At 31.7% G+C, this 131,218-nt stretch overlaps 7 protein-coding genes and 1 long non-coding RNA gene across 12 annotated transcripts; 3 read left to right on the forward strand and 5 right to left on the reverse strand.

Moving 5' to 3' along the window:
• The first annotated feature begins 1,421 nt into the window (after window positions 1-1,421).
• Window positions 1,422-31,057, forward strand: LOC111700984 (dorsal-ventral patterning tolloid-like protein 1). 3 transcript variants are annotated; one of them, XM_023472085.1, is made up of 32 exons: window positions 1,422-1,510; window positions 1,907-2,021; window positions 2,395-2,460; window positions 4,144-4,251; window positions 4,637-4,687; window positions 5,288-5,340; window positions 5,958-6,077; window positions 7,026-7,131; window positions 7,357-7,462; window positions 8,162-8,264; window positions 8,614-8,699; window positions 9,001-9,072; window positions 10,126-10,211; window positions 11,216-11,298; window positions 12,916-13,026; window positions 13,977-14,070; window positions 14,473-14,539; window positions 16,642-16,736; window positions 17,020-17,094; window positions 17,616-17,726; window positions 18,898-19,016; window positions 20,123-20,128; window positions 22,527-22,625; window positions 23,882-23,947; window positions 24,527-24,593; window positions 25,288-25,351; window positions 25,763-25,827; window positions 26,661-26,722; window positions 27,352-27,454; window positions 27,914-27,987; window positions 28,061-28,102; window positions 30,086-31,057. In XM_023472085.1, the coding sequence occupies exons 1-31, from the start codon at window positions 1,426-1,428 to the stop codon at window positions 28,075-28,077; spliced, it is 2,535 nt and encodes an 844-aa protein (XP_023327853.1). In that variant the 5' UTR covers window positions 1,422-1,425; the 3' UTR covers window positions 28,078-28,102; window positions 30,086-31,057. The 3 variants fall into 3 exon arrangements, with proteins under 3 accessions (XP_023327853.1, XP_023327850.1, XP_023327852.1); XM_023472082.1 differs by lacking the exon at window positions 28,061-28,102; XM_023472084.1 differs by lacking the exons at window positions 20,123-20,128; window positions 28,061-28,102.
• On the reverse strand, window positions 14,579-15,600 carry LOC111700985 (uncharacterized). The gene is made up of 2 exons (XR_002765115.1): window positions 15,372-15,600; window positions 14,579-14,952 (listed from the first exon to the last, which is right to left on the reverse strand). It is a non-coding gene; the product is annotated as an uncharacterized LOC111700985 (long non-coding RNA).
• A 2,688-nt stretch (window positions 31,058-33,745) lies between the features above and the next one.
• On the reverse strand, window positions 33,746-34,536 carry LOC111700981 (uncharacterized). Its single transcript, XM_023472079.1, has 3 exons — window positions 34,201-34,536; window positions 34,011-34,134; window positions 33,746-33,938 (listed from the first exon to the last, which is right to left on the reverse strand). The coding sequence occupies exons 1-3, from the start codon at window positions 34,437-34,439 to the stop codon at window positions 33,897-33,899; spliced, it is 405 nt and encodes a 134-aa protein (XP_023327847.1). The 5' UTR covers window positions 34,440-34,536; the 3' UTR covers window positions 33,746-33,896.
• A 127-nt stretch (window positions 34,537-34,663) lies between these two features.
• LOC111700989 (uncharacterized) lies at window positions 34,664-37,357 on the reverse strand. Its single transcript, XM_023472092.1, has 4 exons — window positions 37,252-37,357; window positions 36,315-36,369; window positions 35,599-35,826; window positions 34,664-34,747 (listed from the first exon to the last, which is right to left on the reverse strand). Exons 2-4 carry the CDS (start codon window positions 36,366-36,368, stop codon window positions 34,664-34,666), a joined length of 366 nt encoding a protein of 121 aa, XP_023327860.1. The 5' UTR covers window position 36,369; window positions 37,252-37,357.
• Window positions 37,358-41,261: 3,904 nt separating this feature from the next.
• On the forward strand, window positions 41,262-92,617 carry LOC111700970 (tubby-related protein 4). The gene is made up of 35 exons (XM_023472063.1): window positions 41,262-41,305; window positions 43,900-43,996; window positions 44,334-44,401; window positions 45,489-45,591; window positions 48,036-48,116; window positions 50,479-50,580; window positions 54,215-54,322; window positions 57,800-57,976; window positions 58,193-58,291; window positions 58,943-59,049; window positions 59,892-59,937; window positions 61,055-61,120; window positions 61,643-61,732; window positions 62,964-63,032; window positions 65,095-65,180; window positions 66,664-66,716; window positions 67,117-67,194; window positions 68,617-68,732; window positions 68,959-69,105; window positions 69,421-69,488; window positions 71,650-71,723; window positions 74,870-75,073; window positions 75,900-75,952; window positions 78,012-78,077; window positions 78,284-78,388; window positions 79,154-79,300; window positions 79,798-79,851; window positions 80,940-80,991; window positions 81,542-81,605; window positions 82,212-82,319; window positions 83,937-84,012; window positions 85,655-85,746; window positions 88,743-88,865; window positions 91,561-91,644; window positions 92,599-92,617. Exons 2-35 carry the CDS (start codon window positions 43,901-43,903, stop codon window positions 92,615-92,617), a joined length of 3,081 nt encoding a protein of 1,026 aa, XP_023327831.1. The 5' UTR covers window positions 41,262-41,305; window position 43,900.
• On the forward strand, window positions 85,616-96,865 carry LOC111700983 (tubby-related protein 4-like). 2 transcript variants are annotated; one of them, XM_023472081.1, is made up of 9 exons: window positions 85,616-85,746; window positions 88,743-88,865; window positions 89,809-89,841; window positions 91,561-91,644; window positions 92,712-92,793; window positions 93,240-93,325; window positions 94,379-94,448; window positions 94,606-94,683; window positions 95,797-96,865. In XM_023472081.1, the coding sequence occupies exons 5-9, from the start codon at window positions 92,731-92,733 to the stop codon at window positions 95,911-95,913; spliced, it is 414 nt and encodes a 137-aa protein (XP_023327849.1). In that variant the 5' UTR covers window positions 85,616-85,746; window positions 88,743-88,865; window positions 89,809-89,841; window positions 91,561-91,644; window positions 92,712-92,730; the 3' UTR covers window positions 95,914-96,865. The 2 variants fall into 2 exon arrangements, with proteins under 2 accessions (XP_023327849.1, XP_023327848.1); XM_023472080.1 differs by lacking the exon at window positions 89,809-89,841 and having other exon boundaries at window positions 85,618-85,746.
• Window positions 96,866-100,167: 3,302 nt separating this feature from the next.
• On the reverse strand, window positions 100,168-111,202 carry LOC111700969 (uncharacterized). Its single transcript, XM_023472062.1, has 10 exons — window positions 111,136-111,202; window positions 109,232-109,313; window positions 108,052-108,098; window positions 106,244-106,299; window positions 105,224-105,278; window positions 104,769-104,828; window positions 103,790-103,817; window positions 101,551-101,582; window positions 101,433-101,489; window positions 100,168-101,092 (listed from the first exon to the last, which is right to left on the reverse strand). The coding sequence occupies exons 2-10, from the start codon at window positions 109,272-109,274 to the stop codon at window positions 100,682-100,684; spliced, it is 789 nt and encodes a 262-aa protein (XP_023327830.1). The 5' UTR covers window positions 109,275-109,313; window positions 111,136-111,202; the 3' UTR covers window positions 100,168-100,681.
• Window positions 111,203-122,506: 11,304 nt separating this feature from the next.
• LOC111700987 (SH3 domain-binding glutamic acid-rich protein) lies at window positions 122,507-130,642 on the reverse strand. Of its 2 annotated transcripts, XM_023472090.1 has the most exons (8): window positions 130,618-130,642; window positions 128,970-129,022; window positions 128,573-128,654; window positions 127,749-127,852; window positions 126,538-126,615; window positions 125,823-125,897; window positions 122,857-123,400; window positions 122,507-122,598 (listed from the first exon to the last, which is right to left on the reverse strand). In XM_023472090.1, the coding sequence occupies exons 2-8, from the start codon at window positions 129,012-129,014 to the stop codon at window positions 122,594-122,596; spliced, it is 933 nt and encodes a 310-aa protein (XP_023327858.1). In that variant the 5' UTR covers window positions 129,015-129,022; window positions 130,618-130,642; the 3' UTR covers window positions 122,507-122,593. The 2 variants fall into 2 exon arrangements, with proteins under 2 accessions (XP_023327858.1, XP_023327859.1); XM_023472091.1 differs by lacking the exons at window positions 128,573-128,654; window positions 128,970-129,022; window positions 130,618-130,642 and adding an exon at window positions 128,168-128,200.
• Window positions 130,643-131,218: the final 576 nt, after the last annotated feature.

The raw sequence follows: 131,218 nt of genomic DNA on the forward strand, positions 1-131,218 counted from the left end.
TTTATGATTGTAGTTAATGTAATTCCAGATTAGTAAGATTAGGAACTGTTTGTTTTTCTCTTCAAGTCGGACTGTTTCTAACAGACAGGGTTACCCATACAGGATAATAATTTTTATTAGGAATGTCACTGTACTTTCATGTGACATTGCGATTATTTGGCTTTAAATACAGGGTTACCCATAAAGGATGAGAATTAGAGACGACTGTGCGTAATTTATTCAGCATTTTTTGCTTAAATTTCTGGTTACCTGCGCTGCTGCTTAACTCATGTCTCTTTCGTTATCAAACTATTTAATATATCATTAGCTAACTAAGTCAAAGGAAGAAAGCCTTCAGAGCTGGGAACTTTAGAATGGTGGATATCGAGATCAATGCTTGATCCTCTCTTTTTCTTAATATCGAGAATAACGTAATCTTGTACTTGTATCCTAAAAAATGTATACAATTCAACCAATCAGAGTCGCGTATCAGAATCCGGAAAATTTTGAAATTTTTGGCACCATTTAAGATTAATGCACAGAAACAGGAGGTACTCACTAATTTAAAAAAAAAATTTGATTTTTTTGTACTATATCCAAAAAAGAGTGGATTAAGCAAGAAACTAAAAGTGTCCACATTGGATATTCGGATTAAGCAGTCGGGATTAAAGGTATCAGGCTCTAAAGTTCCCAGCTCAGGCTATCTTTATATAAATTTGGCTTGTCTGCGCGTATGTTTGTTTGTATCCAATAAACGTCAAAACGTCTTTTGTGTGGGACCTCACGTGGCCCCAGGGAAGGTTTATGGTCAATCAGACTTTAAATATGTAATCTTGAATTATCTAATTAAAACAAATTTTGAAAATGCGCGAAAAAATATTATGAAATCCGCAAATTTTTTAATTTTTTTATACTGTACAAAGAAAAGATGCTCACAGATAAAGCCACAATTAAAAGTTGAAAAAGAAGATGAGGTTTCCTCAGTACTAATCCTTAGTAAGGGAATCTGTATCAAAAATAATTATTTTCTATTTTCAAACAAAATGTGAAATCTAAGAACCGATATTGAACATTTTTCGTCAGTCCAGCCGCCCTAACACCGCCCAATTAACCTTCGTGTCTCTTAATGCTTATGTTTAAACTAAGCTTTTAGGGCGCTTCGCGCGCATCTTCTATTTCAATTGTGAACATTTACTCATTGTATACATTGTAAAACTTAAAATAAAAAAATGTTGCGGATTTCATAAAAAAAATTCTTGGATACAATTAATGAAAATCGAATTTTGTTGGAGGTAAACTGAAAACCAGACAAGCAAAGTATATATAAAGATAAGGGAGAATAATATGTTTTATTAATGATAACCTCAATCATTAATTATAAACATGATGTATTGATGTATGTATACTTATCAATTAATCAACTAATGATACTGTTTAGATGGAAAAATGAGTTTAGCAAAGATGAAAATGAAAATAGTTCTATCAATGACGACTTTGTTTTCTGTGGCAAGAAATCAAGATATTGGAAATGGTAATCTACAAACGTTAACTCATGCTTTGTTATTTTTTCCCCATTCAAACTTCCATTACTTTTGCTATGAATCATTATATGTGCCACATTATATCTAATTCTATTCTTCATATTTTATTTAGTTCTAAATTAAATTCTTCTCTATATCCTGTTCTTTTCTATTTTCTATTTTACCTATATTTTCTTTTTTCTTCTTCTATACTTTCTTTTATTATGTATTCTATTCTATTCTATTTTATTCTATTCTATTCTATTCTATTCTATTCTATTCTATTCTATTCTATTCTATTCTATTCTATTCTATTCTATTTTATTTTATTCTATTCTATACTATTCTATTCTATTCTATTCTATTCTATTCTATTCTATTCTATTCTATTCTATTCTATTCTGTAGTATGTGACCAAACCTTCAGTTCAACATCAAGTTTATCCTCAAAGAATGGAACATTTACTGCTCCTGTCTTCCTTAACTCGGAAGGATATGTCCGTCAATGCACCTATAATTTCAGGTAAATATATAAAAATGGTTTAGTATACGAAAAAAAATTAAAAGGTTTTTTGTTAATATCTTTTGTGCTCTTTAAAAGTTAAATTTTACGAAATAGCTGAAAAATCTAATAAATTCAAAGCATGTCTGACAAAAATGTAATTTAAATCGAAATCGTCGTTTTGATAAAATCAATTCTATTAATACTAAAACTTAAAAATCGAAATCTTTGTTGATTAAAATTGAGCCGCTAAAAGTTATCAATCAATCTTAAGCTAAAAAAAGGACTACTTTTTTGTTTGTTGGTATTAGTAAATAGTTCTTGACAAAAAAACCATTTCTTTTTCTTCTTGTAGTTATTCTTATGCAGTGTTATTAAAACTAATACATTGCAGGGGTCTTCCAGGGGAGAGAGTAATGATACAATTTGAAGAGTTTAATCTGATTGGGACTCCTCCTGAGTAAGTATAGAATCCACAAACATACGAATCCGAAACGCAATTTAGAGATTTAAAAATGAGAGTTTTTGACAAAAACTCAGTTTCTTTTATTAAAACTTCTATGTGCAAACCTCAAACTAATAAGAATGGGTAAAATTTACTATAAAAACAAATCGTCATAGCTTGGCTTCACAGTGTTTCCCCACAAATGATAAAACTGTAAAAACATATCGTCACAGATTGGCTTCACAGGGTTTCCCACAAAGGATAAAACTGTAAAAACATATCGTCACAGCTGGGCTTTACAGGGTTTCCCACAAAGGATAAAACTGTAAAAACATATCGTTACAGCTTGGCTTTACAGTGTTTCCCCACAAATGATAAAACTGTAAAAACGATATGAAGTTTCTCGATAGTCGCCTTCCTGTGTAATGTAATTAATGGCTTTTTTTTATTTGACAATGATAGATGCAAGTTTACTGTTGCAGGGAATCATAAATAGAAGAAAATAGACAGTATGAATTTCTTACAGTAGTCTCTGAAGTCTCATCCTTTCTGGATAACCCTGCATTTGATTAAGATTAAGCTATTATAATCTTTCAATGAAGAAAAAAGTACGCAGGAAATTTTACGAAAATCCTAGAAAATCTTGGTTTTCTGGAATAAAAAAGTCACTCACTCAAATAAGTCACCTTTTATCCAGCAGGGATCGTTGATTTAGAGTAAGCTGCAGTTATCTCAAAATTGAATAAAGAGTTTATACTTCGAGCTTAACCCTGGGGCTGAGGAGGGCAGGAAGGCCAGCCACGACAACTCTTCGTCCGAGCCACGATCTCCTAATTTTCTAATCCGAGCCACCTTCAAAATCCTTTTCTTGCTATATTTGATTTAGATTACTTGTGCGTCTTGAAGTTTCGGAGTATACTGTACATCTTTTTCTAATCTAATATTAAATCTTCCTTGCATACTGCGCGGTGATTGCTGACTTTCACGAAATAAATTGAATGAAAAAAATTGTGATTTTTCCCATAGAGCTTTGAAAAATGCAGTGTTATTTTTTAAATGATTATAAAAAAAACTAAAGTTAGAACTTGAAAAAACTATTTTTTTCGAATTACGAAAATTCAATATTTTGATATTTAATATGTCCTAACATAGTCGAATGTTATAACCTTGCAGAAATCCGCTCTTGAAAAGGATACTAATGCAAGGACGAAGAATCGGAGGTGGCGGTTTGGACGACAAATAATGAGGAGAATGTGGCACGGACGAAGAAACGTTGTTGCTGGGCTACCAGCCCTCGGGTTGAGTGATGTAGGGTTGACACTTCCATCAATTCGGATGCAGAATTTAAATGAAATATTTTATAAAAAATGTTTTTTTTTTAAATCTTTAAAGCCTAGAAGTCTTTGATAAATCTGTAAATTTATTTTATTTAAAAAAAATATTTTTAGGAAGCAAAGATTTTGGAGGATGACATTTTTATCTAAATGGTCTCGTAAATATTTTTTTTTTTTACTATTTCTTGAAATAATATATCAAAGACATGTTGACAAAATTTAAAGTGCAGACCATCCATTTTTAAAGTGGCAACAAGATTTTAAAAAATATATTTATCTGATGATAGATTCATATACTTATTGGTAAAGTGTGCAATCCCGCATTTTATCCGCAAAAAAACGCTCCAAATTTTGTCCTATTAAGGTGCTACCATGAGCATGTGGATATCTTCAGTGAGATGGAGAACCTTGATAAGAAGACTTTGATAGAAACTCCATTCGGGGGCAGATTCTGCGGACAAAACATTCCCAGGAATATTAACAACTCTTTTATCAAGGAATTTATAAGTTTATGAATATGTGCCTGAGAGAGGAGGTTCAATTTGATTTTTGCACAAAGAGAGCCCAGTTTTGAATTTATATTCCAGTAAAAAGGTGTAAATTATCAAATTTCTGATAGATTTTTCCTGGCGAGCTTGCATATTTTGGTGCTCTGTGAAAGAGGTAGTTCAGCTGAAGTTATCTAAAAAATAAAAAATAAAAATAAAAAATAAAAATAAAAAATAAAAAGGCTAGAAAATATGAAGAAGAAAAAACAGAAATTAAATTAAAAATCTAAAAATCTTCACATTTCTCTGTCAAAAATCTCTGATTGCATATTTGTTGAATCATAAATGATTTGTTGATAATAATTAAAGGCTGAGAATATCTTTGTACAACTCTTTGGCAATGGTTTTCCTCTCTGACAGGTTAGTAGGAATAATAAATTTAGCAGACAAAAAATATTAAATTTTTCCATAAGTCGTCTTCATTTATTTTTGAGTCCTCTTTGAACAAATAAAACAAGTTTATTTATAAATGCCGATCTTAAAGAAATGTTTCATTTATTTAAAAATATTTTCTAGTAAGTGAACAATTTGAAATATATTGAACAGTCTCTCTGAGTTTTGTGAAAATACTAGATTGGAAACCCATCTTTGCCTGGAGATTTATCTAAAATTTTAATTCACCCAATTTCGAATTTCTAAATCAGGCTGAGAACATTACCGTGGTTCCCCAATCAAAATTTGATGCAAATCAGTCCGGGGGTTCATGAGTTCTGATTGGACATACAAGCAAACAAACAGAGATTACTACTACATATATACAGTTATACAAAGTTTTAACAAGTAATTTAACATCAAACTTTAATTTTCAAATTCCTATATATTTGCAACCTTCGATGTTTCAAACATTGCCTCAGTGATCTTGCAGAGTTCATAGTTAGAAATATCAAACATTTGCAAAGAAAATTAGAGTTTGATGAGAGTAATTATAGTTCCTTTTTTAATGAAAACTTTATATTTTAGAAAGAATATTACTGAAGGAAGGTTTACAGGAATCTACGAATTCTTCCCTGATGGTAAATAGTTAAATAGTCACTATTTTAATGAAAAGTAAATCTTTGCTAAAAGTACACATTTTCTAATCCCTTTATCTTTGCAACCTCATTGTGCAAACCTTTAATTTTTCAAACTTAGATTCACTTGATTTCATAAGCAATCAGGATCAGGATCAAGATTAAGTTCAGGATCAGGATTAGGATTAGGATCAAGGTTAGGATTAGGATCAGCATTAGGATCAGGATCAGGATTAGGACCAGGATCAGGATCAGGATTAGGACGAGGATCAGGATCAGGATCAGGATTAGGATCAAGATCAGGATCAGGATTAGGATCAGGATTAGGATCAAGATCAGGATCAGGATCAGGATTAGGATTAGGATCAGGATTAGGATCAAGATTAGGATCAGGATCAGGATCAAGGCCAGGACCAGGATCAGGATTAGGTAAGGATATGGATAAGAAATAAAAAGAAAACTCTGCTGGCTTCTTTACCTTTCTGTGGGAGTAATGTCAGCATTGCAGCTCACACAAATAGCTTTATATTTCTAATTAAACTTTTCTTTTTAGCCCTAAATTTTAAAATTAAACTATAAACCACAATAATCTAAAATAACCCTAAAGTCTGTTACTCTAGATAAATTCAACAAAATCGGCACAAAAGATGCAAAAGCTGAGGGAAGAAGTAAAATTTGCTCATTTGAGATTTTTGGAAATACCGCCAAAAACGGAGAACTGTACTCTGCCACCTATCCAGGTAAAGAGCCCTAAAAAGATTGCAATTAAATCTGATAGGTTTAAACATCTCGAACTGTCTCGAGAAATTGATATAAAACTGTGTCAAATTTATAAAAAATTCATATATTTACAATTTGTATTGAAATGGTAGGTTTAAACAGATTATATTCAGCAAATACGCAACCAATCTGAAAACGACGATATCACAGAGAAACCTAATTGTAACTTAAGTTTTCCCCAATTATTACTTTATAATTTTTATTTTTATTTTTAATAGATATAATTGATAATATTAAATTTGTAAGTCAGAACTCCCACTAATGGTAGTGCAGTATACTGGTCATGTGATAAAGATAGAGACACGTGAGAGTTCTGCTGCATATATATGAATTTTTTGAATAAATTTGACACAGTTATATTTCAGTTGCTCAAGACTTTAAGTCTAGCCATTTCTGGCATAATTTGAGTTAAATCAGAAGTGTATTTGGTCAAAAATTCATGAATTTCATTGGAGCTCTAAACTAATAAATGTATGTTTATACTTTATACTTTATTATTTACTTAACTAAAATATTTATTGAAACCAAACTAAAAAAGTCCGAATTTAATAAATTTGAACCGCGTCTCAAATTCGCAAAAAACCGAGTTCAATTGAGCGTCGGCTTGAATTTTAAAACATTTAATACAATTTTAAGTGGAACCAACCATATTTGAGCGGCGTCCCAGATTAAAGCCGCGGCTCAAATTCTTTAAATTCTGCCTCAGGCTATTTCATAGGGTGGATCAAAACATTATCCTGCTAGACAAATCTGTACGGCTCAGCCTTAAAAATATATATTTAAAATGAAAAATCAGGATTAAGTGAGCATAGGGTTCTATTTGAACTGATTCATGGTAATTTGTTGTCAAAACTAGTTAAACCACTCTATAATACTTTATACGATTTTCTCAATGAAACTGATTACAGGAACCTACCCTAAGAATCTGAAGTGTACATACAAGTTCATTGGTGAACCAGGAACCAGAGTCAGATTGGAGTTCAGAGATTTTGATCTTTTCTACGGTGGAGCTCAGTAAGTTTTTTAAACTTCTGATGTTTTGATCTTTTTTTATAACCGAGCTGCGGAAGTTTTCTTTTCTACAATAGAACTCAGAAAGTTTCTAAAATCTAAATACCTTTCTGAAAAAAAAATATTTTATTGTTACAAAATATGCTTAAAAATCTAAGTTTCAAACACTTAAAATAAAATTTTTTGGTTAGTTTTACATAATAATATTAATTCATTTTATTTTTATAGTTGTCCTTTTGACCGCATGACAATTTATGACGGTCCGGACAATTTGGCGGAGAAAATCGGTACTTATTGCGGACAAATGCGGAACTTGGTTATCTACTCAACTAAGGAATGCTTTCAGAAAATGTGTTCAAAATTGTTTAAATTTCAAATTTGTTTTATACAGTGAGACCCATTAAACTGTAGTAAAGAAAGAAGACTTTCAAGGATTATTGTTTATTTTATGTTGTTACAAAGCAAATATTGTTTTAGAGTCTGCATTCCGTGTTCATTATACTATTTTAATCCAAACTTTAGTATAACAGTCGTATATCTATTCAACAGTTTTTTGGGTCTCACTGTAACAAATCTTGTATGACAAATAATAAGATTTTAAAGGGACCGCGCCACTATAGTTTCAGTAAAAGTAACTGTTTCCATTAAGTGTATAGCGTCAATATAAGGATTTATCTCTAACTGGATGATGAGATAGATAGAAAGATAGATGCAATTTCTATTGGTTTAGAATAGACACCAAACACATGACTGAACCATGATTGGATCAGGCGCTAATGGTTTCGGCATTCAAGAGTGGCGCGCGGTCACTAGCCAAAAATTCGAATTGTTTAATCTCTATATCTTTGCAACCTGATATTTTATACCTTGATATTTCTGATTATGTTTTCTATTGGATCAAAAAGTTTAAGTTTAAAATATTAAAGGTTTCAGCTATTAGGTTGCAAAGATATAAGGATTAGAAAATTGAAGTTTGTGGCGAATGCTTAATTCTTTTGATATTTTCTCAACTATGAACACTGCATATTGCTAGAACCTGCTCTACCTGACATTTACAACCTTGAAACGAACTGCTCCTGTCTTTAACCGAGGGTTTTTCGGTCTTTACGAGTTCTCAGATAATTATGTAAAACTAGGTATACAATTAATAAATGACTTAACATTTTTACAACAAAGCAGATGAACATTTTTGTATAAAATTCCTTTTTTGTAGTGGTTGGTAATTATATTTTAATGGGTCCTTATAGTTTACATTTAGTTTCCTGCTTTATTACTTTCTTAAAATATCATGAAATCGGAAATATTGTGTGGATATTGTTAATCTGAAGGATAATCTGAAGGATATTGTTAATCTGAAGGATATTGTTAATCTGAAGGATATTGTTAATCTGAAGGATACATGCTTGATCCCTCAATTAGATTTAATCTGGAGATCAATGCTTAATCCTGAGATTCACAAGACAAAAGTTACAACATTTTGTTTAGATTTTATCCAGAACATAGATGCAGAACACATTCGAGGAACAGAATGTGATCAGAAAATTCTCAGTAAAAAGGAGAGCAAGGGACAGGTTGGAAATATTTTATTTATCTGCAGAAATTGTTAAGAAAAAATGACACCATAAAAAGTTTGAAGAAAAATGAAAAAGAATCTCACAAAAAAAATACATTTTTAAAAAATTATAAAAATTACATATTTTTTCAACCAATTGAATTTTTAGAATTTTTGTATTTTTCAAATTATAAACTGTTCAAACAAAGAATTTCAGACCACAAACAATCTGCGATTTAGCGAATTCCACCATAGACTAAAAAAGTAAAATGTTTTATTGGATCAAATTGATAAAAATTCGAAAAATAATTATTTTCTAGGTTTTCAGCCCAAACTACCCATTTCCCTACCAGCCCTATATAGTCTGCAGATACTTCATATACGGCATGCAGGTAAACTATATGTTTAAAGGGACTGTATACAGGTAAACTAAATGTTTAAAGGGACTGTATGCAGGTAAAACTAAATGTTTAAAGGGACTGTATGCAGGTAAACTATATGTTTAAAGGGACTGTATATAGGTAAACTATATGTTTAAAGGGACTGTATGCAGGTAAACTATATGTTTAAAGGGACTGTATACAGGTAAACTATATGTTTAAAGGGACTGTATGCAGGTAAACTATATGTTTAAAGGGACTGTATACAGGTAAACTATATGTTTAAAGGGACTGTATGCAGGTAAACTATATGTTTAAAGGGACTGTATACAGGTAAAACTATATGTTTAAAGAGACTGTAACTTTAACGTTATTTTGAAGCAAAGCCTTTTTCTATAAAAAAGGGAATTAGTCTGACCATTTCCTTCTTTGTCTCTGATGTATAAATCTGCAAATCAGTTTTGAATAGAGTAACAATCAAAAATAATCAATTTTAAGATTAAGAAATCATGCATGTATCTATATTTGCCTAGACTAAGGTTTAAAGGTTAGCGTTAAAGTTTAAAGGTTAAAGTTTTTAAATTGAAGGTTTTTGGGAATTACGTGAACAGTCCCCTTTAGGAGCGAAAAACAGTAGATCTATGCGAAGGGAATAATATAATCAGCCATTCATCAGGTTTAGTCCATTTTTACAGATACTAAAACTCCTCAAGGTTGGAGTGTTAGATAGATCGAACGAATACGACTTTCATTCCACTTTTTTGGACACCGCCATAAGCAGAACAATTTGAACGTTAAAACGTAATTTGCATTTTTTCTCTTTTTTTCTGGTTAGCACTGTAAAAAACGTTACACGTTACGTTATTGTATTTTTTCCACTTTTTTGTTACCACCGTATAAAGAACGGTTTGAACGTTAAAACGTATTTTGTATTTTCAAAATGCACAACACAGCAGTACTTGCAATATTCTAGATTCAACATGGTTCTTAATTGGACCTGTCTTAACATTTTGAGACTAATTCTAGAGTCATCACATTTGCAGCTGAAAACTTTTTTTGTTTCAGGACAGTCAAAACTTAGAGCGAGTAGTTCTAAACTTTGAAAAGTTTGATATTCCATTAATAGGAGTTAGAAAAAATTATACTGAAAGGTAACATTTTGTTTTTAATTTTTTACAACAAAAAACCAATTAAAATCAATGTCCTTTTAGCCACAATAAGAACCCCAACAACTGTTGAATAGGAAGACGACATTTTAACAGTTTTATGTGTATTTGATGTTTTTCTAAAAGCAAAAAGTTTTAAAGCATAACAGCTTGAAAATAAACTTATTGATACATCTATGCTGTATTGTTTTATGTTCAAAGGACTATTTTAAAATTAAAACTTGAGTCCTACAGTTTTATGGGTCCTGCACTGAATAAAGACTTGTTTGGGTCTTCTGTTTTTTGATTTTTTTAACATTAGATGTTTTCTCCAAAGTTTACCTTTTTCTTTTTCTCAATTTATTTTAATCATACGCTGCATAGTAAATTTTGTGAATTATGCTTTAAGATGATATCTTTCTCACATAAACAAATGTGAATTCAAATTGAAAATAAAAGTTTCTTTCAAATTGAATCCTCAATTTTTTCTGCTTTGATCAATTTTGCCAAATTCTAATCTACAAGATTCGTTTCATCCAACTTGATCACTTGACATGAAAAAAACTATCTTTAAAGATGAAAATCAATATTAATATATTATTATTATATCATTTTTACTATATATGATATGTCTGAATATGTATGGTGTTGAAGTAAGAAAAGACTGATTACTCGCCACAAATCTATAATTTTTAAATCCCCATATCTTTTAAATCAAATGACGTAAAACTTTGTTATTTGATATTTAGGCAACTTAATTTTGCAGAATTAAATCAATTCCTTTGAAATCAATTCCTGATAAACTTCAAACTTTTTTCAGCATGCCACACATAGCTCTGTGTAAAATCTTTGGGGTGCATTTATTCTTAATTCGGGGAGGTTCCGCCCTTAATTTCCAAAGATTATAAATGTGTTATTATTCCTAGAAGCCTCGGAAAATCGGAAACTCTACTTAGAAACTTTTGTACTATTTAATTAATGATTATTGAATAAATTATTATTTGATAAAGATGCCGGGATGGTTATGTGAAAGTGTATATCCAAGGACAGGAAGAGGAACATAATTATGATAAACATGATTACGAGTTCTGTGGTAAGTATTCAACCATGATAATCTAAAAATTCAGAGTTCGCAACTTTTGCACGGACAGAACTGGCTAAGCTTATTCTTCAAAAGTTAAACTTATTTTTTATTATAAACATTTATGAATTAAGGAATTAAGTCCTTGCCACAAAATTAAATTTTAAAATTCCTATATCTTTGAAATCTGATGGTGTAAACCATTAATATTATTTGATTCAACAGAATTCATAGCTTCAAATATCAAAGGTCTACGAAATTGGGTTGCACAGATATAGAGAATCAGAGTTTGTAGCAAAGATTCAATTACTTAAATCAATATATTTTTAACATCGACAAATCAGAAATCAAGATATTTCACTTTACCAAATAAAGATCTAATGGTATAAACTCCTTTGTTCAAGGTTAATAATCGGGCCAGACTGTGTAGCTAAGCTTTAGTTTCTGACTTGATTTAATATCCACAACACGGACAGCCGTTGTACATTTGAATTTCCGAGCTGGGTCATTCTTTCTGGTCCCAGTTTGTACTGTATCGCCCAAACATTGGTGAATAACGCAGACACTCAATAGGACTAACCGGTGCAACAAGTTGACGCGGTCAGACTTTAGGTTGAATTTACTTTCACTAAAGGGTCAGGGGTGCGTGACAAACTTAATCTTTTAAATAAATACAGATCTTTGCAACCTGGTGGTGTAAATCGTTGATATTTCAAACTTAGACTATTTGATCATTTATAGTCAGAAATACCAAGGGTTTACGACTTTGGGTTGCAAAGATATAGGGCTTTTCGGCAAGAACCTAATTCCTTTATTGAATTTTACGATATTGTACGTAATGTAAATGTAATACTTTACTAAGGTTTCAAATCTTCACAAAAGAATTGAGTTTTTGCCACAAACTCTGATTTTCCAATCCTTATATATTTACAACCCAATGTCGTAGACATTAGATATTTCAAACTGTAAATTATGTTAGACCAAATAATGAAAGTTTGAAATTCCAAAAGTTTACACCAACAGTTTGCAAACATATAAGGATTAGACCATTTGAGTTTGTGGCAAAGACTCAATTCCATTGAAAGAAATGCATTCAAATCTAGCGAGCTTTAAAACAAAACAATTTTTTTACGATCATGAAACAAAAATGGTTTTTTATGTTAATTTATTTGACCTTTTTTCAACGATTTATCTGTTTTCTCCATTCTGTCTAAACTTTTAAAAGAAAGATAATCGATGTTTCTTTCTGAGAGTTTTTTTTTCAATCTGTATTCTTTACGTTTAAGCCATAGAGAAAAATGCATGGGATTTATTGGTAAATTTATAAATACGATGTTCATGGTTTAAAAATAGTATAAATAGACAATAAAAACAGCTTTAAGAGCAATGATCAAGAAAATGTATCCAAATCTTTCATTTCGAATAAATTTTCCCTCAAAGTAAAAAAATTTCGTCAAATTCATAAAATATAAGTGTTCTTTTTTGCATATATTAAAGATTTATTCAATATTCAATTATAAAGCAACAATTATATCTTTGTAAGCATGTACTCGTCTGAATACCCATCTTACTCGTGAACAGTCTTACTTCACAACTTTCAGCATCATTTTCATTTGCAAATATATTTAGGTAAAACAACTCCGACAGTGATTAACAGTACAGGACCTAGGCTTGTCATCTTGTTCAAGGCAGGATCTAAGCCAGGATCAGGCTTCAAAGCAAACTACTATTTTGAAACAGGTATCAGAGACATTTAATGATCATATTTTGTTGACATGAAGTATAAATGTGGATCTGAGGATTTTCATATATTTTTACTTCAGGCCATATCTGTGGTTGTTGAATTCAAACTTATTTCTTTTCTTTTATTTATCTCTTTAAAATTTCCCTTTTCACTTAAATTTGACCTTTTTAACATTTTACAATTTTTTCATTTGGTCAAAACCACCGAAATCTGTCTTGTCCCTAATTGAATGATATTAGTTGTGTTGCATTATAAAGATGGGATGAAGTAACAAAATTTAACCTGAGGAACTTCTTTGATCTTTTTCCAGGGTTAAAATTTCTCTTTTTCAGTTGATATCTACATTTACTATTTAAATAGCTAGTACAATTTCATTTCTAAGCACATGTACTTTTTGAATGATGTTCAGAGTACATATGCAGAGATGTACTGTTTAGAGTACATTAACCTACTGTTAAGAGTACATTAATCTACGGTTTGGAGTATATTGATTTTCTGTTTAGAGTACATTATGTACTGTTTAAAGTACATTAATGTTCTGTTTAGAGTAAGTTAATGTTCTGTTTAGAGTACATTAATGTTCTGTTTAGAGATTGATGTTCTGTTTAGAGTACATTAATGTTCTGTTTAGAGAACATTAAAGTTCTGTTTAGAGTACATTAATGTTCTGTTTAGAGTACATTGATGTTCTGTTTATTCTGTTTAGAGTACATTAATGTTCTGTTTAGAGTACATTAATGTTCTGTTTAGAGTAAATTAATGTTCTGTTTAGAGTACATTAAAGTTCTGTTTAGAGTACATTAAGGTTCTGTTTAGAATACATTAAAGTTCTGTTTAGAGTACATTAATCTGGTTTAGAGTACATTACTGTACAATTTAGAGTACATTAATGTACTGTTTAGAGTAAATTAATGTTCTGTTTAGCGTACACTAATATTCTGTTTAGAGTACCAGGTACCTGGAACTCCAGCGCCTGATGGAAGTTGTATGTTTAAGTACGACAGTAATAACAAGCTAGAGGGGAGATTCAATTCTCCTAGGTAAACTTTCCTGGTTGCAAAACCAAATCTATAAAACTAGAATCATTCTTAAAAAACATTATTTTTAAACATTTCAATTAATCAATTATCAACTGAAGGTTTTCAGTTGAATAAGGTCTATCTAAATTTATATTTACTTTAGCTAGTGTTAAACTTAAAGTAATTTCAAGTGACCCTCCATGCACAGAGGGCAATTACAGAGTAGAGATATTTGTGTGTTTAAAGGTTTTAAGGTACCGTTGTAAATCGGGCAGTGCCCTAATTACATGGAGGCTCACTTATAATTACGATTACAGTCTCTTTAAGGTTTCCAATTTCTTCCAGTTTTTAGAAATATATAAATGTGTAATTCATAGATAAATTAGAAACATATTCTCTTCAACTACAAACTTGTTTTTGCAGACATCCACAAAATTATCCCAATGATATCAACTGCACTTACATGTTCGAATCCACACCAAATCAGCAGGTATGGTAACCAACATTAGTAAGCTAAGAAAACAGGAAATATTCTTCTGATAAACTTTATTAGACGCAAGGAGAATTGAATAGAAGGAGGAGGGGGCGATAGTCTACTGAAAAATTTAACATTTACAAAAAGTTTAATAACTTCCCGAGGCCATCGATTGCTTATTGCAGCAATAGCTAAAATTGTTTTTTTTCGATTGGATCTCGACCTCTATAATCCAAAAGATCTTTGGATGGATAAACCAGGGATTCTCTTGATTTTAAGTCTATCCAATCCTAGTTTGTTTTATCCTCACTGCCTCTGACAAGGTCGGAAACTTTTGTGCTTAGTTTTTTGGCAATAAATCCACATACATATATAAGTGCCTGTTTAGAGGACTTTATTTGTGCTGAATTGTCTGCACTCATAGGTTCCTGAAAACAGATAAATGAAAATAGGCATTTTTAGAAAAAATTTATCATTTAAACATTGGGAGGAAGGATACTAACGTTAGAAGGAAGATTCAAATGTTGGGAGGAAGGATTAAAATCTTAAAATGAAAGATTCAAACGTTGGGAAGAATAATGTAAGCCTTGGAAGGAAGGATGTAAAACTTGGGAGGAAGGATACAAACATCGCCAGGAAGGGTTTAAACCTTGGGAGGAAGGATGAAAACTTGGGAGGAAGGATACAAACATCAGCAGGAAGGGGTTAAACCTTAGGAGGAAGGATGTAAACCTTTGGAGGAAGGATTTAAACCTTGGGAGGAAGGATGTAAACATTGATAGGAAAGGTTTTAAATTTTAAAAGAAAGTTAAACCTCGGAAACAAGGATAAGTGGGAATCTTTTTACCTTGCTTCTCCTTTATAACTGAACAAATCTCACTGAGCATGAATAAATTTTCCATATTGATCTGAAACCCAAAAATCATATTTAAATAAATAATTTGTATCCGCACTAACTTAATATATTAACTAGTTTCTTTTGTTTTTGACTGTAACAACACTCTGCTTATCAGTGTTTAATCCTTTCTCTTCAACTGCTGTGGGGGCACTGGATTTGTTTACATTCCTCCCACAGTGTACAGTACACAGTTTGCGTATATCTGAGTTGGGCGTTCCTGAGCCCAAAACTTAAGACAGGGTATCGTTCTGAAAACCAGTTTTAAACCCCGGGTTTCACAAATGGAATGAGGCAGTTTTGTGAATATCAATATTTTTGTTATAAAATATTATTTTATTCAGTTTGTTTATATTCTCAATTTTTGTTGAATCTCTTAAATAAATAAAATCTACACAAATGTTAAGACCTCAAAAAGGAAACCCGGTAGTTTTGTCCAACGATACTCTTTCAAATTTCGGGCTCTGGTCTATATATTTGTTGCGTTAGATGAAGATTCACTGTATACTAACTCATGTTTGTTTACATTAGATCGGCTGCCCTTGTTATTTTTGTTACGCAAAAACTAGTTCTTCAGCAGTCCAAAAACGTCACAGCAAAGTGTACGGAAACCCAATCTCCCCCTCCTTCTATTCAATTCTCCTTGATTAAACGAAAACACGAGTCCTAAAAAAAACGAAATAATTGAATCAAAAATACGATAAATATCGCATAAATCATACAACGATGTGAAAAAAGGAATTATGCTATGAAGTAAAAAAAGTTTACTATCGAGGAACTGAGTTTTTGCCACAAACTCAAATTGTATAACACTATATCTTTGCAACCCAATGCCTTCAGACCTCTGTTATTTCAAATTATGAATTCTGTTAGGAAAAATAATCTAAGTTTATTGACATGACCAGGTCATAAAGATATAGGGATTTGAAATTTAAGTTTCTAGCAAAAACTCAGTTACTTCTATCAAAAACTTATATATTTTATACTTTAAAAAAATTATATATATTTATAATTTAAACAGAGATAATGGATTATAGTTCTTACGACGAACCACTTATATATAGCATATCAAGAAATAAATGTATATTCTCAATGAGATTTATCTCTCAAACTTGTTGTTTATATGTTTACTGTTTATATATAGCATATCAAGAAATGAATGTATATTCTCAATGAGATTTATCTCTCGATGAAACTTTTTGTTTATATGTTTACTGTTTAGGTCATGCTTGTGTTCGATCATTTCCGAGTTCGAGCAGATAAATTAGAAAATATAAGTGTTGCAAATGCTTCCCTTGGAAACTGGAAAGCTTATGGGTAATTATTTTAAGTTGATCCAAACTGAAGTGCCCGGCGTTGCCCGTGAAATTAAACAAATAAAATATATTATGAAATTTCAACTATATATAAATGCGTCGAAAAATAATCGATGATTATAGGTTTGGAATTAAATTTTTTTTTTTATGATCCAAGTCGAATATTTCTGAATTTGTATGGACGCTACCATGATGTATCGACGTTAGCCAAGACCCCCTTTCATTTTTCGCAAACACTCCATTTAATGGTATGCATGTGAAAAATAATAATGAAACTATTTCAGGCGGGATCAATGTTTGGAGGATTATGTGGAGATCTTTACTCTGATTAACAAAGCTGAACGCCAGCTATTGGGCAGGTCAGCATGTTTATGGGAAACTCAAATGGTTAAATGTGGTTCGATTTAAACCAATAGGAGGTCAGGAAATCTGACTAGATTTGTTTTAACCAATGAGATTGCAGAATTATTCTAACTTTATAAAAGACGTCGAATTAGCCGTAATGGTTTTTTTTACATTTTTTATTAAATTTGATTTTAGGATAATTGTCGAATGTCGAGTCAGTTCAATAATGTAATTTATGTTATTTGAAAACCTTATTAAACATTTTTAAATAACTGGGAAAAACAATTTTTTTTCCTTATGCTATCATAACTTATTGTAAATTATATCAAAACAGAAATAATCAACTATTACTGCGATCAGGGACATCTTAAAGTTGTATTTTTTAATATGCATTTTTAATTTACTGACTAAAATTAGTTTTCCAAACATAAGTCGATTTTTAAAAGTAAACCATTGTGCTGAAACCGATTCTATAAATGTGGATAGATATTATTAAAAAAATTTCTTCATTTTTCTTATTTTAGTTTGTGTTTAGATATTGTTCTACAAGTTCTCCTGGTCCTGTGGTATCCCCCCGGGGTACTGTTGGATTAGAACTATTCCTTCACACTGATCATGATGCTGTATACTCGGGGTTCAAGGGCAGGTAACCTAATAACACTTCTTAAGAGGACTGTAAGCGTAATTTCAAGTAAACGTTCATTCAAAAATGACTATGCCCGATTCAATAATGTGGAAGATAATGACGTTTTACTAGGGTTAAAGGGGTCAATTTCTATATGTTTTCCTGAAGTAGAAATGGGCAGGTCACTTTTGTAGAGAAACCACGTTAGCACAACTTATCTTCTTTTAGTTGACAATAATATAGTGTTTCCGTACACTTTTCTGTGACGTTTTTGGACTGCTGAAGAACTAGTTTTTGCGTAACAACAATAACAAAGGCAGCCGATCTAATGTAAACAAACATGAGTCAGTATACAGTGAATCTTCATCTAACGCCAGAGATGCGCCAGATGTCTGTTTATCATTTGTGTTATTGTTTACAATCTTTATTATTGTTGTTACGCAAAATCTAGTTCTTCAGCAGTCCAAAAACGTCACAGCAAAGTGTACGGAAACCCTATCGCCCCCTCCTTCTATTCAATATCTCCTTGGTTGTCCGTACCTTGTTGAATACACTACGAATTAAATCAATTTGTTTATAGTCCTACCCTGCACACTGCACAGAGGGCACTAAGATAGATGGACCAAGCATTTATTTTTCAAAATTAAAAGTTGTCCCCGTGGACCTGAAAGTTTTCAAATAATAAAGAGTTATTATTTCGGGCGATTAAATCTTAAACATACGAAACCAACTAAACTAGACAATATAAACTAAGGAACTAATACGTTTTTGCCACAATTATTATTTTCTAATCCCTATATCTTTGCAACCTGATATGTCGTAGGCATTTGATATTTCAAAAAACTCTTTTGGATAAAATAATCCAAGTTTAAGATATCAAAGGTTATCACCCTTAATTAGGTTTAACAGAAAAAGAGATTAGAATATTTGATTTTTCGACAAAAACTCAAATACTTAAAAAGTTGTCACTGAGGATTAACTACATTTCTCCCATATCTTTTGGTCTGAAAGTATTGCCTCGAGCGATCAATTTTATAAAAGATTAAAGTTCCTTGCTCCGCAGAAAAAATATTTGACAATTTTCAAAATATTTTAATTTATTAGTTCGTTGTAATATGTAAAATCACTTTTTATGCTGTGCACATTGTACAATTGTTTTTTTCACCATTTATGTACTTAACCGCACCTGTAGGTATATGTACATACAAGCGCAAAGCCCCTTCGGTGACTGCGGCGGGAATATAACTGATGCTGAGAATGGTATTATAAAATCACCAAACTTCCCGGAGAAGTATACAACCTCAAGCAAAGGTAGTGTTTTCGACAATATTTTCCTTAAAGGAAATGAGTCTTTGTCACAAACTTAAACTTTCCAATCCCTATATCTTTGCAACCTAATGTTGTGAGCATGTGATTTTTTCAAACTTAGATTACTTGATATATCCGAATTCATAGTTTGAAATATCTAAGGTTTACGACAGAGGGTTGCAAAGATATATACGAATTAGAAAATCATAGTTTGTGGCAAAGACTCATTTCCTTTATTCTCATTAAAGGAATTGTTCACTTTTTTGGATTTTTTTTTTTTAATATTTGAATCAGGAACTCAAATGTAACTTGTAAGCCAGTTTTACTGGTCAACGATGTCCTTTTTTGTCCTGAAAACGTATTATTTTTGGAAATTTGGCTAAGTTTTGTTATTTTTTTCTTCAAAAATTGAGATTTTTGTTCATTCCTAAATAGGTTAATAATTCCTTTAAACACTCTGTTCAATTATTTGTGCACGAGGAATAGGATGAAACATATTTTAAGTTTGGATTGATCGTTACACTCTTTTCCATTTCCTTCTATGAATTTTAATGGCTTTCCGAAGTTTTCACTCAACAGTTTCGCCGAAAGGAAAATGTGATTTTTATCTTACTTAGATTAGAGTTGAAATGCTCTATACTAAACGTAAAATAGTTGAAGTTCATCCTATTCCCTGGTTCAAATTTTGCACACACTCACTACAACAAAAACCAAATGAATGTTGATGGTTTGAGGGGTAAAGGATAATTATTTGAATTACATCATGAAAATGATTAATTGAAAATATCAAAAGGTACAATATAAAACATGTTTTCTCAATAAAAGCAATTAGTTTGAAATGGTTTTGTAGAACCATTAAGAATAAATTAAAATGATAAATAATTGTTTTAGTTTTCAATTCTTTCTCTGGAACGTAGCTTAATTCATTAAATGGTAATAAGATAAAACGATGAAAAAAGTAAACTAAAGATTTTTTTTAAATGTACCTTTTTATAAAGAATTGATCAAGCCATGAACATTCTTCTTGGGAAACTCCAGAACCTTGAAAACTATCCTGTTCTGTTTATTATTTTCCTAGTTTTTTAAATGACGAAAACACTTTTTATCAGATCGAGGTAAACATCAGAGATTGTGCAGGCAGTAATGTATTTTGCAGAAAGGGACTATACACGTAATTTCTCAATTTTTATATAGATAAAACTCGATTAAAGATCGTAAACTGTTCATTCTCTAAGTCGTTCATTTGTCCGGGAGAAAAATAAAGATTTATCAGTCATCCTTGATCAGACACAGATTTTAGAATTAAAGGGCGCCACCATCAATCGGAGACTCTAAAATGAAAGGTCACATGAAATTACGTCTATAGTTCCTTTAAATTGTATCATAATGTTGTTAGTTCTGAGGGTGCATGATTATACATTTTTCAAGTTTTTGTTTATTTTTAAATTAGATTTTTTGCTAAATAACTAGAATATTGATAATATTTTTTATTTCTTAAATGCATAACGATAAAATGTTTTAAATTGTTTCATGGGGGTTACAAACTCTTGTACAGTGATTACCACTAAATAGTGAAATAACTGTCGTTTTTTACGTACTTGGTAGTTTTCAGAGAAATATAAAAAGAAAGATTGAGACAACGATTATTTTCCTTTTTTTGGATGTCACTGTGTAGTTGGTAGTATTTTAAATAATTTGGATACATTCTTGTAATTTAAAAATTATCACTAGAATAGTTAAAGAAAGTCGATTTTTGTTAATTGTTGGAAAATAACAATAATTGCTTTTTAACGGATTCTGACTTTTACATTTAAAAGTTGGTAAATCTCGCAATTGGATACAATCAGCTTGAATCGAAATTGATTTTCAATCCTCGTTTGTAAAACTTTGACCCCTCCTTTAACCCTATTCCTGCTTGGGGGGGGGGGGGGTCAGCTTGACCCCATCTGTAGTTTTTTTCAGAACTCAAAAAGTATTGGTCTGAGACTGTTGAAATTGTTCCTAAATACCCATGAGCCCTCCCCTTAGGTTTAAACCGAGCTTTTATACTAACTGCCTGAGTCCTTATAGGCACACTACTTGAGTGACCAATTTTTCCTGTAACAAACTAATTCTTTGTTTTGACCCACTTTCAGTTGTCAGATTTTGATATTTTTTTAACTTTTCGGAATTCTATGCATAAGAAAACGGATTGCACAAGTTTTGCAAATTATTTGCGTACAATCCGTCAAAAGAAATTTGCACATTTTTAGTTTTTCTTGATTGCATTTTGTAAATTGCAAATTTTTTTTCAGATTCGAAAAGTAGAGCTAAGAGCTTTCCAATGATGTATCATTTGTCATTAGCTTTTTGTTCTTTACAAAAACAAAGAAGTTTTTAAAAACAAATTCTTGTTTTTTTTTCTTTAACCCTAAACAGGCTGGCGGGGGGGGGGCATTTGTATTTTTTTTGTCTTTGCACTCTCTTTTTTGACACTATCACCGTGAAATTTTGTGACTTTTAATGAATAATAATTTAATGGATTTTTTGTTGAAAAATATATTTTTTAAAATCTATAGGGTAAGGGTAGGGTACAGGGCGGAAAAAAAGTCCTGTCTGTGAAAAAAAAATCTAAAATAGCCCAAAACTTTTTTGTGACTAAAGCTACAGATCTAAACACTATATTTTTGAAAAGCCCTTGAAAAATGCATAAAGAAACATGCGTCACACTTTGATATTTATTTGAAACAAAAAAAAATATTTTTTTTCATTTTTTTACCCTTTTTAGGCATTTTTCCATCCTCCCTAGCGCCCAAACTTTTAAAGTTATCGGTATAATTTTTATTTCTTTGAGCTGGCTACGACAAATTGGGTTATGAACATGCATTTCAACCCTCTACCTATTCTCTAAGGCCTTTTTCTAGGGGGGGGCGCCAAACGCCCCCCCAGGCTATACATAGATTCACCCCCCTAGCCTTAATAGGGTTAAGAATTGTCAAAAATGAGGAGTGAAGTAAATTTATTTTACATATTATGAATTTACTTCCACATAAACTGCATGTATTTATATTTTAAACATTAGAACCTAGTGATTTTTCAAGTTTTAGACATAATACAATTATTTACTGTGTAAAACATATTGAAACTTATTTAAAACGTCACTTGAAATTGCTTGGTAGTCAAATTCTAACAGCTTTTGTTTAATTGATTTCTTGCTAAACGCTCTGGTTTTAAAATTGGCAAAGGAATTGAGTCTTTGCCACAATTCAAATTTTTTCATCCTTATATCTTTGCAACCTGATGGTGTAAACCTTTGATTTTTCAAACTTGGATTATTTGATCTAACAGAATTCATGGAGACTCAATTCCTTCAGAAAATTTTGAAAGTTTTCTTTTTTTTAACGCGAAAACTGAAAACCTTGTGTCACGTGACAAACCACAAGACAAGGGAAATATTTATAGAGAACTAGAAAACAATTTCAAGGAACGAAGAACTAATTTTAATTTTTAAAATTAAGCAACGTTAATATTTAGACTCTGGGAACAAAGTGTGCCATTGGTTTGTATACGCTAAACCTGGATACAGGATCCTTCTATATTTCAGCAACTTTGAGGTTGAAGGGAACCCAGGAGGTAAAATATACTAATTTAAAGGGACTGTAGACCGTATACGTCATTTCAAGTGACCCTTCTTTTGAGAGTTACATATCTGACTCCTAATAGGTGCCATGAGCCCCGCTAAATGGTTTCCAAGCCTCTGGATTCGCAGATGAGTATTTATAATTACCTGACTATTTATTATTTTAATAGTTATGCAATGTTTCTTGGATATTCAAGATAACACTGCATAACTATTTAAAGATTAAATATTTTCTTTGAAAAATGATATAATGTCTTCTATAATATCTATTCTAACGTTTAGGGGTAGGGCCAGGTCATTTAAAATACTTATTTGCGTAAACGCGCGGAGGCTTGCAGACCATTTTGCGGGGCTCATGGCGGCCTTGCACCCCCTCCCTCCTCCTCACACTACTCTTGAATGCTTCATATGATAAGAATGAATAAGATACCCAAATAGATTCTTTTTCACCTTACAAAAGATTTTTTTCAACTGTGGGTTCTCTGTAAAAGTAACTTGTGGTTTTTGTTACAAAGACAATGGAGGATATTGTCAAAACTAAACACACTTGAAACGACTCTATATCTTCCATATTACTGATTAGAAAAAGGTTTTAGCCACAGACTACACAGACTGCTTATCTCCTTTCACAGGATGGGCTACGTAGGCCTAAGTTGACCCGGCAAGACATGCTACGTTTTTACGATAGGTTTTCAGAGTGCCATCTTACGGCCTCTTGTTGAATATAATACCCATTAAGTGGTTGTATTACAACTTTTAAAGAAATACTCCAATTTTAAACATGTACATAGCATTTATGAATTCAGTCGATTTTTTGAAGATTTTGTGTTTTGTATCCAAAGGATCCTTAAATATCGACCCTGAATACATGCTGTGGAAAATATCGCATATTTTAGCTGATAATCGATCTCTGTAACTGTCTTAACTCTGGCTTATCTTACAGGGAAATGAGTACAATTTTGTGTTTTTATTTTCTTTTTTTACAGTTGAATATTTGATCTTGGAAAATATGTCAACTAGTGGGCAAAAATGTCGTTTTCCTTGTTATATTTGACACTTGTGACGTCGTGTATAGTTTGTCCATTTCTCTGTTGTCTTGTCAGCTAGCTATTGTACTATAATCTATTTGAGTTTTAACAGTATCGTCGTGCATAGGACATATCCCTCTCTTCAGATAGAAGATCACTTGAAATGACAGTCCTTTTTATTCATTAATTCTAATTTCTATTTTTAAATTAATGTACGTTAGAGCGTGGATGTCCGGCTGCAGCACTGAGAGTTTGGCCGTGGAAGGATGTTGCTCGAACTCCAATAGGAAACAAAAAAATAAAAAAACGAAAAATTGAAGAAAAAATCATGGCCGGGTCAGTCTTTACCATTCATAGATTCAACTAAAAATACAATGTGTAGAATAGTATGAGGGTTTGAAATTGAATAAATATTTGATGAAAAAATATAAATTCATTCACGGTTAATTAACAAATTGATAACATAAATTAAATGCAAAGAGATTGTTGATAGGATTTTTTATTATATTTTTTTCATTTTAAAAATATTATTACATTAATGAATAATGTAAAAACGTTCGGACGGGGCTCACCTATATGCAAAAAGTAATTAAAAACAAAAGAATTGAGTCGTTGCCAAAAACTAAAATTTTTCGAATTCTTTTAGTGTAAACCGATCATGTAAACCTTAGATTATTTGATCACCAGAATATATAGTTTGAAACATATAAAGTCTACGACATTGCGTTGCAATCTGCAAAGACATTGGAATTAGAAAAATCAGAGTTTGTGACAACTAAACTATAAATGTTGAACACAGCTCATATTTTTGTGAAGCCAATTTCTTTCATTCTTTACTCTCTTAACTTTTTGTTTGTTTGGTGTAGAGTTGTGTGGTGACACTTTGGACCAATACAAGGAGATTATATCTGATGGTCATGTCATGAGACTTTCGTAAGTAAATATTTATTAGGATTCTAATATAATTCTTTGATATTTCAGTAAGAATGATTTCAGATTTTTAACAAATATTTTAGTTTTTACTATTTTATAGAGATCAACAGACTATTGAAAGGGGGGGGGAAGATGTTAAAACAATAATTCTTATAATCATTTTAACTGAGATATACTACCAAGAAAATTAACATTAATCTGAATCATGAAAGTCTTATACTGCTTTGTACATACATATTTTTATACAAATATTACATTGAATCTTGACAAATAGATACAAATATTACACTGAATCTTGCCAAATAGATACAAATATTACAGTGAATCTTGACAAATAGATACAAATATTAGACTCAATCTTGACAAATAGATACAAATATTACATTGAATCTTGACAAATAGATACAAATATTAAACTAAATCTTGACAAATTTTTACAAATATTACACTCAATCTTGACAAATTTATACAAATCTTACACTTAATCTTGACAAATAGATACAAATATAACACCAAATCTTGACAGATAGATACAAATATTACAGCAAATCTTGACAAATAGATACAAATATTACACTAAATCTTGACAAATAGATACAAATATAACACTAAATCTTGACAAATGTTGCAATATATCTTGACAAATTTTTTGTATAAAAAATCAAAAAGTTATATATTTTGTTTTTTTCTTCAGGTTTTATCTGGCTCGGAAAGCAGTGGGAGCAATGGGGTTCAAGGCTATTTATACAGAAGTTAAGGTAAACATTAATTGCATTGTAAAAGTTTATAAAATACATTTAAAGTGACGTGTAGCATTCAAAGTTTTGTCTGATCAAGGATTCATGAGAAATCCATCATTTTCTTCTTGAAAATTCGAATTTTAAGTTTGCTATTTGAAGAACTAGTGACGTTAAAAGACTATTCTTTATAGAAAGTTCAGACTTTAGAGCTGGGAACTTTTAGATAAAAGGAATTAATCTTAATCGTTTTAAAACGTTTAAAACTCTCTTTTCGCGGGGAGATTAAACGCTTCTCGTTACTCAAAATCCTCGAATTTTTTTAATTGAAAATGAAATATTTATTTTACGTACGATAAAGATATAAAGATAAAACAGCAGTTCAAGATTTTTTCATAGGAAACACAAATTGATATTTAAAAATGTTTTCAGGAATCCATCAGTTGTACTGGGCCTAACGAATTCCTGTGTCGTACATCTGGATACTGCATCGCAAGGTAGAGGGTGTCCCAGAAAACTGGGTAGTGCAGATTTTTAAATCGTTTCTGCAATCATTGATCTGCACTGCAGTCTTTTTTTGGCATGGAAGACCGCATTTAAAGCTTAGAAAACGTCAACTCAGCAACATTGATTCTCATTGGATGTCAAGCAATGTAAACTAGACACAAGTAGAGGCTCAAATTTATGAGACACTACTGGTGTGACTTTGTCACTTCGTAGCTCCTTTAGTTTTGATTATACGCATAAGTATGAGAAGAACAAAGTAATCCGGCTACATAGTAGAAATTCTAAACATAATATTTGTATTCAAAACATTTTAATCTTATTTTCAAATTACTTTAGTTGGACGTGCAAGATCAAGCGTTTAAGGGTAATTTCACAGAGAGCGATTTTTGGACCCCCCGCCCCCCCCCCTGGGCACCCCTCCTATCAATTTTGTAAATGGATCTTAAACGTAAGACATGTGGCCGCATCGCTCGGCCTCCTAGCCTATCCTAGCCGCAGCGCTCTCCCCAGAAAGTGTCTTAACCTAACCTAACCCTAAATAAATACTAATTTAATTGAAAAAGTGGTTATGTACAAAATTGATAGGAGGGGGGGGGGGGGGGGGGGGCGGGGGGGTCCAAAAGTCGTTTTCTAGGACAGACCCCGTTTAACATTAAACATATTGTTTTAGCTGATTTTTGGAATTTTTAAAGATACTAATCACAAATCACAAAATCCATAGCGGATCGGTTTAAACTAAATAAAATAAGTTATTTAAAACGATATTTCTTGGAAGCAATGAAATATTATTTTGTTTGTTTTTACAGTTGTCCAAATTGTCTAGGAGTCTGCAGTGCAACCATGTTAAGAACTGTGGGGCAGAAGACAACTCGGATGAGGAGGATTGTAAGAGCATTTTTATCTTATTTTTTTAATAAAAATGAATATTACAATATTATTTTTTTGTAGTTTTTTGTTCATTATTCATTACTTTTTCTTCAAAACTAAAATGGATTTAAGAATATATTTAATTTCCTAACTTATTGTGAGAGTGAATCCCTTTTTGACAACTTACAATTTTAATATACTTTTTTTTCACGCAAAAATATTAGATATTTGAGGAAATTAGTAAATATAATAACAAAATAAAGGATTACTATTCTAGCCCAAATTCTGCTTTAAATTCATTGGCTTAATAATACCTAAATTACTCTTCAAATTATCTTTAAAAATATGGAGAAAACAATTGAGACATTTTGTTGTCATCCTTCGGAGTGAAAACATTATTCTTCGGAAAAATCTTATTAATAAAGAGTAAAGACTACAAATCTGTTTGATCTAATGTTGTGGTGTTCGGCCATTTTTAAACTCTCATTTACAATTCTTAGAATACGACTTTAGATTAAATATCTCTAATAAATATCACTTGCTTCAAACTCTAATTTTATCATATTTTTTATCTGTTTATTTTTATGATGGTGTAACCTTCACGTTGGGAAAATTAGATTTTGTGGCAGTAATCAAATAATTTTCAGGTTTAAAAGAAACTGAAGTGAACGAGTTTATGTTGATAGCCCTGGGTATGGGGATAGCGTCATTTGTTGCTATTGGACTCATTGTATACTGTAGAAGATACAGGTGAAATTAAAAACATTATGAAGAAAAATTACATAAAAATGAATTTTTTCTTTTTTCAAAAATGTTGACATCCTTTTAAAATTTAATCTAAATTTGGAATTGTGCACATATGAACAACATCTAGATTGTTCAACTGTACTCGTAAACAACTCTAGTAACCAAAAATTGAGTCCCGATAAATAAAAATGTTAATTGAGTACCTAAGAACGTCTTTTATCGCTGAAACCTCTTTAAAAATGTTTAACCAAAAATTGTTTCAGGAAAGTTCTAAAATCTTGCAACATTTTTCAATTCACACTACGCCATAAGACCATGTTAAATGTATTTTTAAAAGTTTTTTTTTCGATTTTAGCGTGAGAGCTTGCAATAGCTTGGTTAGCAATAACCACTTTGTATCATACATAAAGCGGTTTGACGATTGGAATTAGAGGCTAGTGGACAGTTATATTTTTATCATAGGAAGAAGAAATATATTCATCGTGAGCATCCCATGCTTCCCCCACATGCACATTTCCACACTTGCGAATCTATTGGTAAGCACGCGCAGTCGCGTAATATTCATTTTTCAAATTAAAATTCTGTTTTTTAATAAAAATTATGCTTCAGATCAATTTTCTCTGTGATAAATGAGCCAATATAGAGAAATAGGCGAGTTAAATAGATTAAAAGTAGAGTTAAAGTTAAATTAATATTTATTGCTTGGTTGTATCGGTCTGCTGCATCATTGTTTAAACTCAGCGCAAAAACGCATAGAAGTAAGTGAAAAGTTCAAGTTTTGTTATCATTACCCTGATTTTGAATTGTACAAAATGGTGGCTCTAAATATTTTTTAATTTTAGAAGAGGTCTTTTCAGATTTTTTTCCATCCAAAGCTATATTTTGTTGAAATATTTTTTTCTTTCAAAAATCACGTTGCCAACCTGAAGGTAAGATACAAAAGTTGCAGCAGATCTTGGAAACCCCTGTTTTGCTTTAATTCAAGTATACTTCATCCGCTACATTCATCTTGGATTTAGCAATGTTGTGGTTCATGGAGGGGAGGAAGGCAACCCGCACTCTTTTTGCCTTCGACCCGCAAATGAAGGACGTCACAAAATATATTTGTGGCAAGACGCTTAGTTTGAGGGTTCCGGCCCAAAACTGTTTGAAAGTTAAGCCCTTCGGAAGAAAGTGGATCGATGTGGATTGGAAGCCCTCTGGGGGATCGTTGTTGTGAACAGTTGTGGGTGGCCTTCCTCCCTTCGCACATCTTTTGTACGTTTGTACTGGGTACATGTAAAAATGTATATATTAATTTTCAACTGTCTGCCAGGCTGAGCGATATATTATTCAATTGCTCTTGTAATTTCTTTTCTATCTTGGAAAATTTATGAAGCTGGCATTTTTGTTTTGTACGCTTATGTATAGGGTTTCCAGCGAATAGTAAATCATTTCGCTAAAATTTCGCATTTTAAGCTTTTCGTTTGCTGGCGAAAAATGCAAAATTTTTGTTTTTTTCGGGAAATTTTGCTTTAATCTGTTTCGCGAAAAAATGCGATTTTTTTGCGAAATAAGAAATGCGAAAATTTCACGGAAAAAAAAATGCGAATTTTTTGGGGGAAAAAAAGTTTTTGAATGGGAAAAATTATTAAAACAAAAATACGTTTATTAAAGTATTGGAAATAGGTTAGAAAACATGTCACTGCTTATTTTATTTCAAGCATGTGATTTATAAACTTAATAAAAAAAAACAAAATAAACAGGACGACATAATTTTGGCTTTTTATTGTCTAACTAGTCAGAATACTTAACTGCGTTTATTTATTCAATAGCATGCAGCTTATTGGTTTAAAATTTTAAGGCCTTAAATTTAGGGGCCTTATAATTCCATCTTGATTGATTGATGTTAGGGCCAGAAATTAACGATGTTGTTTTTGTGAACAATTGGAAGTATGATGTCAAATTTTAGAAAAAAATTCCATACTGCAGAATGTTTACTGCAAGAAATGGAATTATATGAACCCCTGCTTAAATTATGTAGTCCTAGGCAGTCCCTGGGAGTCCCACGCAGTCAATCAGTCCTGGACAGAATTTGGCAGTCCTATATAGTCTTTAGCAGTCCTAAGCAGTCCTAGACCGTCCCGGGCAGTCCCAACCATTCTAAGATAGTCTTTAGGCAGTCACAGACCAGCCCCGATGCATGTTCATGGTTTCCATGTCTGTTTAATAATTTAGAATAATTGTTTTCAGCTCAGTACTCAGAATAACTTGCTTAGCTAATTTAAGATGTAGAATTGTTTGATTGTTAATTAGCGCTTGAAATGTGTTGTCTTCTGAAACTATAGATAGCAAGTTTTACTGATGGCCGTTTTAGTTACATCTTGCTTTTGTTAACCGACTGCACATATTGTATTGAATGGTTAACAAAAGTTGGATAGTTGGTGTTCTCCTTTTGTTAAGAGAAAGAAACCATGTAGCGGTCAATTTAGATTTTTAAGTGCAGCGTATTTTTTGTTTACAAATGAAAAGGCATTTCATTAAAAATTTTGTTATGCGGTTTTTTAGGTTAGGGAAAATATGGGTGAACAAATATAAAAATGAACGTTTAAAAACTTTGCAAATATTGTAAAATTAACGTTTGTTTTTGTTCAGGGGAACGATTTGCCAACTCCACAAGCATGGACTCCGTATGACTGCAGGAGGATAAATTGTTGGTGTTTAAGGGATAAATAATCAACCTTTGCCCAGATAAAGAGTCTGTACACGCTCATGCTCATTGCTCAAAATACGACGACATTTATTAAATTTTCAAATTAGGTTTATGGTTTAATAGTTTGAAGAAAAAACTAGAAAATCGCAAGATTAGCAGGTTTTGCTGTCACTAGCTGGAAAGACCTTTAAAAACCCCGAGAAAGAATGAGTTTTATGAAAAATCCTGCATAAGGACAAAAAATAATCTATAGTTGTAAAAATCATATTGTTTATATTTAGAGAAAACACATGTACAGTCCCTTTATCTGTAATCTAGATCCTTATGAGTTTATTTCAGCTTACAAGGTTAAATACATCCCTTAAACTCAACTTATTTATCCATCAATCAATCTAATGTTCAACAATACAGGGTGTCCTAACATACAACAAGTTTTTTCTTATCTTTCATGATTTTTAAAAATATTCCTCCATCTCCGCTTATAGTTATATCCTACGTAAAAAAAAGAAAGTTTGGACGATTTTAACAACCGTTTTTCTTTTCACGTTTGTAATTCATCAAAAAGCAAAATGTTCAAGTCGTCTTTACATTACTCCAAGTTGGGACACTCTGTATAAATCTGCCTACATCATTTTTATAAATGTTTAATCATAAAAATGGCTTTGTTGATAAGACTTGTCTAATTTTACAGCTATACACAAATGTACATGATAGGACTTTTCATGCAGTATTTCTCAAGTTCTCAAAAGTTCTGATTATATGAATTATTAAAAATTAGAAGTAAGCTAGAAAGCCTACAGACTTCAGTGTGTTCGCTCAAAAGGACACACTCATGTCGAAGAGAAATTGTATTATTGTATGTATAATTGTTTTGTTTTATATTCTCTAGCTCAATATAATGTTGATATCTTTTATTCTGCTCACCCAACAGTATACATCTGTATAGACTCCAGCACCTAGAGTCCATTATTGGCTTTACATTAGGAAGCCGAGAGATTCTTGAAATTAAGAAGCAGAAATGCAATAAAACAACCCTGAATTAGATGATTATAATTCAAAATAGTATTTTTTCTCCTGCTAATAGCACAATTTCAGAATTTTTGAAAGCAAAAAATAATTTTTAATCACCAACAGGTTCCAGGAATTCCAAGTATTGGGTTATCAATAAAAAGCCAAAAATGGAAATTAACAAATATTTCTCCCTCGGCGCGAAAGGGACGTTTATTTTTTACATTTGAATTTCAGGTGCTTTTTTATCAATTCGCTACGTGCCAAATTTTGATATTTTGGCTTGGGTCATATATTAATTATTTGTTCAAATTGTTCTTGGTAGAAAATGATGTGAACACTGTAAGAAAAATCATTAACATTTTATTCGTAATATCTAACGACCATAAGTAGATAAGTAGATAATGAAGAGAATGTTTGGGTTAAAGGTATTGTATCGTAATTTCAAGTGTTGTGGTTCTAGGTTTAAAAGTGCGCATTTCTAATAATTCCTAAATGTTATCATGCAGTTTAAATGCACGAGTCTCTTTTGTTGAGAAGCCAAAATGTGAAAAAATCTGTTTTCAAAATCATAAACATTGATATCTAACTCATACTTGATTGGACAAAGCTTTAAAGTAATCGTTTTGGATCGGGCATTGACATCTTCGCATGGAGGGTCACTTGAAGCTACGCTTACAATCCCTTTAACAATGTTTAACTAGCTCGGATAAAAAATGAAATAGATGAAATGCTCACGAAAACTGCACATTCATTACATTTCTCCTACAAATGTTATCCAGGCTATTGTGTACAACATAAGCTTATCTGTTAGATATTAGTGTCAAAGTTTTGTTATATAGATATATCAAACATTTCATTGTACTCGTACACATGTAATAATATTATATGTATTTTCCGTAAGTTTTGTTAATTATGATAATTATACAAGTCAAATAATTTCTTCAATAAATATATTTCATATTAAAATCAGGAGTTAGTTATCAACCATTCAGTTCAGGGGCGTAGTCAGGGGAAGGGGCTCAATTTTGTTTTTCAGGGGGGGCCTCGGCGGTAACCGTCAAAAAAGTTCTTTGAAAAAAGTTTTCGGAAATAAAGTCCTAAATTTTGGCACTAAAAAAGTCTTGTGGAAAAAAGTTCTTGAAATGAAAAGTTTCTGAAAATAAAGTCCTACCATTTCGAGACTTTATTTTTATAAAAAAAAGGTCTCCGGAAAAAAGTCCTTTTACAGTGGAATGGAAACAAAAGATGTTTACAACCATGGAAACAAGGGGCTTGATATTAAAAACACCCCTGACTATGTTCAATATGCAGATCCATAGAAGAAAAGTCCGTTTTATAAAAATGTCTAAGACTTGACCTCATTTTCCCAAGACAAAGGATTTTTTAGAACTATAATTCCTGTGATCTTATTTCCTAAAACTTTATTGGCAGCCCCCATATTATTTTAATAAAAAAGTCCTAGAAATACAAAACTCAGGACTTTATTTCCAGTGAAATTTTGTCCTAGGACTTCAGAAAATTGGGACTTTTATCAAAGTTTTAATTCTCGATTTTTTATCCAGAAACATTTTTCCTGTGACTTCTTTACATAGATTCGCCTAAACATCCGTTGGGGCCTGACAACCCCCTGAAGTTCATAAATTTCACTGTTCTAAGAGAGGGGGGGGGGGTTAGCTCCCATAGCCCCCCTGACTACGCCTCTGATTCAGTTGTAATGTTTTAGATGTTTAGTTTTAATATTTTGGAAGCCTTTCTTTTCGACGCCATTAATTGTTGAGAGCTATTCTGGTGAAACTTTAACGGGACTGTAAACGTAATTACAAGTGATCCTTCCTGCAAACATGTCCATTGACCTGATTCACAAAGCTAGGTAACTTTAAATGCTTTTTCTGATCAAGTATTGTTAGAAATGCAGTTTATAAAAATGATTATTTTCATTTGTGCAGGTTCCTTGCGAAAGCGGCTTACGCATATCTTGCTGTTGGAGAAAAATGGAGAATATCACAAACATAAATCAAAACTTTTCGAGTCAGAAAGACGACATTATCTTCCAGATTTTTGATGAGATTAAGGTTTCAAGGATAAATTGGATATTGCTATCATGGAGGGTCACTTAACATTACACTTGCAGTCCATTTAAAGTCGGTTCTTTGCAAAATTGTGATGAAGATGGCTGTTACATGGCTTTAATACGTTCTTTGAAATTATTTGAAGGTTTAAAAATATAATTTAATGTAGGAAAGAATTTAAATCTAATTCCTTCTATTTTTAATTAGAGCTGGGCAAAGCTCCGTTAACGAAACAGCGCGACTTTTGTTCGTTTTCTGCTAAAAATGACATTCAACTTTTAGAAAATAAAAGACATCTTTTTATATTTTGATGTTTTAAAGGTCGTCTTCTGATTTTGATGTTTTAGAATCTTGTCTTCAAATCTTTCCAGCAATTTTTGCATAATATAATCATTAACGGGTGGCACTATTAATGATTAAAAAAATATATCTGACGTTAACAATGTTAATAATATTGAAATTGTTAACGAACGGTAGCTTTAACAAACAGAAAATATCATTAACGAAATTAACTTTCCTAAATTTACTTTTCTCCCGAAATCTATATTTATTAAACATATAACCATTGATACAATATATGTTGATACTTGAATATTTTGAGATTCTTCTTTACTGTGTACATATCTAGTAGTGTACTGCAGGTGTACATGTCTAGTACTGTACTGTAGATCTATTAACAGGCGGGCACTCCAAAAGTAAATCCAGCCGTTGTACACTGACAAAAATAAAAAAATATTATAAAAGTTTTAAGATTAAAAAATCTTATTTTAATGAGAAAAAAGCTTACTGTGAGGGTGACACTGAATGTGACAGTGGTAGGTACTATTGATGTAGTAAGCACTGTGGCGAAGGATGTGACTGTAGTGTTTCCAGTCACAATTTCAAGAATCCTGGGTCGTCTTCCATCGGTCCTAGAACAAAAAATTTTAATAGAAAAAATCAATCCGATTGTGTTTGTAATCTCTAGTATGTTGTACCTTCCGCAAGGAGTAAATCCTCGAGCGTAAACATCTCTCCACTCAACCTTACCAGAACTGACAACGCTCTCATTTTGGTCGATAACAGCATCAACATTGAATGATTCAGGATCGAAAGCAGGAGCTGCTGCTGAGGTCTTGGTGGGAAGGATATCGAAGATGGTAGCGGGGAGCCCGTCTTCTCTGGTTACGATGGCATCAGCGAATCCGTTGTAAGGAAGGACCTCAGTTTGCTCCATTTCTACAGATTCCTTCTCCAAAAGCTGAGGGATGCTTCTACGGTTGTTTGGGCTTCTCTTTTTGCGTCCCGCCTTTGAAAAACTGATTAGGATGACAAAACAAATATTTTTACACCTCCGCTATAGCATCAATATAATCATATTCAAGATTGAATCTGTGAAAAAAGAAACAAATTTTATGAAAAATTACTAAGAGTCCTTTCTCATGATAGAGCTTACACAGATCAGTAACACAGAATGACCTCTAGGGGGACGGCGGGGATGGTTGAGGTTGAAATCATAGATACAGTTACAAACAAAGCTCTGCCCTAAAATATAAAAAACTTTAAAATGTTAAAAAGCGCAAAGCTTCTAAATCAGTTTGCTTCAAATACATGTTTAAGGATTTAATTTTATCAAGGAATTCAGATATACAGTGTGTGCCAAAAAACATTTCAATTTACTGACGAATGAGTATTTCATTAACGATGCTTGCCATAGATTAATTAAAATAACAGATAGGACACTAAATGTTGTCTTTTCAAGATTTGGATGAAAAACGTTCACAATAACCCAGAGGCAGCAGCCCAGAGGATTTTTGCGCAGTCGGCGTAGAACAGGCTTTCTCTGTGTTGTAATTCTACGCCGACTGCGCGAAACTCCTCTGGGATTCTGCCTCAAGGTTATCGTGAACGAGTTTCATCCAAATCTTGAAAAGGCGACATCTAATGTCCTATCTTTTATTTTAATTAATCTATGATGCTTCCCAGCAGTTATAAAAATACCACAAAAAATAATTAAGTACATAAAATACACTATATGGTATATTCAATTTAAACACTTTGCACCTATTCAATATTACACAGTACACTTGACCGTATATAAATTTTTATTGGGACACCCTGTACTTTCAAATTTTGTTCATATGTCGTTAAATGACCTCGTTTTATTTACTCAAACATCTAAGAAACTGGTTTTAAGGAATGCGACCTAAATAATAAAGGTTTTATAAAAGCAGTGGACTGAGGAACTTAAAACTAAATTCATCTATATTTTTTAAACCATTTATTCTAATAACCTGCATTCCGATTCACTTTGCGTTTTCTGATGAAGTTTAACTAGTTTCACTACACCTTTCTACTTATCAATTCTGACCTAAGAAACGGGGAAGTAAAAATACCTGTGCATCGGTGTCAAGTCCAGATTCAACAACATCTAAGAGATCATTGAACTCGGAAGTGTCAGCAAGATTTATTTGTTCAGACCCGGATTCAGATCCCACTCTCTCAGGAGCAGTTGTGGTGGTAGAATCTGCGTCTGATTCAGCATCCTTGACAGCTGCTTCAGCTACAGCAGCTTCAGTAGTTGTGGGGTCAGAAGCTTCAGTAGAAGCTGCAACATCGTCCTCCTACTTAAACCGTTAGAAAGTATCTAATATCGAAAATTTTGTTCTAAATTTTGAACAGAATGTAAGAAATAACTCACAAATTGATATATTCGTTAGAATTTTGATATTTTGATATTACACACAAAATATTATTGTTCTTCTAGGAGTAATTACACTATATTTAGAATTAACATATATATTGATCGAAAAAGTAGTTAAGACTGTGTTTTGATAAGAAATGGGTGGTTAGTTTTTAGACTATAAAAAGCCTTCGCAAAAGCTGAAATAATCGTTTACATATATTGGATTAGAGTAAAGATTTTGCTTCATCAAAAAAAGTATAAATAATAAAATTTTGTAATTAATTGAACATTAGAGACCTTTTGGATCTTTAAACCTTAAATGCATAGAAAATTGCTAAACATATCTCTAAAAGCTAATAAAAAGTTTAAATGTTAGAACCGATTGAGAAAAATGAGCCTGTTATAGAAAGTTTAAGAAAACGTTACCTGTGGCCTAGCGAGGGCAAGCCCCACAAAACACAGCAATAAAATAAAACGCATTCTAAGACAGAAAAGTTGATAAAAATCAAACTTATTGCAACCTATTTCCAAGACTTCTGCAAAAATAACATTTTCAGATACATTTGTAATCAAATTAACTAAAAAAATTGGTTTATTTTGCATTATCATCTGCGTTTAACCTTTAGTGAAGGCTGAAATAGAATCAAAGCTTTTGTCACAAACTCTGATCTTCCTGTCCCTATATTTTTGCAACCCGATATCGTATACCTTTGATATTTCAAGCTATAATTTCTGCTATATCAATTAATCTAAATTTGAAATATCAAAAGTTTACAGGTTGAAAAGATATTGGGATTAGAAAGTTTGATTTAGTGGCAAAAACCCAATACCTTAGATTGGACAGTTTAAAATTATTTTTCCTCTGACAAAAAAACATGATTATGAGCCTTATTTACATTTATGAGAAGGCATAATTGCAGGTTGCTTTGAAAAATATAGACAATTTATATACAGGGTGACCCAGAAAGGATGAGATTATAAAGACGACTTGAAACGCTTAAAATCCTAAGGTTAAATTAAATGCGTATTCATTTAAATGGTGAAGAAAGACAGGACTCATAAGTTTATAAGGGAATCATGAATATAAGGCATTAAACAGACAGTATAATTTCCGTACAGCCGTCACAGAGTTATATTTTGATGATATAACTCTGAAAGGTTTAATTAAGGTTTAATACGGTCAACTATAGATTTTAAGTTTCTTATTCCAATATTTTAGTTAAACAAATCCAATTCTGTAGTATTAAAATGGTTGGTTGGTTGAAAGATAAGATAACACGTAAAAATTAAATGTCCAAGCATAGGCAGAAATATTCGGAATAAGTCAGTTTGATATCTGAGCCCCTAGATGAGAAAGCTGTACCTTAGATAAAGATCGCTGATGGACTGAGGAACTGTGGTATCTAAAACTGGGAAAGAGAGTGCACTGACCTAAGATTTCGCCTGACCCACTTGAAGACTTTTTTGGGCAGCAACCGCCCCAAAGTATTTTCTAAAAACCAGGGGTGTTTTCTCCCCAAAATTGTATCAAATCTTGCCAAGTTTCTGACATATTAAATCTAAAGATCGAGATCTGTTGGATTTTATGCTAAAAAAATGGCGGGTAGAATATTGGAGAGTTGAACGCCTAAGAATGGCTATAGAAGAGCCGGGGAGATTGTAAAAGGTGCGTGCACCCTAGGCATCCTAGGCACACCTAGTGTAAGTATTACTTCTACAATATACACGCATAGAGAGTTTGTCGACCCTATATCCCCCCCCCCCTCTACTCTCTAACCTTCTTATTTTCAACCCAAAAATATATTTCATTAAAATTATATAAAGTACTTTTATTTTATTCAATACTAGCTTAGGAACCCAGCGATGCCCAGGGGACTAATAGTTAATTCCGCCGTTTACCCGCACTTAATAGATTTGACCAGGAAACTAAATTTTAACTTTAAAAGTCAAATTAAATCTTAAAACCAAGCAAAAAACACTCCCGTGGTTTTCCCATGCTCCCCAATCAAAATTTGAGGCACATCGGTAAAGGGGTTCCTGGGTTATGATCGGACAAACAAACAGAGATTACAACTTTTAATATATAAGATATAAAAATTTAAAATGATGCGATCTTAAATTGTTCCCATTGTTTGATAAAGGAATTGAGTCTTTGGAACAAAATCAAATATTTAAACCTCAATATCTTTAGAACTCGATGTTGTAAACCTTTGATATTTCAAACTCAGATTATTTGATCTAACAGAATTCATAGTTTGAAATATCTAAGGTATGTAACATTTGGTTCCAAAGATATAGTGATTAGAAAATCAGAGTTTGTGGCAATGACTCAATTCTTATCTTGATTTAAGTTTTGTTCTGCAAGTTGTCTGTATCAAATATTAAAACTGGTAAGTACTTTTACTTTCTTGAAGAGATCTTAAAGGGAAATTAAATACTATTCACGTTTATACCATTTAACAAATAATTAGGTGAACTATATAACGTATAATATTTTTTAGGTTTTTAAATGTTTTTCATAAAGTATAAAGAATCGTTACTAACACTTTTTTAAACCAAAAAATCTTGAATCTAAAGGAGCTGATTACACTCCTCACACTCTAATTTTATAATCCCTATAAAATTGCAACCTGATGTTGCACACCGTCTTACAAATTATGAATTTTGTAACAATCTATGTTTTTTTGTTGTTCATATACATTATACATATTATTCATATGCGTACATTGAATGATGTCGCATAAAAATAAAAGAATTTAAAGATAAATTTATTGAAATCTGTCTTGAAGCACGAAAATGTTTTCGTTTTCATGTAAAACCAAGGCATGGCACTGATAATGTATGTTTTGTATTTTGATTGAACAGGCAAGATGGTATAATCGATTAGTGTACACGCTCAAATATAGGAGCAATCTCTTTAAACAGTATACTTTCACTCTTAACATACATGCATATCATGATACTAAACCTGATATTTGCAAATCTGTTTCTGCAACGAAGGTTACATTCAGCAAGATCTAATCACGGAGAAAATAAGTATCTGGATGAGAATAAGCGCGGCGTAATAAAACTATAACATTTAAATGTGTTTAAAAAAATTCTAAAATAATTTTCATTTATGATATACACAATGCAATATTTTTTATCAAGTCTTTCCCTATTTACCTTTTTTCCCTTTTTTCCCAGGTTTTGTTCACTTTTGATATAAATAACTAGTTCTATATTGCCTTTGTTATTGTTTTAAGTTTTTCATTTAACTACAGTCATAACCAGAAAACTGTATAATATGAAGACGATATTAAGGCAATTTTGATGTGCATTTGATGTTGTTTACAAGCAGATATCTTTACTAGTATTCGGAACACATAAATTAGAGTCAAAGAAAGTCTTGTTATTTTTTAATTGAAATTAAATCAACGTTATATAAGTTCTTGACGCAAACTTAAATTTTCTATTCCCTTGATCTTGGCAACCTGATGATATCAACCTTTAATATTTCAGATCTTTTTAAAAATGGAAATTTGGCGAAAACCTTGAATAATCTCGACAACAAGTTTCAATACCTTTATTGATATGCATGATCTCGATGTCCTATGAGGGAACTTCTAAATGGTTTAGGTATCCATGTACGGAATGAAGAACACAGGATATGGAAGAGGAATTGAATCAATATTTAGGTCTGACCACGCTGATTTAGCAGTTCTGACCTTGTCCCAGTAAACTATGACTCTAAATCACAATTTCATCAATTAAATATAAACTGATCATCTTATTATACAATATATTTCACTTACGTAGATTGAATTCTTACATGCTCTCAATGATAACTGCTTTTATGAAAGATCTAATATTGAAAGACAAAAATGTTTTGAATTTCTTGTTATTTGGGAATAAATAGATTTTGTTTTCTCATAATATCACAAAAATTGGACCGTGGACCATTTGGAAATTTGAAATGCAGGGTAAGCCACAAAAAATGAGACTTCAGATACGGCTGTGTGCGCAATTAAAATTGAATTCCCTGCATATGTAACGGAATTGTGTCTTTGCCACAAACTCAAATTTTCTAATGCCAATATTTTTGCAACTTGAAGGTGTAAACCTTTGATATTTCAAACTTAGATCATTTGATCAAACTAAATCCATAGTTTGAAATATCTCAGGTCTACGACGTTGGGTTGTTAAGATATAGCGATTAGAAAATTAGAGTTTGTTGCAAAGACTCAATTCCTTTGTTTCTTTCTTTGACAAATCATAAAAAGGCCTTAAACAGAAACTATGCACACGACAGAATACTTCAACCTTGTATTTAAACGTCATAAAAGTTCCTGGTCGTCTTTACAGTTTCATCCTTTGGGGAAACCCCTGTTTCGTCTGAAAGTTTTGTAAACTATTTTATCCGGATTTTGTTTCTTTACAATTGTAGCTTGAAGGTTGGGAGGGGGGAGTTTTGTTTTGTTTTACATTTACATATTAAAATGAAATATAAATGATATATTACAAATCAAAGACTTAATAATCTGCAGCATTTTACGATCTTTTATACCATGTATACATTTTTCTTGAATGAGTCTGGAGGGATACTCCCCAGCCCCCTAAGTTGCGCCCCTGCTGATAGAAGCGCCATGAATCCAAGTGTACAATAAAATTGCTGATATTTAGAGAGATAGAAACAAGTTGGTTTGGTTTGGATTGTCCTCTATCGACCAAAGTATTCAGCCTCCGGGCCCTTTCCACCATCCTCCCTCCCTCAATACAACTATCTATCAATATATTTCTAAGTAAATCCTCGGCCTCCCCTTTATCTATCTTTCTCTCCATCTTATTCGAGATTCTACCATCACAGTAACAAAACCTTTTCCATCGTACAAGGTACACAGTACACAGTATATAGTACACCGTACACAGTTGCACAGTGTACTCAAAGTACCCCAGTGTCTTCCAATGTTTTGTGAACAGGCGATACTAAAAAATCCGCCAATAAAATGGTTATTCAGAGCAAAAATATTTTCAGTCCATTTATTAACTTATGTGTTCTCTACGATATAACATAATTAAATGAGAAAAATAATTTCTTTAGCAGAGAGTTTCTTTCTATGCCTTTAATGTTTTTATTTATCTCATCTATGTAAATTTTCTCACTTTAGATAAATAATATCTATGGCAAGGAGAACAGAAAAATAGGGGGAAAATCAGAAAAGCAGGCGAACTTAATATCCAAGAGAAACATGAACTGATTCCAACATCTGCCAATTCAAGAGAATCCCTCCCGCTCTAAGATGATGACTCACCCCTAAGAAATGGGGGAATCGAGCAACAGGGGAAGATAAGTTTCCCCCTGTTCTCCTGGAGTATCCCCCCTCCCCCTAATCTAATAAATATTCATTAGGTTAGAGCTGTAAGCTGACTAGGACAAGGTTGGTTCATTTACTTTATATTGGTTATTACATATATTGGATATACAGGGTGTATCGAGAAACTTTTAAAATCGTCTCAGATTTCCAATAGTTGATAAATGACAAAAAGTGTACCAAAAAAGATTGTTTGTTTTATAAGCTAATTCTATTTGTGGGTTTTCTTCTTTTTACTTCTAAGAATGACGTAGATTTAAACATCTTTCGGGCAAAATCTGGACAATTTTTTTCAATAACTTAGAATCATGGTTATAAAGTAAGAAAGCCTATACTTTGAAAAAACCCAATTTCCCTTAGAAAATTTGTGTGTGCATATTTTATATTTTCTTGCAGGTCTAATATTTTTCTAATAATAGATTATGTAAAGTCATTTACGCCATCTCGTCTAATAGGGCCGAGCCCTAAAACCAGTTTATAGCAGCGCAGATATATTTTTAAATATTTATGTACTAATCCTGTATTCGGGTTGTAACGAAACATATATTAATGCGAACATTTTATTTCTCTTCAAAATTGATATAGCAATACATAAACATACCATGACACCAAACTGCAACAAACCAAGGACATTCAACCGATATCAAAGATTCATGCATCCTTTGCTATTTGTAATAGCAGATATTTCTTGACTGTAATAATAAAAAATAAGATTTTAAATGTTTTTTTTTTATTTATTTATGGAGTTATAAGGAGTTTAGGAGTTTTGAAGTTTTGAAATTTTGAAGTTTTCCCGTTTTGAAGTTTTGAAGTTGTCCAGTTTTGAAGTTTTGAAGTGCTGAAGTGTTGAAGTGTTGAAATGTTAAAGTGTTGAAGTGTTCTAGTTTTGGAGTTGTCAATAGAATAAGATTAATAATTTTTTATGTCTGGTTCAGTAGCTAAAATTTCCGGAAATTCATGAAAATTAAAAAATTCGATTCGTCCATAGTCCTTGGTGCTTATTACAAGGTAATTTAGGTTGCGGCCCTAACTGTTAAAATCAAGCGCCACATTTTCTGGAAATCGACGAGATCATACTATTCAAAACTGACAATGGATGGACAAGGGATGGGCATTTTCTTAAATTCGTTTGTTTAACGCATATATTTGTCGCGCTACAAATATCCTTGTTAAAACTTAAATAAAGATTATCTCTGCCCATAACGAAATGTTTTATTTAAATAAATCCAAAACTACCTTTTTTAACGGAACTATATGTTAAGGATTACTAATGAAGATAAGAAAACCAAAACATATTTATGTAAATATAATTTTAATTCATAATTTCCCCATTGCCCCCCCCCCACACACACTGTAAACGGCGCCTAAAATTGCTGCAATCTACACCAAATAGTACTGGTATTACAAGGGAAATCTTGGTTCTAGTCGAAATCAAATTTACAAAAAATGAAACTGAGCAACAAATATATTCGAATTGGTATAATCTCTTCATCTTTGCATCCTGATGTCGTATATATGGACCAAATAGTCTAATTAATATAAACATCAACGGTTTACACCATCAGGTTGCAAAGATAAAATTATCAGAAAACTAGAGTTGACAAAAGCTCAGTTCTTTTATCTAAATCTAAATGCATCCTCTCTCTATCGGATTATTTTAAGTCATATTCGATCTCTCATTCAAAATTCTTCAAAAATAGCGCAAGAAACCCCAACTTAAATATTTAAGAAAAAGCTAAACCAAAAAAGTATATATTTGCAAATACGAAAAATTCACATTCAATGCGTGAAAATGTGTTTTAAAGTAAACACTTGCTGGACTTTTGACAATAACATCCGACTTATGTTAAACAAACTTCCGACTTATGTTAAACAAACTTCTTTGTGTTCTGGATTACCGGGCTACCCAGCTATTTGTATCAAATACATCACTGAAAACCCTTTTTTTTCACCAGTACTGTGCCGGACTATACCAGTACTGTACCAGTAATGTGCCTGACTATACCAGTACTGTACCGGACTGTACCAGTACTGTACCATATTGTAAAAGTAATGTACCGGACTGTACCAGTACTGTACTGGACTGTACCAGTGCTGTACCGGACTGTACCAGTACTGTACCGGACTGTACCAGTACTGTACCGGACTGTATCAGTACTGTATAGGACTGTACCAGTTCTGTATCGGACTGTACCAGTACTGTACCGGACTGTAACAGTACTGTATCGGACTGTACCAGTACTGTACCGGACTGTACCAGTACTGTACCGGACTGTACCAGTACTGTGATACTGAACTGCCATTGGTGGAAATTCTGTTCATATGATACAGACGTATTAATTATATTATCAATTATCTATTAAAAATGAAAAAGTAATATATTCAAATTACAATATGAGCGTACCTAAGCTGTCTAGGCTTCTTTGGGTTATTGTAATTTTCAGATTCGTTGTGTTTTGCTGAATATGTGTTTATATCAGTTTTATATCAATTTCTTGAGACAGGAACATCAAATAGAATTCATAAAGGTCGCGATCAACTCAGAAAGTGTCTAAGTTTCAGCCTAAACCCCCTATTATTTTCCCTTTACAGTCCCTTTAATATTTCGCGTGTCTGCTTTAACAAATTATAAAAGTATTTAATAATTATTTTGTTCCAAGGATGCATCTGCATTGGGAGCGCAGTAATAATAGTGGAGGAGACTGCTGTATATCTTCTCTATCATGGATGGGGAAGGTTCCAGAAGAAATACCAGAGGTATTTTTAATTTCTGTCTATTTTAGATTTAAATTTAAATTATTTTGTCTTAAATTTCTGTAGTTTTAATAAACAATTGAAACAAAAAAAAAACATTTTGGAAAATGAAAGAGGAACCATTAGAATGTTTTTATAAAGGATTTTATAAAAAAAAATATTATCTTTTTTGTTTTCATTTTGTCAAAAAGATTTAACAATTAAATATTTCAGTGACAATTTTTTAACATGAAAATAATAATAATAATAATAATAATAATAATAATAATAATAATAATAATGATAATAATAATAATAATAATAATGATAATAATAATAATAAAAAAAAATAATACTTTAGGAGGATGGTTGGAAATTGTCTAGAAATAATTACTACCAGGAGGGTTGGCTGGCTACAGCTAATGTTAGGAACGAAACAATTTTAATAATTATTCTCCAGCCTGCAGTCTCTACAGAGCCAGCGATTTAATAGCTTCGGCTCGGGTCGTAATTCCATAAACCCAACTTTAAGATCAATCTTAGACTCAACTCTGACGACAGCTTGTGTCACATGATTGACATTTATCAGATCTTAGGCTCGACTTAAGGAGTTAGGCCCATTGAAAATAAAACCGACCTTGGTTGGTTTCAGTGGAGAATAAGGCTCAATGTTGAGTTTTGTTCTCATAAAAACCTGGAATGCTCCAATTCCAATCCTTCCATGAAAATCCGCCAAATATAATATTAAACCGGTTTTTAGAAACCAACTCCGTGGAAAATAAGATGCAGCTTGAATCCGAAAGCTCAAACCGTAAAAAAGGCCCATCGACAGCTTAGACTTGAGTCAAATTTTCTTGAATTTTTAAATCGCCGGCTCAATGCAAATATTTTGCAATAATTTTGCATAATTATGGCGTTGTGGAGTTTCTTTAACTTTAACAATCTCTATCTGTTGTATACGTAAAATCAAATAGTTTCTTTTAAAGGGGTTGTAAAAAAATAACAATGGCTATTTTTTAAGTTTAGGGTCATGCACATCATGCACATAATGCACAGCAAGCACATCATGCACATCATGCACATCTTATCGCTAAAAGATGTTCCTCTTGGAGTCATTGTATTTTAATATCGAAAATAGGTTTCAAAGTTAATTTCACGGAGGTTTAAACCGCGCGTCCAAGGAATTGAGTCTTTGACACAAACTTAAATTTTCTAATCCCTATATCTTTGCAATTTGAGGGGGTAAACCTTTGATCTACTTAAATTATTTGGTATAACAGATTCAAAGTATGAAATATCTACGATGTACGACATTGGGTAGAAAATATACAGGGATTAGAAAATAAAAGCTTGTGGCAAGGACTTTATTCCTTTTTATAATTATTAATAATGAATCGAATGGTTTAAAGATGAGGGTATGGACTGGAGACTGTAAAAATTTTGAAACAAAAGCAAATTTTTTGTTAACCAACAACGTCTTGAAATGAAAATCACTTTTACAATTGTTTTTAATCAGAGGGGTTGTCGGAGTGACCTACACGACATCATTCTCCGCTGGAGGTCAACCTACTGAAATCCCAGCTCGCACAAACTATAATCTTAGAGGTCATAGATCCGAGGTACGTACACATATTTGAATGATTATCGTTGTAAATTTTAGGTGGTTCTACCTTTCACATCGGTTCTCTTTAGATCATCAATATAAGTGCATTTACCTAATCCTTTTTAGATTTCTCGTAAGAAACAATTTCTTCTAAAAATCCCTTGTCTTAAAATCATCGCGTCAAAATCAAAAGAAAGACCAAAACAGTGAAGCTAGGTATAAGTAAGATATATTAGCAAACAATTGAAAATATCTGGGAGAGTTTAAACCTAAAAACCCCGCACTCCCTTTTTCTTTTTATATTCAAATTTTGCTACCACTTGAGTTTTAGATATTTCAAGAAAAACTTTTTTGTTTGAATAAAAAGTTTGTTCGACTGTTTTATTAATTTAAATATTGCAAAATATAACAAAATAGGAATAAAAATTGATGATGACAATTTGTTATGAAAATTAATTCAAGAAAATATTTTAACTTTAATTTTAGAAATGTTTCTTAACTCTTTCTGATTGACCTTTTTGTGCTGTAAGTTTCTCTAACTGTAAAAATGCCAGGAAATTGGAACAGTCTCAATCAATCAACTAATAATTAACTTATAATGTCCCATACAGGGGCGGATACAGGATTTAAGTGAGGGGGGGGGCAAGATTTTTTAAGAAAAACAAAATTCATAATTAGGAACAAAAAATCGCCCCGCAGGAGAAATTTTTTTTTACTTAAAAGACTCAAAAAGAGTCAAAATTAATGTTTAAAGACTAAAAAAGTAGATTTTTAACTTTTCACACATTATAGTTTATTAAGACAGATATTTTTCCTGTTTTGCACTAGGGTTTCTTTCCCTTAAGCATGCTATCGAGAAGCTATTCTGAAAATAGGAACAAAAAATTCCAAAAATAGAATCAAAAACATCAAGATGCAAAGCACATTTTTATTTTCTTCTGAGTGCCTCGAAATCTCAGGGGGCGAATGTCCCCCCGCCCCCCCCCTGTATCCACCCCTGGTCCCAGATAAATATATCAAATAACAACATTTGTGTAAACACAATAAATTCACATACAGATATTTCACTGTAAAATTAGACAGAGGGAGGCATTTCTTGTGCAACATTGTGACCTTGTAGCTCCTCTATTTCTTTATCTTACGAACAAGTGTAGTGAATAAAAATGGGGGTTATGGGTGTACCCCCCCCCCTCCTCCTGGAAATGTACGGTGATAACCAGAAAAAATGGAATAGAAAGACGACATTATAGCAATACTTAAGCGTTTTGATGTTATTACAAAGCAAACATTTTTGCTATTAACTTGGCAAAGCACAATTTAAGTAAAAAGGGTCTATTTACACTGTTCAATCGCTATGTCTAATGTTCATTGAACTAGTCCTAACTTGAGTTTAAAACTCGTCTTCATATTTCAGAATTTTCTGGTTATCACCGTAGGAAAACATCGGTCTTAGAGGGGGGGGGGGGTTCGGGGAAAATTAATAAATATTATGCCTCCCCTCCCCCCCCCCATTTAAACATTCTTGCATACGCCCCTTCAACTGCAAACTACGATGTGCACGCTTTCACGGAAAAACCAAGCAGTATTCTGCCAATCACTCTTTTTAAGCTATAAAAAACGCGTTTGAGATTTGAAATGTATTTGTCTAGGACTACAAAAAAGTATAAGTAAGTTTGTGAGGTAAAACCAAAGTCCAAAGTGTTGCGACACTTTAAAGTCGAGGCTGTCGAAAAATTTCGGTTTCAGAGTTGTCTCGATCTTAGTGTTTAAAGAATTTAAACTCAATTTCAATGGAAGTTATTTAAAGGCGAATTCTTTGACCGCGTACTCCGAAGAGAATACAGTCTTGAGTAGAACAAACAGTAAACCCTTTCTTCTTCAGTTTGTTTGAAGAGAAAACAAACTCACTTTGTGTTTACTAGATGTCATTGCAATCAGTCCTAAGTGACGGATTAGGTTCCATTTACGCCATGCAATACATAGATTCTCACACTTAAAATGGTAAAACATCAATATCTTTAAAATGATAAGAATGACACAATTTTGAGATAATACTGATGTTCTTTACTATTCAGAGGCTCCAAAACAACTTGAGATGTTGATCACTTTAGAAAATTGTACTCTCTATAAAATATATCTTTAATTGATTGCACAAAATGTTCCCTCTAACAAATTATATGAACAGATCTAATCCCTTTAAATTTTTTGTTTTGACCATAATCTTTCAGATTTTCGCGGGGCAGTTTATAAGTAAAAAAGCCTAGCAAACTAACGCATATTTATCAATTTTGTCCAATGGTGTCTCTAAATTCATTTCTCTGTAAATTTATTAATTGTCCAAAATATGTAATTATCTTTCTCATTACAAATATGTACATATACACATATGTATTATTCTTAAAAAAATCATCAATGGAGATGCAAAAAATCGTTTCTTTAGTTTTATTCATCTTTATCTAGGTGACGCTAGTGAGCTGGAATGAGCCGTATCAGAAGCTCGCCTCATGCGACTCAACCGGGATCATTTTCGTCTGGATAAAGGAACACTCACAACTTTAAACTTTAAATTTTGTATTTTTTTGCAAAAATTATGTCTAAAGGGAATCTAGAACGTACGGTTATAGATATGCCTCTATCTATCTAACAGTCGGTTATAGATATGCCTCTATCTATCTAACAGTCGGTTATAGATATGCCTCTATCTATCTAACGGTCGGTTAAAGATATGCCTCTATCTATCTAACGGTCGGTTATAGATATGCCTCTATCTATCTAACGGTCGGTTATAGATATGCTTCTATCTATCTAACGGTCGGTTATAGATATGCCTCTATCTATCTAACGGTCGGTTATAGATATGCCTCTATCTATCTAACGGTCGGTTATAGATATGCCTCTATCTATCTAACAGTCGGTTATAGATATGCCTCTATCTATCTAACAGTCGGTTATAGATATGCCTCATCTATCTAACGGTCGGTTAAAGATATGCCTCTATCTATCTAACGGTCGGTTATAGATATGCCTCTATCTATCTAACGATCGCTTGTAGATGTGCCTCTATCTATCGATCTATACTATTTTTGGCCAACGTACATGTAATTTTGTGGGTGTGCTTCACAGCTGTTAAAGCTGAGGGGGCCCTAGATTTTTTGGGAATTTTATTTAAATCTCTGCATAGTGTACTTCAAGTTTCACTCTAAGAAATGTTCATTCTGTCTGTTGTTTATTTTATAAAAATGATTTGTTCTTCTAAAAAAGTTTGAATTGAACAGTAGTTATCTGACGAGGTATTTGGCTACTTTTTGTTTTAATTAAACAGTCATAAGGGCAGGGTCCAAATCAGAGAAAAGCTTTGGTAGATCGTGGGCCCTGGATTAAACAGAAATGAGTTACTGTCGCTAAAATCTTGGAAACATAACATTGCTTCCCAAAAGTTGGGTAGCAAAAAATGGGTCTTATTTTGAAATTTCCGAAATGCGGTCTGCCACTTTTTTTTACCTTGAGAATTGACTGAGATATTTGAAAATAAGTCTAAAATTCCAAGCATTAATTATAACCAAGATTGTTTAAATCTTTAGTATCTCCGACTGTTTCTATCATACAAAGAAAGAGGCTAAATTTTACAAAATTTTAAAGACTTGCAATGTATTTATAATTCTTTTGATAACAACTAAAAATCAATGACAAAATGTAAGTCCAGGGTCTAACGAACTGCATGACACTACAGCCAGAAAATTACATTAAACCTTGACTAGGATTCAGGGTGTCCACGAAACATGACAATAGCAAGACGACTTAAAAGTTGTCTTTGATATTTGAATTTATTTTTGACATTCAGTTTTCAACCACCTTTAACCTGTATGATTCTTGAAACAAATATCATATAATCATCCTAGCCCTGGCTTTTCTAAAATGTAATCTGCCTTTTTTGTGCTTTAAATTTTACCATAGATATTAAGAATTTAATTCAGATTTCAATTTTGTTAAATAAAACCAAAATTGTCGAAATAAGATTGAAATTCTTGTTATCCCGGGCAATATAGTGCTAAAAAGGCAAACCACATTTTGGAAATGCCAGGACTAGGGGTATTTTGTGATTATTATCTAAAGAATTTTACTTCTAATATTAGGCTAGCAAAAAAATGCAGCAAATTATATCAAAAATAAAGACGACCTTCAAGTTCTCTTCCTACTGTCGTATTTCGTGGGACACTCTGTATATTCTATTATATATATCCATGGAATTTAGAGACGTAATGTTAAGTAACCATCTGTTTAAAGAGTGGCATATTCAATTCACAGCAGTTCACCTTCAACTTCTACCTGAGTAACAAGGAGAAAGATATCTTAATTTTTCTACCTTTTCATGTATTAAGTTTTGACAATAAACTCTATTGTTGGCAGCATAACGTGAAGAGGAGCTTGAATTTAAAAATGAGAAAAATAAAGATATCTTATTCATCTTTGATCAGATCACTTCACATCTTGTCTTTAGTCGAATACATCATTCATTTCATTATAAAAGGATTTTGGACTTTTTGTTTTCTCCTCCTTTTCCTAATTAATTCTTAATAAATAACTTTCTTCTGTCATATTATTCGTTAAATTAAATTAATATTCCTGTCATTGAATTCTGCTAAATCGAAAGGCCAAAGTTAGAAATATTTAAGGCCTACACATTCAGGTTGCACAGATATGGGGATGAAAAAGGTTAGAGGTTGAAGGCGCAAATGTTCAGTTTCTCATATGAAATCTTGGATGTAAACAAGTTGACAAATCTGTCAACGTTTTCTTCGAAAATTTTATCAAAATAACGTACATTTTTCGTGTTTAAAAACGTTTAGGAACGATTAGGAAAAATACGTATTTTGGTAAATAGGGAATGTTTGTGGTGTTACAGTATGAGGGTCGTTGGTCTATAGAGCTGATAAATGACCGAAACACGCCGGTCAAATCCTTTGCCTGGTCACATGACGGTAGAATGGCGCTAATCTGTTACCAGGTGAGTCACGTACAACTAACTATGTTTCAAAATATTTTTAGTATATTTTCATCTCTCATTCAAAGTCTGTCAAAAATAGCTTAAAATACCTTATAAACTGAACTTAATTACAAAATAGTGCAAAATTGAAAATACGGAAAATCTACATTTAATCTGTGAAAAAGGGTTCTAAAGTTTAGACTCATTGGAGTCAAACTTTATATAAATAGTACGTACCACGTATAGCCATGGTTTGATATTTTTATCATTTGTTTGCATTTATTTCGTTACAATATGCACATGAAGTACAGTTTTTTAAAGTTTCCATTAAGTTAATTATTGTCACTAAGTATGAAATAATACAAAAAAATTTTGGAAAACAAGATTTTTAAAAAAAAATTCTATTCTGCTTTCTTTGTTGTATGCTGACACTGTATATTCATTTGGGGAAAAGTTGGCACATTAGTAATACATACGTTCACATATAATATATTATACAATGGACAATACAATACAATACAACGCACTGTACAATATACAATACAATACATAATACAGTACAATATAGAAAACAATACATAATTCAGTACAAAACACATTACAATACAATACAAGACACTGAACAATATACAATGCAATACATGATACAGTACAATATAGAAAACAATAAATAATACAGTACAAGAAACAATACAATACGATACAATAAATACACGATACCATATATCATAAAATATCCAATACAATACAATAAACAAAACAATATACAATAAAATAAAATACATAATCCAATACACAATAAAATACATACAATACAATAAAAACACAATACAATACAATACAATACACTATATAATACAATACAATATATAATTTTCAATATACAATACACAATAAATTACAAAATACAAAAATACAATACAAGACAACACAAAACGCAATACAATACAATACACAATAAAACACAATACAAAATGCAATAAAATACAGTACAATCTATTAAATATAATGTAATATACAATACAATATATAATACAATACAATACAATACAATACAATACAATACAATACAATACAATAAACAATACAATACAATACAATACAAAACAATACAATACAATACAATACAATGCAATACAATACAATACAATACAATACAATACAATACAATACAATACAATACAATACAATACAATACAATACAATACATTATAATACAATACAAACAATACAATACAATACAATGCAATACAATACAATACAATACAATACAATACAATACAATACAATACAATACAATACAATACAATACAATACAATACATTATAATACAATACAATAAACAATACAATCAATACAAAACAATAAAATACAATACAATTCAATGCAATGCAATGCAAAAATGCAAAACAATACACAATGCAATACAATACAAAACACAACACATTACAAAACAATACAACACAATACAATGCAATACAATACAATACAATAGAATAAAATACAATACAAAATTACTATCCATAATATACAATGCAATGTACAATTTTCAATATTATACACAATACACAATATACAGTACAACAGCACAGACATTACTATATATTATATATATTATGAAACACTATACATACACTGATCAAAGTATACAGTATATGACACAATATACAAAGCTTTAACAAAACTGTTTTCTCAAACATTTTCAATTTTTTCAAAAAATGATTTTATCACTGAATATAATTTTTCCATACTTGATAAAGTTGTTCCTTCTTCAGTGAGAAATATAAAAGTAGAAAATATCTGTCAATGTCAGAAAAATATTGGAAATCTATTTTTGCAAACTTTTGATTCAAATATTGTACTTTTGTTAAACATAAAACAGTTTTTTCATTATAATTCTTTTTAAATTATCAAAATACACTACAGAGCTTAATATTATAGTGTCAAGAGTTTCAAATTCAAATGTCTAGAGTTTCATATTTTGATGCCTGGAGTTTCATATTCTAATGTCTGGAGTTGCATAATCTAATGTTTGGAGTTTCATATTCTGATGTCTGGAGTTTCATATAAATGTTGAGTCTGCGATTTTGGCAAAGCTAAACCTTGCTTATTCATTAACTCCCCCGCAAACTATACAGGGTTTACCAAAATATGACAATAAAAGGCTTTCAAGGCGCAAGGTGCGCCCATCTTCTATTTCAATTCTAAACATTTTCTCTTTGTATGCACTGTTAAAAAATAACATAGTTGGATACCAACGGACAGACAACCAAAGTTTATATATATAGATTAAAATTAACATTTAAACAGCTTCAACAATAATGTGGAAGATATGTTTTTTGCCAAATCCTTACAATTTCTTTCATTGTTTTAATGAGAAAACCGTAAGACACTTGTATAAAGAAACCACGATAAGAAATAACCAATTTTCAAAATGAGATCATGGATATCTCATTCATTCTTACCAAGAGAATAGAATATATATTAGAGGGAAATTTACTAGAAAAAAGTGTAAAACGGCCATTTTGTTGTACTGTTTCCATACTGCAGATGTACTTCACATATTTATGCTATATAACCTTTTGGGCCCTGGAATATAATTTTATAGAAAATCTAAAATTAATTCTAAAAGAAAACCAAATTATGAAATAGGCTGGTTTCATAATTGACCAATGATCATTTCACATAGACTCTATGCCTTCTACTTTACAAACGATGATTTTCCGCTATAATTATAAATCAAATGATGTTTTTTGTTCACCTAATTCATTATAAAGTTTATTTAACAGTTTAAAAAATTCGAAATTGAAATGAATTGTCTAGGGAAGAAATTCTGTATTAATGTACTCTACTGCATATCATTTGTGAACATTTACATGATTTGTACACTTTGAAATCCCTTTCAGGCTGAAAGGGACTGAAAAAATTCATACCGAGAGATTCTCTAAATTCCCCTCTAATATATATCCTATTCTCTATGATTCTTAGTCAGTAAATTCTGAACAGAAAATGCCACTTTTAGAATGGAGGCTCATTGGAAATGTTATCTAGACTGTCTATTTACGGGGTAAAGTTTAAAATGAGAAATGTGGGTCTCATATATTAGCCAGAGTAAAGTTTTGGCAACGTGGAAAAGTTAAAACTTTTACAGAATACAAATTTGTAAAAAAGACTTCTCAGATTTTTGCGACGCTATTGAATGTTTAAACCAAATCTCCTGAATTAATCCTAAACTTAAAGGGACTCAAGCCGTTATTTTAAAGGACCCTCCTTTCATCTGGTGGCATGTCCGATCCCCAAAATACACCTTTTTCTGAGCAATAGTCACAATAAAAAGAACTCACAATTTAAAAAATAAATGTAAAACAACTCCGTCAGCTGAACTCTGCTGGATAAAGGGCTAAAGAGTACCATTGTGAATCGGGAGCGCCACTTTATAAATTAAGGGTGTACATGGCTCCCTTCGTTGCATGATCCAAGCCGGTACAAGTATTTACCGGTTTAGTGTAACATGTACAATATTTACATTCACTCGTACCGAACAATCTGGAATACCCATTGTATAGCACATTTTTTACAACAAATTCAGGCTGTCAAGGTATATGTGGGTCACTTGAAGCGTTGCATACAGTCCCTTTAATAAAATATTTGTTAGGATGGATTTGTTCTGGTTGGATCTGTGGCTGGTCAGCGCTACTGGTCAACTACTTTACCACAGAATGCTACAGCTACCTGCGGTATTTGGACCCCTGAAGATAACCAGGTAAAATAGAATTTAGTCTTTTCTGCACAAAATCTTATTTTCTAATTTCTATATATTTTCAACAAAGGAATTGAGTCTTAGCCACAAACTCAAATTTTCGAATCCTTATATCTTTGTCATTTAATGGTGTAGACCTTTGATATTTCAAACTATTATTTGATCAAACAGAATTAATAGTTTGAAATATCTCATGCCTAAGAAATTGGACTGAAAAAAATATGGATTAAAAAATTTGAGTTTGTGGCAATGACTTAATTCCTTTTATATTTCTAACTATGAAGTCTGTTTGAAAAAAAATCTAGGATTGAAATATCAAACCACGTTTACACCATCCGGTTGAAAATATAAACGAATTTGAAAATTTTAGTGTGTGGTCAAGCCTCAATTCCTTTAAAAGGACGTAGAGGGAGGTGTAGCTTTTTACACCCCGCNTAAATTATGAACATTTTGTTCAAAATTACATGGAAACTTTTTGGCAGTATAAAAATTGAGAGATATCAGAAACATTCCGTTAAAAATTACCAACAATATATTGGACCCACTGCTCTCAGTTTTAACCCAAGCATCTTGGAAAAATAACAAAGGTATTTTTTGTAACATTTGTTTTTGAAATATAAATATTATTTTCTGGTTTTCTGAGAATGTTGTAAATAGATCCAAGCTGATATTATCTGAGCTAACTCAATTCTTGTATTTCCTTGATATATTGCTATGGTTGTCTAAATCTATAGTAACTCAAATATGCAACCGCAGCACCCGATTTACAACGGTACCCTTGAAAGCTTTGTTTAATCAAGTATTATTTAAATATCTATGTGTTTATTCTCAGCTGATCGTAGCTGAAAACTTTAGAATGGGATATCCTTAATTTAATCCCGATCGGTTAATTAATCTGGAGATTAATAACAAAAGGAGAACAAGCATTATTTAATCTAGAGACTAATAAAAAGAGTGGATCAAGCATTAAACCCGATAATCACCATTGAAGAGTATTAGCTCTTTGTTCGGAAATGATCCCCAGAAAATATCAATTGCAGATTGCAAAAATATGAGTCAGCTGTTTCTAGCGGATTAAGCACTTATAATAGCAAGTTATTGTGCATTATATACTACCGTCATTACACGCATAAGTCCATTTCATAACAACATAACATCACATAACATAACATAGCATAACATAACATAACATAACATAACATAACATAACATAACATAACATAACATAACATAACATAACATAACATAACATAACATAACATAACATATCATAACATAACATATCATAACATAATAAACATGGCTCTTTCAGATTTCGAGTGTCAAGCTTATTTTCAACAAATGAATTACGAAGGGAAAAATTGTAATTGGGGTTTGTAAGTTATCTAGTGGTGGGAAAAAAAGAATGCAATAATCTGCTTTACAGAACCTGGCTATAATTTCGTATCTTAAAAATCATAGATCGATTAATATGTCCTCCAAAGAAAGAGTTAGTTGAGTTTTTTATCAATTCAAAAGATTCAAACTCGAGCTATGTATATACAGATTGAGTGTCCACTTCTTTAAACAAACTATACATATATACAGGGTGAGTAAAAAACGGGATTATCGATGTTTAGGACAAAATTAAAATTTTTTTATTTCTTTGGATTTGAGGCATAAAAAGATAAATGTGAGAATAAAAATGTCGAGATTTTTGGAAAAATATATGGAAAAATGTGTATTCTATTGCTTTCCAGAATTTCATCAAAAATTTAACTAGAAATGAAAAAAATCCGCGAAAAAGTTTAAATTCAAATTTGGATTTTGAAGGACTCACTGTGATTTAAAAGGTCTCAAGCTTTCGAGCAAAAATCCACGAGAATTTTGCCAATTACTTCTTAAAAACCAAAGTTAACGACAGGTGCTTTGTAGTACTAAATGTACATATAAAGGACTAAAGAAAAGCAAAAGTGAGTTAGAGCGGTAACATTTATGAGACTTTTTATAAGTAGGTTGGATCTAAATGGACTGTGCACACTTAATATTGAATTCTTAATATCATCTTAAAAACCTTTTTCTAGGTCAAAAAGAATTGCTAATCTTTTGAAAGTTGAAAATTCATGATAAGGATGCCTAGCTTTAGATTTCTACTTTGTGATTTCTTTTTCAATTATTCACATGTTTGCAACAATATTTAAAGAAATTTGACTGTCTCAAAGAATGCTTTTTTAATGTTCCAAAAATATTTTGAAAATCTTATTTCTTCACATTTAAATTTTGATATGACTTAATTCCGAAGCAAACAAAAATTTTGTCCAAAACATCGATAATCTCGGGTTTTTTTACTTACTCTGTGCTATAGTTTATGAAATATTACCCAACTTCCTTTTCTAGAATTCCTTGCAATTCTATTTTCAAAAAAAGATAAAAGCATGTTTGTAGAAATATTTAAGATTGTGAAACCATTGAAAGATCCCCACCTCCTCCTGTTATTGTATTGATAGTGTCGGTTTATATTTAATGCCTGAGGAACCGAGTGTCAGGTATTGAGCTTTAAATCCAGTTTTATTGGTTTGGTTTCCATAAAATATATATTCTCCAGTTCGGATTTCTGGACCGAACAATAATTGGAGATTTTTTATTATTCATTTTAGAACTTTAGGGTAGCATTGTTAACTTTTACAAGCTCTTTTTCGATCCTTGCAATACTTTTTGCTTGATCCGTTATTTGGTAAACACCATTATCTAGACAACTATGAAAGTTAGTCATAAAATGTTTAGACAGCCTCGACTTTAAAGCGTCGCAACGACTTGGACTTAGGTTTTAACTCACCATGTAACTAATACTAATTTGTAGCCCTAGACATATCCATTCTTAAAATACAGCGCGCTTGTTTCTAGCTCAAGTTCAACATGAGTAGTTGTTAAAATACTGTTCGATTTTTGGTTCGCAGCGTAAAAAACTGGTTGATATTTAGAAAGCTTCCTTTGTTGACCTAGCCACAGTGCTTGGCCCTATACATATACCCTAGACCTTGAACCTATATTCCACAAAGCCACAGTTCTCAGCCCCCTTATATATATTGACACACTGAAGTGACTAAACGAAGATTTTTTTTTTAAATTAACAGAACAGTTTGTTAGCCGACGGCAAAATTCGTTAATTTTTAAATTGCTAACGGGAGGAAAAAGCCGTTTTTGAAAAATAAATAAACCGATGAAAAAACACAAAACGGATGTGTTTTAAATTAACTGTTAACACTGTTAACAATGCCTGCCGTTAACGCCGTTAATAATAATTATAGTTAAGAAACGGAAGCATTAAAAAAACGGAAAATACCTTTAACGAAAACTTACTCGTCTTTTTTAACGGTTTTAACCGACCGTTAACGAACGGCCAGAAAATAAGTCAGAATTTGCCCAGCCCTAACGTTGGGGCGCTTGAACCCTGTTTATTATTTATTTATTTAAGATTATATCTCTGAATTCTTGATTCAGGTTTACATTGGAACCGTGCAAGGGGACATTATGGTAATGGATCTGCATGGAAACCCTGTGACAAGGGTAGAGCTGTCTACCGACCTATCCATCCTAAATCTCACCTGGAACTGTGAGAAATTCAATATGGAGGAGAGAGATGACTCATCGCATCAGCTAACTGAAAACCGGTTACAGGTACACCAGCAGAAAACTCACATGTTAAAAAAACACTCTACTTTCTTACTTTGCTTTTCGTTTTGCAAACAGTTTAAAATTAGTTTTAGGTTTGAATTACGGAAACCATGCAACTGTAATACTAAGAAAATACTTTAACAAAAAAATTACTTAACTTTTTAAGTTTTAACTATGTAAAAAAATATCATAATCTAATTACAACGGATATTTTTCTAGAAAGTCAGTGTTCTAGCTGTCAGCTATACTAACGGAGATATAGATCTTGTACGCGGCCATGATGATGTTAGTCCCATCCATATTCATACTGGCTTTCAGGTAACATTATGCAGAAATCGGTAATATTTTACTTATATTAGTGCAGTAACCAGAAAACAGTGGAATAAAAACCCTACGCCTTCCTTCTTTCTTTTAATTAGGCTTTTCTAATTTGAAAATAAATATAAAACCAGTCAAAAAGTTTCAAAATCTTTAGCGACATTTTGTAGGTTAGGATATAAAAAGACAACAATCAGTCTACTGTTCTCTGGTTTCATCTTTAGAATTGAGTCTCATAATAAGATTTTGCCCGAAAACTTTGTGTCATTTAAACATTTTGCATTGGCTGTAGCATAAATGAATATTTTCTCCTTTAACTTTGCCCTGGGTACTCACAGTTACTCCCCGCCGTTTACCCGGACTTGGTCGATTTTACCGAGAAACTTAATTTTCCCTGTAGAACTCGACCCACTCAACTTAGAATCTCAATTCTCAATTCTCAATACCAAGTTAAGAACGTTTTCGCGGCTCTTCCGAGTTCCCCCATTAAAATGTGAAGCAAATCAGTCAAGGGGCTCCTGAGTTATGATCTGACAAACAAACAGACAGACAAACAGAGTTTACAACTTTATACATGTACGTTCTTTTTACTATTTAACTCGTGACAATGAAAATAACATATGGACTCGATTGATCGGCTTTGTATTATAGACCATGTACGCAGAGTGGAGTAATTCTGGAGAATTTCTAGCAGTGGCAGGACGGACACCTTTAAACTTGTCTGAAAACAGCCATGTAAACCGTATCAAATTCTATAGGTAAAGGGCAAAACGATATGGAAATTAGGGTTTCCAATTGGAATTCCGTTGTGCGGAATTGCGCACAAGTGTTCGCGTATTGCATGGAATTTTGCGGAATTGTGTGCAATTGCTCCAGTTCTAAAGTTTTCTACGATTAAATAATAAAAAATAGCCATTATTAATAGATTTAAAATTCTGTAAAATTAAGTATTCAACTTATCTTAAAGGGACTGTAGGTATAATTTCTAACTCTATCTGAATAAGAAATAGAAGGATATCTTTGTTTTTATAGCTTATTTTTTACAATTTATTTCGTCTTTAAAGCATATGATCGCAAGTAACTTAACTGATAAACCACAACTAAAAAATAATCCATTTTTAGCGATAATAACAAGGATATCTAATTCATCATTGAGTATAAGACACATGCTTAAAGGGTACCTTTGTGATTCATACATGCCCCTCTCAAATGAGGGTTTTATCTAAAATTACGTCTCTAGTCCAATTTTAAATTTACTTAGCACTGAAACAATTAAACTCACACATTTTGAATAAATTAAACAATTTATTGTGTATATCCGGCCAAATAAATATCACAGGGTTTATAAATAATAATTGAAATATTTAAATAAATTTCCTTCTGTTTAAAAAAATGAATACAGCTTGTTTTTACCCGTTCTAAGAATTTGTTACAAATTCTTTGAATACTAGGAATAGTTTACCACTAACCTTTTCACTTTTATTCAGTATTAACATAAATAAAAAACAAGTTTCATTTAAAATAATTAAAAATTAAAAAGTTTTAGATGTTCAGAAGTGAAAAGTTTTGTGTTGTAAATCTTATTTAAATATGTTTTTAGAGAAAACGGCAGTCTGATTTCTTCTGTAATAATTCCTTGTTATAAGGTAATTATAGTTTTTTAGAAAATTAAGAAAGATTCCTTCTAATTTATTTTTCTTATTATCTTATGGAGGGGCCTGTAATCCTGTAAAGTAATAATACCCATATAAACAACGTTTAAAAATATATTTACGTAAAATGCAACCACCAAAAATATAACCAACCAAAACTAAAACTAACCAAAAAGTAAAAGCATTTTGAAAAAGAATAATATTTTTTTTTGACTAAATAAATATATTTTTTTTAACTAAATAAATAGATATATTTTTAAAACCAAATTTGTATATTTTTCAAAGATTTTATTTGTTACAAAATTAGATCTTGCCGGGCCTCATAAAAAAATGAAAAAGTATCATAATTTTGAAGCAAATGGTTGCATCTTTAGTTATCAATATTCATATATTAAGTTAATAGAAAATGTTGTATTTTGGGTCAAACATGTTTACTACATTTTTACAATAAAGGTGTTAAAATTGTTGTATTATTTATCTGTAACTGCAGCTCAAAGATTTTTATGCATTCACTCTGAAAGCTAATTTTAGAAATAAACATTAATTAAATACAATTTAAAAAATATCGTATGTTTAATGAAGTGCAGGGTGTCTCAATAAACATAACAGTCCTCGTTATGAATTTGTTCAGTACCTTTAGTCTAAAAGGAGTTAAAAGTTTACGTATCATGTAAATGTTAACAAATTTTTCGTCTGACATACTTTTGCAAATTGAGCATGGCATTTGATAGATGGAAGCAAATAAATTATCAAGTACAATTAGGTGTCAACAGAGAAATGGACCAAATATGCACAACGTCACAAGTGTCAAATATGACATGTCACATTAGTTGACATGTTTTCTAAGATTAAAGAAAAAGTTTGAAAACAGAAAATAAAGAACACAAATAATTGCTGTAAAAGTAGCACTTTATTCTAAAATTATCACTATCATTAATAATTTTGTCGGACACAAAAACTGAATTGACACTTGTGACGTCAGAGTACAGCTGTACTGAGAGTGTACTAATTCTACGTTGCCATCTATTATACTAGAATCTATTTGGATGGAAGGTTACTTGTAAATTACGTCCGCAGTCTCTTTAATTGATTAAACATTTATTATATTTAGAGTCCTGTGTCTGCTCTAACCTGGGGGCACAATGATAAAAGAATATTTGTTGCAACAGGAGCACAGGTACAAACTTTAATTACATATCAAGAGTTTGATTTTTTCCTTCGAATTTCTTAATTTTTGGATGAAATTCTAAGAAATTTTTATTTGATGGGAGAGATCATAAAATTTTATGTAATCTCAAGACATTTTGTTAAATTCGTTTAAGTGATTTTTAGAAAACTTTAATAAAATTTTAATAATTTTTTTTTAATTTTGTAGAACCATAAACTTTTTCAGAATAAAGTCAAAATAATGGTGTTAAGAACAAAATCATAATAATAGCCAAAATTTGTGTATTGAGTCAAATCTAACTTTAATTTTGAATAAATTTCAGTATCATTTTGATACACGTAGAGAAAAAACTTTTATTGATAATACAAGGATATTTGTTTGAGTAAAAATTAGAGATAAACACGTTTTGAAGATTAAAACTTTGACACAAATTATGCAACAACAGACAGTAAACACAGTTTAAACCGATTTCCAAAAATAATTAATTTTGCTTGCATTAAAATGTAGATTTAATTTTGTTTAACTGTCCAGGTTCATATTGGTTGGATAAACCGTAAAATAGGAAGTTTACAACTGCTCTCCAGGCTTCAAATACATAGCACACTAAAAACTACAAAACAGGTATATCATACAATATCTTAACCATGAAAATAATGTATAATCAAAAATATTACTTTTTTTAAAATTTAATAATCTTAGTTAATGGTGCCGCCCATCTTTATCTTATTAGCATATACTAAGCGATAAAAGTTGGCATTTTTCATCGTACTCTGCAAATTTTTCTATTACATATTAGTAGATTTTTGATAATGATAAATGTAAAAATATTTGTCTAGGCCATTTTTTTCCCTGGGGTCATGTGAGGGTCGGATTAACAATTTTGCAGACGTTTATTGGATACAAATAGACACATAACATTTTTACCAAATCTTAGAATATTCACATGGTTCTACCGAGTTTCCCAATCAAAATTTTAGGCCATGCAGATCGATCAAGGGGTTCCAAAGTTATGACCAGACAAACAAACAGATATTACTACTTTATATTTAACTAGCTTGGGAACTAAACTTTCTCTATAAACGTCAACTTACTTAACTAAGCGAAGAATATTCCAGGCCGTAGTTCCACCGAGTTCCCCAATCAAAATTTGAGGCAAATCTGTCAAGATGTAGCTGACTTATGGACAGACACAAACAAACACCCAAACACACATACAGAGCTTACTACTTTATATTTATAGATTATATTAAAGGTTGATAGTCTCCCTCTACCCTGCAGAGCTAAGAACCTAATCTCTAGTCTGTATATTAAAGGTTGATAGTCTACCTCTACCCTGCAGAGCTAAGAACCTAATCTCTAGTCTGTATATTTAAGGTTGATAGTCTCCTTCTACCCTGCAGAGCTAAGAACCTAATCTCTAGTCTGTATATTTAAGGTTGATAGCCTCCCTCTACCCTGCAGAGCTAAGAACCTAATATCTAGTCAGTATATTTAAGGTTGATAGCCTCCCTCTACCCTGCAGAGCTAAGAACCTAATCTCTAGTCAGTATATTTAAGGTTGATAGCCTCCCTCTACCCTGTAGAGCTAAGAACCTAATCTCAAGTCTGTATATTAAAGGTTGATAGTCTCCCTCTACCCTGCAGAGCTAAGAACCTAATCTCTAGTCTGTATATTAGCCTCCCTCTACCCTGCAGAGCTAAGAACCTAATCTCTAGTCAGTATATTTAAGGTTGATAGCCTCCCTCTACCCTGTAGAGCTAAGAACCTAATCTCAAGTCTGTATATTAAAGGTTGATAGTCTCCCTCTACCCTGCAGAGCTAAGAACCTAATCTCTAGTCTGTATATTTAAGGTTGATAGTCTCCCTCTACCCTGCAGAGCTAAGAACCTAATCTCTAGCCTGTTTACACAAACAATAAAGGTAAATTAAGGAAATCTTATATAAATCAAAATTACATAAATCTTCTTTTTCCAAATCGGAATTTTCCAATGTGAGGGGCTTTGTGTAGACATATTAGGTGCTGGAAACTTACTTTTTTCTATACAGTATCGTTAACACAGAATCGGAAATTAAGAGAGTATCGTTAAACGAAACAACCAAGTTTCCTTTTTGGGGTCTAAATGTTTGTGTAGATTTTGATTTAGGAAACTAGAAAACCAAAAAGAAAATATAAGAAAACCAAATAAAATAATATTTCTTAACAAAAATATCGGTGTCTACAAAACTGTCTAACCCCATTCAAGAATCTGGGTTTCCGATACTGGGTTTCATTACGATACCCTGTCTTAAAATTTGGGCTTCAGGCCAACAGTTTTTGAGGATGTTAGGAAGGTTGGGTTCATAAAATCACTGTTGACTGACTGTTGTTTGTTTACAATAAACCAGTTTCTGAACAGTCGATTATATTACGTCACAACTTACAGTACCATCCTTTGGTTCCCGATTTACAATGGTACCCTTAACTGTACACTTGTAAGCTAAATGGCTTTAAATGCTCCAGAAATCACTTTTGTTAAGTTTAAATCAAAATTCAATGTGATATTGTTCCACTGTATACACTTAACATGATGGTATAAGTTTAAGCAAAGTTTTGTAGAAAAATCTTAGAATAAATAAAGTGTATATATAATACTAAAGAATGGAAAGGTTTGCATGAAATATGAAGAAAGTTCTCTAAGAATATAAAAACAGAGCAAGCATAAACCATGAATGCTCTATGTAGAAGATTTTATACAAATATTTTAGAATTTATTTTTGCCAAGGAAAATAAATAGATTTTTTTCATTGGGATCTGTGATTCAAAACATAGTGTAAACCAAAATATTAATGCTCTCATACAAAAGTCGAACAGAAGTTAGATATTTTGTTTTCCTGGGTATGCAGCTAATTGAACGCAAGGAAAGTTAATTTGTCGTGTATACTCTGCGTACATATTGAAACCAGTTCTCTTTGGGCGGAATTTGTAAACAAGAATAGATGCAACTTTGTTCGTTTAGTATCCTAGGAGGTTAAAAGCATTAAATTTGATAATTTTGATAATTCACATAATAGTTTCCTATGACCAGAATATTTCATTGATGTGAAAGATGGATCCCATGTCAGGCTGTAATATCCGTCTTGTGTTTACCTTACCGCCCAGAGACAGTACACTGCAGTATAAGAGATGCGTGCACCTCTGAAATAACTTTCCTTGCATTACATCCATGATTGAACGTAGCAAAACAGGACAGTCAGTAGGAAAAATGATTATCTGCATTCTGCAATAAATACATTTATCAATAAATTTAAAAAGATTCTTTTATGAATCTCGAGATCAAGCGTTGATCTCCATATTAAGCAGAATAGCAATACCAATTAAAATGTTAGAATTAACTACAATTTTTAACGATTTTTGGGCACACATTTTGTGTGCTTTTTTGCAACTTATTTATTTATAAGAATATAAATCTGGTTTTAGGTTTTGTGGTTGTATTGAAGGTTGTTGGGTTTCCATCTTTATTTTTAACCCTGCCTCAGTTAATTTCTTACATAATGAAATATAATCCATACATCACTAGATTTTCTCCACGCATTAATTGTACTAATTAAACTCCTTCTAAGATCGGATAATCTAATCTCCACTCAAACATCTCTGGATTTCTACCAAAATCCACCTCATACTCTTAAACTATTAATCTCGATATCCAATGTGGGCATTTTTAAATTACAGGATAAATATATTTGTTCCCTCAATAAAAGTTATCTCTGCAGGGCAATTCCACCAGGGGATATCTAAAACGATTTAAATCAATCCGTAGGTCTGTGTCTGCATAACATTGAGACCAACGCTTGATCCCACATGAAAGTTCTGCAGTTTTTTGTATCATAAATAATTAAACTCTGAAATAGAATAAAATAATGGTGCATTTGTTCTGGTTTCAGATATGACTAAACGGTGCATTGAACAAAACTATTTTCTTGAATATATTTGGTTTGGTTTCAGTGCCATGTCCCAGACCGTACAAAGCTCCGTCAGTTTGTGAGCAGATCTCCTCCTGCTGGATTGCGGCACTACTGTACTATGATCAGGTAAACAACTACTGTACTATGATCAGGTAAACGGCACTTCTGTACAATGATCAGGTAAACAACTACTGTACAATGATCAGGTAAACAACTGCTGTACAATGATCAGGTAAACGGCACTTCTGTACAATGATCAGGTAAACAACACTACTGTACAATGATCAGGTAAATAACTACTGTACAATGATCAGGTAAACAACTACTGTACAATGATCAGGTAAACAACTATTCTGTACAATGATCAGGTAAACAACACTACTGTACAATGATCAGGTAAATAAACAACTACTGTACAATGATCAGGTAAACAACTATGGTACATTGATCAGGTAAACAACTACTGTACAATGATCAGGTAAACAACTACTGTACACTTATCAGGTAAACAATGCTACTGTACAATGATCAGGTAAACAACACTACTGTACAATGATCAGGTAAACAATGCTACTGTACAATGATCAGGTAAACAACACTAATGTACAATGATCAGGTAAACAACACTACTGTACAATGATCAGGTAAACGGCACTTCTGTACAATGATCAGGTAAACAACTAATGTAAAGTGATCAGGTAAACAACTGCTGTACAATGATCAGGTAAACATTTACTGTACAATGATCAGGTAAACAACACTATTGTACAATGATCCGGTAAACAACACTACTGTAAAATGATCAGGTAAACAACACTACTGTACAATGATCAGGTAAATTGATGAGTGTACACAGACCCATTTCACTTAAAGGGAGTGTTAGCGAAAAATGAAAGGTTGTATAGGCTCACGTCCAAAAATCAACTTATCAACTTATCAATTGCTTCTATCTGTTTCGTCTATAAGGAGAAAATAGTTGAACACGACTCATACCGAAGAACTTAGCGTCCATACAAATTCAGAAAGTTGCAATATTCGACTCCGATCATAAAAAAAATCTATTCAATTCCAAACAAATGTCCTGCAAGTTGCAAGTTAGAAAAACTAAACTCTGTGTGGTTTATTATACATTTTAATTAAATGATTTATGCGTAACAACACTTTTTTGTAAAATTTTGATTGATAAAAGTTGTCTTGAGAACAAAATCTAAAAAGGTTTTGAAGATTGATGATAAAAGATAAAATCAAAGTTTAATACTTTAAAGCTTATAAACTCCGCATTTTCCACAAAATCTATAATGGAAGAAAAAAAACTTTTAAAATTTCAATCCTTATGAAGTTCTTTAATTTGATTAAATAGAATTGAAACATTGAAAAAAATCCGTTGCTTCATTATTTTTTTCAATCTCCAAAACAAAAATATTGCAAAAAATTTAATGATATTTTGATATAATTTTAACCTAAAATATTATATTTACACTCTATTTTGAGTCTCAAAGATTTAATATTTATAAACGGAGAACGGAGATGTATTCACTAAATAATTGATTTATTGAATGTTTTTACACAGAGATGAATTTGCTAAATGATTGATTGATGAAATGTTTAGACACGGAGATGAATTTACTGGGCCAAACTACACCATATACCTCGAGCACCTAGGAAACTTTTCTGATATATATATAAGCATTAAAATTACAGAAGAAATTCTGCGGCCGCACATTTTTCGGAATGTATTTATTAAACAAAAGTTTACAAACTCTGCAGGAAATTGTAAGGTTTAAGAAATCTGTGGTCGTATATAAATTCAATTGACCCTCCATGGCTCATGTTTAATTCACTATGTTACCCTTTTCTGATCAATAACTTGGAAGATTTTTCGTTTGTCCCGCTTGAAATCCTGACAACTTCCATCTATGTTTTCTATAATAGAACCACAAATGTCACTTTTATAGAGAAACCTTAAACTTTCAGTAAAATTTTTTGGATGAATTTTGTTTCTACAAATATTTCTTTCACTGCACATTTGCCACGTAGTATTTGAATAAGTGTCTGTGCGCAGGTGGATTTCTACCAATACTAAAGGGAAGGAAGACGAGTAAACTTAGACCTGAGTTTGTAATCTTTGATCCCATGAAAGGTAAGTTACACAATATTTACAATGGGATGGTTAGACTCAAGTAATGATTTTAAATAGTTGATTGAACATTAAAAAAACATCAATTGTGCAGTGTAAACAGACCCATTAAACTTAAAAAGTTGATTTTCAAGTTACTGGTCAACATTTTTGCTTTATAACCGCATCAATCCTTTAACGTCTTCGTCCTACTTCAAAATATTATGGGTCCCATTGTAGTAAAACAATTGTTTATTAAAAATGATTTTAGCTCGGCAGAATATTTAAATCAAGTTTTCTTAGAAAACAATTTTGCGGTTTTGGTGCAGTAAACATTCTAAGTTTAGATTTCAAATTCTAACATGCTTCCAACTTTTTTATTATCCTGCTCTTGCATCATTGACACAATTTCTTAACAACAAACTTTTAAAACTTTTCCCAGCAAAACTTTTTTTGCAAAATTAATCTTGTGATATTCATTATGATGTTAAACTTCAAAACGAATAAATTTACCAACTTTTCCCTAATACTTGAAAGTTGTAAAAAGTGTAAAAGTTTACTTAATTCTGATTTAGTTCTTGAATTTTTTTCAGACAGAAAATTCATATTCATATATAAAATATAATATATATAATATAATCCTTAGCAGTCCAGTCCTTACATCTGGTTCAGTAAAACACCGGTATTGTTGTGCAGTGCTTTTATACCCACGAGGGGTTAAACTCCTTCTTTCAGTTCGATCACCAAGCTGAAGATGAAGTTTGTTTTAATCATTCATCATCATAAAATTTGGATAAAGTTTATTTTCAAGACTTACTTTTAGAACCATCTTTGAACCTTTTGCTTTGAACTATAAAGTGATAGCCCACCACTTAAAACTAAATATTATACCCCAGTTTTTGTAACAAAATGAATGAGCATATATATTATTGCTTAAAGATGGAGTCAGAATAATGTTTATTTTTCAAACTATGCATTTCAAAGGACTGTACCATCAGGTTACAAAGATGTAGGGATTAGAAAATCTGAGAGTGTGGCAAAGTCTCAATTTCGTTATAGTTTTCAGTTATGCACTATATGGTGTGTGGTTAAAGTGTAAAGGGGCTGTAACCTTCTATTTATAGAGTGGCATATCTCAAATAGGTTGTCAAGTACTTGACAACCTATTTGGCATATCTGATATACAACCTTTTAAACCTGTGTCTGAGCTAAACTAAGGAGTTCTCCCTTCTTTTTCTTTCTTGAAACTGATCATGTTAAGTTCAGTTGCGTGTTAAAAAATTTCAAAAAAGATAATTGTACCAGTTTTTAATATTTCTGTAACTAAAACTCAAGTCTATATAACCTAAATCTAGCTTCAAAGTTCTAAGTGGAAGATCAAAACCTAGAATTTAATTCATTAGTTTAAGTTACTGCCGGCCTTGATTAAAATTGAAATATTTTCAGAAACTATTGGAGGCACTCGGCTCCTGGCGGGGCTAACTAATGAGGGCTCAGATACAGACACAGATACAGAGTCATTTACTTACAGGGATACACAGATTCAGATACAGATACAGATACAAATACAGATACAGTTAGAGATACAGATACAAATACAGATACAGATACAGATACAGATACAGATACAGATACAGATACAGATACAGATACAGATACAGATACAGATACAGATACAGATACAGATACAAATATTGTCTTAATTTGAAAAAGGGCAAGTTTTCTGAATGGAATGTTCAAAATTCTATATTAGAGAGAATAATGCTTTTTAGATTTTTTTATTTTTAGTATTTTGGGTATATTGGTAACGAGGAGGTGGATTATGTAAACAATCTACCTGAAGATGCTAAGATGGTTGAAATATCTTCAAATATCTGGGGAACAAAGTTCAATATTCATTCTCTTGATATATCTCTCCCTCCTATACTAGGCCAGGTACAGTACAGTACAGTACAGTACAGTACAGTACAGTACAGTACAGTACAGTACAGTACAGTACAGTACAGTACAGTACAGTACAGTACAGTACAGTACAGTACAGTACAGTACAGTACAGTACAGTACAGTACAGTACAGTACAGTACAGTACAGTACAGTACAGTACAGTACAGTACAGTACAGTACAGTACAGTACAGTACAGTACAGTACAGTACNACAATATAGTATTGTACAGTACAGTACAATACAGTACAATATAGTATTGTACAGTACAGAACATTACATTACAATATATCCCTGCTGTTGTTTAGATATCTTACAAGGCGAGTTTACTCCATCTTCAACCAAGACAGATGCGTCTTATTCTCACAGAACTTAGGCAATCAATCAATCAATATCATTATTATTATACAAAGACGACAGTAATTGAATTCATTTTCAATTCCATAAATTCAGTGCAAAAAGGTCCTCTATGCTGTTAAAATCTTTACATTTTGTTCTATATGATAAACATAATATTAGGGTCATTTCACATCTTTTTAAATCTTTAAATTATTTTGAATCCCTCGTACCCTTCATATTGCAGAGTTCTAACTAAGTTTAAAGAATCCGCATTGAGTTCTGTTAGTTTTGAGATAGAAAAGATAAACACTGTTGGAAAACTTCATTTGATATAATCTTTATCTCAAACTTGAACTACCATTCTTATACAGAGTTTATCATTTTTCTTTCATTATAAAATCTAAGATATATAATTAAGAGAAATAAAAAAAATGTTTCTTCATATTTACATTTTATGAGATAAACAACAAAATTATCATAAACCTAGCATAAATCAGAATTCTGTACAATAAATGCTTCCAGAAATACTTTTATATTAGATATTCCTGTTTTTTATCAAGCAATTTTTTGGACTATTTGAGTAATATATTTTAGTCTATTTTTAAGGTTGGAAAGGTCTGGAAAGGCATTTTTTAAATTCCAAAATTTTGAAAATTTAGTATGCGCTTAAGGAAAAGTATTCACTCGATATTTCCAGGTTTAAAATTGTCAATTTTAAGGTTATTGGCTGAGTATATACCAATTTTAAGGTTATTGTCTGAGTAAATCCCAATTTTAAGGTAATTGTCTGAGTAAATACCAATTCTAAGGCTATTACCTGAGTAAATCCCAATTTTAAGGTTATTGTCTGAGTAAATCCCAATTTTAAGGTTATTGTTTCAGTAAATCCCAATTTTAAGGTTAGTGTCTGTGTAAATACCAATTTTAAGGTTATTGTCTGAGTAAATCCCAATTTTAAGGTTATTGTCTGAGTAAATCCCAATTTTAAGGTTATTGTCTGAGTAAATACCAATTTTAAGGTTAGTGTCTGAGTAAATACCAATTTTAAGGTTATTGTCTGAGTAAATCCCAATTTTAAGGTTATTGTCTGAGTAAATCCCAAGTTTGAAATAAAATAAGATTCTGTCCAAACAATTTAAACTTTTCTCTTCAGGACTTTTTCCTTCTAAAAGTCTCAGCAACACAACAACAAGCAAACTTTTAGTATTTTTCAAAGAAAAAATGGGAGCTCAGAACTTTTGATCAAGAAATTATCTGTATCTTTTGATAACCCCATGAATGGTCGGTCAGAGACTAAAAAGTACTGAAAATAAAAAAGTTTAAACTTTACACTGTACAGTGTTATGAAACAATACCCAATTTTACCATTGATCTGGCTTTGTATTGAATATATATCGTTTAATGGTATACAAAGGGTAAAATACAAGTGATAAATGGGCATACATAAACCATAATTATACTTATTTCATTGTTTTGAAACAAAAGCTTATTTTATAAATAGTTTCTCTTTTAACTTTGAAAAAGGCTTAAAATTCAGAAAGATTTCTATCTATTTAACATTTTTCATGTTTTTCGAACACAAATCAAAATCAAGTTTTACAACTGGGGAATATGTTCTGATCCTAAAATTTTCATAGTTTTGTCAATTAATTCAGAAAAATTTAACATAATCTTTGACTAATTGATTCATTGATTGATCGATTAATTAATTACTTGATTGATTGATTAATGCTTTTATTAGAATGATTAATTCAAGGTTGTAATGCAAGGAAAGTTAATTGCAGTTGTGTATACTCTGCGTACATATTGAAACCAGTCTCTCTGGGCGGAATTTGTAAACAAGAATAGATGCATCAGTGTTCGTTTAGTATCCGAGGTGGTTAAAAGCATCGAATTTTAAAGTTTGATAGTTCACATAATAGTTTCCTATGACCAGAATATTTCATTGATTTTTTATGTGAAAGATGGATCCCATGTCAGGCTGTGACATCCGTCTTGTGTTTATATTACCGCCCAGAGACAAATTGACAATACACTGCAGTACAAAAGATGCCTACACCTCTGAAATAACTTTCCTTGCATTATAACCTTGGATTGATTAATAAAATGAATTTATTACTTGATTAATTGATTAAATGATTAAAATTGATCAATTGATTGCTTGTTTAATTGGTTGATCATGATTGATTGATGGACAGGGATGATCTTGTTTTGAATGAGTGTAATGGGAACTATACAAACTTCAGTGAGGATGAAGAAGAAATTGACAAATGTAAGATCATTATTTTCACCATATTTTTTTTTTCTCCGGAGCGTTTTTTTCCTAACTTGGCTGAACTAACTCTCAGTCTCAAAACAACCTAAGAGAATGTGGTGAAAATCACTTTTTAAACGAATGCCAGTTTCTTTCAGAGAGATTATGCCGGGCCGGTACGTTTTCACAGTCTATTTCCCCATAAATTGCCTTAAAATAGTGAGTTTTAATTTTTTTTATTATGGATATTTTTTTTCTCTAAATGTTAAGGAAATATAAATCGTTGGCATTTTTTTTAGTTGGAAATATTCTCGACCCAAACAACCTTCTAACCTCCTCAACCTACATTTCTAGATCTAGAAATTTACTTCTAAAATTAGGTTGAGAAATAAACGCAGCAAATTATATCAAAAATCAAGACGACATTCAAGTCGTCCTGCATACTGTCATATTTCGTGGGACACCCTGTATCTATATATAAATTTTGAAGCTATCTATAGCTGGCCGAACGGCTTGACCAAATTGGTTAAAAATGTTTTTGGAAACCCACTGGTACCTCGGGGTGGTAACATAATTCGAAATTGTTTTTCCATATGGCATCTTTCTACGGATTTCAGCACTTGCCTACAAACCTACAAACACAAATTTTTAATGTTTGCAACCATGACGTATTTGACTTTTTTGTATTTTGTTGGATCAAATAAAGAATGTCGGAAATTATACAATTTGAGTTTGAGGCGAGTGTAGACTGTACAGTTCCTTTCCAAAATAGATCTAAACATGCGAAACAGTTTTGAAAACTTGGTTTATATCAGTCCGTTTTAAAGAATTTTAAAATATAAAATTTAAACATTTACTTTTTTATCTCTTCCATTTCCGTATCAAATTGAGGAAGGAAACCAGATGAATACATTTTATGAAACATAAAGCATAAAAACGTATACAAGAATAAAAGCCCTTTAATCAGATTCATTATATGGAATTAGGGTTTCCAACGCAAGTGGATTTTACTTGCCAGCAAGTGAATTTAATCGTGCGCAATTCCGTAATAAGTGCACGTAATAAACGTAACGGAATTGCGCGCAATTCCGTCAAACTTTCTTGCGTTTAAGTGTTCCAATGTTTTGATAACATTAAATTTAAACCTTACGGCACACAATAAATGCAATCGATTATTGCGCACTTTCGTTCAACAACAAAAAATTCAATTTAAACTTTGGTAGTGGGACATAATAAAATGAACTTCACTAACAATTCAGTCTCAAATAATAAAAAAATTAAATAAAACAATTAATCTTTTATTTTATAACATTCATATGCAGCATGAAGCATGATAACCAAAAACTGTGGCATAGGAAGACGACATTGTATACTCAAGCAGACTTATTTAACTGAATAAGTGATTTAATAAGTTACTAATTAAATTTTTTTGCTGTGTAACGACATCAAATACACTGTAATGTTGTCTTTCTGTACCAAAGTTTTCTGGTTCTCACTAATAACAAAAAATCTAATTTTGATTAAACAAACCTGACAATTTCAACCAAATTTCCATTTTACTATTCATCGAATAATAGTTTAACATACATATTTTTAGTAGATATATTATTGATTATTAATATTATCTATCTGAATATTTTAAAAACATTTTTCATTTTAATTTTTAAAACGCAAAAATGCATCCTTAATGTTTTTGATGTCCTAAAACCATGCTAATTCCTAATGCCACTCCCCCCCCCCCTAAACAAAATGTTATTCCCATCAATGCAATAGTTGGCAGGTCTCATGGGAAATAAACTGTTTTGGTAAAATTCAATCTTTCTTTAAAGTTTTAAAAGTCCAATCTACAGATTTGTTTGCATATATTGTTTCTCGCCTTTTAAATAATTCCTTTTAGAGTCAGGAGCGGAGAATAAGCAATACATAGCCTAGTACTTTGTTATCATACAGGGTGTCCCAATAAACATGGTAATTAACTGACGAGTACTTTGTTCCAGGCGGGAGTATTTCGTAAACATAATTTTGTAATATCACAGTTAAAACATTTAAGACCGAAACGTACTAGTCTCGGGATTTCCAAAATGTGGTCTACCATTTTTACCTTCAAGATTTTGACAGAGATATTGGGAAATTTGTCCAGATTCCAGTTTATTAAGACTGTTCAAATGTTTAATATCTCCGTCAATTTTAAATGTACAAAGAAGGTAGACTTGATTTTGGAAAGCTCATTAGACTTTTAATCTTTATTGATGCACTTTCTGTCATTAGTCAAGTCGTCTCTCAATTCCCATGTTTATTGGGACACCCTGTATATATTTAATAATTTGTCTGCTTGGGCCCTAAAAATCCTGTACAATTGTAAATACATGTAGTGCATAAACCAATAAGTCACATCAAACTAAAGTAATAATAAAGTATTACCAGTAATGTTACGTACAGAGCGTCCCATATCATATTAGATTATCTCTAATCTTTAACGACAAAATAAACCCTTAATACTCGAAAAACTTATGATTTTCCGAAGAAAATTATTATATAAGCCTTATGTTATTTTTCAAACTGATTTATTCTAATTAAATTTTCTTATTAGTCCCGAAAATCGCAATTTAGACCTGTTGACGGTCTAATATGATGTGGGACACCCTGTATCTGTTTCTATGTGATGTTCTACATTGAAAGGGAGGCTTTATTTTTAGAATCGACAAAAAAGTGTATGAATTAAAACTTCTTTTAAAAAAAATTGGACTTTCCTTTTTAGATATTTATAAATATTTTGATAAACTAAAAATGTGTAATTACTCGTAAGTGCAAATGTTCTAAAATGCGTGTTTCTTCCAAAAACTATGCAACCTGTTCCATTTAGGCTCTCAAAAATATGCCCGAATTACAACAGTTTCGTTAAAACTTTAATGACCAAAACTGAGGATGCGTTGTTCTTACGACACAAAAAGTGTAAAATTTCATAATTTGTCCATTGTTTCTTAAAATTAAGAAATACGCAAGTCACTTTTTCAAAGAAACCACAAATGAAAATAATTGATTTAAATAAACAAAAACATGGATATCTCATTCAAACTTTGTAAATTTGTAAATTGGGCATGTAGGGTCACTTAAGATTACGCTTACAGTCCCTTAGATATTTAATTAATTACATTATTCTATAGTGACTATGGAAGACGACATGCTGACTGCTGTAACTCTAAAGGATTATCCCGTAGTTGCCCCTCTTCCGTCTATTTCCAACCGTCTCTCCATCATGGACTTCCAAAAGATCTCACCGTCTAGAATGGACTACACAGACCGCCGCATGGACTGCACTGACCGGAAACATGTGTCCATTATACCTTCTGTAGCTGTAACAGTTCCAGGTATAAAAACCAGGGAATAAGAATAAAGGGAAAGGAAATGGCGCTGGTCTGGCATGAGAAAGCCAGTCGCACTGCTTTGCAGACGGGTTCCTTATTACAGACGCACACTCTTTTGGCACAGACACACAGACATGACGTGTCCGCCTCCTGATAAAACTTGTAAAATTGGCTTCAACTTGGAGGCTTGTCAAAGTTTGTGAAAGTTCAAAAAATAATTAACATGATTTGTTTGCTTTTGAGAAGAGATTACTTGGAGTTTAGGAAATCTTGTTTTTATATAATATGAAACTTTTGACCTGGAATTTTAAGTACAAATTTCTTGTTTTCATCCAGAGCTCTGAAGAAACGTGAATTGATTTTAAATCAAGTCCTTGATGGACCTCTTCAATAGTATGCTTCCTGAATACTCAATCAGTTTGAACTCATTCATTTGATTCTTTTCATGACACAGACTTCAAGAAATTAAATTTGAAGCAAAGATGGGAAAGTTTCCTGTTTACGTGACGGAAATCGGAAATTGGAATTGGACCTTTGTCACAAACTCTGATTTATCTATATCTTTGCAACCAAATATCGTAGACCTTAGATATTTCAAACTATGAATTCTGTTAGATCAAATAAACTAAGTTTAAAATATCAAAGGTTCGCGCAATTAAGTGGCACCGATATAAATGGATTCGAAAATTTGAGTTTGTAGTAAAAGCCAGAAACCAACCTGGATTCAACTCGCTGTTAATTCCGCTAGTTCCATTTCTGTAATGATTTTTTTTTTGGAATGATAAAAATCCCCAACGAAAAAAATACAATCTTAAAATATTTTATTTAGATTCTCCTGAACCCAGTATTTCATCAAAAGCCTCCGAAATTACAGGGTTACAAGTAAGTTACAAGTATTACAAAAACTCTTTAACTTTTTTTTTACTTTTTTATCGGCTCCTTGTCGTTTCCAAATACGTTGAATCTTTAGCAGAAAAAAAATTCCTTTTTAAGAAAAGTTAAAAAAGAAGAGTTTTAATATTGTTTGTTGGTCTTGGTGGTGTTGCTTGCAAATAAATTAACAAAATCAACACCCCCTTATAGTATCGGTCTTATTTCTGGTAGCCCAGAGCCCTACATTCTAGGAGGGTAAACCGATTCACAACAATACCCTTTAAAACTTTTTATTTCAAAAATGAGAAAAATATAGTAGTTTTTCCAGCTTGATAAGTGTTTAATTCTGATAATTTCCTCCAATTTTCTTACACAAGAAATCACAAGAGAAAACAGGGATATTTCCAATCACTCCTGATCAGAGAAAGCTTTTATGAGATACCGTTGAAACTTACGTAAAATACGGCCACCAGTCCCTTTTCGATTGATTTGAAAAGTTCCTCATTTTCTAAAGGATGATCATATTTATTTGTGTACTTTAGTATGGAATATATATCCATTTATCTATCCTTTTTCCATCCTTTATTCTATAGAAAACACAATTAGTATAATAGCTCTCTGGACTGAAAGTTTATCTAAAAAGTTTCCCCATTACCAGGTTTATTATGTTCTCTAAAAGGCAGGTTTTTCCTATAATTAAGCACACAATTGTACAAACAACATATGGAGTTTAAGAGAAACTAACAAGAAAGTATTTTCAAAACAGAATACCACCAAAATGGAACATATTTCAAAGGATTTGACTTTTTGCTCCAATCTATGGTTTTCTTGTTCTCATATCCAATCCCAACCCTATGTCGTAGACCTTTCATTTAATTATGTTAGATCAAATAATCAAAGTTTGAAATATCAAAGGTTAACACCATCCTAGGTTGCAAATATATATGGATTTTTAAAATGTCATAAAGAACACAGAAACATTTTAAGGAATCTTGAGTTCTCAATAAATTATGCTCAGGTTAATGTCCAATACAAGAAAATACAGTTTTCTTAAATTAAATCATGATATAAGCTCATTATGCCTTGACGTGACAAAACACTGCTATCATTTAATTAGATTTTATCAAAGTTTACGCGAATTTATAAACCGGTCATCATTTTGCTTGTCTGTCTGTTTCTTTGTTTTGTACCAATAAACGTCAAAACGGCTGAACCGATCGGGCCCAAAATTGTCATGGCAATTGTAGTAAATAGAGATCAAACACATGACTGATCCCTGAATGGATAAGGCGCTAATGGACTCGGCATACTAGAGTGCACAAGAATATTATTTCTTCTACCAGAATGTATGTTTGATTAGTCTGGTCTAGTTAGTTGTTTTCCCTGTGAAGTATAAATTAGTATTCTTGAGAGTTCTTCTTCTTTGTGTAATCAGACTGCGCAGTAAAATGAGAAAATAACCAGAAAACAGTCAAAGTCCTGCAAATCATGATGAGGGAGGGGGTGCAGAGCCGTAATGAGCTCTACAAAATGACCTCCGCCGCCTCCTGTGATCCGCAGAATGGCCCACCGCGAAACCACCCGGAGAGAGATTTGCGTAGACTTGGATGCATAGCGAGTGGCGCAGAGAAGGTTCCCGGGGCTTGGAAGTCTTTCTACGTATGAGGAGGCTCCAGAGGTCATTTCGCGGGGCTCATGGCTGCCCTGCACCCCCTCCCTCACATGAACAGAAAAATATATGGTCACATTTAACTCCCCAGAAGGAGATGATTAATTTGGTGTACTGTCCCGTTGTGTCATCTGTAATCGTGTACTGTAGAGTCACAACTTGTTCTGTCTGTCTAAAAGTCGTGTCTGTACTTTAAATGAGGCTGACTTTTCAGTGTGTTTTTTTAAATATCAAATAGGATAGAAAGCGTTCCATATATTGAAAACAATTAAATAATAATATTTTTATATTATGCTCTCAAAGTTTAAACAAAATACAAATCGTTTATCCCATCTCTCAATTGGGTACCATAATCAGGATTAAGCTTATTTTAAAAATATTTAATTAAATATTTTTCAGGGTTCATCTCTATTTGGGACCAGCGCTGACACAAATGGAGTCTCTCAAGTACAAATTAAACACCAGGAAAGTACAGAAATGACCTTTAAAATTATGTGATGTATATAATAGGTATTGTTTTCAACCCTTTTAAAAGGGCCGAACTTTTAATTCAAATGCATAGGGCAGGGTACAGAACAGTCAAAAAGTCGATAATTAATGTTAGATTAATCAAAACTTAACAGTTCTGTTTTCTGAATTAATGGCTGCCATTTACTGTACTGTATTTATAGAGCACCATTTCTTCCTTGGCGGCCAAATTAGAAAGCTTGTCAACCGATCCAGATATCGAAATAAACAATAAATGGCCAACTAAACATAGTTTATCTTACTCTAAGGTAACTCAATCATGTTTGAAAATCCAGATTTCTACAAGTCATAAGCAAATCAACGCTACATGCGATTAACAAAAATCATTATCATTTAACCAAACCTAATAGTTAAGCCTAAGGAAAAACAGGAAGCAAGATCAGCCCCCGTAAAATAAGTGTTCACTATGGTGTATAGGGTTACCCATGGTCAAGTTTTTAAGACAACGGCGCAACACAAAACGTTGGGGTACATGACTTTTGAACGATCTTGAGCAAAACAAAGGACTAAAAAGACCTTGATGATAAACTGGAAATAGATTTATTGATATATCGTTTTATTTGTATGCGTGAGCTTGTGCCCACACCCCTTAATAAAAATAAATTATTAAAGTTAAAACCTCTGTTCCTACTGGAACAACCAATATTTAGTTTGCTCCATCGAATCTGCAATAGTTTGGCCATCCAGTAATATATTCATCTCCACCATCCACAATATTGAATGTTTTTATTAAATTTTCTGCATTCAAAACTTCCATCAAATATATGAATATTGAATATATAATATGCGGAAAAGGTCTTTTAGAAACTAGTAAGGCTGCCTAGGGATGGGCGGCTTAAACATCAATCGAACATACTTCAAAAAGAATTAATTTCATCTGTATAAGATATGTAATTTTTGTAGAATATGTACTACCATATTCAACAATTCTTAAAAGAAACAAAAGAAAAAACACTTTTTGATGCTTAATTCATACAGAATTCTCGGTTTTTTACATATAAATATATGTTTAGAGTTGTGAGAATGAACTTGACAGTGAATCAGGAGATATGCCTGTGAACTGCTTGAAACTAGGTAGAAGGGATAGCGTTGGAGCTTCTAACTCACAAACTTCAAGTCCAAACTCAAGCATTGCCAGTCCAAGACGCTGGGCAGCTAAGGTACAACATAAAGGTTTTAAATTCAGGGCTGGATGACGATAGTTATTGGAGATCCGTTTTCATTAGCGATCATGATTATCCGTCCGTTTTAACAAGTGGAAGATACTGTAAACAGTTAAAAATAAACCAAAATGATCTTTCTTCAATTTTTTTATTTCAAAAGAATTGAGGAGTTTTAATTTTTCAGTTTATCAGATTTTTTATCTTTCCAAAAATGTTTGACAGTAAAAATATCATTGTAAATAACCGTTAAAGATTGAAAATATTGAATCTTAATAACAAAACAAAATGATTTAGAAAAATACTATTTTGGTATGAATAAAAGATTTAGCAGATTTTGATTTTGAACTAGAAAGACGACATTTAAGCAAAATTATGTGCATTTGATGATATTGTCAAGTAAATATTTTTTCAAGCATCTTGAAAATTAATTCTTATTAGATGAAATGGGTCTGTTTACACTGTATTATTGCTGTGGTTCATGTTGATTATTCTAGGCCGAGGAGCTACGTGAGCCTGAAGGTGGTTGGAATCTTCTAAAACCAGAACAGGGATATAATCTAACCATACAAATATGTTTTCTTTTAATATTTAAAATCATTCTTAATTTAGCCAATTTGGATTCTTCACGACAAAATTGTAAATCTTAAATTTGAATCCATACATTGAAAAAAAAAATGTTAAAATAATTTAAAAATTCCTTTCTTGTAAAAATTTAGCTCTCAATTTGGTGGAGGCATATATGAATTTGGTGGAGTCATCAAGTCAAAGTTTGAGTTTGGAATATGATGATAAAAAAAGTGGGTGGTTAATTATATAGTTTTATGCAATACAATACAATCAAACATTTCGATGATTAATTCTTCCTAAAGTAGAGTTTATAGTTAGTCAATCTTAGGGGTCAATCTTTAAATACTTTTTAAAAAATTAATTAAAAAATTTAAAAAAAAATTTTCTTCAAAACGCCAACGTGTCCAGTCCTACTGACATCGGTTTTGACATTTAAGAAAATGCATAAATTCCTAGAACTTTATCTGTTTAAACATCATCTTTTCCTCAAATATTGAATTCCTTTGATTTGAGGGAACTCTGATTTAATCGATGAAAACTCTTGAGTTCTGTTTACATTTCAAGATGGATTGAAACTATTTTATTTGTCAACCATTTACATTTGGTTTAAATTTCAAAACTTTGCAGGAAAGTTTTGAAGGGTATAAATAATTTGGTAGTTCAACACTTTTCATTTTATCAATTATCGAGTTTTGTAAAATGTTGCTTGAAATATCTATATAATAAAACAAGACATTCGTATATATATATGTTGAAGATAGCCGGCCAAACGGCTGGACCGATTGGGCTGAAGTTTTTTTGTGGGCACTCAGGGGTGGCAGGGGGAAAAATTTAATTTTGATTTTTTTCGCATATAACGTCCCCCGGCCACCCCTGAGTGCCCACAAAAAAACTTCAGCCCAATCGGTCCAGCCGTTTGGCTGGCTATCTGCAACATATATATATATATATATATAAGAGCTTTTGTTGTTATTTTGTTATTATTTTGTTATTATTTTGTTATTATTTTATTTTTATTTTGTTATTATTTTGTTTTTATTTTGTTGTTTCATTATATTATTGGAAATAGATGGAGAAAATTACCAATTCTTGTGTACGTAGCTGCAGCGTAGATCATTTAGGTAATTCCAAATTTTTATTCAATCTATTTATTGGGCGAAATAATTTTTATCGTTTTGGAAAGAAAAAAGGGTAAGTGTACATTAAAGAATCAGCCTGAACCATGAGGTGCTGCATTCTACAGAAGTGTTGATTGGAATGTATTTTAAAGGGACTGTAGAAATAATTTCATGTGAAATGACGTCTGTAGTCCCCTTAACTCCTTTGCAACAAGAGACCGTTATCATATTTACTTCTGCAGAAAGTCGAAGGCCTCTCTAAAACAAAATTTTTTTTTTGTGTTCTGTTTTTTTTAACAAAAAATTGGTTTTTTTCAACTCTATATTTGTTCGTTATTCTAAAAATATATTGTTTCTACTTTCTTTTCTACTGTAACCAATTTTTCTTTAGAAAAAAAATTATACTGAAAATAAAGATAATTTCTAGTATGTTCAATAAGACAAGCTTATTATTCTCATCCTTTAAACCAAACCAAATCTTCACTTTTATTAAATGTAATATAGAATTATGTCCTTTTATAAATTACTTAATAATTAATTATTATTTGTTTAGGAGCTTTAGTCGATATACTAGGGGTGCCTAGTGACGCAGTTTCAGTTGGAGAGAATACGAGAAGGTTTTTTTTATTTTTATATGTAAAGAGACTGTTCACTAACTTGAACACACAACATTTTGGACGAAACGAAACGAAACGAAACAATAGGCCTACTTCATGTACAAAAATGTCATCCAGATTTTTTGGTTAAGTAACCAAGTACTATACAGTCTTACTGAACCCAAAATATTAGAAATAATTTTCCTCTAAAAAAACGCTTAAAAAGGTGAACAATCTCTTTAATAAGAATGTTCTATCATTAAATCTTTATTATTGTTAAAATTATCATTGCTTTTTTGCATTCTTGATATTGATCTTATTTATATTTCATTTATTTTTTGGAAAAAAGATTTAATATCACTTGTTGTTAATAAGAAAATCAAATCAAAATAATTGAAATTGGGAAACGAGGTTTTCAAATTTTCATTAAAAGAGTGAGTATTTTGCAAATTTAACCAATTCAAATAAAACTTTGAATTTTGTCAATTTGTTGTAGAATTTGCGCAATATTTTACACTCATTGCTTATTTAAAACAGATTTAAAAAGGTCCTGCATTGATCGAACCAACAAACCAACTATTATGACTGGGGATTGACCTTCCTTTGATCGTTCATTAAACCCTTTAGATTGGTTTTATCTGTGGAGAAGAAAATTGAGCAGAGAAGGAAATTGGGAACACTAGGGAAGAGTCGCAGTTTGGATACAGACGCTGAACCCTGTATACTAGATACAAGGTAAACTGGATATAGACACCTTTATACTGGATACAAGGAATACTGGATAAAAGGAATACCGGATACAAGGTATACTAGATACAAGGTAAACTGGATATAGAACCCTTTATACTGGATACTAACTATACTGGATACTAAGTATACTAGATACAAGGTAAACTGGATATAGAACCCTTTATACTATATACTAACTATACTGGATTCTAAGTATACTAGATACAAGGTAAACTGGATATAGAACCCTTTATACTGGAACTATACTGGATACAAGGAATACCGGATACAAAGTATACTGGATACAAGGAATACTGGATACAAAGTATACTTGCTATAGAACCCCTGTATAGTGTATACTGCATGTATTCAAGGTATGCTGGATGGTGGATATAGAACCCTGTATACTGTAAAGTGTAAACTGTATGCAAGGTATGCAGGATGGTGGATATAGAACCCTGTATACTGTAAAGTGTAAACTGTATGCAAGGTATGCTGGATGGTGGATATAGAACCCTGTATACTGTACGCACACAAATATGTTTTTATGTAATTATAATACAAAATATAGGATACAAATATGAATCTTTCTCTTATTTGAATAATATTTACATAACGCACATGTTTTTTTCCTTTTTTCATAATTTCTTTTGACAAGGTTTGATTCGTACAGGATAATGGAAAACATGGGAATATACTTAGATAATGGTTATTTCATATTATTGCTTCATATTATTGCTTCTGAAGACATCAGGAAATGTTTTCCTTAAAATATCATATTATAATATATCATTTTACTTGTTCTTCAAGCTTTCAGCATATTCTTTTTGACAAAACTATAATAGCAAATTTTGCGAATTTACTATTTTTTCGTAGATTTTCGAAATTTTACGAAAATCAAAAATGTTAGAGACACTTTTTTGTAATTATGAGCATCCATATATAAACCTTACCTTGTGAGGTTCCACTAAAAATATGGGCCCGATCTGTTCAGCCGTTTTGACGTTTATTAAACACATGCAACAGACACCCAACCAGACAAGCACTACATATATTACTAGCTGAAGGGCCCGGCGTTGCCCGTAGAAAAAAAAGTTTTTATACAAATTTTGAAAAGAATGTTGAAAAAATTTTAATTTTTTGACAAAATTGGTCTAGCGAACCCGTGGTGAAGTGAAATTTGTAATTTCCCGAAAAAGTAGTTGTACACAATTTTATCATCTTTTGAGATGATAATGCGCAAATATTTTCCTGAAAACTTCGCAGAGCGGGTGGTTATATTACTTAACCGTACCAAGGGACGTTAAGTAACTTAACCTCCCTCTGTTGGGGGAATCATAGGTCTGTAATGTTGGTCAAAAGGCGGTAAAAGAATAATACATACAAGGGGTTACCCCCAAAAATGTTTAAATAAAAAGTGTACTGCATGTTTTGGGGGAATATAAATAAAACTCTGTCTCAGCTAATATCAGTTTGTTGATTGTAAGAAATGCATAATATTTTTTTAACAAAGATGAGCAAAGAACTATTTTTATTTGATTTCTATATCGAATAAAAATTTGAAAATCATCTTTTTAAATTCATCTAGATTAAACATTTCTCTAGTATTTTGTACTTTTTCAGAATCCTGTTAACAAACTGCTCTGGGGGCCATGGTACAAAGGAGTGTTCCTTGTGTACTAATACAGACAAACAGAAGGTAAAGAAAGTACATAACAAACAGAAGGTATAGCACACAATAACAGTTTAAAATAAAAAGTACAGTACACAGTAAAAAGTACATAAAAAAGGTACATTACATAATACAAATAAACAGAAGTAGATACACAGTATTAAATCAAAAGAAGTAAAACTGCACTGTACTGAAAATAAAAAATTTAAAAGGCCACAATACACAGCAGTCAGTCAATAATATTTATTTACAGCTACTTTAGAAGGAAGTTAGGGGAAGTTTACATTACCAAGGGTCCCCGGGCCAAAGTTTGCCTAAAAAACATCCAGAGCGCAAAGAATGATGATTTGCAGGCAAAACCCGGTCGAGGGAATCCGTGGTCGAGTAAAATTTGTAATTTCCCGAAAAAGAAGTTGTACACAATTTTATCCTCTTTGGAGATAAATATGCACAAACTTGTTTACAAAAACTTCTAGACCAGGTGGTTATTTTATGCAACGTTAACTTACGTTGCTTTATATTTTTTTCTGTTTTGAAGAATACTCTGAGAAACCTAAGATAGATAAGATATAATTAGAATATAATTAGAATTATGTGACCCCCCCCCCCCCATTGTCGTGTGAGGATGAAACAAATCTAGTTCAAATTAATTTTCGGAAATCATCTTAACGCTTGAAAAAAATATCATCAATTGTCTCACATGATTTTGAAGAAAATTACGCTTACAAAACAATGTTTCTTAGGATAAAAAATGCTTATTGAACTTCTTGAATGATAGCTAATTTTTCTTCTCACTTTCATCAGGGTTTTTTAAAATTAAATTAGAATTTTCTTAAATTCTAACAAATCCGCTACGGCAAACTCACAAATGAGCCAATACAATTCATAAGTTTTTCGAACGTCTAAATAAAAGAATTTTTTTTTTGCAAAATCTACAATAAAATAAAAATCAAAAATTTTTGATTAGATGATCTTTTCAATTTAAATCAAGCAAATTCATATAAACATAGTTTTTATAAACTTAAATTGTGAGATATCTGAAATCTAAAAAATTTTGAATTTGAACTTAAAAACACATTTATTATCACTCACTAAAAACTTTATAAATTTTATATGAACTTTTGCCACAAAATTAGAGAAAAAAAAATTACACGCAACTTTATTGAATGTCGTCTTACATGAAGTTAAAAAGTAGTGGGGGAGCTAAAACTTCTTGATATTTTCTTAAAAACTACTCAATGATAAGTACAGATGCCCTTCAGGTCGGTTTCCTCTCTTCGTTAACGATAGTTAACGAAGGGTCGTCGTTCACGATTTTATAAAAACGATCGTTTTTAATAAGAATCATTATTCAAAACGATCGTTTTAAAAACGACCATTTTTAAAAAACGAACATAGTAAAACAAGAAAATTACAATATATAAACAAAATAGACTTGTCCGTCTTCACTGTCTATCTTGCAATTATTACAAACACATCTTTACAGTCATTTACCGTTTTCATTAAATAAACTCTAGCAGACATAACAATATTATGGCTTTTGAAATCAGGCATAACAATGCTGATAATTAACAAAGGCCATCTCGAATTCGTCACTCAATTCCCATGTTTTATTTTTTTGATCATAGAATCAATTGCTTTTTAAAAAAAATTAATCTTTTTTTTTGAGGCGAGATTAAGGTTAACGAAAGTTGGGAAGAGTAGAGAGATAAAACAAGAATCTATTGGTTCAGAACCCGGTACTCCAGTACACCTTCCTAGGTGAGTACACAGTACACTTGAAGTAGTATACCTTCCTAGGTGAGTACACAGTACACTTGGTGTAGTATACCTTCCCAGGTGAGTACACAGTACACTTGGTGTAGTATACCTTCCCAGGTGAGGACACAGTACACTTGGTGTAGCGTATACCTTCCCAGGTGAGTACACAGTACACTTGGTGTAGTATACCTTCCTAGGTGAGTACACAGTACACTTGGTGTAGTATACCTTCCCAGGTGCGTACACAGTACACTTGGTGTAGTATACCTTCCTAGGTGAGTACACAGTACACTTGGTGTAGCATACCTTCCCAGGTGAGTACACAACACTTGGTGTAGCATACCTTCCTAGGTGAGTACACAGTACACTTGGTGTAGTATACCTTCCCATGTGAGTAAACGGTACACTTGGTGTAGTATACCTTCCCAGGTGAGTACACAGTAAACTTGGTGTAGTATACCTTCCTAGGTGAGTACACAGTACACTTGGTGTAGTATACCTTCCAAAGTGAGTACACAGTACATTTTGTGTAGTATACCTTCCCAGGTGAGTAAACGGTACACTTGGTGTAGTATACCTTCCTAAGTGAGTACACAGTACATTTTGGGTAGTATACCTTTCTAAGTGAGTACACAGTACATTTTTTGTAGTACACCTTCCTAGGTGAGTACACAGTACATTTTGTGTAGTACACCTTCCTAGGTGAGTACACAGTACACTAGGTGTAGTATACCTTCCTACGTGAGTGAACGGTACACTTGGTGTAGTATACCTTCCTAAGTGAGTACACAGTACATTTTGTGTAGTATACCTTCCTAAGTGAGTACACAGTACAATTGGTGTAGTATTCCTTCCCAGGTGAGTACACAGTACACTTGGTGTAGCACACCTTCCTAGGTGAGTACACAGTACACTTGGTGTAGTATACCTTCCGTGAGTACACAGTACACTTGGTGTAGTATACCTTCCCAGGTGAGTACACAGTACACTTGGTGTAGTTCACCTTCCTCAGTGAGTACACAGCACACTCAGTGTAGTTCATCTTCCTAGGTGAGTACACAGTACACTTGGTGTAGTATACCTTCCTAGGTTAGTACACAGTACACTTGGTGTAGTATACCTTCCCAGGTGAGTTAACGGTACACTTGGTGTAGTACACCTTCCTAGGTGAGTACACGGTACACTTGGTGTAGTATACCTTCCCAGGTGAGTACACAGTACACTTGGTGTAGTGTACCTTCCTAAGTGAGTACACAGCACATTCAGTGTAGTTCATCTTCCTAGGTTAGTACACAGTACACTTGGTGTAGTATACCTTCCCAAGTGAGTAAACGGTACACTTGGTGTAGTACACCTTCTTAGGTGAGTACACAGTACACTTGGTGTCGTACACCTTCCTAAGTGAGTACACAGTACACTTGGTGTAGTTCACCTTCCTAAGTGAGTACACAGCACACTCAGTGTAGTTTATCTTCCTAGGTGAGTACACAGTACACTTGGTGTAGTATACCTTCCTAGGTTAGTACACAGTACACTTGGTGTAGTATACCTTCCCAGGTGAGTAAGAAACAATTTACAAAAGTTGATAAACTTCAAGGGAGAAAAGTTCAAAGTTGTGGGAAATGAGGTTTAGATTAACTAACCCTGGGTTCCTACCAGATCATAAACTGAATAATGTTTATTAAAGAGATGCAAAATAAAAATTGAATAATTATAACAGGAGGAAATAATCGTGGGATATAATCGTTTTCAGATTGGTTGCGTAATTGTTGAATATGATCTGTTTAATGCTACAACTTTATACAAAATCTGACATATGTCCGTTTTGGTATAATTTTGACACAGTTTTATGTCAACTTCTCGAGACAGAAGCATAAGATAAATGTTTTAAAGGGATCGTTCAAAACCTTAGATTCCCAGGTTTTATCCTATACCCCCTTTCATTTTTCCTTAACAGTCCCTTTAAAGGTTTTATGCCTTAATGGGACTGGAAGCGTAATTTCAATTGACTCTCCATGCAAAGATGACAATAGCCCGATTTAAACAAAACTTTGTACAAAACTACACAAATGTCGTTTTATGTATACCTCGAAAATACTGAATATTTTTAAGAGGGTTTCAAAAATTCTCATGTGAACATTTATTTTCTGCGACTGCTAATAAATAAATCTTAATATTTCTTAAATACAGGGTGACCCACAAAAGATGAGACTTTACGATGACATGTACAAATTTTGGCCAGAGCTGAAAACTTAAGAATGAGATATCCTTAATCCCGATTACTCAATCTGAGTATCCAATGGACATACTTTTGATTATCTTCTTAAACTACTCTTCATTGGATATCGTAGAGAAAAATCAAAAACCGGTTTTTAAATAAAAGATTCCCTCCCCTTTCTGTCTATTAATCTTAAATGGCGCGCAAAATTTCAAATTTCCAGGCTTCTTAAACGCGACTCTGATTGGTTGAATTTTATGCACTTTTCAGGATACAAGATTAAGTTAGTCTTGATATTCAGAAAAAGAGAAAATCAAGCATTATCTCGATATCCACCATTCTAAAGTTTTCAGCTCAGTCAATTTTTTTTTACTTTTAGGTACCTTGTAGGTCCAAACTGGCTTATTTCTGTCCTTAATCATTTAGTAAACCATTGAAATAGATAATTGAAGACAGAAACCAAAAATCAAGCTACAAATTTTAATTTTTCGTCTTTACAGTCTCATCTTTTGTGGGTAAAACAGCATGCAATTGTTCAATAATTACAATAACATCAACCTGGACATCCTTAAGACTTGCCAAAGATACAAGGGTACTGTTGTGAGTGAATCGTACACGTCACTCTACAAAAAGAGGGTCACTTGAAATTGCAGCGTTCAAAATGAATAAGAAAATCTGCTTTTTTACTTTTATTGCTCACTTCTTACCCAAATTTTAGACTTCAAAAGTAAAAAGACAAAAGACAAAAAAAACCTGTTTTTACAAATATTTTATCTAGGAGATTCCGAGACAAATTGTCAGTTCCTGAACCTAGCCTGGTTTCTCAGAGTAGTCCGAATACTCCTCTTACCTCCAGGAAACTTAAATCCTCGAAACGGCATCAGTCTTTTAGTCCTGTCAGGTTAGTTTTTCTTATAGTCCTGTCAGGTTAGTTTTCTTTTAGTCCTGTCAGGTTAGTTTTCTTTTAGTCCTGTCAGGTTAGTTTTTCTTATAGTCCTGTCAGGTTAGTTTTCTTTTAGTCCTGTCAGGTTAGTTTTCTTTTAGTCCTGTCAGGTTAGTTTTTCTTCTAGTCCTGTCAGGTTAGTTTTTCTTTTAATTAGGACGTTTAACACAAAACATTTCCTGTGAAAATACATTGGAGCTAATTGTCTGAATTGGAAAGGTCGTTGAACTGCAGTGGTAAGCGAAAATAGCAATACAATGGAGACGACTTTTGATTTTAATTTTGATTTATATTAAACTCTTAAACAGCATGGATGCACAAAAAATAGAAGTCTAGAGAAGCTGTCAATTAAAAAATCATCTTTTTGATTACTTGTAAACTTGAAATTTGAACAAAGTTTATCAACGATCAAAACCTGGAAAAAACTGAGTTCTTGCCACAAACTCAAATTTTCTAATTTGCTTTTCTTTGCAACCTTTTGGTGTAAACTTTTGATTTTTCAAACTATTTGATTTAATAGAATATTCAGTTTGAAATATCTAAGATCTACGAGAGTGCTGTGGGTTGAAAAGCTTTAGGTATAGGAAAATCAGAGTTTGTGGCAAAGACTCAATTCCTTTATTTTATAAACCGTTTTTTTTGCAAAAAATCACACTTACCCTTGGAAACCCAGTCTTGTCTGGAATTTGAGACAAATCGGCCCAGGGGTTTATGAGTTATGGTCGGACGTGAAAAGTAACAACACCCAAACAGAGATTTTTACTTTATATCCATCGTATTTTATACATATTCCAATAAGAATTTTAATTGGCAGTAATAAAATGTGCTTCATGGGGCACTTTTCCACAGCCCCCCCCCCCCTTTCTCCTTCTCTGTTCAGTTTATAAAGTTTATTGTTTAGTTCTGAAAGCGAGGAAGATGAAGTAAATGAAAGGTTATTCAAAACATTCAGACGAAAACTTATTCCATTGAAGTCAGCCAAACATAGAACGATATTGAGAGGGGGGGGGGGCTAATTCAAACCGTTTCCCCCTGTCATGCATACACAAAAAAAGTTTTATGCAAGTTATTTAAAAGATTTTCAGTTTTACCAAAAATCCCACCCCTCCCAGCTTTAATTATTTAGAATAAATTCTCATAACACTGAAAATATAATGTTTGACTAATTAAGTTAATTAAAGGCTTAGGTTACATTCTTAAACAATATCTGTATTTTGTATAGATGTAAACATATTAAAAAACGAAACAAATTATAGTTTCAATACCACTTAAAAAATGTAGCGTTTGTGACTAATTTTTAAATATAAATATATTTTGAAAAAATATCTTTATATATTTATTTTAAATAATTTTAATAAAAAGCAGGAAGTAGATAAACTATAGTGGCCTTGGTTGAACCATTTCTTGAAAAACTTGAAACAAGTTTAACGAAGCTATTTATTAAATCTGGTCTCTGAGCGATATTCTAAATTTAACTTGGTTTAAGTTTTCGACTTTGATTTTGATTTTTACACTTATTTCAAATTGAAAAGCTTTCTATAGCATTATATCACATTGCTTGAACTTCCTGTGTTAAAGAGACTGTAGGCATAATTTTAAGTGACCCTCTAATTAATAAAAAGAAAGAATGACATGTCCGATTCATAAAGGTACCCTTTCGAGCGCTGTCTGGTAAAAAAAGAATGAGATATCCATGTGTTTTTTTATCTGCAGAGTCACTTTTGGGGATTTCATGAATTTAGTAATTTTGAGAATAAAAAATCGATGAAATAAGCCATGCTTATTAATTATGAGAAAATGGTTTGGATTGAGCCGTTAGGAGAATGAAAACACCTTGCTTAGTTTTCTATGTATAAAAGCATTGAATTTATAAGAACAATTAAACTTAGATGAGTTTTTATTTTGAAACTACCTTAGTCTTTTTAAATCTCTAATTGTAAAAATATATCGAGAAACATAATTTTTAAACAACAAATATTTAAAATAAAAAGGCAAGAAAGAAAATTAGATTTTAACAAATAAAAAGCAGCACTGAAAACCTGAATAGAAAAATTAGGAAAAAAAACTTCAACAGATAAAAGAATTTTTCTTTTCGCCAATTACCATATCTTGAATTGCAAGCTTTTTGCACCTGCATTTTTTTAATTTCAATTTTAAACACACGCTTTCGTGCTTTCGGGCTTTTGAATGAGCTAGGACCGAATTCAATGAATTTAAACTGCTTACCTCCGGTTCAAATCTGAATCACAGATTCAATTATTCTTCCTTGATCTTTAACTTTGAATCGGTGGTTCAAATTTGAACTGGCAGCAGGTAGTTCAGCGACGTAGCTCAAATTCATAAAATTCTGGCCACGAAAATTTAAAATGGAAACCGTTGAATGATTGGCAACATTTATCAATGAAAAGGAATGTAGAAGAAAACAATCATTTGACTGTTTAATGAAAATTATAAATTCAATTAATCGAATCCAGATGGATTTAAACTGCTATAAATAGTTGCATCAATTTTCATTAGCGCTACATTTGATTTCAGTTTTAGTTCTTTAAGGAATATTAAATGTTAGAGGCACAGCGCTGTCCCATCATGCTTAAAGCACATTTCCTTTTTCTAATTAACATATTTATTTTTTTTTAAATGATTTTTATTTCAGAACCTTGCTGAATTCTCCGATTCTCCGGCGGAAAAAATCCTCATTTGACTCCAGTGACGAGGATATTACTGATATTCATCACAGGTTATATCTTAAAGGGACTGTATACGTAATTTTAAGATTTTCAAGTGACCCTCCATGCAAAGATGGCAATGGCCAATTCACAACGGTACCTTCAAAACTTTGAATGATGAAGTATGAATCATATTTTTACTTTTTCACGACAAATTACGCTTAAAGTCCCTTTAAACATCACAACATTTTTTCATCAAAATAATAAAAATTTTAGTTATCTTTTTATAAATAAAAAGTATGCAAAAATACATTAGAATTAATTGGATAGGCCTTGCCTTTTAAAGGGTCTGCGACGTAATTCCAATGGAACTCCATTTATGGAAAGTGGCAAATCCAATTTACAAAATTACAATGATACCCTTTAAATTTTTGTTTAATCAAGGATGAAATTGATATCCATATTTTTTCTTGATTGTTTTCAATTTTAATTTCTTTGTAAAAATGTCTTGTGGATTTACACTACAGAGACAATTAAGGAAATTGTTGAATTGAGCACGTGACAAGATGTAGAAACGACGATATCTTTTTTATTTAGAATCTGACATTTCACCCTTTAAACGGAAGGTCAATTGAAATTATAGATAAAAGATCACCCAAAAGTATAAATTGGGTTGGTACAAATAGATTATCAAGTACAATTGGTGGTAACGGAGAAATGGACAAATTATAAACGACGTCACAAGTGTCAAATATAACGAATAAAAGGAAATTTCTTCTCCCTAGTTGACATGTTTTCCAAGATTAAATAAAAAAAGTGTAAAAACAGTATATAAAGAACACAAAATTGCACATATTTCCCTGTAAGATAAGCACTTTATTATCACTATTATTAATTATTTTGTCGTAAATATAAAACTGTTGACACTTGTGACGTCAGAAAACAGCTGCACTGAGAGTGTAGAAATTCTACGTTGACATCTATTGTACTATACTAGAATCTATTTAAGTTGGTTTGATTTTCAGTGTGATTGGAATTGAATGATATATCTTTAATTTTATTCAATAATGGATAGATCAGAAATAATTGAACAATGATGATAATTTTTTTTAATTGTTTTGAAAAATCTTTTTGTCAGGCTGCATGATAAGTCAAGTATGCCTGCCCAGGCTGGATACCAAAACCTTGAAACATTCCAGAAACAAAAACTTCGTCAGAAGGTAAGATTTTTTTACGTGAGGAATTGAGTCTTTCCCACAACCTTAAAATTTCAAATCTTTTCAACATGAGCGTTTAAACCTTTGATATTTAAATCTTAGTTTATTAGATCTAACAGAATTTACGACATATAAGGATTAGAAAATCAGAGTTTGTGGCAAAGACTCAATTTTTGTTGTTAATCTTATTCAAATATACGATCTACTTTTCTATCAATCAAATCATAACACAATTAATGTTTGTTAAAACATTTTTGTAAATTTTGAAAATTCACAAAAAAATGTGCGTTTTTTTTTGGGGGGGGGGAGTGGGGCACATTAGCGCATTAGAGGCGTAGTATTGAAGAAAAACAAAAAATTGTAAAAATTTTAGATCTTTAAAAAAAGATTTGTTGTTGTTTATATTTTTACTTTCTCAAAATATTAATTTAATTTTTTCTCTTCTCTAGTTGCGAAAGTTGAATAATATTGAGACGGATCCAAGATACTTTTGGACACCCTCCTCCAGTCCCAGACTTAGCCCTAGAACAAACAGGTCATATTTGTGTATAGTCCCTTTAAAGGGAGTCTTTGCAAATTTAGAAATTGTCGCTTTTTTTTCAATGAGGAAAGAAAATCTTATTTTATGAATATTTATCACTATAGTTTCAGTAAAAGTAAATCTTTCCATTTACTGATAGCGCCGATTCAAGGATTCATAACTCTAATTGGATAATGAGATAGATAGAAAGATAGATGTTACCGCCATACAATTTCTATTGGTTCAGAATAGACAACAAACACATGACTGAACCCTGATTGGATCAGGCTCTAATGGAATCGGCAAACAAGTGTGATATATAAATATTTATTTTAAAACTTACCAAAAATACCCTTAGCTTAAGAGATTTGTCTGATAAAGCATGAATTCAAGCAGTTTATTTTTAGTTGCAGTTTCTCTGCAAAAGTGATTTGCACATTTCTTCTTAAATCATCCAAATTAAACACTTTTCGAAAAATGAAAACGACGGTATTTTCAACATTTTTGATTAGATTAAGGTTTCAAAGGTGCCGTTTTAAATCGGGTAGTGCCATCTTTCTAGATTACGCTTACAGTCCCTTTAATTAATAAGAATATTAATTTTTACTTTATCCTTTTATTTCTCTAAGTGTCCCATGTTCAAAAATTAAAAGGGGTATTTTTAGTTTTAAATTGCTTACAAACAATAAAATATTTTAACTTTTTTATTTACTTATTTTTATTGTAACTCAACAATCTTGGGACTCAAGAACCGATTAACAAGATGTCAGATTTTTAAGATATTTTTCGCCTTAAATTATTCTTATTTTCTCATCCCTTTATCTTTGCAACGCATTGTTGTAATTTATTAATATTTCAAACTAAGAATCATATGATTTAAGTTTGAAATATCAAAGGTTTACACCCTCAGGTTGCAAAGATATAGATTAGAAAATTAGAATTTGTGGCAAAAATTGCAGTTCCTTTGCTAAAAAAGAATTATATGTAAAAAGAATGGATTAATATAATGTTTGATTTTTAAGATATTTTTCTACGAATGAAATTATTGTTTAATTGTTTAATCTGTAGGATGACTCGAATGTGTGGGAAAGAGTTAATTATGCACAACAAAGCTCCTTTGTGGAACGAAAGTAGTCAGGTAAAAATGTTTTTAAAATTCAAATAACTGTTTTCGCCAATCTCAATTTCTTTCCCATTTTTCACATAAAAAAATCATATTTATTGCTACACAAATAAGTTAAGAAAAACCTTACATTTTAAACATGCTTATAGAAAAATTAATTTGTAAAATTAAGGTTTATCAACTGGATTTCGGAGGACGGGTCACACAAGAGTCCGCTAAAAATTTTCAGATCGAGTTCAATGGAAAACAGGTAAACAAATTGATTATTAAAAAAAATATTTATATATTCTCCTGTATAGGTTTCATATTTTTTCTTAAAATTTATTAATGCTCAATAAAGTAGGCTGGCTGGTTTAGTTCAGGATAAAATCGAAAAGGGGGGGGGGTGGAAAATATAGATTTTTTCAATTATATATATATATATATATATATAACGTTGAAATCTCTGTTGTTATTTCTAAGTCTTGAATCCCTTGTCTGATTTGCCTGAACCACGGAAAGTTTAGTTTCTAGTCAGAACTAGATTCCTGAGTATAGTATTAATACAGTTTCCTTTATTTTGTTAACATTTTCCCTTTTTTTATTGTTTTCCGATATTTTTCCTATACCTATTAAAGAGGAAATGTCGTCTTTGTAAAACATGAAATTCTTCACTGACAATCACAATCAATTTTCACAAAGACGTTGCTAATAAAGAGCGCTTTTGAATTCAATTTTCCAGGTTGAAAGAAGTATACACGGTGTTCAAAACCGTTAAAAATAAGAGTCTGTACAGAATTACTCTTTATTTCTCCAGAAAGTTTTGCAGAAGTTTTGGGGTGATTGGCTGTGCCAAACTAAATCGTAAACTTTTATAAGTTTCCGGGTTTGTATTTCCCAAATTGTTTCTTGGTTACTTGTTACGGAAGAAACTAGGTGAAACTTAACAATATCTGTATCTTTATCTGTATCTGTATCTGTATCTGTATCTGTTTATTTATCTGTATCTGTATCTGTATATTTATCTGTATCTGTATCTGTATCTGTATCGGTATCTGTATCTGTATATTTATCTGTATCTGTATCTGTATCTGTATCTGTATCTGTATCTGTATCTGTATATGTATCTGTATCTGTATCTGTATCTGTATCTGAATCCGTATCTGTATCTTTATCTGCATCTGTATCTTTATCTGTATCTGCATCTGCATCTAAATCTGCATCTGCATCTGTATCTGTATTTGTATTTGTATCTTTATCTGTTTCTGTATCTGTATCTGTATCTGTATCTATTTGTTTTTCAAATTATAGGAAATAATAAATACAAAAATAAAAATATTATTATTTATTTATTAATTTGTTTATTAAATAATAAATATTTCAGGTTATGCAGTTTGGAAGAATTGACTCCAACGCGTACACTTTGGATTTTCAATATCCATTTACAGCCATCCAAGCATTCGCCGTAGCTCTCGCCAATGTTACACAGCGCTTAAAGTAATTTCGCCCACATCTTTGCCAAATTAAGTTAATCCTTGCCGGACATGACCACCACGGCTGAATACCGGGTTGGGCGAGTCTAATTTTTCGCTCCACATATATTTCGACGTTAGAGTCAGATTGCGATTATAATTTGTCAATGTTTTTTCATTTTAAATCTAACGCAGTATTCAAGGCTAAAAGAAAAAATGTTTAAATCACAAAAATAATAAATATATTTCTCAGGCAAATTGCAGGTGTTTAATATTTCTAAGATTTTAAGAAATTAAAAGAACAAAATTCGTTTCCTTCAGAAATATAGATTTGACGTACATAAAATAAAAATAAGGATGATTTTAAAAGGCATAAATATCTATAATTCGTCCAATTTAACGATAATAATATAATTGTAAAACATAAATAATTGTTTTTGTCATCTGACTTTCCTTATCTACACATTTCTTATTCATTCTTTCAAAAGATCTCATAGACTTACATGCATAACGTCAGGTTCTTTGAAAAACAAAACAAAAAAGTTATTTATTTCTGTGACGATTAAGTTTTAAAAGAAAAAAATCTATGTTTTAATCTTCAAAAGTTTCTCGAAATTCCTTCTGAATGTTGTAATAAATTTTTAAATATAGATTTTTTCAATCTGGAAAAATCATTATTCTTAACCTATTTTATTCAGTGTGCTATAGTCGTATTCTTTAATATCTGTTTTTATTATGAAAATAATTTATTATTCAAAATTCTACTGTCTTCCTTAATATTGTGTTATTATTTTACAACTGTTGATTTTATTTATTTTATCATTTATTAAATTGTTAAATTAGTACAGTCGTCTCCAGAATAACAAGTAAAGGGAAGACGACCTTCATCAAAGGATTTGTTCCTGAAATCTATTTTTTTAAATTTAAAAACTGAATACTTTTAGTAAACCTAATTTTCTGAATTTCTTTATCTTTGAAACTTGATGGATAAACCTGAGATATTTCGAATTTAGACTATTTGATTTCGCCAAGTTTAAAGTTTTAAATATAAAAGGTAATAAGACATCTGAGCCCGCAATTCAAAATCTTCGGCTCGAGTCGTAACTCCTTAAACCCGATTCCAAGACCCAATCTTCGACCCAACTCTAACAACAGCTTATGTCACGTGATTGACAGCTGAAAGATCTTCGGCTCAATTTAAGGAGTTAGGCCCAATGAAAATAAAACCAACCTTGGATGGTTTTAGTGGAGAATAAGGTTCAATGTTGAGTCTTGTTCTCAGAAAAACCCGGAATGCTTCAATTCCTACCATGAAAATCCGCCAAATAGAATATCAAACCGGTGGCCGAATTTAAAGAATTTGAGTTGTGGTTTAAATTTAAGCCGCGGTTTAAATATGGTTGGTTCCACTTAAAATTGTATCAAATGTTTCAAGATTTAAGCCGGCGCTTAAAATAAACCAGGTTTTGGCGGATTTAAACCGCGGCTCAAATTCTTTAAATTCCATCTCGGGTTTTTTTAACTCAACTCTGTGGAAAATGAGATGCAGCTTTAATCCGAAAGCTCAAGCCTTAAATAAAGCCCAACGACAGCTTAGACCCAAGCCGTATTTTCCCATATTTTATAAATCGCGGGCTCAGGTTAATTATGTAGGAATTAAAAATTAAAGTTTGTTACGAGTGTTCAGTGCTTTTGGACATTACATGAGTAAAAGTTAATTTAACAACACGTTTTAACTTAAAGTAAGTCCTGTAACGTGTTGACAAACATTTTTTAAATCTTAGATTTTAAAAGTTAGATCTTTGGTCCATCCATTGGTAGCTATTAAAATTATGGCGACATAAAGGGTTACCCACAAACGAATGAGACTTCAGAGAAGAATTTTTAAAGTCTATTGTTATTTCTTTGATTGAAAGACTATATTTTAAGCAGAAAATTTGATTCAACCTTGAAATTGTCATATTTAAGAGTTTCATGTCGTCTTCATATTTTAATCCTTTGTGGGGTAAACCTGTAGTAAACTGATTCATTATTCGATTTAGCATTATTTTATAAACTAGGAAGGCCAAAACATCGTCAAATTTAATTCTTTATAACTCAATATCTCTCTAAAAGGATATATCTTGTATATACACAAAAGCATGAAAAATCTAAATGTTAATTAACAACTAATTTCATGGATTCTCTTTGAATATTATTGAAAATATATATTGTAATTATCTCGTTCTTTTTCATTTCGGGGCAGGCATCTTTTTTGAATAAAACTTTCATATAAATGTTGAAAGTCCTTTAAAAAGTCATTCCGAAGGGGTTGTGACAAAATGTATCGGTTAGCTCTTTTTTATATTTCAAGTATATATTATTATTTAAGAATAAAATCTGAAATTATCAAAGTTTATATATTGGTAAAAATTAAGCCGAGTTAAGAAAATATCAAGGTTTTGAAGAAAACTATTGAATTAAACAGACGCGTAGTGGAGGGGGGGGGCCGGTACCCCTGTGCCCCCTAGACATGCAACACCCTAGACGTGCCCCCCAAGAGCCAGAGGCAATTCTTTCTTGTACCTTTATCTTATTTACAATATTTTTTTCGCGGGTTTCATTTAAAATAATTGGTAATTATGGTCGGCCTTCAGGTAGATTAATAAAGATTTTAAACTTTATTTTATTTGCACATCAACCGTTAGGGGGGTGCACAAAAGGGTACCCTGGGCTAAACCTCCACTACGCGCTTGGAATTAAATACTAGTTTAAACACTTTATCAGATTTATCTTGTACGTTGAATCGAAAAAAAGGATTTTCAATTTATTTTCTTTTTTGACAAACGAAGCATTTCTTCAGCATTACTGTGAACACAATAATAAGGAGACACATTTTCTAGTTTAAAACTTAAACAATCTTTTGCTAATCTAAAGGAACTGAAACCTTGCAGTATAAAGTCTAAGTTTGAAAAGTCAAAGGTTTTCCCCAGATCCCGTTGCTAAGATAAAGGGATTAAGAATTTGGGTTCATAGCAAGAACTTTTTTTCGAATGAGAGGGAAATCTCCAAGGTTAAAAAAAATCTTGGCACTAATTAATCAAAAATATAATTTGTATTGATTTAATTATGATAAATATTTTAACACCCTGTGAAATTATCTAAATTTGCTCGTTTACATGAAAACTACAATCTGAATAAATACAGCTGCTGAAAGGGATAAAGGGATACATTGGGGGGATTCTCAAAATACAGATAAATCGGATTAAGGGTTTCAAATAAAATCAATTAAATACAAAACTTATTGAACATTTCAATATCTGGTTACTCCCTCATTCTCTCAGTTAATCTGAGGTTCGTTGTGAATCTTGTTGATCCAGATTAAAGATAGTCAAAGTCTTTTTTTTTAGATTCGTATTTTAACAGGGACTGTAAAGGAAAAATGGAAGGGGATAGGCTGAAACCTAAGAATTTTAGGAGTTGATCGAGACCCATAAGAGTTCTATCTGGTATTCCTGTCTCGAGAAATTGACATAAAACTGTGTAAAATTCATACGAAAATTTAAATTTGTAAAATTTGTATAAAACCGTAGGTTTAAACAGATCATATTCAGCAAATAAGCAACCAATATGAAAACGACGATGTCCCAGAGGAGCCAAACAAACTTAGGTTTGCTCTTATTATTATTTGAAATGAATAATTAACAACCATATTTAATTAAAAGCTTTGTCTGATTAGTTAGGAATTAGATATCTATGTTTATAATTTTGAAAACTGTATTTTAATTGTATTTTCTCGGCAAAAGTGACTTGCGCATTTCTTAAAAAATTAAGATTAAACCCTTTTCAATTTAGAAAAACGACATAATCTTTCACATTTTCATGAAGGGTCTCTTTAAATCAAGCTTACAGTCCCTTTAAAATGATGAAATGTTAAAATCCAAATGATGAAACTATGGTATCTCTAGCTAGTATCAACTAGCTGTCTCTATCTCTAGCTAGTATCAACTAGCTGGTTCTATCTCTAGCTAGTATCAACTAGCTGTCTCTATCTCTAGCTAGTATCAACTAGCTGTCTCTATCTCTAGCTAGTATCAACTAGCTGTCTCTATCTCTATCTATTTTTCCATCTATTTGTCAAGTAGTAACATTTAATCTATTGTACAGTTACAGATTTACGACTAAATATTTCTCACATTTTCAATGTGAGATTTTCTTCACCAACGAGACATAAATATAAAATATAAATGGGTGTCTACAGATATATATATTATATATATATCAGGATCATTGTGATTTGTCTATTCAGTATAGAACATTTTATTGAGAATATACATATTTTACAGTCTTTAACTCAATTCTTGACAAAAAAAATAAACAGTGTGACAAAAAAAGAAAAGTGTAGAATACACAAAATTTCTTCTTTATTTTTCCAACATCAGGTTAATATATAGGTCAAATATATAGGGATTTGAACTTGAAGCATAAAAGCAAATATTAGAATAAATTTCAGAACAACTTTTTGGATTTACATGGCTTTTCCCAAATTATGTACTTTGCGGTGGTGTTGGTTCTAATTTATTCTAAATATATGGCAAAATTTCAAGACAAAAAACTCAACTTTGTCCTAAAAAGTAAATTATTTTTAGAATTAATTTTATATGATTACGGCGCTAACCTGAAGCGTAATATCAAAATTCTTAATATTAGCATGATCATTTTTTATCTGAATATAATTAAGAGATTTGGATTTAATCAAAAAATACTCAACTTAAGATTTAAAAAAAACGTCTTAACAAAAAATGCATTTTCACTTGGTTATCGTTGATATAATTGTAGCAGTAGGATAGATAGGGTTAAAATTATACTGGCATGGATACTTTTTGGACTCTCATTCATTCCCAGTTTTAAACCTTCAACTGGAGGGGAGGGAGGGGAGGGGGGAGGGGAGGATGATGAATAAGGTGGGGGGGAGGAGGAAGGAATATAATCAGGAATATGCGGCTGAGTCGAAAAACTTTCGTCGAGGTCAGAATGTAATCGTCCTAGGTTTACATTTGCTGCTCCTAGATTCACATTTACTGCTCCTAGATTCACATTTGCTGCTCTTTGGTTTCCATTTTCTGACTCCAGATCTATATCAGCTGTTCTGAATTTAAGGTTTTCTGATTTAAGTAATGGAGACATTACATCCTTATCATCTGTAGTTAGCTTACCATCTGCCTGATCCTAGAATAATAAAATTATCTACAAAACTTATTGCTCATCCCAAATTTTTATCCCTATATCTTTGCAACCTGATGTCGTGCAATGAGACAAATAAACCTGTTAAACAAAAAGACAAAATTAGGACCATCAGATTGTGAAGAGGTAGGGATTAGAAAATTAGTTTTTGAGTTAAGTATTCAATAATATAAATATTATCAATAAATATTATCATTATCTTTGTTAACCAGAAGAATTTTTCTTATTTAGATATGATAAAGAACTAGCATTATATTAATCATGCTGTTAAAATCATTATATGTAATTAACAATATTATTATATTAATATTATCATTATCCTTACTTTTTGCATGATTGGTGTAAAAACTCCTATGTCTATGCTAACCCCTGAACCATGAGCCTGAACATTAAAACTTGAAAAATAATGCTTTTTTCTTTTTTCACAAAAATGCTATACTAACCACAGCTTGCGTAGAGTCACAAAAATATCGCCCTGAAACAAATTCTATATATTTACATATAAATCTTTATAATGAAACAAGACATTCGTATATGTATATGTATTTATATATATGGTGCCTATAGCTGGACCGATTGGACTGAAATTTTTTGTCTACAGTCATGCGTGGCCGGGGGTGTTATAGGCTAAAAAAATGGGTTTTTTTTCTACATTTTTTTTCTGCGGTCAGCGCCGGGCCCTTCAGCTAGTATATACATATATGAAAACTGAGAAGCTGCTCTGATTACTGCTTTTATAGTTATATATATATATATATATATATATGTTGCCTATAGCCGACCAAACGGCTGGACCGATTGGGCTGACATTTTTTGTGGACACTCATGGGTGGCCGGGGGGTTTTAAAGGCTAAAAACAAATTGAAATATATTTTTTTTTAAATTTAAACAAAAAATGTCCACGGGCAACGCCGGACCCTTCAGCTAGTATCTAGCTTATAAAGGGGAATTAATCATTTCCACAAGCTCTGATTTTCTAATCTTATATCTTTTCAACAAAAAGGTCATATATACCTAAGATATTTCAAACTATGTAATTATGTAGATCGAATTATCTCAGTTTGAAATACCAAAGGTTTACATCGCAAGGTTGTACAGATATAGGGATTCGAAAATTTGAGTTTGTGCCAAAGACTTCCTTTCTTTCTGTAAGTTATTTTCAATAGGGGAAAAAAGTTTTATAAATCAACATGGAATAAGGGGCGTCAAACCTTATAGAAATCCAACGTATAGAAACAGCTACGTATAGCAACATGGGGTATTTTCCGGGAGAACATTTTTTTATGTTTTTGAGAATTAAACGTTTTTGTAAAACATTGTAGCTTATCATTATCATTTTCATAATTTCTATTTTTTAACATACCCCAGATATGAAAGGAGCAAAATATTTTAATATGTACATTTGTACTGCTCTATTTTATCATGTACTGACAACATAAATGAATGATTATATGGTTATACATAAATTTGCATGTTACTATTTAAAAAAATATTTTAATAAAAATGCTATCTACAGTTTTATTTTTAGAGAAAAAAAAATTCTCAAAAGTATTAAAAAGTTCTCCAGTAATGCGAATATGATTTCATAAAATTCCGTTTTACCATTTAAATGAAAGGATACTTTACACCGATTATTTAATTCTCAAAAATATAAAAAATGTTCTCCCGGAAAATACGCCATGTTGCTATACGTAGCGGTTTCTATACGTTGGATTTCTATAAGGTTTGACGCCGAATAAGGGTTCTTTTTTACTATGGTAGAAATTATGCAAAATTAAGGAGTTTAAGAAAAAGTATTTTAAACATGTGTTAACTCTGAATGCAAATATTTAATTACAGCTTGATATTTTTAAGTATTGCACTTTTGATGCACACTTCAATATGTTTGCAGTTTTTGTTTGCAAAAAATATTGTTTTGCAATTAATTTTACAACATATTTTTCTGATAAAAGACAGACAAATTTAAATGAGAATATCTGAGAAAGAGATATTAAAAAAAGAGGTTTAACATTTTTTTCTAATATTTTTTAAACGTAAGGAAAAAAATATAAATTAAAATCAAGTAAATTTTAAACGATAGATTTTCAGGCCGGATAATTAAATTTAACCTTTCTCCACACACACAAAATATTCCCTGTGTGCAATATTTAATTTCTTTGTTCGTTTCAATAAGAATGCTTGCATATTTTTTTTTAAGTTGAGGGAGTTAAGTATTTACCACAAACTCTGATTTTCTAATCTCTATATCTTTGCAACCCATTGTCTTAGACCTTCTATATTACAAATTATACACATTGTGCTTTAATTTATGAAAAAAATTAGGTTTGAAATATTAAAGGTTTGCACCATCAGGTTGCTAAGATATAGAGATTAGAAAATCACTGTTATTTGAAGGTTGCATGCTCTCCATCAAAACTTATGAGAACTTTGAAAATTACTTCTTAAAAATTAAATCTAAAAACAATTTCTTTATAAAATGGACATGTAAAGGGCTACAGAAAAGTTAGAGTGGTAAAATCAAAGCCCAAGGCGTTGCGACAATTAAAAGTCGACCATGTCTAAAAAATTGATAAAACTTCTTATAAGCAGGATGAATCTTTGTGAAATGTGTGTTTGTGGCAATGTTTAAATTCCGTTGTTTAGATTTTTAAAAATATAAAACTAAATGATTGATAATATTACCTGAATCCATTTCCGACACTTTGTTTATCTGAGAAAAAAATAGAGTAAAAAAATGAATATCATTGATTGTTTCTAAACTTTTTAAGATATGGGAAGCTAAAAAGGAATTGAGTCTTTGGAACAAAATCAAATATTTAAACCAGAATATCTTTAGAACTCGATGTTGTAAACCTTTGATATTTCAAACTCAGATTACTTTATCTAACAGAAATCATAGTTTGAAATATCTAAGGTATGTAACATTTGGTTCCAAAGATATAGTGATTAGAAAATCAGAGTTTGTGGCAAAGACTCAATTCCTTTGTCTTTCTTTTCATACCATTTATTAAAAACAATATTCTCTTGGTTGTGTTTCTAAAAATTTTAATTGTTATAATTTCTGTTGGTCGTTTTGTCTTCCTGAAGATCACGGAACGTAGCATGAAACATAATGCTAATACAATAATAATCTAATTATTTTGTTGAAAACTTCTCTTCTTACAATATAAACACTATAACGTTAATACCATCAATGCTATATGTATGAATACTTTGTTTGTCTGTTTGTCTGTTTGTCAAAGAAACGTCAAAAACGGCTGAACTAATCTGGCCCAACACTTTGTGACAACTCACATGCGGAAGGTTTATGGACCATTAAAGTTTAACCTTTTTTCCCGAAAAAATGTCGACATTTATCATTTTTGAAAATGCGACAAATTTAATAGAAAAATCAAAGGAAATTTGAGAACTATTTTAAATGGCCGATTTCAGCACAACAGATGAAAGCTAAAACTATTAATCTGATATTTATTTAGTATTTTTCTAATCTTCTTGTTTCCCTATTTAAACTCTATTTACATAGGCTTGTTTTTTTATCATACACTGGCTATATTAAAGTCATATACAAGAAAGCACTCAGCTTGTTTTATTCAAAGAGTTTTAAGTCGTCATTAGTGTATCATTCTTTGTGAGTAACCATGTCTTATAAGTTATTAATCACCTGCATTAGATATTGAACAGAATCTTCGTATCTAGTAGTTTTTAAATCTATCCTAGAATCCTAAAATTAAAGAATAATATTGAAATTCTAATGATAAGGTAAAATATTGGTAATGATGTTTTCAAATTTTCAACGTTTTCCTCAAACTCAAACGTTTTTGCCACAAACTCAAATTTTCTAATCCGTATATCTTTGCAACCTGAAGATGTAAACCTTTCATATTTCAAGCTTAGACTATTTGGTCTAAATAATTAATAGTTTGAAATATTTAAAAGGTCTTCGACATTGGCTCGCACAGATATAGGGATTAAAAAAATCAGAGTTTGTGGCAAAACTCAGTTCCCTGAGCAACTTTTCTTTTCTTCGAAATTTGAAAAGCAGGACATATATTTGTTAACTATTAATTTTTATATTTTGCAGGGAGTAAACAACAATTATTATATCCATATTGTTACCTTGATCAGTAAACTATCTGCATGAGAAATTATTTCCTCCCCTCCTAAAGTTGATCTAAAAATTAACATCAAGTTTTGCTCATTTTTTTGCTGAAAATTTTATCATTAGAAATGGAATATTCACAAAGTTACTTATTTAAAGTAGCAGGGTCAAAACCTTTTTTAAGAGATATGACGTTATAGTCATCTAAGCCGCTAGTGCCTTCATTTAACATATTTTAGTATTCGTCAAATTTTTTCTGCAATTGACGTCTTTTACAAATGGTGCAATTTGTACACTGCAAACCAAATGCATTAAAATCCCAGTCATAGTACAAGCGAGGCGGATACGACGAAAATCCCTTTTTAAATGTCGTACTTTCACTAAAGCTATAACATTCAAAGAAAAAATCACAGTTAGATATATCGCACATAGTGTGCGATATAATTTTAGATTTTCCCGTTAAATGCGATTTTTTGCGGGTTTTTTGTATGTTGCAGTATATGATTAAAATCACGGGGCGGAATTAGTTCCCGTACAGTACAAGGATAGAAATGTAGGACCAGTACGAAATTTAGTAGATTTGTCCTAATCCCTGATATTCTGAGATGGTAGTGTGTAAATGTTAAAAGTTTAATACTTCCATAAAACCACGATTACAATAAAGATCAGGTGAGTTGTCATAAAAACATTCACGATTGTAGTAAAGTTTCTTCTTCTGGACCGGTTCATAAATCTTTTATATGATTGTCCGAGATTTTCCATTTTGATTCTACTTTTACGATAATAATACGGTGGGACTCATAAAACTCAGGACTACACTCAAGTCATGATTATAAATAGTCCAATGAACATGAAACACAACAATTGTGGAGTGTACATGCACATTTGTGTACACAGACATATCTCACCCAAAAAGTTGATATAAAGCTACCGGTAGAACTAATTGCTATATAACAACATTATAGCACAAAATAATGCTTAAATGTCGTTTTCATATTTCATAGTTTTTTGGGTTCTACCGTATTTTAGAACAATACCTGTGCCAGATAGTTCCTTGCTGTTTGGGATGTACTGTACATACCAGAACCAAATCCTATATGTACACCGTTACACATTATCAAAATTTTTTATTGGTTGGGTTCTCTGCTGTACAGAAACAAATCCTATGTATCTATATATATATATAAAGATACAGGCTGTCCCAATAAACATGGGAATTCAGTGACGAATTCGATATCGTCTTTTTAGATGATTCTTTGATTTAGTATAGTGATACCTACTGAGAAAGCTGTACTATTTAAGATTTTCGTCTGCTGCTGCTGCTGCTGTTCACATTTTGTTTGTTTATGTTTTGACTACATACGGTTGTACTTAGTAAAACAAGAAAAATGCAGTATACAAACAGAGTAAACTTGACTGTCTCCACTGTTAACAATAAACATGGGAATTCAGTGACGAATTCGATATCGTCTTTTTAGATAATTCTTTGATTTAGTATAGTGATACCTACTGAGAAAGCTGTACTATTTAAGATTTTCGTCTGCTGCTGCTGTTCACATTTTGTTTGTTTATGTTTTGACTGCATACGGTTGTACTTAGTAAAACAAGAAAAATGCAGTATACAAACAGAGTAAACTTGACTGTCTCCACTGTTCCTCTTGCGGAGACATTATAAACACATCTTTACAGCTATTTACACTTTTCATAAAATAAACTCTAGCAGACATAATAATATTATGGCTTTTGAAATTAGGTATTACAATGCTAATTCATAACAAAGACGATATCCAATTCGTCACTGAATCCCCATGTTTTTTGTGACACCCTGTAGTTTTAGTCGTATGGGATTTACTGTACATACTAGAACCAACTCCTATGTACACAATATTAACAATTATAGTTGGTTTGGTTATCTGTACATACCAGAACCAAATCCTTCGCACAGTATATTATACATATTATACAAAATTAACAAATATTAACATACATGAACACTGGTGTAGAATGGACAAAAAATTGATTGTGAAGAAAATGCTTTATGGGATGATAGTGTGTACACAATAAGTACTACACAGGGAGTAAGGAATAGAAGGGAGAGACAACTGACGCGGTTCGCCCTACCATATGATTATACATGCTTTGCAGACGGTACTCCATTTTATATCGAGCTGTTTGGTTTCTTTAGTAGGGCCCCACAGGTTACTCCCTGGTACTACACCTAGCGAAGCGTTTGTTGATCTTAGCAGTATAAATTGAATGTACACAATAGAATCATTGACATCCCATAACGCATTTTCTTTACTACCAATTTGCTGCACACATAGATTCAGCCTACTTATAAACAGTCTCATCAACACCTTGGGCTCTGATTTTAGCGCTCTAACTTACAAATGCTTTTCTTTAGCCTTTTACATGTACATTTTAGCAGTAAAAAGCACCTGTTGTTAACTTAGGATTTTAAAAAGTAATTGGCAAAGTTCTCATCGAGTTTTCATTTTTTTTTTTGTAAACCTTTAAATCGCAAATTATGCATCAGTGTCCAATTTAAATGAAAAAGTGGTGAAATACATATTAACAAATCTAAAAGAGTCCTTAAAACTGTTTTCATTCAATCTAAAATTGTCATTTTATACATTTTTACGATAAGCTTTCGAATTTTTAACACTTCCCAGCCCACAGGACCTTGCCATGTGCAATGTACAATGTGCAATGTGCATACACTGTCAGTACTGAATTTCTCCCAAATGACCTGGCCTTAAGTTTAAGGACTGAAAAAGTTAAATGCACTAAAACCACTTTTATTGACCACGCCCGNATTTCTATGAAAAATGTAAAATTAAATTACCTCTCCAACCCAGAGATTTTTCCCAGGAGAGACAGAGATCTCGAATCCTAAAAAAAACTCTGCTCAAATTTTAATCACCAGACCTTTCGGGCACTTTGCGCCCTTTTTTCATAGTAACAATTGTAGCTTGTAAATATTGCTTTTTAAGTCGCTATTTTTTCTTCGTAGTCCAATAAACAAGAAGTAACTTTATTTTGACAATTGAAATCATTCAATTCAACGCTAATTTTTAACAAAGACGGTTTCGTCTTCGTCACTCAATTTCCATGTTTATGGGGCCGATATTTTAATTAGCTAATAATTTAATATAGATCAGGAGACCAAATAATTATCATAGTTATGATTATGAATTATCAGGTTGTAAAGATATAAAGGTGTTAGCAGTCTGTTAGCCTGTTAGCCTGCTAGCCTGCTAGCCTGTTAGCCGGCTAAGCCTGCTAGCCTGTTAGCCTGCTAGCCTGCTAGCCTGCTAGCCTGATAGCCTGCTAGCCTGCTAGCCTGCAAGCCAGCTAGCCTGCTAGTCTGCTAGTATGCTAGCCTGCTAGCCTGCTAGTTTCCTAGTCTGCTAGCCTGCTAGCCTGCTAGCCTGCTAGCCTGCTAGCCTGCTAGCCTGCTAGGCAATGAATCATACATTAAGAATACTTTGAATAAAGACATCTATCAAATATTAAACTCAGGGTGACAATATCCAATCACGTTTATTCAAATAGAGAGATATATAGCCTTCAATTATTATCCATCTGTACATATTTGTATACTTATATACTTATACATTTATGTAATTATGGGTTAAATTAAAAAGAAATCCCTCAAATTTGTTCCGTTTAAATCTTTCTGGTTTTTTTCAAAATAAATTTTTATTTTTATTTACTCCCATTAAACATCCATTTCCTCCTGAATTCCCCCCCCCCCTTCTCTTCCCACCTCCTCCCTTCTTTTCCCTAACCCGTCCCCCTTCTTATCCTGACTCTCCCGTCTCTTCCTGACCCCTCCCTTATCTTCCCTAACCCCTCCCTTATCTTCCCTGACCCCTCCTTTTCTCTACCTGACCCCTCCCTTCTCTTCCTGACCCCTCCCTTATCTTCCCTAACCCCTTATTTTCCTGCCCCTTCTCTAGCTTACCCCCCCCCCTTCTCTTCCTGCCCCTTCCCATTTATCTCCCCTTTCCTCCTGAATGCACCTGTGACTGCTGCAAATATAAAGATTAAGCCGCAGAATTCCATATTTCAGGATTATACTGCCTTCATCCACACACCACCAGTCTAAACAACATGGAGGATTAAACATATTGGAGAGTTCTCTTCATTGATCCAATATGGAGAATTAATATAAAGGACAGAGTTCATTGATTCTATTGCTCAGGATTAAATTTATTTACAGAAGAGTTCTTTCGTTTGTCTATTTCTGAGAATTAAAAAAATTGAAGACATGATAAACCGGAGAGTTTCTTTAATGTAAGATTTAATAAATAGGAGGGTTGTTAACAATGGAGGTTTTAAAACAGGAGAGTTCTCTCAATAAAGAATTTAATAAACAGGAAAGTTCTCTCAATTGAGGATTTAATAAACAGGAGAGTACTCTTAATGGAGGATTTAATAAACAGGAGAGTATTCTCAATGGAAGATTGAATACTCAAGAGAATTCTCTTAATGGAGGATTTAATAAACAGAAGAGTACTCTTAATGGAGGATTTAATAAACAGGAGAGTACTCTAAATGGAAGATTGAATACTCAAGAGAGTTCTCTTAATGGAGGATTTAATAAACAGGAGAGTACTCTCAATGGAGGGTTTTATAAACAGGAGAGTACTCTCAATGGAGGGTTTAATAAACAGGAGAGTACTCTCAATGGAGGGTTTTAATAAACAGGAGAGTACTCTCAATGAAGGGTTTAATAAACAGGAGAGTATTCTCAATGGAAGATTGAATACTCAGGAGAGTTCTCTCAATGAAGGATTTAATAAACAGGAGAGTACTCTCAAAGGAGAGGTTTGATAAACAGGAGAGTACTCTCAATGGAAGATTAAATACTCAAGAGAGTTCTTTCAATGGAGGGTCTAATAAACAGGAGAGTACTCTCAATGGAAGATTAAATACTCAAGAGTGTTCTTTCAATGGAGGGTTTAATAAACAGGAGAGTACTCTCAATGGAGGTTTAATAAACAGGAGAGTACTCTCAATGGAAGATTGAATACTCAGGGGAGTTTTCTCAATGGAGGGTTTAATAAACAGGAGAGTACTCTCAATGGAAGATTGAATAATTGGAATAGTACTCTCAATGGAGGATTGAAAATTTATGAGGGTTCTCTTAGTGGAGGATTTAATAGATAGAGGAGAGTTCTTGCAATTGAGGATTTGTAAACAGCAGAGTTTTCTTAATGGAGGATTGGATAATCAGGAGAGTTCTCTTAATGAAGGATTTAGTAGATAGAAGAGTTCTCGCAAGTCGCAACGAAGGGTTTATAAATAAGAGAGTTCTCTTAATGGAGGATTGATAATAGCAGAGTTCACTCGTTGGGGAATTTAAGAAATAAGAGAGTTATCTTTATTAATTCGTTACTGAGAAGTTAACAATTATTAGAGTTCTTAAAACTTATTCTAAATGAATACTTCAATAAATAAAAGAACAATTAAATAGTTCTTTTACTAAGTATCATCATAATATGAAAAAATACACAGTTTCAGAAAAAGTAGTCAATTAAGACTATCTCACAATCATCCTTTTTAATATTTCTTCTAGAAAATTAGAAAAAACCCCTATTGCTCCAAGCGAGAATATTACATCTATATATATTGCACAATCTGCGATATAATAAAAGCTGCTTCATTTATTATAAATGTTGTTTCCTTCAGCTAATAGGTTTTGCGATATATCAACAGTAGATATATATATCTTGCAAACCATCTAATTATAATTTTCCAGTTAGAAGCAATAGCGTTTTTTGTGCAGTGTCATGTTAATGAAATGGTTTATACAGAGGGATAATTATTTTCTTACATTACTGTACTAATGCAGTTTTTCTATTTAGTATTTTTTAATCCTTAGGAAAACTATATTTCAATTTTGAATTTGTAAATATCTTACTGTTTTAATTCGTGATCGTGTTGACAACAATGTAACCGCTAGAAATTCTCATTGTTTAAAACTGTCTGAAAATATCAAATTAGGCCAGAATTTAACCCAGGCTCGTGTGCAAGCATTAAAACCCTTAATTCATGCAGTTTAAGGAATTTTTTGTACAATGTACTTAGCTAAACTTTATTAGTAAAAAACCGCAATGTATTACAATGAATATACGTGAAGCAAAGTGATTTAGTAAAAAACCGCAATGTATTACAATGAATACGTGAAGCAAACTGATTAAACATTTCGGTCAATTTCTAAGCATGGTGTGTGCCTGTGACTTTTTATCAGAATTTGACATACTAAACATAATGCCATGGGTCTTCTTTTTACTTTTTTGGTTGGCGGATGTGTTTAAAATGAATTTTTGAATTATTATAGACCAAAACGAGATTAAAGTTATATTGAAGAAACCGACCCTATCTAGTATCTAGTCCTGGTTAGTCCAGGGGGAAGTGCTTCGCTGTTGAATATACTATAATTAAAGGTTCGTAAAGAACTCTTTAAAAAAGTTCATGCCTCTTTACTGTTTTAAATGGTGTTGTTATCCACATTTAGTTTTAACAGGTGTTAACAAATACAAAGACAAATTAACACCTCCCAAAACATATATGCCTAATTTTTCCTTTATAAAAATATGTTTAAAAATTAGAGCACATACAAAACATATCAAAACAAACCCTATAATCAAATCAAAACATATCTAGCTCCTACAAAACATATCGTCACAAAGCATATTACAGCGACAAAACATATAAAACACAAAACGTATCAAAGTACAAAAAATATCAAAAGTACAAAACATATCAAAAGTACAAAACATATCAAACATTAAATGTCTCAGATAATGACAGAAAAAATGGCGTAAAAATCAAAATACAAAATATATCCAATGCAAGAAAAAATATTAATACAAAATAGGTTTGTTCAATAAATATACAGTCTAGTTGGAACTAATTTTTATTCAAATATCCCGCGAAACGTAACGCCAAATGAATGATAACCTTCTGGTAAAATTTTTGTATTGTGGGGCCTCTGAAAGATCAAAAAACCTTAAATGTTAATTTAAAAAGCAACGTTCTTTGCCCATCTCTAGTTATAAAGTTGTAATTGATATATGCTGTGTTCATGTCGGAATGATAAATTGCACTTTTTAATGTTTTAGTCTGTCTGCCCTTCTGCCTAGTCTAAGCAATACGATAGGATTATCATGATTAATTACATCAAGGAATTTATTTTACAGATTTGCAAAAAAAGAATATTTTTGTTTTTTATTCAATTCCAAATTTTGAAGAAAATTGAAAATATTAGAGTGACCATTCATTGACAGAGTGGCTTATTCGATTCAAAAAAGTACTCTTAAAAGCTTTGTTTGTTCAAGTATGAACTAATTATCCATGTTTTTGTTTTCGAAAACTGCTCATTCACATTGCGCATGGTGGCTTTAGAAGCAACATTATGAGACTCGAAAACTTTTTAGAGGGAGCGACCGGCAATGTGTAGTTGAACTGAGAATGTAGTATTGTAGAGAACTTTTTAGAATTCATTTGAGACATAGAAAACGTTTTAATGATGTATAATTACAGAGTTTGAGTCAACGCTCAAAATCATCCATTTGGGTGCAGTTACGTTTTGAGAACAGATTCTTTTTAAATTATTAAATAACAACGACAAAAAATGTAACAAAAATTCGAATGTAAATCAATAAGTTGTTTAGGAATAGGCTGATAATAGAAAATAAGTATAAATCTTATTCAGTTATTTGTTTCTTTAATGTTTCATTGTTCACAAAACGTTTTCTGTAGATTTCCCGGAATTTTAATTGAAAAGACGACATTTGAAGAATAGAAAGAAATCTACGAACAAATTCTTAAAGAATTAGAAATTCATTATAATCATGAAAAAGAAATAAATGATTCAAACATTGATTTATTAACAAAATTCTATTGATAAATATGTTCCTAAACATCTAATTAGTTTACTGTCGAATTTTATTTACCTTTTTTGTCGTCGTTAAAACTAAAAAATTTCTCCACAATTCTACATTCTTATTTTAACTACAATAGATTGCGGGTCACTCCCTTTAAGCCAGGCGTAAATCTTCCACATTTTTGTTTAGATTAAGGTTTCCAATTTACCTTTACGAGTCGAACATTCTCCTCGTTCACTTAAAATTACGAATTAAAGTTGAATTGTAAGTTCGAATAAAAATGAGTAGCGAGATTCAAACTCCTTTCTGTTTTTATAATCTTCTTCCGATGTCTGGAATTCCAACCCTACATGCACAATGAATATGTTTACAGCAAAAAAAAAAATAGAATTTTTTATAGAAAAACAATAATATCTTTTCAATTGTTGCATAGAAAAGGTATAAAGGTACAGTTAACTGTAGACAGTCCCTTTAAAGGTTAAATATGATATCAAAACTGTGTAAACATTAAAAACATTTAAAAGTAGAATTTGTTTTTAAACTATACATTAACTTTGCAATGTCTGCTAATAAATGCATAAAACGCTGCTATGCTTTGAAATAAACAAGACAACAAATAAAAACAAAATATATTTGATTGATTTCAAAATAGGGTTGTATATCCCCCCCCCACACACAGAGTTCCTTTTCTAGAATTAACCCCCAGATATTAATTTTTTACTTATATGCAAACATTTTTCATACTTTTAAAGATTAATAATTTCAAAATAATTACTTAAAATGTTTTTAAATTTAGATATCATAAATATAATTCAATTCCATTACTATTCTAAAACTAGGTCGGTTCACTCTTGTTTAATGTTCACCGCCCGATCCTCTTTGTGACTCTTTATTGCCATTTAAAAGTCCCGCCCTGCCCCCCCCCCTGCCCCCCCTGTTCCCACCTCTCCTCCTTCTCAATCCTTCTAAACATCAAATATATGATTTATATCTGTGTAACTATGTCAGCACTTAGTCCCAGCCATAGACAACATAGATAGTAGTACAGAGTGCCACGTTAAAGATATATTTAGAAATGAGGCGTACAATGCAAGTTTTTTTTTGCCTTTGTGTGATCGATGTGGATGTTTTCCTATGCGCATCAAAAATTCGAAAATTTACCACGATAAAGTGTTATGCTCTGTTTAAAAAAGTTTTAGCTGTTCTTATCATTCTTTCCTCAAATCTGTCTTATTGAAACATTAAATTATAGATTCTATCAACATTTTATAAGATTCTATCAAATTTAAATTAGGTTCTGTCAAAGTTTTATGGGATTCTTTTGGATTAGATTCTGTAAAAAATGTTGTTTAAGATTCTGCTAGGTTCACAAGATTTTGTCTGAGTTTCAAAAGATTCTATCAAAGACAGATTTTATCAAAGGTTTATAGAATTCTATCAAATTTAAACTAGGTTCTGTCAAAGTTTATGAGATGCTTCAATGTTTTACAAGATTTTACAAGATTTGAACAAAGAGAATAGAATACATATTAGTGGGCAATTTAGACAATTTTGTCAGTCCCTTTCATCCTGAAAGGGAGTTCAAAGTGTACAAATCATGTAAATGTTCACAAATTATGTGCAGTAGAGTACATTAATACAGTATGTTCCCTAGACTATCCATTTCAATTTTAAATTTTTTAAACTGTTAAATAAACTTTATAATGAATTAGGTGAATAAAAACATCATTTGATATATAGTTAAAACGGAAAATCATCGTTTGTAAAGTGAAAGGCATAGAGTCTATGTGAAATGATCATTGGTCAATTATGAAACCAGCCTATTTCATAATTTGGTTTTCTTTAACAATAATTTTAGATTTTCTATAAAATGATATTCCAGGGCCCATAAAGTTATATAGCACACAAATATGTGAAGTACACCTGCAGTATGGAAACAGTACAACAAAATGGCCGTTTTACACTTTTTTCTAGTAAATTCCACTCTAATATATATTCTATTCTCTATGGATTTGAAAAACGAATTATCTTTCTTTCTATAGATCGAATACAACGATTTTACATCTTCTGTCAGTTTAACAACGAAATATGTTGTCCTTCCTATCTCTGCTATCTATGATCTCACTCCTGCTCCCTTAGTCTTAAAACTTGGTAAAATATTTGCGCCCCGACACACATCTCTCAATCTAACCAGATATTGATAAACTGTGTCAAAACAGTTACTTTATGATAAATCATTTCAGACAAGACGATTCGCAGGGGTAAGGAGCTCTCATCTTAATATTATTTCTTAAAAAAGAAACCTTATCGATAATAAAAACATATATAGAATCACTTAAATGATAGATAATCAGTAAAAATGAAATGTTAACCCTGCAAAAGAAGTAAATTATGATTAAGAGAAAAGTATGCAGAACATTTTTTTAAAAGTTTCTATTAAGAAATTGCCATGACAACTGTTTCGCATTTCTTGTTTGGTCGCCGTCGGCATGAAATACTTCATCAAAAGGTTTAAAATGGAAAAGAATTGAATTTGGAATTAAGCGTCGACTTCTTTGTGTAATTTGCGGGATTTGTGACGGGGAAAGGTTTCATATTACGCATATTTTGATTAAACTTGACGCATTCTTCCTGCGTACTTAGTACACTCTCGCACTTTCATTTACATATTAGAAATACAGGATGTTTCTATAAACAAGGGGAATCTAAGTAAAGGCTCTAAAATGTCCTTGTTAATACAGTGTGTTTCTATAAACAAGGGGGATCTAAGTGAAGGCTCTAAAATGTCCTTTTTAATACAGGGTGTTTCTATAAACAAGGGGGATCTAAGTGAAGGCTCTAAAATGTCCTTGTTAACACAGGGTGTTTCTATAAACTAGGGGGATCTAAGTGAAGGCTCTAAAATGTCCTTGTTAATACAGGGTGTTTCTATAAACTAGGGGGATCTAAGTGAAGGCTCTAAAATGTCCTTGTTAATACAGGGTGTTTCTATAAACTAGGGGGATCTAAGTGAAGACTCTAAAATGTCCTTGTTAATACAGGGTGTTTCTATAAACAAGGGGGATCTAAGTGAAGGCTCTAAAATGTCCTTGTTAATACAGTGTGTTTCTATAAACTAGGGGGATCTAAGTGAAGGCTTTAAAATGTCCTTGTTAATACAGGGTGTTTCTATAAACTAGGGGAATCTAAGTGAAGGCTCTAAAATGTCCTTTTATGTAGCTACATTTATTGGATATTTAATTAATAGTAAATCAAGATTTAAACACATTTCTAAATTATATTTTATTATAAAAAAATTAAATTACGCAATTTCTTAAAGAAATAACCAAAAATATATAATTTTCTAAATTTATTTCACAATCTTCGTATTTTAAAGATAAATTATACATACAAATACCAAATACAATATATATATATATAAATATATATAAAAAAGTAAGAGCTGTTTGATGTCATCAATCAGATGGAAATTGCTTATCTTTTAGTTATACACTCCTAGTGAAAGGGTTGCTTGTATTTATCTTTATATACAATTTATACACTCCTAGTTAAAGGGTTGCTTGTCTACATCTCTTGATATATTATTTATATACTCCTAGTTAAAGGGTTGCTTGTTTATCTCTTGATATACTATTTATACACTCCTAGTTAAAGGGTTGCTTGTCTATATTTCTTGATATACTATTTATATACTCATAGTTAAAGGGTTCCTTGTTTATCTCTTGATATACTATTTATATACTCCTAGTGAAAGGGTTGCTTGTCTACATTTCTTGGTATACTATTTATATTCTCCTAGTTAAAGGGTTGCTTGCCTATAGCTCGTTATATACTACTAGCTGAAGGGCCCGGCGTTGCCCGAGGAAAAAAAATTGAAAAAAAATTAAAAATTGAAAAAAAACCACCCCCGGCCATTTCAGCCCAATCGATCCAACCGTTTGACCGGCTATACGCAACATATATATGAATATCTTGCTTTATTATATATATTCATATACGTAACGTACTCCTAGTTAAAGGGTTGCTTGCTTATCTCTTGATATACTATTTATATACTCCTAGTTAAAGGGTTGCTAGAATCTTCACTTTAAGGTTTCAATACAGGCTGCTCCTGCTGCATGTTTGATATTTCAGATTTGTTTGGTTCTATAAACAAGGGGGATCTAAGTGAAGGCTCTAAAATGTCCTTGTTAATACAGGGTGTTTCTATAAACAAGGGGGATCTAAGTGAAGGCTCTAACTTTTTCTGATCAAAGATTTTTCAAATTGATTTTTCAAAATGATTTATCAAACGATTTTACCAATCGATATGAAAAATCGTTTTGATTAACATCTTTGGTCAGAGGGTATGTTGACTGATATAGATTATAGGGAGGAAATTAAGGTGTTAAATTGAAAAATAGATTAAGACTCGTATTTTCCAAGACAAATAGAAAAACTTAAAAACAATAAATTAGAGGTGGAATATCTGGATATCCGAATTGGACAGGAAGTGGTAAACATAAAACGGAAGAAAAGAAATTACCAAGTGTTTTCGGAAGGGTGTTGGCTTAATGTTACATCAATTTAGAAGGTGTTTAGAGCGATTGTTATGAGTAGTATATATTTTCATTCTTAGGCTTTTTTAGACCCTCTATACTCACTTTTAAAATGTTAGACAATGCACTTTAATTCTCTTTCATTTAAAGGATATATGTCCCTTTTTATGTGAAGGAATTATTAACATTTAATCCGGCAATTTTTTCAATCTTATTTTTTTCTGTGCCTCCCTTTTTTACTTTTAAAGTTAGATATTACTTCTCTTTTGAATACCATGAGCAGGGATTTATTAAACCCCTAGCACCGGATTAACTCAATTTTAGGAACTATTCAATTCATGAGTTTATAAAGGGCTTTAATACGAATTGTTTGCAAGAAGAGCAGAATCCTTATTGTAAGATCTCCAGACTGTGAGCCCGAAATTTTAAACAGGATTTATTGGTATTAAACCCCCGCGCCGTATCGGAGCCCGGTTTTTTTTAATAAGGTGAGACTATTTTGTAGATATCAATTTTTAGTTAAAATACATTTTTTCATAAGATTAGTTTAGTATAATCCTAGCATTTTATATAATTCTTACGAAAATATCTAAACAAATATGTGAACCCCAAAATTAAGTTTAATTCAATGTAACTTATCTTAAATTTCTTGCTCTGAAGTCTATATAATGATAGCCCTATACGGAGTAAACATGGTATTGTACTTTAATTAGATTGCAATGGGAGAACACAAGAGATTTAAACCTTTCAACCTATAGGGCTCAAGTTGTTGAAACGTAGTTTAGGGGGGGGGGATACCCTTCCCCTTTCCCCAAACTTAAATACGTAGAGTGTAGAGTGTACAGTGTTGAGTGTATAGTGTATAGTGTAGAGTGTAGAGTGTAGAGTGTAGAGTGTAGAGTGTAGAGTGTAGAGTGTAGAGTGTAGAGTGTAGAGTGTAGAGTGAAGAGTGTATATTAAATACGTAGAGTGTAGAGTGTAGAGTGTAGAGTGTAGAGTGTAAAGTGTAAAGTGTAAAGTGTAGAGTGTAGTGTGTAGAGTGTACAGTGTAGAGTGTACAGTGTAGAGTGTAGAGTGTAGTGTATAGAGTGTAGAGTGTAGAGTGTAGAGTGTAGAGTGAAGAGTGTATAGTGTAGAGTGTAGAGTGTTGAGTGTAGAGTGTATGAGTGTAGAGTGTAGAGTGAAGAGTGTAGAGTGTAGAGTGTAGATTGTAGAGTGTGTAGGGTCAGTAATTAGTGCATGAAATGTAACTAAATACTGTAAACTTGATATAATTATTAAGATTAACAATACTAAATGAACTAAACACCTACAGTCTACCATGCATGCATGATAATAAGAATTGCAGCTGCAGAATACTTTTCACTCCAAACAAAACATAAGTAAAGGGTCAAATTTATAAGTAATTACTGGCACGGCTTTGTGACCTTGTTGCTCATTCTATTATTTTATATAGTACACCTAAGCAGAAGAAAACTAAATTATTTGGTTGCAAATTATAAATTGTATACTTTGCTGTTATCCTCAAGAACATTCTAAAAGTTTATGATTGATTAAACGTATTATAGATGTTAATCCAACGTGAAATTTCCTGTAGTTTGACGTGATTAACTAAACAAACCTAAAATATTATAGGACACTTTTTGAACGACTTATGAAGTGATGTAAAATACAGATTTCTTCTCTTGATAAAATGCATTTAATTTCGATACACTGACAGAGCTTTCAGATTTTTAATTATTTTTAATTGTTTTCTGTAGTTTTTTTTTTTTTTTTTGGGGGGGGGGTCTACATCGAAATTGACTTTTTCTGATCAAAGATTTTTCAAATTGATTTTTCAAAATGATTTATCAAACGATTTTACCAATCGATATGAAAAATCGTTTTGATTAACATCTTTGGTCAGAGTAAAAATGTTGCTGAATTTAATGAAAGCAAATTTATTAAACATACTATTTGAAATAGGATTGTGACGCCTCTTAAAAGTATGATGTTTTTTAAAAACGGTGCCTAACATAACAGCCCTTTAATTTCTGCCCTGTGGTGTATGCATACTGTAAGTACTGTAAGGGTGTATGTATGTTCACTAGTGGAGTAGGTGTTAGTGACTAAACCCAAGATCTATCTAACCCCGACGTATCGTCTACAAACCTCTGTCCCCTTACTTGCATTACATGGGACTCATTTTAAACCAAGATCTAACCCCATCGTATTATCTGCAACTCTCGTCCCTCACTCTCAAAAAATTGGCTCAGTCTAGCTTTAAATCATGATCAAATCATCTAAATTCTAACCCGGCGTGGTATCGTCTTTACTCATTGTCCTTCACTCTTATTATTAGGGACTCATTCCCTAGAGTGTAGAGTGTAGAGTGTAGAGTGTAGAGTGTAGAGTGTAGAGTGTAGAGTGTAGAGTGTAGAATGTAGAATGTAGAGTGTTGAGTGTAGAGTGTAGAGTGTAGAGTGTAGAAGTAAAGAGTTTAGAGTGTAGAGTGTAGAGTGTAGAGTGTAGATTGTAGATTGTAGAGTGTAGAGTGTAGAAGTAAAGAGTGTAGAGTGTGTAGGATCAGTAATTAGTGCATGAAATGTAACTTAATATTCTAAACCACGAAATTTCTTGGATAAAACATCGAATATATGCATGTCTTTCAATGCAGGGATGGTAAGAAGGAAGTGGGTGGGTGGTTGGGGAGAGAGAGCGGAAAGCGGAAGGGGTATGGGGTCGAATGGGGCTGAAAATAACTATTTTTATTAATATCTTTTATCATTTATTATTATTTTTTCGCCAATAGCATTTTAAAGGATTGTATTATCGGCGTCATGTAAAGAAACTCAGTTTCCATTGCAAACCATTATCAGATTATCAGAGCGCATGCGCACAGAAAATCTCATTTAACATTTTCCGGTTTTATTTCAAGAATCGTCGGAGCAAGCTGCTTAGATTTATTCAACTGATTTGATATTTTGTGTGAATATTTGTATAGAGTATATCGTCATATTTTCTATCTTTATTTAAAAATTGAAGCGCTAGCATATATGAGAGAACCCATGATTTGAATACTTGGTATTTTTTCAGATTCAAGGAATAATAGTTTTGATCGGAAGGACGGATTTACAGTTTTTATCCTATAGATCTTCGGAGACGGATCAAGGTATGTTTATAGATGAAATGTGAATATTTGGGGACAAATTTAAGATTTTAGTATTAGTATAGCTTTTTCATGGATTCGTTACAGTTCAAAGTAAGACGGATTTTAGCTCATAACATTATTAGAGTCCGGACTCTGCAGGCGTCTTACTTATTCTTTTCAAATCGCTTTTATGATATTGTAGATTCAAAGCTAAAAACAATATTTTTCTTTAGTTTTGAGTTTGAAGACCGTGATACTTTAAGAGGAGAATGGATCGACGTTCTTGAAATGATTTTAGTTCTCAAGTTTGATTTTCTCATCCTTAAGTAACTGGGGATTACAAGACCCGTATCAACGATGATTTCAAGGTAGGAAAACAGTTGTTTTATGATCATGATTCATCAGGACTCACCTGACGAAACGCCGATTCACAACGATACCCTTGAGATTTGAATCATTAATCTGATCAAGCTTAACAAGTCTTTATTTCTAATAATTTCTTGATCTTTTCCAAAACAAGAAATGCGATCAGAGCTGAAAACTTTAGAATGAGATTTCCTTAATCACGATCGGTTAATTAATCTGGAGATTAATAACAAGAGGAGAACAAGCCTTATTTAATCTGGAGATTAAGAAAAAAGGTGGATCAAGCATTATAATGCCGATATCCACCATTCAAAAGTTCCCAGCTCTGGCTAGTTTTCAGAGTACCGTTGTGAATCCGATATACAACTCTAACAATGGAGGGTTACTTGAAGTTATGTTTACTGACGTTTTAAAAATCATTATTCGAAATAAAAAAAATAATGAACCTTACTATTAAAAACCTGAAAATTATTTGCAGTATTTTTGAAAGCTTTGTTTGCAAACAAGAAAATAAAAATGAAAACATTTTTTAAGACGGTAAAATTTTCTTTAAAAACTTATCAATCTTACTTTTTTCTCGCAAAAGAAGCGGGGGCGGTTTTTTTTTAATTAAAATAAAACTAGAACATAGACAATTGCGTAATTTTAATTATTTGTTAAACTCATATTTTTCCCTAAACTTAATACAGGGTTACTCACAAAGAATGGGACTGCGAAGACGAATGTAGGAAATATTATCAGCCTTTTTTCTGGCATTGATGGTTTCCTGTAGCTTTACATTTTTCAGTTTATTTTTTAACTATTTCAAAACACCATATTATAACGACCATATTATAACGACCTAAGATCCAATTAAGATCAGAGTTAAAAAATATCAAGGCGTCTCTAAAGTTGCATTCTCTGTGGGTAACAAATTGTGATAATGTCTCTGAAATTAAAATATTTTTAATCACCAAAATATTTTAGATGAAATATCTACATTTCTGAAAAATAATTGACAGAATCATTTTCAACCAACATTGAAACATTATAATATTTTTACCTTAAACCGATTTTTTTGACTGATACATTTTAAATAATTTATTGATTATAAATTATTGAATATTCAACATTTATTAAACATTGAATTTTTAAGATTTAACATTTTTAAAGTATATGTTACTGTAGAAATAAAAGTTTTTGGAGGAATTAAGAATAAAAAAATTAATTTTTTGTTTACTTAATAACGGAGATATGAAAGGTTCGATTTGATGACAATTAAACTAAAACGTTTGCGCAAAATTAATATTGAACATTTTACTTTGTAAAAAAAAAAGAAAAAAAATTAAAACGTGACTTGAACGGACAACATTTGAGATTTCAGGATGTGGAAATGATTAAGATTCAGGAGCAGCTTCGGCTGGGGGAGCAGCGTCGACAGGAGCAGCTTCTGTTGGGGGAGCAGCTTCCCCAGACTCAGGCTGAAAAAAGCAGAATAAAAAAGAACATTTTTTAAATGCGCCAAAAAATACTTTTAATTTACTTTAAATTCTGATGTAAGTTGTGTTCAGTAAACTTTAACAAAATGAAAACAACATGCAGAATTATGATCGTCCTGAATTCATTTTGAAGAATTGTCAACAGCTCAGAGGATAAGGATGAAGTAGAGATCTAGTGGAAATACACCATCACGAGGGTTAGGGAACAACACAAGGACAGTTCCAGGAACATAGTCTTACGTGTTCCAATCAGCTGTTGAGCTTTCCAAAACCTCTTGCAGTTTCCTAGCTCTTGGAACCCCGGGCGTAGTTCGCGGATTTCTACTCCATCGTCCATATACCGTTTTGGAGTTTCGGGGATTACAAACTCTTCGAATGGAACATCAGGAATGTCAAGTTTTAAATTTAATTCTGGTTTTTGATCTTCCTCAGTGTTTGGTCGTCTTCTTTCTATGCCTTCGACTTGAACTTGGGCATCAAAGCCGTTATCAATTTTTGAAGTCATGATAGGTAGAGCTACGTTTTCAATAGTTAAATTATGTTTAGTGTACACTTCATGATGATGTGCTTCCTCTATAATTTTAGTATTATCATCATCATCAACTTCTTCTTCATCTTCATCATTTTCCTCTTTGTTTCCTTCATCTTCGTTTTCTTCATCTTCATTAAAATCTTCATGATCATCCTTGCAGGAGTTGGATTCAGTTTCATTACTTGTTTCATGATCTTGTTCTGAGGGTTCAGTATTGAATGTTGGCTCAGTTGCCTCTGGTTTAGTAAGCTTCTACACAATGAAAAATAATTTTGTTCTGTCCATCAAATGGATTTGTTGTATTCATTCAGTTGATAAACAGAGAAAAAAGTTTGGATTATTTTAATAAAAGATGTGTGGTGTGTTTTGTTGGTTAGTTTTATCTATTCAATACATGTGTCAAAATATTTCGGGATTTTTTTCATCGCAATGTTTCAAGAATATTATGACAAATTTATGTAATAAAATCTTTAGACTGGGTCGACTGTGCAGTGTTGCTAGGCCATGGCCTATAAGTTGATTATATATATACCCTTTCTAACCCGCTATTATTTTTTGTTTTAAATGTAGTAGATAACAAGTAAGAAATATTGTAATGAAATAAGGTTTTAACAATTGTATTTAAACAAACAATCGATTTCAAGAGTTGAAGTAGAATAAAAAACTATTTTATGCAGATTATTTGATCCTCTGATCATGTTTGAAAAAAATTAAGAATCATAAAAAAAGATAAATAATAAAGTAAAGTGAACATTTTTATAAAGTTATGAATATTTAGGGTGGAATAAAAAATGTTCTCATAAAATTAGTGTTAAAAGTAATAAGAATAGATGTTCAAACAAAACAAAACCACACACCACACATAATTCTGCTTTCAAAAAAATTAGAAAGCTTGGGGGTAAAAATACAAATTTAGCAAAATATTATATTGAGCTTTAGTAGAAAAAATTGTTTATGCTTTGCTCAATACTTTAGTATATAAATAATTAACAAAATAAAAAGTTATTTCAAAGAATTCCCTTTAATGGATCATTCCACCCTTGGTTCAAATATTCTAAACACCCCCTTTAATAGATCACCCCATCCTTGGTTCAACTATTCTAAACACCCCCTTTAATAGACCATCCTGCCCTTGGTTCAAATATTCTAAGCACCCCTTTAAAAGATCACCCCATCCTTGGTTCAAATATTCTAAACACCCCCTTTAATAGATCACCCCATCCTTGGTTCAACTATTCTAAACACCCCCTTTAATAGATCACCCCATCCTTGGTTCAACTATTCTAAACACCCCCTTTAATAGATCACCCCATCCTTGGTTCAAATATTCTAAACACCCCCTTTAAAAGATCATCCCGTCCTTGGTTCAAATATTCTAAACACCCCTTTAATGGATCATCCCGCCCTTGGTTCAAATATTCTAAACACCCCTTTTAATAGACCATCCTGCCCTTGGTTCAAATATTCTAAACACCCCCTTTAATAGACCATCCTGCCCTTTGTTCAAATATTCTTAACACCCCCTTTAATAGACCATCTTGCCCTTGGTTCAAATATTCTAAACACCCCCTTTAATAGACCATCCTGCCCTTGGTTCAAATATTCTAAACACCCCCTTTAATAGACCATTCTGCCCTTGGTTCAAATATTCTAAACACCCCCTTTAATAGACCATCCTGCCCTTGGTTCAAATATTCTAAGCACCCCTTTAATAGACCATCCTGCACTTGGTTCAAATATTCTAAACACCCCCTTTAATAGACCATTCTGCCCTTGGTTCAAATATTCTAAACACCCCCTTTAATGCTCAGAATAAACAACTAATAAAGTTTAAGTATTTTTTTTTCTTGGAAAGGTACCATTTGGTTTAATAACAAATAAACAGAGAAAAAAATTAATCATTGTTGAATCTAAATAAAAAATAGAAACTGTGACACTTTATTGAGAAAGAAATTATGCATTGGTTTTAAAACAAAATTTTTCAATTTTACTTTGAAAGAAAATTTGAATAGATTATCCATAATGAAAAATTGACATGAAATTTTTTTTTTCACTAATCCGGGCCAAAAATGTGTTTGTGAGCATTAAATGAAAAAAGCAAGATGAAAAATTGCATCCTGCATTTTTCTAATTGCATAACAACAATGTAATCTGCGTATCCTATTCTTGTGACACATTCGGTCAATTTTCTAATCAATAGTCGATGAATTTAATGGAAAAAGTCCAAACAACATCTTTAGGTACACTTATTCAGATTTTTAAGTGTGTTTTCCTAAAAACAAATTCAAGCTTTCCACTAAAAAACGTTTCTCCACATCATAATGTTTCCTATCCCGAAACGTTTGGGGAAGGAAACGTTAGTTTGAAAAACATTTAGTTAGGAAAACATTTTGTGGAAAAAAATTTTTATCATGAAAACATTTGTAAAGAAAAAATTTATTCAGAAAACATTTTTTCGAGAAAACATTTTAAGGAAAAAAGTGTTGGGGAAATATTTTGTAAAGAAAATATTCTTTTGAGAAAAAATTTTGTGGGGAAATGATCTTTTTAAATATGGCCATGAATAACAGATTGTTTGATTGTCTTGCTGGTTCGGAGTGAGCTAACACCTTTTAAACGGTCATCTCACACAACACCTATACTCCGTTGAAAAGTTTAGTAAATCATTTCTTACCGCTCCATTCTTTAGTTTACCAGGCTCCAGTTTTCCAACTTCTGGAGCCACAGCTCCAGTTTTCACGGGATCAAACTAAGTTAATTTTGCATTATCAGATTGTTGATTTAGAGTAACAATCCCAGTTGCCGGTTTTTCAAATGTTTTTGTATTAAAAAAATCACAAATTAAGAGCGCTTTTTTAATATTTCCTTGAACAGGTTAACGGATTTGAGTTTTTCGTTAAAAGACAAAAAGACTATAAACATCCCAAAATTTCTGTTCCTTTAAATTTAAGAGTTTTACCAAAAACTTTAATTTTCTCATCCCTATCTAACTGCGCCTGATGGTGTGAACCTCAAATATTTCAAACTCCGAATATGAGATCTAGGGTTACGACTTTGGGTTGTAAAGATATAAGGATAAGAAAATCCGATTTTGTGGCAAAAACTCAGTTCCTTTAAGATTCTATGTGGCTATTTTTTCAGTTAAGTTCCATTCAAGAAGCTGAAAGGGTTGTTTAATGTTTATTGTTTATGTATATATGTTTTATTATTTGTCATCTTGTATTTAAAACCCCCCAATCCTGCAATGTCTGTACATAAAACATTTCAATGAATTTGTAATCAGGAAAAAGTATGTTTAGTCAAAATATTTATACTTATAATGTTCCAGGTATCAAATTTCCAATGTCGTCTTCATCATTCGAAAAATCTTCGAAAAATGCTAAATTTACCTTCGGTGTTTTTCTTGGAATTCCTAGAAACTCTTCTAGTTCATCGTCTTCGTTTGCAACATCAAAATCATCATAATCCTAGATACAGTGGGACCCATGAATATTTTCAATAGAAAGACGACATTTAAGCAATCTTATGTCTATTCGATGTTGTTATAAAGAAAAAAGTGTTTCCAGTAGCTTGATAATTAACTTATAAATTTAATTGGGCCTTTATACACTATACAATATGCTCTCCTTCATGTTCATTGGACTATTCAAAATCTTGACTTCAGTCTTACATGGTAATTGAAGTTGTCAACATCAAAATCAATATTTTCATAGATAGTAAAAGCTTGCAAACTCATTTTTGTGAGCAACATCAAAATCATTATAGTTATAGATAGTGATAACTATCATAATTATATTTGTGTGCAACATCAAAATCATCATGATCATAGATAGTGATAACTATCATATTCATATTTGTGTGCAACATCAAAACCAATATGATCATAGATAGTGATAACTATCATAATCATATTTGTGTGCAAAATCAAAATCTATATGATCATAGATAGTGATAACTACCATAATCATATTTGTTTGCAACATCAAAATCCTCATGATCATAGATAGCGATAACTATCATAATCATATTTGTGTGCAACATCAAAATCAATATGATCATAGATAGTGATAACTATCATAATCATTTTTGTGTGCAACATCAAAATCAATATGATCATTGATAGTGATAACTATCATATTCATATTTGTGTGCAACATCAAAATCAATATGAGCATAGATAGTGATAACTTTTATAATCATATTTGTATGCAACATCAAAATCATCATGATCATAGCTTGTGATAACTATCATAATTTTCTTCGTTTGCAACATCCAATTTATCAAAATCCTAGATAGATATTACTATCATTATCATTTTAAGATAGTTTGCAACATCTAAACGATCATAACCCTTGGTAGTATTATTATTATCCAAAAATCGTTGGCAAATAACTATCACTTTCCTTTTCCTTTGCAACTGTCTACTGTCAGTTTAAAGATTGTTGAATAAACATCCAAAACGCGATCAAATTTTATTTTTAAAATAATAGATCCTGCCCATATTTGCAGTGGTTGGGTATACATAGATTGATAATCGCGCGCTAAGACAATACTTAAATTGCAATTTTAATGCAAATTTTTATGCTACGTGATACGTACCCCACAATATTTTTCTCCGTTAAAAATCTGAGGAGGCAGAACGTTTCTCTGTCCTTCCTTTTTCTTTCCATTTTGTCTCATAAAATCTCTCTCGTTTTCCATGCCTAAAAATAATTGTGTCATAATTTATCAAACTATGAATAATAAAAAGTAAAAGCCGGATACAAATAAAAAATGTTCAGAATTTTATAGTTTTGAAATAATGACAAAAGATTTCGGCCAAATGGCATGAACATCACATTCTGCAGAACCCAAATATTGAGCAAACTATACCTGGAGCAGATATAGCTGACACCTTGACATCTGGTATTCTATTCCTAAAATAACCTGGAGGAGATATATCTGACACCTCGTGTTCTATTTCCAAACTAACCTGGAGCAGATATATCTGACACCTCGTGTTCTATTCCTAAACTAACCTGGAGCAGATATATCTCACACCTCGTGTTCTATTCCTAAACTAACCTGGAGCAAATATATCTGACACCTCGTGTTTTGTCCTAAACTAACCTGGAGTAGATATATCTGACACCTCGTTTTCTATTCCCAAACTAACCTGGAGCAGATATATCTGACACCTCGTGTTCTATTCCTAAACTAACCTGGAGCAGATATATCTGACACCTCGTGTTCTATTCCCAAACTAAACTGGAGCAGATATACCTGACACCTCTTGTTCTATTCCTAAACTAACCTGGAGCAGATATATCTGACACCTCGTGTTCTATTCCTAAACTAACCTGGAGCAGATATATCTGAGACCTCGTGTTCTACTAAACTGGAGCAGATATACCTGACACCTCTTGTTCTATTCCTAAACTAACCTGGAGCAGATATATCTGACACCTCGTGTTCTATTCCTAAACTTTTTAGAATCATGATTATCCGCTGCTGAGATGTCTCGATCTAACAATCAAATAAAATATTTAATACATTAAAAAACAGATTTGCAAAATTTTTGATGAATGCGTACAAACATTTAAAATTTGGGTAAAATGAAACTGACTTAAACACAATGTGACAATGCTACAATTTATGGAAAAAATTATATCATTATAGCTGCGATCAATACAGGGAAATATAAAAATATCTGGTTTATACATTTTTGCATTCATTAATATTTCCTGACTTGCATACATTGTTTTATTCGTATAATTATTAATTTTTCTTAAACCATTGTGAATTTTTAACATAAAAAATCAAAAAAATAAAATAGCTTACCTCTTTATTGCCACTGTTACCGCTAATGTAAATTTTAATACCCATTGTGAAATCTAGAAAATTGAAAAGTTTAAACTTTAAATCTAATAAAATGGGATACCGGTAGTAAGGTAATTATATATAGTAATCAGAAAACAGTGATATGATCTTCGTCTTCCGACTTTCTTTACTCAAACGTCGCGAAGGATTTTGTTATCGTCTTAACTGAAGTCCATTTTTAGTAATAAATAGTTCTTAGCGACATATCTTAAGGAAAAAAAACACAATTATTCCATTGTTTTGCGGTTAACACAGTCATTTAAAGAAACGAACAATGTGTAGAGGATATAATTTATTAAAAACAGGGAATTAGAAATTTTAAGAATTAGAATTTCTTTTCACATCTACACGCCAATTTTTGAGGGCCTTTCAAACCGAAATTTGCATTATTTTAGAAGAATGTATTAAATGTCGTCTTATTCCAACGTATACTGGAGTTTCAAGGAGATTGACGAAAAACATAAAAATATCAACAAAGGATCCGACATTTGGAAAATAAAAATTGAAAAATAATTCACCCCCTCCCCCCCAACTTACATTAAAAGAAATTGACACCCCTTCCCCCTCCCCCTACACCCAACCAATATGAACTGTTTTTTCTATAAACTGAGTTTAAAATGTTTGAATGAGGTCGATTCTGAATTCCTATAGAATGGAGACAAATGCACATGTAAACAAAGATTAAAAGCTACTCTTTGTTTACTGATAAACTTGTAATTTGAAAATTACATGTTAGGGATCAAAGCATTATTAATGAAAAGTCGTCTTCATTGTATTGCTATAATCGCCCGTTTCTGTATAAATCTTGAAGAACTAAAAATGTCAAATATTATTATATAATTTATACCGAAGTTTGTAAGTATAGATAATTTTTGAATTATATCCATTCAAAAAAGCATTGATGAAGGTTTCATTAAATACAACGAAACTTTTCAGAAAATGAAAATGGAGTTTGCATTTGAATTATCGTGATTAAACAATAAATAAGATATTTTAGCGTATTGTTTTCTTAAATTTGCCATATTCGAATCCAAAAGTAACACTTTTCTGAGGAGAAATCTATCCTTGAATTTCCAAGTTTTAATCATAGAAGTGAAACTATTTCATCAAAAATGGAAAATCATTTTGGCACTAGCAAAATTTTATGCAGTTGCAAATTACAAGCAATTGATTAAAGAAACTAAAAAAATAAAAACTCATTCAATAATTAACAAACAAATAAAGATTATTTGGGGGGATGATTTTTTTTAAAAGGTTTGTCTAGAACCGCAAAGTAATTACCGGCCGTTTATTGATATTTCAAAAATTGATTGATTTCAGGTTTTCGAAAATGATGCTCTGATACTCTTTATATCCTCACAAAAAATCCTGAATAAGTTTAAAAATAATAAAAAAGTTCTTCTATTTTCACAGGATAGATTTGAGCATGTTTATAATAAAAATAACACATAGTTTTAATTACAGTAAAATACTGAAATTAAGAAAATTACAAATTATGCTTTTGACATCATTCAAACAAACAAAATGTTCTTAATAATCACTTCAATTTATTTTTCATATTCAAATCACCCGTAGAGTAATATTAGGCATAATTTCAAGTGAATAGTTCCATTTTACTAGTTTCATGCAAGATAGGAGTTCAATTCACAACGTTACCATTCCTCTACAAAGTGTCGTGTCTACAAATATTATTTTTTTAACTTGCTGAAATTTCATTATAAAAATGATGCAAATTCGGTCAGAACAGATGGGAAATTGTTCAGTTTGACTCAGAGTGGATATTTAAAAATCTGTTTAAAAAATAGAGCAAGAAAAAAGGGCTTCACAGTCTTTCCAGCGAAGGACAAAAATTCTTGTGTTTCTATTTAAAATTCATATTCTAGTCTAATAAATTTAATTGCGGATTTATGCGGCAGAGAGAAGAAATTAAATTTACAGAATTCAACTGTTTTCAGAATGAAAATAAAGATATTATCCTCATTGATGCTCAGATTAAATTTTAAAAGTGTAACTTTGTGAATGTTTTTATAGAAATTGAATCAACAGTCTCTGTATCATGAGGCAATCGTTCTATATTGTATAAGTGAATGTTTTGAATATATCATATTAGAAAATGTATAGGTGTGATTTTAGCAAAGCTGATACATAACATGATAGATAGATTATCAAGACTGGGCAGTAATCATGGGCATACAGCTGATCGGGGGGGG

This window comes from Eurytemora carolleeae, unplaced genomic scaffold (genome assembly GCF_000591075.1).
Source record: "Eurytemora carolleeae unplaced genomic scaffold, Eaff_2.0 scaffold386, whole genome shotgun sequence".
NCBI classification, from domain to species: domain Eukaryota; kingdom Metazoa; phylum Arthropoda; class Copepoda; order Calanoida; family Temoridae; genus Eurytemora; species Eurytemora carolleeae.

Excerpts from the sequence above, each read along its gene's own strand:
- LOC111700984 (XM_023472082.1), top strand. The coding sequence starts at position 1,426 with ATGAGTTTAGCAAAGATGAAAATGAAAATAGTTCTATCAATGACGACT. Across the intron at positions 1,511-1,906 it reads AAATCAAGATATTGGAAATG|TATGTGACCAAACCTTCAGT; the intron begins GTAATCTACAAA and ends TCTATTCTGTAG. Across the intron at positions 23,948-24,526 it reads TGTTGCTCGAACTCCAATAG|AGTTGTGTGGTGACACTTTG; the intron begins GAAACAAAAAAA and ends TGTTTGGTGTAG.
- LOC111700981 (XM_023472079.1), bottom strand. The coding sequence starts at position 34,439 with ATGGAGCAAACTGAGGTCCTTCCTTACAACGGATTCGCTGATGCCATC. Across the intron at positions 34,135-34,200 it reads GGATTTACTCCTTGCGGAAG|GACCGATGGAAGACGACCCA; the intron begins GTACAACATACT and ends TTTTTGTTCTAG. Across the intron at positions 33,939-34,010 it reads CATTCAGTGTCACCCTCACA|TGTACAACGGCTGGATTTAC; the intron begins GTAAGCTTTTTT and ends TATTTTTGTCAG.
- LOC111700989 (XM_023472092.1), bottom strand. The coding sequence starts at position 36,368 with ATGCGTTTTATTTTATTGCTGTGTTTTGTGGGGCTTGCCCTCGCTAGG. Across the intron at positions 35,827-36,314 it reads TTGCCCTCGCTAGGCCACAG|GAGGACGATGTTGCAGCTTC; the intron begins GTAACGTTTTCT and ends CGGTTTAAGTAG. Across the intron at positions 34,748-35,598 it reads GACTTGACACCGATGCACAG|GGCAGAGCTTTGTTTGTAAC; the intron begins GTATTTTTACTT and ends TTTATATTTTAG.
- LOC111700970 (XM_023472063.1), top strand. The coding sequence starts at position 43,901 with ATGCATCTGCATTGGGAGCGCAGTAATAATAGTGGAGGAGACTGCTGT. Across the intron at positions 65,181-66,663 it reads CACTACTGTACTATGATCAG|ACACGGAGATGAATTTACTG; the intron begins GTAAACAACTAC and ends TGAAATGTTTAG. Across the intron at positions 75,953-78,011 it reads CCGAAATTACAGGGTTACAA|GGTTCATCTCTATTTGGGAC; the intron begins GTAAGTTACAAG and ends AATATTTTTCAG.
- LOC111700983 (XM_023472081.1), top strand. The coding sequence starts at position 92,731 with ATGCCTGCCCAGGCTGGATACCAAAACCTTGAAACATTCCAGAAACAA. Across the intron at positions 92,794-93,239 it reads AACAAAAACTTCGTCAGAAG|TTGCGAAAGTTGAATAATAT; the intron begins GTAAGATTTTTT and ends TCTCTTCTCTAG. Across the intron at positions 93,326-94,378 it reads CTTAGCCCTAGAACAAACAG|GATGACTCGAATGTGTGGGA; the intron begins GTCATATTTGTG and ends TTTAATCTGTAG.
- LOC111700969 (XM_023472062.1), bottom strand. The coding sequence starts at position 109,274 with ATGGAATTCTGCGGCTTAATCTTTATATTTGCAGCAGTCACAG. Across the intron at positions 106,300-108,051 it reads AAAATCTCTGGGTTGGAGAG|GATTTGGTTCTGGTATGTAC; the intron begins GTAATTTAATTT and ends GTGTACATATAG. Across the intron at positions 101,093-101,432 it reads TTACACCAATCATGCAAAAA|GATCAGGCAGATGGTAAGCT; the intron begins GTAAGGATAATG and ends TTATTATTCTAG.
- LOC111700987 (XM_023472090.1), bottom strand. The coding sequence starts at position 129,014 with ATGGGTATTAAAATTTACATTAGCGGTAACAGTGGCAATAAAGAG. Across the intron at positions 126,616-127,748 it reads ACGGAGAAAAATATTGTGGG|GATTATGATGATTTTGATGT; the intron begins GTACGTATCACG and ends CACTGTATCTAG. Across the intron at positions 123,401-125,822 it reads GTAAACTAAAGAATGGAGCG|AAGCTTACTAAACCAGAGGC; the intron begins GTAAGAAATGAT and ends TTCATTGTGTAG.